We start from the raw sequence: 121,896 nt of genomic DNA on the forward strand, positions 1-121,896 counted from the left end.
CACAATTGGTCATTTTCTCTTTCTTTTCTTTGTATACCAAAGAAATAATTTCCCATTTCCTCTCTCTTATCATCTCCTCTAATTTTCTTTGAAGCTCAAAAAAGACCTTGGAGTTTATATGTACAATACATTATTATAAACTATATATAAATTATAATATATTATTGACTTGGTGGTTGGATGAATGAGTTAAGGATAAGTGTAATAAAGATGTTGATAGTTCGAATTTCACTCATAGCATAACACGAACGATTACTAACAATATTAACATCGACAGTTTTTAAAAAATTGAGATTAATATTACATAATTTTTTTTTGTTATAGGAGAGAAAATTATACATAATAATAATAATATAACATATGCAACTACCAATAAATATCTATTTTATAGCTAATCAATAACTAAATTTAGTTGGTAGAGATTAAAATGAATTAATAAAAGTGATATAGTATATATGCATGTAATAAAAACACTCCAATTACTACAATTAAGCTTAATATGAAAGACTAAATTGACCTTTTATTGAAGAGCTGCAAGAAGTTGATGGTAAGAGAGAGTTGATTTGAACAAGATGGTGTCTTTGCTCCCATGTTGTTTCAATAGCAAAACTCTTCTCCAAAATGCAAAAGAAAAAGAGAGAAAATAATGAGAGAAAATGAGATATTTGGAAAGCCATGCTAAGAGAAGAAGGCTTATGCACACACTAGTTTGTCGAGTGTTTGGCCTTTATAGATCAAAATTATGGATGTAGGTCCAATAAATGATCAATTTCACACGTCACCCATTATATAACTAACCAAACTATTTCATTGAACTTATTCATAGTCATCTTTCAACACTACTACTATTTCATAACAAATTGGAGACACATTTTTGACTAAGTTGACTTGTAAAAAAAATAGCCTAGTTTCTTTTTTATCATTTCTAGATGCAGGCCGTGACATGGTGCAATAATATGGTGGAATTAATTTAATGTTAATCGTACAAAATATCTCCATAAAGTACTCTTTCCATTCTAAAATAAATAATTCAAAATAAAATAAAAATGTGTTTTTAAATATTTAACCTACTCAACTTTCAAGGTAATATTTTACAATCATACTCTCTAAATATTACTACTTTTAAGTAAATCCTCAATATTTTTTAAGGATAATTAAGTAAAAGTTAAATTTTTAACTATTCTTTTTAAAAGTATTCTCATAATTGATTATATATGTTCAACCTTTCGGTTATATCTTCACTTGTCGCTTGGCTCATATTTTTGTTTACGACAATTGATGTGAGATCTATCATATCATATATGTGAAAAGAATAGATTTAGATGGATATATAGTGAACTAGTATAAATATCTCTTGTGTTTTTCTTTCCGTTAATCTCTTAAAAAAATTAATGTATTTTTCGCAAGGTATATTAAGAATGTTTTTAGAACTAGTTTTGCAAAAAAAATTAAACAACAATATGTCCAAACCTAGATATATAATGTCATCCAAATGCTCTTAAAATAGAGCATATTGTCTTAAAAATAGTAATATGCACACAATGGAACTTTTTTTTTTTTTTAGTCACACACAATGGAACTTATGGAAGTACGGAAAATATAATTAATCTCTAGTGTGATTATGGGCCTTTTAAATACATGTTAACAATTGGTTTTAAATCTAGAATCGTAGTTGTCCTACGAAGAATCCACTGTCTGCAATAGAAGTGCTGCACTAGTGAGTCTTCTGATAGCTAGAATGGAGTATTGTTCGCACAACAATATCTTACTAAATTGTTAGGTCTTCGACTTTTTATTTTAAAATTTATTATCATATAGAAAAATAGATAGAAAGCATGGGAGTTAGTTAATCCTCAACTTTCCACTTACCCACTTCAAATAAATAACCAACTAAAAATCTTTCCTAAATTATTTCTACAAATTATTGTGTTAATCGTCTAAAACTTTTACGTGACACACTCTTCTGAATTGTTTACGTATATAACTTTGTTAGTCACGTGGATAACTTAAACATAAATTTAACTAAAATAACTAACTTATTGTAACATAAGAGATCTATTGTTAAATAGTGATTAGTCTCCAATAAAAGATTTGTTAAGCAAAAAAAGTTGATTATCTCATCCAAATCAAAATTTCTCTATATGCAAAATTCAACCTCATATTTAAGCGGGACAAATCTTTTATCATCTGTGGATGAATATATATTGTTGGTAATCTTTCCTAATCTTTATATCACGAGGTATTTAATTTTGGGGAAGATTTTATTGATAAGCATTTGGAGATAAGTTTGCTCTCTCTTTTTTTTCTTTTGTCTAGTGGCTAGAAATTCCACCTTAAACATGAATAAGTGAAGTGTCGGAATTCGAACCCTGACTCCAGCATAATATATGAGATATTCTTACGAACTGAACTAAACTCACGGAAACAATTTACTCACTATTCAATATCTTTCATCGGCTATACATTTTGGTATAAATAAAATCATTCATATCAACGTATTTAAATAAATATTCTGACTTTTTTTTTTATATTCTGACATATATTTAAATAGACTAACGAACTAAATTATCAATGATATTAAGTTTTATTTTGATTTTTTTTTTTTGGTACAAATTTTATTTTGATATCTAACATGTCATTTTATTATAAAGGAATTCATGTACTTAATTAGCATAGCTAGCTGCTTGTCATTTAAGTATGTTCAGTTGAGACTTGACGATCGCAGGTTCTATTCTAGTTCTAGTTTAATTTAATTAGCACTTAATTGTTTCCATTCTTCCTATTTATTACCTTTCTTATTGAGGGTAACAGCCGTCAAAAAAGCATCATATTAAAAGGCCTCTTCTTAAGCCAAGCCCAAAATATTAGGTCCTTATAATTTTTTTAGTAAATTTATTTCTAAGCCAAGCCCCATATTATGTAGGGTTAAATATGTCTTTATTTCCTATATTTTGACAGATTTTTAAAAATAGTTTCTACATTTTTATTATATTTTTAGTCCTCATGTTTTTACCGTTTCCAACATTGATTTCTATTGTGAAATTTTTTATTATATTTTTAGTCCCTACATTTTTTCCGTTTTCAACATATTTTGAGAAAAAATCAAATACTTTTTCCCAAAAAATAATTGGGACTTTTTCTGAAAAAAGTTCAGAAATTTGTTTCCCGAAAAACTTCCGTACATACTTGAGGCTTATAAAAAAGGGTGGTCCATTTATATTTATCATATTTTGATGCCCTTCATATTAGGGTTGAACCCAAATGTGCTTGGTCCCCTAATTGGAAAACTCCAGAGATACCAAGCTCAATACCCACTGGGGGCTTAATGAGGGTAGCAATGTTTATTTTCAAAAAAATGCTTTTTAATTTCCTTACCAAAAAAACTTTTCAATTTTTTATTTTTTTTGTAAAATACAATTTTTATACTATTATTTCTTAAGAAAATTATTCAAAAAATGTTACATATCACATTTCTTTTACTATGACTCATTTTAATATTTGCTTTAGATTTCACATTCTATTGGACCGGCCCTGAATATCATATTTCAATTTAGTTTATAATAATATATTGAAATATATGACATTTTTTTACAGGAAAATGTTATTTTATATATATATTACTACCTCCGTTTCAAATTACTTGACGTTTTAGAAAATTTATTTTTTTTCAAATTACTTGTCATTTTGATAATTTAAGGTTATATTTTGTCTATTACCCTCTGTTGTGAATTCTTTAATATCACACCAATAATCTTGATGTGTGGAGCAAATCGAATAAGCAATCAAAATGTGGAAATAACAATAATAATCACGAACAAAAGATAAGCGATAAAACTGTAAAGAACACGAAGCAAATGTTTACCCAGTTCAGTCAAAACCGACCTACTCTGGGGGAGAGAGCCACTCTCCGTTCCACTATCAATGAAAAGCTTGATTACAAAGATTCAATACATGAGTTGCAAGAATTTAGAGTTTTCCTAAATTCTACCCTTTTCCCGAATCTTTCCCCGTGACCAAGAGATTCAATCAATAAGTGTTTACAAGGTGATGAATCAATCTCCAACCCTAGAGTATGCCCAAGAGAAGTTCTCTAATAAACCCTAGTCTTTTGTTGGCTTTAGAAACCCTAAAATCACCTTAAAAAACAGAAAAAATGCAAGCAGCATCATTATATAATCGCGCCCGCGCCCAGCTCAGGGGGGGTCTGCGCCCAGCTCAGATGGCAGTGAGCAAGGCTTCATTTTTTCTTCTTCTGTTGAGCCCAGCTCAGGCTTGCTGCGCCCAGCTCCAACACCAGATGCAAAACTCTGTTTTTTTCTGCTTAATTTGAAGGCATAATCCAACACCCTCCTTCTTATTTTAAAAAAAAAAAAAAAAAAAATTCGTACATAACATATTAAATTTATTGGAAAGAGAAAGTGTGTGAAAAAAAAATATTGGTGAATTAAAATAAGGGTATAATAGAAAAATAAGGTGTAAAAATACACTTTCTTAATTTCTTGTTTTATTTTCTAAAACGTCGAGTAGTTCGAAACGGATGGAGTATATGATATGCATAGACACAAATATGGATCCTAATAATGATGAAGGGTAAAAAAAATATTAGGCAAGTTTGTGGAATATAATGAACATGTTTACGATCCACTTTAAGGTGGAGTTAGATTTCTTGAATTGACAAAATTTTCTCTTAACAACCAACCTTACAAGGAATGTGTTGAAAAAAAAAATTATAGAATAGAGTCGAGGATTGTTTTGAGTTCTTTTCATAATGTTTTCTTTTGTACCAACATGAGGGTTAAAATTCTATAGTAACTCATATTTATATGGAAGGTGATATATGTGCACATTTTAGTAAACTTAGACTTTTCTTTGAATGATTATATTTGGTGAAAGGTGATGCCTTCTCAGCTTCACAGTGCTTATAGTGGTAGCAAATTAATTAGGATTTCCGAATTGTAGATTCTCTTAGCTTGTGAAGGTTTTAGTTCTTGTCTCCCTTACTTCTATAATTTTTCTTTATTTATATATTTGAGTGCTATACAGTTATACGTTAAAAACAATTATGAACATTGTGATCATTTATAGATTATATATTAATGAAAAATTAGCAATATCTTTTTTACATGTATTGTGTCATTAATTATGTGTTTGGAGAGATGGAGGAGGGGAATAGATCCTCTCCCGGTAGAAGTGTTGTCCAGTAAAATCTGGACCATTAAACAATTTTTGTCTGCAAGCAGACAAGTTTTAAAAAAGGAATGGAGGATTTTTTTTATAAGCAAAAAATGAATTATAAGAAGTATAAGGGTACTCAAACCCTTACAATTCAATATAAGTAACCATTAACAATATTGTAAACAATCTAAGGGATTACTACACCAATTGGAATAAAAGAAAGATTACAACCGGCTCTCCTTATAAACCAAAGCCAAGATATAAACTTAATTTGCTCTACTAAAGTTGACACATTTGCAATATCGCCTCTGAATAAAATGTTGTTCCTAAGACGCCAAATGCCCCAAGTAGTTGCCAACCAAATTAAGTTCCTAACTCTCATGCCTTTCTTTGGTTTTATCAAAGTCCCAAAGTGCAAACAATGACTCGATAACATGCTGTAAGAAGTAAAGCCAAGTCCCAACCATTTATAGATACAATGTCACACCTGTTGTACAAAGCTGCAACTAAGAAAAACATGAGTAGCATCCTCAACACATCTGAAGCAAAAAACACAACAAAGATCATGAGGATTTGTTATAATCCGCCTGCGTTGAAGTGCTACGCGTGTTGGTAATTTATCGAGCAATAATCTCCACCCAAAAATAGACACCTTTGATGGTAAATCATTCTTCCACAATTTCTTTAATGCTGCTACAATATTCGTACAACTGTCTTCCACCGCAGTTCCTTGTTGCAAGAGCTGATAAGTGGATTTAACCGAAAACCAACATGACGCTTCCGGAATCCATCTCCGATTATCACTTCTATCAAAAGGAAGATAACCAATCAACATAGATATCAAAACAGCCGCGTCATGCTCATCGGTACCTGTCAAAAAACCTTCCTGAAACAGAATCCAAGACCACCCCTCTGCCTCCCACTGCCCCTTGTCGGCGACTACCACGTTTTTATCTAGCTCCAGTTCAAACAAATTCGGAAACAACTCTTTAAGAGAATCATTACCAATCCAATTTTCCTTCCAAAAGCCTATCAACTTTCCATCTCCCGGAATACTACTGACATTTGAAGAGAACCATAGATCTCCCTCCAAACCTCCTACTTTAAGAAGATCCCGCCACCACAAAGAGTCTGTTCTTTTTGCGCTAACTTCGGCGCAACTCATGAAAATATTCGAAAAAGACCCATATCTATATCTTAGCAACTCCGCCCATAAAGCATCTGGTTGAGATAAACATCTCCACTTCCACTTACTCAACAACGCTAAATTGAAAAGTTCTAGGTTCTTAACCCCTAACCCACCTCTGTCTTTAGGCAAGCATATTGTGTCTCATTTAACCCAACATATTTTTTTACCTTCCAATCCACCACCCCATAAAAAATTTCACTGAATACTAATCATATCTTTTAAAACCGAGGTTGGGACCTTAAAAAAAGAAAAGTAGTACAAAGGCAAACTAGACAGAACAGAGTTAATAAGAGTGACTCTACCACCAATAGATAAGTGGCGTCCACTCCATCCTGATAATCTTTTCCTCATGGTTTCAATAATAGGTCTCCATGTATTTCGTCTCGAGGGTTAGCTCATATTGGCAAACCCAAGAAGCGAAACGGGAAATGGTCAATGCTACAAGAAAGGAAGGCCGAAGCTGCCTCGAGATACATGTCCTCCAAGTGAATGTCATACAACTTACTTTTAAAAAAGTTTATCTTTAGCCCAGACACCATTTCAAAACTTCTCATGACTGTTTTGATAGTCCAAAGATTGCTTCAGTCACCTTCACAAACAATAATAGTGTCATCTGCAAACTTAAGAATATGAAAATGTAAATTATCATGAATTTTGAAACCTTTAAATTTTCCCAACTCTATAGCTTTTTGCATCAGCCCCGTTAAGCCTTCCGCGGCTATCAAAAATAAAAAAGGTGACAATGGGTCTCCTTGTCGCAGCCCTTTACCAACCTGAAAGTCTTTCGTTGGACTCCCGTTTACCAAAATCGACATTGAACTATTAAAAATGCAAGCTTTCATCCACTCAATTCACCCCTCCGCAAACCCCATCTTAATCATCATATCTTTTAAGTACTTCCAATTGACAGTATTAGCACTGGATTTCCTCCATTGTAATTTTCACGAGAGAGAATCCGCACCCAAGAGGAGGGATCAACCTTCGTAAGTAACTCGACGTCAAATTATTTTGTTTAATAACTCATTATAAATATTATATTTGGGGTTTAGGCATTGATTTAAAAATTATTATCAAATATCAACTTTACCAATTTTTATAAAATTTTATAATTATTCGATGCTTCGTTGTGATTTTACCCTGCACTCGTCTTGAATTCAAATATACAAGGATTGATCATTTGCACAAGTACACTTGTAAAGACATAACGTGAAAGTGTGAAATTCTAACACATGATTAGAGAAAAGCTTTTCTTAAAATAGATATTGATAGATTGTGAAGGTTTTGTTGGGACTTGTGGTTTTAGCTATATCCATACAAAAATGTAACTGGCCAGCAACTAGCAAAGAATGCATTCTCTTCTGACCTCTCATTCATGCGCAAGATGATTGTGGGCTGGTGGACCTCACACCCCTTCCATTCAATTCACACCTGTATTTAGCTTCTTGCTTGCTTGGTTAATTTTGTTTCTAATTAGCAAGAATCTCTCTTTTAATTTGATTTAGGGACAAATTCCCTTTGGCCTTTCAAGTATCGTACAATTTTCACCCATGCTTTTCTTTTCTATTTTCGACGTTGATCTCGAATGTTTTTCTTATCTATTAGTTGGTAGTTTCTTTGCGATTTCTCGTCAATTTTATGTTGATCTGGTATCATTTATTGATGTAGCATTAAACTATCACAGTTAACGAAAACGGATTTTTATCGTAAATAAAAGAATAAAAATGTAAAATTAATTTTGTTGCATGTGAGGTCGAATGATGATAGCAATTAGGGTTTCTGCATTCGACCTCACACGTGCATATGTTTATTTTTATTATTTCATTATAATTTGGGTAAACTAAAATGAAAGAGGACATAAATGAATAAAAAGATAACCAAAATGATTCATGAAAGAAAAACTTAAAGATATATTTGTACTTTCAATAAATTCAGATATTATAGTGATAACGATCACACAGTCAAGAACGATAATAGTTGTTTAACCTTTTAATTTTTAAGAAAAATCTCGTTGTTGGCTATAACGGTTTTGTGTTACATCAAACAATAATGTCTCATCAAGATAAATTTTGGAGGAAATTAACAGTAGACTTTATTATATAAAATTGTAGTTTGAGAAAACATAAGCCATAATGTAATGGGTCGGCCAAAGTCACTCAAAAAAGCGGAGGATCAATATTCAATATAGCGCGGTCGAAAAAGAAAATTAAGAATCAATATTTAATAAGCATATAAAAGTAAATGTGTTTGTAATTTTTTTTCACCACTGGTATCCGGTTCACTGGACCGTCTAATCTGATTCGGAGATCAGTTATATCATCAAGTGGTTACAGTTTCCTCCCAATTGCAGTTGCGAGAGATCACAAAGTGATCCTCTTTTACCAAGTTTAACGTCAATCACCACTGGATGAATATGGATAATATGTTTGCAATTTTGATGGTAAAATAATTGTTTCTTACTATATAAAATTGTGATGTGATATGGTTGGCTGTAGGACACTTGCAGTACACTTTCTTGGAGTAGTGGAGGAATGCTGGAATCTATACAAAATGACATATTAAACTAGAAACAAATAGTAGATTAATCATATTTACCTTTGTCATTTCTAAGGGGTCCATTGCCATATGTTTTCACATTAACATTGTCCAATTTCAACATCCTAGCTAGTTCCCATTCCCACGTTGTGACTTCAAATCTCAAAAAGAAAAATATGGGTATGAAAGAATATTAATGAAATGACTCCAACCAATTAATTATCAATCATTCATCTTTTCATAAAAAAGCTTTGATTAGAATTTAAACAAGATGAAAACAACAAATATTGTTGCTTAGAAGAACCGGCAAAGCATTATTTGTGTGACGTGATTATTTGCCTAATTAGGATACGACAAAATTGTGAGGATTTTTTGTTGGTTGAGTTAAAAAATAATTATTGTTCTCTACTACATGATCATTCAATGGCTTCATGTATTGAGGTTGGAAAACTAAAGGAATCGGATTTCATGACTTTGTCCAAACTATATATGTATATACACATCAAGTGCATAACAATCATATATAGTTAATGCTTACATTTTTTGGGTAAAACTAATAGGACAACGTAGACTGATTCCTAGCTCGATTTGAATAGAATCACATTCTTATTCTTAGCTTGAATTTTAACACGACACAACACAACTAATTAATATTAATTAAAGAGGACTAATACTAACTCATACAAACAATCTTGAGGTGATCATGTCGGAAAAATAAAGAAAGCAATCATAGTGCAATAGTATATCGTGGACACTTCAAATTAAAACTGTTGGGAGGCTCAGACTTAGGGAGCGAATGTTAAGTTCATGTATATGAGTAGTTAGTTTTACATCGGTGTTGGGTTAAAGTGTGATATCCAACTTAGTTGTAGAGTTGTTCTTAAGTTCAATGTAGATGATTTATCGGTTGCCCCCCTCGTCGTGACCCAACAGTGAGTCCATCCACACCACTCACACTTACTACAACAATCTCCCCCTCAAGTGTGAGTTCATCCACTCTAGGATATGATCCCCATCAAGCGGAAGCTTTCTTCATCCTACACTTGTACTGTCGTTAGCCACACTGTTCAACGGGACCCACCGCCTGACCACCTTTGTCAGGAAGACTTTCGATACAAGGAGTCAGTTCAACCCTTTGTCGAACCATCGGCTCTGATACCACTGTTGGGTTACGACGAGGGGCAGCCGGGGGATCATCCATATTGGGCTTAAGAACAACTCTACAAGTGAGTTGAACATCACACTTTAACCCAAAACCTTAAGGTGTTAGGTTTATGGATCCTCTCACTTATAAAGTGTTCAACCTCCATTTTTCTAAGCAATGTGGGACTTAACCACTCACACTTGCCACAACAACATCGACTATGAAGAGTAGTCACACAAGTGAATTGAACACCAAACTCAAAACTTTAAGATATTGGGTATCTGGACCTTCTTGTTTTTGATATATGGGTTTTTTCACTTATATAGTGTTCATCAACATCAAATTTTTCATCCAATATGGGAATCTTAATCACATTTAATATACCATTTACTCTCAAAGGTGAGTTCTTCCATGGATATACTCCCCCTCAAGTAGAAGTTTTCATCCACATATATACATTTGCATTGTCGTTGTCACTTGTGCCAATGGGACATGGCACATGACGATCATTGTCAGAAAGACTTGTCACATTTAGACCAAAAACAATCATACAAGTGAATTGAACACCACATTTTAATCTAAAATTTTAACACATTGGATATATGAATCCTCTCAATTATATAATATTCAATATCACTTTTTTATTCAATGTGAGACATTAATCACATTTGATACGGAGCTAAGAAAAATGAAGAGGGTGAGAATGTGGTTGTTAAATGGTACTACTCTCAGGATGTCTATCATTGCTGCTTGTAATATGATTTCCTTGTTTTTCCAAATGGTTTAGTCCATTTTTTTTTAGTGAAATATTAAATACCCCCAAAATTTCAAAATTCATCAAATACTTCCTGGAATTTGGAAATAGGCAAATATTCCCTGAAATCGTAAAACGTCAATCAAATTGTCTTCTGCTCTACTTACTCCGTCTATTTTGATGACATCGTGGCGGTTAACTACATATGCGGCACCTGCCAACGCCATGCCACGTCACATGGATAATTGATTAGGATACAATTCACATGGGGTAATTGACTAAAATTTACAAAACCAGGGGGCTAATTGCTCTAATTTCAGTCAATTGGCCCCCTGATTTTGCAAATTTTAGACAATTATCCTTCCGTGACGTGTATCCTAATCAATTACCCCTCTCATGTGATGTGGCACGTCTACGGTTAACAACCACATCATCAAAATAGACGGAGTAAATGGAACAGGAGACAATTTGATTGATGTTTTACAATTTCATGGGGTATTTGCCTATTTCCAAATTTCATGGAGATATTCGATGAATTTTGAAATTTCGGGAAGATATTTGGCATTTCACTCTCTTTTCTTTTTTTTTGACATAACAAATGGTTTAGTCCATATTTATTATTTATATTGTATTTTTTATAAAAAAAAAAAATTTAAAAAGAGAAATTATTATTATTAGTTAAAATGGCAATAACGATCATTTTATAATTATCTCATATTGGATTATTTTCAAATGAGTGAATTACATATGTTTCTATTGTTTGAACGTATTATATGCCAGTGTTTTGAATTTATGTGTAATTAAACTTGTGAAAGTGTCATTTATATATATATGGATAAATTACTTGGTTTTTTAATTTGTTTAATGGATGGATGTTATTGGATTTTTCAAATAACTTTTTGTTAATTGTAAATGTATTAATAGATTCTTTTTTTTTTTTTTGATAAGCAAATTTGTATTATAAGGGAGTACAAGGGGTACTCAAGCCCTTACAAACAAAGATTAGGTACTTTGAATACAAGATATAGGATCCAAACACCAACTAGAAAAAGGACAACAAGCATTTCGGCCATATCTACCGTTAAACCATATCCAAGAAAATAGTTTAATAGAGTCCAAAAGCGCCGCAGAGTCAGGAATGTCGCCCTTGAAAATTACCTTATTACGCATCTTCCATAAATTCCATGTAGTTGCCAACCATACCAAATAACGAACACGACCGTTGTCTTTCACTTTAAAAGATTCGCCAAATAACAAAAAGTGATCAATACCTTCAACATCCAATGGTGGTGATAATCCTAACCATTTAAACACATTACACCAAACCACTTTGCTAAAATAACAGGAAAAGAAAAGATGTGCACCATCCTCCCTATGTCGAAAACAAAACACACAAGATAACTCAAACGGATTAGACAATATCCCTCGACGGTGTAGAGCCATTCTTGTAGGCAATCTATTGAGTAAAAGTCGCCAACCAAACACATTGATCTTTGAAGGTACATCAGATTTCCAAAGCCTAGATAACACATCAGCCTCGGTATTTTCCACCATCGTAACCTGTCTGGATGATATTAAAAAGGAATAACAAGATTTAACAGAAAACAAACCATTACTATCAGGTAACCACCACCAACGATCAGGATCAGAAACCGAGCAAAAACCAGCAAGAATTCCTTGTAGATCAGAAATCTGCTGCTGCTCGCTAAAATCCAGTAGCCCATGCCACCTCCATTCGAAAACTGTTGCTGCTCCCTCCCTTCTTAAGCGCTCACTAACCAAGGCAAATTTATTGACCTCCTTAGCATACAAATCAGGATACAAAGCACTAAAAGGTTGTGAGCCAAACCATTTAAAATTCCAGAATTCGATATTGTCACCATTACCGACACGACAACTTATATTGGAAGAAAACCAACAATCACTAGATTCACATCCCCTTATTATGATATCTCTCCACCAAAGTGACGAAACGGCACGGCCCTCCACTACACGAGAAGTCAACACTGAAGATGATAATCTCCCGTAACGAAAACGGAGCAAATCAACCCAAATCGCGTCATTATGATTCAGAAATCTCCACTTCCATTTACTCAACAAAGCCAAATTAAATAGTTCTAAATTCTTTACCCCTAAACCTCCTTTCTCCTTCGGTAAACAAACCTGTTCCCATTTAATCCAACACAATTTTCTCTCCTCTAGGCCGCCTCCCCAAAAGAAATTCCGCTGAATACGTTCTAAGGAATTTAAAACACCTCGTGGAGCCTTATAAAAGGAAAAAAAATAGAGAGGAATGCTTGCCAACACTGAATTAATGAGAGATAATCGACCGCCAAAAGAAAGATGTCGACTATTCCATGAATTTAGGCGTTTAGTCAAAGCCTCTACCACTGGTTTCCAAGTTTCTTTCCTCCGCGGGTTAGCTCCTACGGGTAAACCCAGAAACTTAAAAGGAATAGTAGCCGAGTTACAAGACAAAAAAGCAGCCCCTGCCTCAAGAAGCCTAGAATCAACATTAACACCATAAAGTTTGCTCTTCAAAAAATTGATCTTTAAACCGGACACCAATTCAAAGCCTCGGAGTAAAGATTTGATGGTCCATAAATTGTCCCAGCAACCTTCTCCCATAATAATGGTGTCATCCGCAAACTGAAGCAAGTGGAAGTGAAGATTCTCATTGACTTTGAAACCTTTGAATTTGCCTATGGATACTGCTTTATTCATCATACCTGCTAGCCCTTCAGCCACGATTAAAAATAAAAAAGGGGAAAGAGGGTCCCCCTGTCGCAGACCTCGACCCACTTTAAAATCATCGGTCGGACTCCCGTTAACCAAAATAGACATAGAGCTCTCAAAGATGCAAGCTCTCATCCATGACATCCACACGGTAGAGAAGCCCATTAAGGTCATCATGCGGTCCAAAAAACTCCAACTGACAGTGTCATAGGCACGTTCAAAGTCAACTTTGAAAAACATACAATTATCCTTTCTTCTTTTGGCTAGATCAATTACTTCATTAAGCACAACAACTCCATCAAAAATCTGACGATGAGGGAGGAATGCCGATTGACAGTTAGATATCAATGACCCTAAAACTCTTTTGAGCCTGTTTGCCAATATTTTTGATAAGATTTTGTACAAACTCCCAATTAAACAAATAGGTCGATAGTCAAAAAGATCCTGAGGATGATCTTTTTTGGGAATGAGGGTCAAAAAGGAGGCAGTCACGGCCTTAGGTAATCTAGCACTCGCATGAAATTCTTCTAAAAAATTCATCACATCGACTTTCACAATCGGCCAGCAAGCTTTGAAAAAATTCAGATTAAAACCATCCGGACCCGGACTCTTATTACCATCGCAGCTCCAAATAGTATCTCTAACCTCAGATTCATCGAAAGGAGCTAAAAGTAAATCATTGTCTTCAGCAGATAAAGAGTTAAAATTGATACCTTGCAAAAAAGGTCTAGAACTCCACTCCTCCGATAAATGCTTAGCAAAGTGATCTTTCGTTACCTTTTTTATAGCATCCACCCCTTCTAACCAGTCTGCTTCTTTCTTAAGTTTAACAATCTGATTACGGCGTCGGCGGCCCTTAATGCTAGAATGAAAAAAACGAGTATTAGCATCACCTTCTTGAATCCATTTTGTGCGCGACTTTTGGATGAGCAAACTTTCTTTAGAACGAATTTGCTCCCAAAACTTTGAAACCAATTCCTTCGAGTTTAAGGTATGCGGATCAATATCACCTTTTGCAATCAACTCCTCCACCTCATTCAGCTCCTTAACCGTTTTATCAATGCTAAGGTCCTTGAAACCGAAGACTTCTTTGTTCCATGTTTTCAAGGCCTCTTTCAAAAGTTTCAGCTTTTCTTTGAGAATAAAAGCTTGATTTCCATTAACCATCGATGAAGTCCAAGTCTGTTTCACGAAGTCAAAGAAACCTGGGTGATCAATCCAACAATTATTGAATTTAAATGGTTTCGGTCCCCAATTACGGTTGGAACATTCAAGCCAAATTGGACAATGATCCGAGATATCACGATCACCAACCCATTGATTAGTAATCCCTCCCTTTTGAATAAATCCATCGGATAAAAGAAATCGATCCAATCGACTCATTGCTGAACAATCAGATTTGCACCAAGTGAATTGCTTACCTAACATAGGAATATCCACCACTTCCATTGCCTCCATGAAAGAACAAAAATCTGTCCTCTCCGTCGTGCTCCCTGCATAACCACTACCTATTCGTTCACCCCTCTTTGCAATAGCGTTGAAATCACCCCCTAAACACCATTCACCAGAGACATTATTTGCTTTGTAATCAAGCAGAGCTTTCCATAGATTCCTTTTCCCTGATAAGGAGCAAGGAGAGTAAACGTTGACTAAATATAATAGGCCTTTCTTCCATTCCACACACACGCCCAAAAATCCATCACCTGTAAAACTATTTCTGAAGGAAAACAAGTTTTTATTCCAAATGGTCAACAAACCACCAGATAAACCTACGGATTCTTTTGCTAACCAGTTAACCTCTTTATGACCCCAAAGACTCTGAATCATTCCATCATTAAACGAAATTCTCTTTGTTTCCTGTAAAAAACACATATCGAACGCACCTTTTTTTATTAAAGCACTCAGACGACGACGTTTTGCCGCATCGCCCCACCCCCTCAAATTAAGAGACATAATCTTCATGGGATACATTGAAGATTTTGCTCCCTCAGCTTCCTTACAGCTTCGTCTCCTTGTTCATTTTGGTGGATACGGTTAACATAACAGACTTCATCCTCAAACCCAGCTACTCCCAATTCTACTGCTCCCCGCCATATTTTCTCTGCTTTATTTTGTTCATAATTCTCTGTGAATCTTCGATTACAGTTTTGAATATCAGAAGAATTAATGTCGCTGCAGCACAATATAGTTCCGGCTGAAGATAAAGAATTTGATGGATTAGAAGGTTTCCGATAGCGGTGGAGAGGATTTCGCGTTACTCCTCCATTGTCTGAAGCTCTGTCGATCGATGAAGATCCTTCACACCTCTGTTTACGGCGCGGCTGAGAAGAAGAAATTGCAGGAGATGGGATCCGCAAGTTGAGATTCTGAGCAATTTTGTGTTGTTTCCTAATTTTAGAAGGGGTTGGATGAATACGTTTTGCTGTTCTACCTTCAACACCTAGATCAGATTGAGCCTTCTGAATTGGGCTAAGATTGTTTAATCTGAGATACACATTTCTTGGCCCATCGCTATAAACACCACATAGCCTTTGTTTAGCACCCCCTGCTGTAGGTGAAATAGAAAGAGAAGGTTGAGACCCACCTTCTGATTGGGTCAGATTTCTATTTACACCCTCTGTGAGTAAGAGAGTTGTATGAAGGGATTTTTGAGGCCCAACTAAACCCCCCTCCTGGCCCAGAGAAAAGCCATTCTCCACCAAAATCGTGTCATTAAAGTTCCTATCCCCCTCCAATAAGTTTGAATTTACCACCCCATTCTCCATACCATTAATGCTACCCAAAATTGAAACGGACTCATCATTGTGATCATGATTAGGCTTGATGAATGGAGTTATGGCTAGTAAATTCTCCTCCCCTTCCTCCGTTTCTCTCTCCGCAATTATCTCCTCCCTCCACCACCCCTGATCCTCCTCCTCCTCATCCTCCTCCTCCTTTTCCGATTCAATAATCGAGTCTCTTCCGTCAGGACCTTGATTATGTGGCAACAAGATACGCATAGGACCGTAGGAATCTTCTAAGACACGAAGATGGAAAACATCTCCATTCACTATGACGTCAAAAAATTCATCAATAACTTGTTGACACGAGGTTCGGATCATTAAACGTGCCACATCCATAGTAATTTTCTTTCGAGTGCCATCATCTTCATTAATAAAATGTCCCCAAGGTTTCACTAGTTGAGCAAAGAATGAATCATTCCACGCATGAATCGGGATTCCATAGACTCTCAACCAAATGGTTCGTTCAACATCTATGTCTTTAGGATGCCAAGGCCTAATTTCTTTGAACCATTGATTTAACCATTCTTTTGCATCATCCAAAAGAGCTTGAACTTCTCCTTCCTCTTGACCTTCCAAGAGAGTTAAATTGGCTCCAAGAGGAGTAACCTTAACACCAAAGTAACCCTGTCTATGGAATGCATTCTGAATATTATAGGACATACCTGGTTCAGATACAACTCCTACAAAAGTCTTTTGAAATTTTTCCAGATCAGTTTTAGACACCTCATAGGATAGATGAATACGATGAGTACCATCTCTATTAGAGTTCTTGTTGTCTGACGATACCACATTGGCATAGGAACCGACCGGACCTTTGTTGAGTTTCGACTGATGTCCTACATCGTTAACACCTAAAGATGATCTGTTGTCAAACTTATTGCTCTGGTTATACCCATTCATCCGCTTTCTCCTATCCTCCTTCCAGCCATAGTTGTTGCCTGTTCTCCTTTCGCCCTCAGCACGATGGAATCGTGATAAATTAACAGAGATCTTGTTCCGTCCGATGATGATATTGTCCAATTCAGTTTCGAAACGACGAATATCCTGCACTCTAAAAAATCTTGCGAAACCAAACCTTCTGCCTCCAGCATCACGTTTGGCTGGAATAACTACCTCCTTAACCTCCCCGTAGTATTGGAAAGCCTTCAACATTGCATATGCTCCGAAGCTATCTGGAAAATCTGTGAAGAAAAATGTCGAAATGTCGTCTGAATAAGCCTTGTGACCTGAATTTGAAGTGGCGATATCCAATTTCTTATGATGTCCCGCTGAGTTTCTCCTTTTCTGAGTTTGCCATTGGTTTTCACCCTCGTCCCCCATTGATGAGTGACAAGTGATTTTGCCTATGCGTATGGAAGAGTTATTTCAATCTTTGTGACGTGCTAAAATAATCAAAGATTATTTGACATCAGCGCGATTGAATCCTCCACACTTTTACAAGCAAAACCGTGATGATCAATCCAATTGCAATAGAAAGCTATCGATGGAAACCCTAGCAGAGCATTTTTTTTTTGTGTTTTTTGTAGTAGAATATGTTAATCATTTGTTCTTCGATTATGATTTTTTTGATTGAGTTTGGTATGGTGTGATTCGTCGGTTGAATTTTTTTTGCCTAAGAATGTATTTTCTCATGCTATTCAATTTTGTGGCTTTCTCGTTTGTAAAAGATGTTAGAATTGTTTTTATTAATAGATTCTTTTGATCCTTTTATTAACAATTCAATTCATTTATTTTGCTACCCTACAAAATTGTCCTATTCCTCTTGCACTATTCTCTCTAAATATTTGCTCTTTCTAATACCATTCATTTCAATATTTCCAAAAAATAGCTTAATCCATATTGTTATTTCTGAACATTAATTGCACTTAATTACTTACAATTTGTGGCATCTAGTTTACTGTTATTTTTAAATGAGTGAATGACATGTTTCTACTATTTGAGTGCTTTATAATTATTTTACTATTTTATTAATATTGCAACTTTACATATATGTAAGATTTTTTGTTGAGAGGAACTATATACGCAAGATGGTAACCATTAGTTGCTGATAATGTTTTCCAAAAGCTTTGCTTGCTCTTGCAATCATTTGAGAGCTTCACTTCACTAACTGCTTCTATGCATGTATCACTTCCAACCAATTTGATTTTTTGCCCTTCTTGATTCCACTTACTTTGCCCATCAGTACAGTCACCCAATTCAAGTTCATATATAGTTATTGTTCACTTTCACACTTTGTCCACTTAATGGATGGTATATTTATGTAGGACTTGCTTGAATTTAGAACTTGGTTCTGAAAAGTATAATAAAATTAACAAACATTCATCACCATCAATTATTTAAAATAACACACTGAATTCATGTTATTGTGCTTGTTTTTTTTTTATGAGATATGTTATTGTGCTTGTAACCGTTCATACTTATGACTTCAACATTAATAAGTGTGGTCTATTTGATTTTTCATTTATTGTTTGGTCAAGTAGCTAGAAATTACAGCTTTGAGAATTAGTGAAGTGTTCAGAGTTCAAACTTCAACCCCTACATATATAATGTGATTTTCCTATTAACTACTTTCAGTTCCAGAGGACTCTCTATTTGATTTTGACTAGTTTTAAACAGAAAAAAGAATTTATATTGTACCTCAAAATCAATTGTTCGTACACTTATGTTTTATTTGGTTCTATAGTAAATATATATTCTTAGTGGTTTGGACGGGGCCAAAGCTATGTTTGTTGTTCTGCTCAGCCCAAAATCTGAGAGATCTAACTGGTCCACTTTAAGAGTCTGCAATTTTACTGGATTCCACTATTTGTGATGTCTATTCAGTCCATCAAAATTTTAATGGTCTTAATTCCGCCTCTTTTCATTGACGAGGATAAAAAAAACTCTACTTCTCATCAATGATTGAGGCTCCCTGGTGGACCTATAAATACTCTTTTCAAAGAAGGGTTCAGTCATGTGATCCTACAGCCTTGTACTTCTCACTTCGTGTATCTTACTGACTTGAATGTCGGAATGCTTGCTTATATATCTTCACCAACAACGTACAACTTCAACATTGACGTAATGCTCTATGTTGGCCACCACTTTTTGACCGGAGAGATCACTCAATATACGCATTTTAAAATGACACATAAAAATCAAAGGATGTTGTATTTAACATAGACAATTTGTGCCAAAAAATTATTACTCGAATTTCTATAAATAATTGTGATTTATTTAAAGAATTGGCATTGTGTCTTGTATTTTATTTCTATGCACAATCAAATATTTAAATAAATTGTCTATCTAATAATGCAACTGGTGTGTGTCACAAGTCATGTTTATCGGCTAGAACTTGTTTCTTTAATTATTTTTAAAATTCGGTATCTAATTTAAGGAACGCCTAAGACCGACTAATATGATGAGTACAATTCAGTCATCCACTTGCGAAGAGGTATTTAAAGCATTGTATAAACTAGCCAACTAAAATTAGCATTAGAACAAATCGAATCTAAGACCTTGTGAGAAATGCACTCCAAGATCTCAAGTCAACATTATTGTTTCTCTTTAATTCAAGCGTGAATATGGCTCACTTATACTAATTAAACCTAGCAAGTATCTATGTGAACATAGTTTAATTAGTATACTATAGACATTGTACATAATATATAAGAATTGAAGTTCAAACTCTAGTACATCCACTATTTCGCCTTAAAACGTTAAAATTCTAAATACTAAACTAATTAAATAAAATCATAATGTTCCATAAATCTTAGCTAAATTGTAACAATGTTATTAGATCATATATTTTCATCTAAATTAAACTCTTTTTTTGGTTACAATCTAAATTAAACTCTAAACCTGTGGATGTATGTGAATTTTAATAATATTTCTCACTTAAAAAAAAAAACGTAAAATCATAACTAATTATAAGTTCCCAACCTCTCATTTAAATTAAGATTCCTCGTAGGTCCATTCATATTGAGATTCTTTATTAACGTCGGACATACAGTAAGCTGTCCAGTTCAATCATGTCTTTGAAATTGGTTGTTCATAGGTCATTTCAAGGTTGCGTGTCTTGCAGGATCTGGTATGCTTCTGTTTTGTCTGGTTTCCACCATCGCCGGTTATGGACAGTTAAAAAATGTACATGGATCTCATCATCTCATCTCGTCGTTTTGATTTAAAAAAGAAATATTGCACTCAAGAAGTCCATGAGTTCTCCCTGAGACAAATCATTTCAGAAAATTTAATTTCAATTTTTCATGTGAATAAGTTTTTGTCAGATTTTACATACTATTTTGTTGTCGAACTTTAGATTACCGGGTTACCTTCCCCTGAAAAAAAAATAAAAGTTCAATACAAGTGGCTAGGATTGAGAAAAAACATAAAAGCTTTGTTTAGTAAAATTGGATTTTGAGCTTATAGCTTATAAGCTCATTTGATAAAAAAAGATTTTGGTAAACATTTTTTAAAAAGTGTTTATTGTTTATTTTACTAGCTTATAGATTATTTTTTAAACATTATTTTAAGTAGTTTATGAGCTTTAGCTTATAGCTTATCATTTCTGTCTTACAATTTTACCCGCTATCTTACTTGAAAAAAAAATTAATTAAACATATATTTTTTATGCCGCTTCATACTTATAAGCTAATTCAACCGTTAATTTTATCAAACACTACAAATTCAATGCGTTAGCTTGTGAGTTATAAGTTAGTTTATCAGTTATCCGCTATTTTTTATCAACCAGAGCCAAAGTGACTATTTTAAGTAGCTAAAATGTTTTTTTTAATAAATTGTGATGTATCAATCAACTAAGTTAAACTCACAAGAACAAAAGTATTTTGTTGTTAAACTCCTTGTACCGCCGTAAGCCACACTGCTCCACGGAACTCGCCGCCCGACCACCTTTGTCAGGAAGACTTTCGATACAAGGAGTCAGTTCAACCCTTCGTTAAACCATCGGCTCTGATACCACTGTTGGATCTGGATCATCCACATTGGGCTCAAGAACAACTTCACAAGTGAGTTGGACACCACACTTTAACCACTCACACTTACCACAACAGTACGTATTACTTTTCTGCATTATATTTTAGTTTTTGTGGCCGGTAATGAAGTCATATTGGTATATGATTTATTTAGTTCAAGAGTCTAAATTTATAGGAAGAAGAACCAGCCACTAAAACTAAAATATTTGGAGTATTATATATAAAAGGTGTACAAGAGGCCTTGTGACCCGAAGAATGAGGAAAATGAATAACTCAACTGAATCGGAACTAATAATTCCAGAACTATAATATTATAATTCACTTCACCAGAACTACTCAACTAATGAAACACAATCATATGTATAGGATGAATACTATTACTTGCTCAAACTTAGTTCTTTCGAATTAATGGAGGCTTGCCTTGAATGAGTTTAATACTTTAAGTTTCCTTGTGTTTCCTGGCAAGATAAAATAGGCTAAAATAGCTACTTTAAGTTCACACTAGGTTATATGCTGTTTTATAAATTAGGCTTGCCTTGAAAATTGTTTATAATCGTCAAAAGGATGTCCCTCAGCCTATTTGTTCTATCTTTTTGGCACTACTAACAAATGTTGCACCTTTATCAAACCCCTCCAACAAAATAATCCGCACGGCTTCTAATCCACGTTGTAAGGTAAAATCCAGCTGAAAATTATAATTATTAACATTAACATGTATGACTTCCATGTGCCTAAATCCAGTTTGTCAATTCATACTTCAAAATGAAAGAAAAGATACTTCTTCCCTTTTCTGTTTAGTGAAAGATCGAAGAACAAATGTCGCAGGATCCATTTTCTCAGGAGGTCGTCCAATGCCTAACAAAATCAACAATAAAATGACTATCAATTTCTATATCTATGTCTGCATACATGCGTGCGAGCATGAGTATGGTTTAAATTGTTGGTTTGCAAACTTAATGAAGACAAAGGTAGGAGTCTAGGAGATGGAGAAACAGTGAGGTTTTGGGAAGACAAATGGTTAGGAAATTTAAAGTTTTGTAGTGAGTTTGAGGATTTATACAAGCTAGCAACAGACTATAAACATTTCAGTAGTAGAGAAATTACGGCATAGATACTCAAGGCATCGTTGGAACTGGCAGTGGATGAGGGAATTGAATGAATCTGAGAATAACAGAAAATCTGCTACGGAGGAGCTTTTAGCAGATGTAATTCTGCAGGAAGGAACGACAGACAAAGTGTGTTGGGAGATTGAGGGAGGCAACATTTTGTGTGGGTGGTTGTTACAGGTTCTTGCGTAGTATGCAGGTCCGTGTGGAGTTTGATGCCGATTTCCTGTTAGCAGTGCAACAACTTTGGAACACTCCGGTTCCGCCTGAAAATTATAGTATTTGGTTGGAGACCAACAAAACTATAATAGACTATATCCAATTATTTGGTTGGCTCTAACCCTTGTGTAAGTTAGAGCGAGTATTAAAAAGTGAGTGTTCATAGCACTCCTCAACTTCGTAATATCAGTGTAAGTGACATTAGGATGCAGGATGTGAGTTTATAACTTAACACACAACCAAACAAGTGCAAAGTTAATTTCATCCAAAATCACATTTGGCAAACAATCGCCCAAACATACAGTAACTCATGCAAATGAACAGTACAATACTGACCACTCAGGTGAATGGAAAAAATAGACGTCTTCCACTTATAGTAGATAGAACAGCGACAGTGCATGTACAAGACAATCTTACTAGTATCTTAGTAGAGTTACTTACACCTGTGAAATTTCTTCCCTATTTCTTCTTTTCAAAGTATCAGCATAAGGATAAATAGAACTGAGTCCTAAGTGCTAACTAAAACTTAAGCCATCTCTTTTCTTTCTCTTTGCTAACAACATCATCTGAGGCAGAAGCGTGAACTGCTTCAGCCTCAGCCAAAGCCTTGCGGGTTTGGACTAATTTTTTCATAGCAGCGTCGTAAACAGGTTTTTCTCTCTTGTTTGCTTCCGCCATTTGTTCAAACTTTAGAACCTGAATTTTCAGATCCTTCACATCATTCTCATAAGCAACCAACACCTTCCTATCCACCTTTTTAACTTCTGCTGAACCTTTACTTTGCTGCTTCTTCATTGATCCTTCATTGGAAGCTTCACCGTGCATTGCTAGTTGAGTGTTTATTAGTGAGAAGACATCTGGTGGCGATTCTTCTTCTTCTTTTGCGGCACGAATTGCTTCAGCAAATTTCTTCTCGCGTTTTCTCCGACCACCTCGGGTACGTTTCTTTCTTTTCGTCTGGGTGTTCTCTTTCACTTTATGAGACTTAAGCGCATGATCTAAGGACTGTCCTGGTGGTAGGACCTTCACCGGTATGGGATTAAGCATGCCCTGTCCAGTTAAACCTAAACCCGTTCCTTCTTGGTAACCCATATTAGCCATCATTTTGGAAGCCATTCCTCTGGTATGGTTCTCCCACGTCGCAAATATTGCAGTTTCGGTTTGAACACCTTTCTGTAAGTTGGTACTATCCATAAATCCTAAACCCTGTGGTTCCTCTTCCTCTGAGCCGCTGTAATCGGATTGTTCTAAGCTGGAATCACTATCTATGTCACTCACATCTGCATACTCAGATAATACCATATCTTGTGCACCAAGCTTCACAGAACTTCCATCGTCTCGGAAAACAACTTGTCCAACTCCAGCTTTTTCGTCCCATGACTCAAGCTCAGCTTCTCTCCAAATCCCTGGATTTGCATTTGAGACTGCCCATATGCTTGACCCTGCAAGGGATGGTTTCCAGATTGTTGGGACATATTCCTTAAGGGAGGATAGTGGAACATCAATTCCTGTAAGCATAGATAGTACAAAAGCTGTTACATACTTAACAAATTATATGATAATATGTCCATCAAAAAAAAATTATATGATAATATGAACACAACTGTTCAGAAAATAATGAACAGGCAGATGCTAAGCCTATAAGTATAACTGTAGCTATGCAAATATCTAATATCTTGATATTAATGCTGTTTTTAATTAAGATTAAGATAAATACATCAATAATTCAATATTTCTTAGTTACTATCATGATATTTTTACCCTGTTTGAGTAGAATTAGGAGTTCAATTCTATTATAAAACTATAATAAAAATTCCATGTATTTTTTTGTCCCCCTCTTTATCTGAATCCTATAACTTCAACGACTGTAAAACAGCAACACACATTTGAAAATAGACTTATGGTATACAAAGATCACCTTCTGAACAACCAAACCATGATTAAATATTCAAATTAGAGGGGATGGGAGAGGGGTTAATTCTGGACCAAAAAATAAATAAGCGGATTCCAATAGCATCTAACCCTTCATATTCACAACCACAGAAAAATAAATTGCATTAAACAGTATTAACTATTAAGTATGTCATTTGTTTATTTTTCTTTCTTAGCCTAGTTCCCCAATGCTCTTATGTGTCTTGGAGCATGCAGAAACTTAGGTAAATAGAAGTAACTGAATGAGTAAAGAAGTGAAGCATTTCACCCCCAATGCCACAAATATTGAGTTGAGAAACGATTGTCATTTTAAAACTAAATGCCAAACATATAGCCTGCAATGAACCAGAATGAAATTTAGACAACTATATACTACCTTCAAATCTAGGTGAAAAAGTACACAAGCCACCTACATGTTTTAAGATGTTAAACAAAATTTATATCTCATGGAAAAACATCATTTAAAAAAATGTTTTCCCTAGTGATGATAAAAAAAAAAATTGAAAACTATAATTGAAAAAAAAAAAAAAACTATGTATAACTTCGACGACAGAAGTATATTCGCATGCACTAGCTCCCGAATCTGAACAAAAACTTCTCTTTTGAAGGGAAAAAAAAGGGTCTATATGCTCATTGAATATGTGCACTTAAAAGTGCAAATATCACTATGTTTAGTGAAAGACTGAAAGAGTATTGTAACGATGTCTGTGTGATTACACCTCTAATCTATTCGATTTTGTTAAATTTTCTCAATATCATCAGCTTACCATGGGATAGGCGACAGTTACTACCAAATCGACATCGCTGTTGTAAAAAGAACTTGCAAATCTGCACTTTGGTGTTCTAGTGTTAGTAAATGGCATGAAAAGCAATTGATTTCATCAAATAATTTGGAACCAAAGTTTTAAGGCATAAAAATGATAAGACAGACATCTTTCGAAGAAGTAGCAATTCCATTATACTCTTCGAAGAAGAAAAAAAAAATCCAGTATACTTCACACACATGCAATCCACATATTGTTAAATCGGAATTATTTTTCTTGTTTTTTATCCTAGTATAAGGTAATTAATGGCAGATCAGGTTACTATGAAATCCTTGAGAACAATTAAGACTGAAATTATATGAGGAAGGAATAAGATACAATATACACTAAGAATGACAAAGACAAAAGCAATATACCAGGAAAAAAGCTTTTTAATGTCCAGACTCCAGATTTTACTAGCTAACATTAGCTCATTGATGAGGTGATTCAAACCTCTAAGAAACAAACAAAAATATTTAACTTCATTTAATATAAAAAAATTGAGATTTGTCTGGGATTTTACTAATTTAATTACTGATATTGTTGGATGCTATATGTAAAGTGTAGTACTATTTAGTGATATGTAAAATGAATCATTTTTCATATAAACGATTTCTTGTTATATTATATCTTATACAACAGTTTTCCACACACTAGAAAAAAGTAGCAAATAAGTTGGTAAAAAACAAATTTGAAGTATGATGAGAAGAACCTGAACTGTTGAAACATCAAATACAGAATAAATGTCCGCATAGCTGCACAATTGTAGCATATTTTAACATAAATCCTCTAAATATATTCACTTTTTCTATTATAGAAATTGTATTAGAATGAGAAAATAGTAAGGAAAAAAAGAAGGATAAGGAACCCTCGTACGAAATATAAAAAGAAAGAAATACACAGAAATGTAGGTTTTACAAGTTTGTTTTTTGAATGGCAAAGGTTTTACAAGTATGGCATTGGAATAATGAAATGCAGAAAATCTTGCCTATTGTCTACAGGATATTGGTCATTTTTTAAGGTTGGCTTTATTAAAAGTCTAACTTAACATCAAAATCCTTTCAAACCCTATTTTGCAATAAGACCTTTAAATAAGCTAATCACTAAATGAGCATGTAGGTTCAAGTCTTTTATGTAGGCCAACAATATAAAAACTTTAAGCGAGTAATAAAAAATCTAATATAATAATAATAATAATAAAATTATTATCTTATCATTTACATTTACCTGAATAGTTTGCCTAGTAGGCCTAAGATTTTTAAAATGGCCTAAAACCTAAAATATTAAGCTTAATAAATAGGATTTAGGATTTTGAGAAAACCTTTGGGAAGATTTTATTTAATAAATAAGCAGATTACAGAACCTGGCCTGACTCATATTTGGACTATGCCATAGGCTCTATGATGCAGCCTGCCTATTTTCATCACTAATTGTCTTACTTTTCAGTATGATAGAAACTAGAAAAATGAATTCTGCAACAGTTTATTATTGAATAGAAAAGTGATGAGCAGGAGCTCTACAATGGTTGATACTTAGTCCAGAGCAAGCTCCTAATCCATATGTAAATACCTCCTAACTGACTCTGACCAATTTCAAGAACGAATTCTCTTATCCCCTTCTCTCCCTCTTATATCGGAGTCTGTAACAGAAATCCCCTGAAACTCAGGGAGCATCCTAACCGACTCTGTGTTCCCTGCTCTTCACCATTCTAGAAGATGTAAGTGTGTGAGCTGGACCCAATGATTGGGTCATCAAACTTATTGATCCGTGGTGTCCTATATCACATTGTCTTAGTTTCAGTGTCATAATTCCGAAGCTCCCATATTGGAAGATATGAACTGTATTTTGGGAGTTCGGACTGCCAATTGTCATGAACCAACTACTCCAAATGCTTTATTATGTTGCGACCTGTAGATTATTTTATATGATATCTTAAAATACACCCACTCACACAAGAACCCTTTGGACTTCAGGCATGGATAACACATAAGACTACCTATATTGTGCTTAAATTCATGTAAGAATAATTTGAACTGCAAGGATCAAACTCTAGACCACTTGGACACATACCATGAAAGCTGAAATTGCGAGGGGAAAATACATGAACGTGTTTTTATATTGTCCCACAAGGACATAAAAATAAACTATGACAACATATAGCTAATCATTTTCCATTTTAGGGGTGGAGTAAAAGGTGAAGAGTAATGAGGGTATTGGAGACAGCACATATGAACTAATCATTTGCCTTTTTAATTTTCAAGGTCCTTTCTTTTTGTTATTTGTTACAGATTAAGGTATAGGAATTCGAGGGGATAAAAACTATATTAGTCAAAAATATAAAATAGAATACTGCAATATACATTTTGTCACCAAAATAGAAGAAAAAAGAGATACACTTGACCAAAATAAATTTACTTACCATCATATTCTCAGATGTAGGAGTTAGAAATGAAATTGTTGCCACTGAATTATCCGATTGCAGCACTTTACCATTGTACCAACGCCCATCTTTGTAACGGAATCTACATATAGATCCAACAGAATAGCATTTTTCCTGTAGCGGCTCTGGTTCAACATCTGCAGGATCAATTGGCTCCACTTTCTCTTCTTGTTCAGCAAAAATATTAGTACTAGGCAGCAATGTGTCTGCTTCAGATAATAATCTTGAACGCTTTAGGTGAAGAAGTCCTTCCTCTGCATCCTTAATAGCCTGAACAAGCTCCTCATGAACCTGTGATATCAAACAATTCAGCCCACTAGTATTATCGAATGAATTTGTGATCGAATTATCGAATAGGCTTTCAGTTCCATTAAACAACACAGCAATTAACCTTAAACATGCATATAGGCATATAGCCATATAACAACCAACAACTCAAATGGATTTTCCAAAGCATGTCAATTTAGAATACAAAAGTAACAATAATAATAAAACACACCAATTTCAAGTGAAAAATTGAAGCTTTAAATTGAATTGAGGATCCATTCCATTCAAATATTGAAATTGAACATATAGGGTTGCATTGCATTTCCAGAAATCACAAATTGATTACATACCTCTCGGAGTTCGGAATTGGTTGGATCAATGAGAAGAGCATGATCGATTGCAGAAAGAGAGTCTTTTTGTTCATTCAATTGAAGTTCGAGTTGATTCTCAAGAACCCTCTCTTCTTCGCTACCCATTATCGCCACACGATGCAATCAAACTACCATACACTTCCTTCACTTTATTAAATTAATAATTAATTAATTAATTAATGCATATTTTAGCTTTTTTTTAAGAATTTAATTTATATGCACCGTAAAATTATTTTACACATGCATCCAATAATATATTAACACATTATGTATGATATTTAAAAATACATGATGTGTTATGTTCGTTAAATGATGTGTTAAGATATCATTAAATACGTGTGTAAAGAATCCTTACACTAACGGTGTCAATCAATTAAACTCTTTTTTTAAAGATTATAGGCACAAAAGAATAGGGCTATATCAATGCATAAATAAAAGACATCGTGAAATGTAATGATAGTAAAAAATGAAATGAAAAATTAGTCTTTTAGTTTTTATTTTTTTTTTAGGAAGTTTCTCCACCTTCTAAGTAGAGTAAATTAATGAATAATTAAAGGATAAAACTTACATGCATTTTCATACATACATTTTTTACTTTTCCTCTTACAAAGAGGTAGTTTTTTTTATTAAAAAATAATTTTCTTTTATTTTTTCAAAATGAAAAAACACAAATAACCACCTCTTTGTGAGTGAAAAAATAAGAAATGCATGTATGAAAATGCATGTCCATAATTAAAAGGATTGATCATTACAAAATGAGAGATGATAAATAGGTCACCTATATTGAATTGACGTCCATTGGAATCAAAATAATTTTTATATAAAACTAAAAGTTGTTTACATAAGTTATTATTGTATAAAACATCTCTCAAATAGTTTTATAAGTCACGATGCCAATAGATAAATTTAACTCTTAAATATGTTTTTTGTCTCTATAATTTTACAGAATTTTTGTTTTAATCCCTGAAGTTTGTTTTCACACTTTTTAGTTCCTGAAGTTTCTTCACTCAAAGTTTTTAGTTCCTACTTTTTATTCAACTCGTGCATATCATTCGAAATTTTAATTTTTTTTGCTGTCATGTTTAGTACATTATATGAATCTTTGTTACAAAAGTTTTATTTTTTTAACAAGAGCTGAATTAAATATGAATTTTTTAGTTTTTTGCACGTAAATAATTCATCTTATAAAAAAATCTAAATTTTTATCGGAAATGTTCTTATAATATTATAAACATAAATATTAAAGATTATTTAAAAATGTGAAAGTATACGATAGTTTGATTAAACTAACCATGAACGCCACTATTATTATATTGACGATCTAATCCTAAGACAAATCAAACTAACCTAAATAGCATGAACATTGGAAAATGTAGTGCCAAACTCTCACATCATCGTCATTTTCAACGGAAATTTTGTTTAATTGAACACATCCGTCTAGATCGGTCGATGGACGGACAATACCTATTAAGAACCAAACCAACCTTCTAGTATCATCAAATTTGATAAAATCATTTAGTTGACTCTTCAAATTAGGGTGTTATAGTATCATTTGATCATAAAGAAATTTGGTTTGTCACTAATACAGTAAATTACAGGGTTAAACCAGTTTCAATGCATCGTAGTCATACAAATTATCGGTGCATTCTATATTACACATAAATACTTATTATGTTTTACACATCCAAAATGACCAATTTGGACCATTTTTCGAATTGTGCGTTGTCCTTGCGCACGAATTATGTTGATCTTTTTTTGTATTGGGAGTTTAGTTTCACTCTCTTGCCTGCAATTTTTTTAAAACTCATCTTTTTTTTTTCCTCTCTCTGTCTCTCTCTAGTGCAAGCTTAATAGGCCACTTCTTATGGTCCAAACACTTAGCCACCCTTAAAAAAGCAGTGTTTCATTTTTTGAGCAACAATCTTCAAAACACTTTGATAATACAAGTTTCTGAGTCCAATTATATTGTCTCACATAATAAATGCAAATGGAACCCATGACATGATGAATAAACATATTTACACTCTTGTGACCACAATCTCCCTCCCCATCAACTCCTTCCCTTCACATTTAACTCACATCTCAGTCACTTGTCCTTATCCTTCCTTCCTTCCCCAATGTGACAGAAATTCGCTGAACCAACAAAGTGGTCCTATACATACTAACACTTCTTTTAATTGCTTTTAAAAAAACACTTTTAATTATTGAATGTTACCATCCCTAATCAAAATACTAAGTCTTGCATTTCAAATTTTATATCTCACCTATCCCAACCTAATATTAGAAATCTAAGCATAAATTATTAACCTAAGATTTCTATGTAATATTCCATTTTTATTCTACTTAGTTCAGATAATAGGAACATTATAATATGCAATCAATAATAAATTGGTTTAAGTGGTAATGATCTTGGTCCCTTTAAACATATGGAGAAAACTCGGTAGAAAGGGAATAATCCACCTTGTGTGCCCCACGTGTATTAATCATAACGACGGTGGAAACTTCGTATCAATGTCATGATAACCCTAAAAAAAATATTACAATATGCAAAAATTAAAGTTTTAATTCAAAAAATTTCAGTCATTCACTTTAAGCGGTGAAATTTTGATCACTAAATTACATGAAAAAAAATATTCTATATTTTTACATCCAATAAACAAAACAAAATATTTCACTTGGAAAATTGAAATATCAAGTTTTAATGTGTAAGATAAATAAACTTTTTAAACTTGTAATTATTCACATGCCATTTTGTTTGCATGCTAAAGTGGATTTTGAGCAACTATTTTTTATTTTACAAAATATTATTAGTGGCCATACAATCATAGAGCATATTAATCGGAGGCATATAATGGGGTATCATACTGCTGCCTCTTATCCTTTTATTTTTGAATCAGAGCAGGGAAATAAAAAAATTATTTTCCTTTTATAAATTAAAATTCAGATTAGGAGAGCTACAACAGCTCAGCGTGCAAGAAAATCACCAACTTCAATAAGTATTTTTTGGATGGAATGGATGGAATTTATAAGTAATCTATTAATAGAAAATAAAAAAAAAATTAAGTTAAATCCAAATTGTAGGTAGTGCAAATAGAAGATCCAATCAGATATCGAACACTTTGTTGACATGGATGAAATTTCATGGACAAACGTGAATTTGTTTGGATGCAAACATTAATTTGTGTGTTTGGTTGATATATTGAATATACAATTTAATTAAGCGTTTACAGAGCACTTATCATAGAAATAGTTAGGTATAAGAAAATTTTATAAATAAGATATTTTCATATGCTTGGAGAACTTGTAATAAAGTAATTTTACAAACAGTTTTACAAGTGTAAGGTCAATAACAAAACTCAAATAAGTTAATCCAAATTGTCTCATTGTTTAGACAATACACATCATCATTTTTATGAGAGGAATTTAGATTAGGAAGAAACACCCTGATGTAGGGTATTAGGTTTAGTTGGTGATTAGTGTTGCCTTAAAAATTTCGATTGAGATGTGAGATCTCTTTTATAGTCTTAGAGTATTGACTAAATGTGTTCCTGAAAACTCTTATGGACTGCCCACAAATAATATCAGAGTATATGGTTTGGCTTGATGAAGGAACATGAGTGAAATTCTGGTGTTTGAATCAAGTAGAGGACGTGGGACTCATACTTAACGAAAAAATTATTAGATTTATATATGAGTAGCTACTTTCACATCAATTATGGATAAACCAAATATTAAATTATAAGGTAATATATTCAATACCTAAATTTCGGATTGAGATGTAACATCTCTAATCCTCTAATCTCTCTTATGATCGTGAAATATTAACTTGTTATTTCCGACACTTGCTCGGATAACTCTCCAACACAAGCAAAACCATTAACCTTATTAAAGATCTTCAATAAAATTTTCGTACAACCTATCTATCCATTCCGAAATTTCAACCTTAGATTTTAAGTCACGGTTAGTGTGAACCACAATAGATCACACATGATCATTATCCAACCACAACTTATTGATAACTATTAACAATATACACATCTTAATGATGCAACCACAAAAAAATACACATCTTAATGGAGATATATAAATGTTGCGTACAAGTAGTGGACTTCTACAGCAAGACAAGATAAGAAAATCGTTTAGTTGGTTCAGTGGTGATTGGCGCTGAACTTGGTAGGGAGGACCGCGGTTCAATCCCCCGCAACTGCGATCGGAAGGGGGCTGGAACACTTGATGCCAGAATTGACCCCTGAATCAGATTCAACTTGTGGTGAAAAACCAAAAAAAAAAAAAAAAAAGTTGCACCAAGAGGTCATACCAAGCAATAGGCAAATTTGGATCTGCCGTCGTAAAAGCAGCACACAATACAACAGTTTTAAAATCATAGTCTTAGATTTTAAATTGGACGATCAGGTTAGATATTAACAAAATTAACTATAATCAATCTCAATTATTGATTTTAGGTAAGATCGAATAATTACATGATGCAGTTACAGCGTCAAATCCAAGTCCGCAGTGGACAAGGCAAATCAAATGGTTATTGAAACCTACCTTGAAAGTTCCATTTCATGTGGTTATGGAAACAAACAAGAAAATAAAAATTGGTATACTATAGAATTCTAAATTACTAAAATGGTAAATAGTGTTTTTGCATGTTGCAGGCCTCAAAAGCATCAATTCAAACGACCATTTTGTTGACTTTTCAGGAATCTCTCATTTTTTTTGGTTGTATATGACCATCCCTTTGTATTTGTATTCCCTATGTAATGAAGGTGCTGTGTGTAGGGTCAGTACCACACACATCTACTTGCCTTTCTTTGTTTGAATAAATAAAGGGTTAAATAAAATAAAGGATTCAACCCCTCTTAAAAGAAGGAAATGTGTTTTCTGCCTCCTTCTAAATCTTTGATAATTTCAATATTTTATTTCTTTTGACTAGTAGTATACATTTACATGTAAATAAAGATAATTTTTATAGTAAAAAAATTCATCTTGTGTTTTGAAAAATATAATTTTTATGCCATATTTTTGTATCACTATATATTTTTAAGAGTCATGCTAACTAGTGCCCTCGGGACACTAGTTAAGGATACAAAAAAAAGCAATTTTTGCATTGAAAATGACACTTTTTATACTTTATAAACATTGACTACACAAATTTTAATGTAATTTTACTATAATTAGTATCCTTAACTAGTGCCCCGGGGACACTAGTTAGCATTTCCCTATTTTTAAATAATTTTTTAATCTATTTCAAAAATCTTGTACTACTAAAAAGTTAAATAGAGAATATAAGTACTAGTAGTATGCATGTTAAGAAACAAGTCCATTACTAACATGAAATTATAACAAAAAATAAAATAAAAAGAGATGCATTCCAATATTTTTTTTTGGAATATTTATTAGGTAGGAAAATTAGCTTCAAGAACCTGCTACTTTCATGATGTCTCTGAATAAAGTAGAGCTATTTACTAGGTAGGAAAATTATATTCAACCTAAAATTAGTACTTTCTTTGTCAAATTCTCTTTATAGTGATTGAATTTTTGTCTAATTTTTTTTTTTTACAATGATTTTGAAATCGAACTTAGAACCTATAACATATTAACCCACTCATCACTAGCCAAATATAGTGGCTAGGAATCAAACTATAATGATTGAATTTTTGTCTAATTTTTTTTAAGGGAAATACTAAATAGTGTTCTATGGTAATGATTCAAAAAATAAAAATAGTAATATAATTAAAAATAATATATTCAATATTTTATTTAATAAAACAAACTTAATGTATTTTATTAAGTTACTAAATGTTCAATACATAAATAAAAAAAATCTCAAATTTATAAAAATCAGTTCAACAATTAGCCACACTATCAAGGATAGGAGCAACCAAATTTGTTTCTCTTGTAACAAATTTAACCTCAAAATTTTGAAAAGACAAGGTAAGAATAACATTATCATAAATACTTTGAAATTTCAAAAAAAAAAAGGCACATTTCAACCTAATCCTTTTTTAAAATTCTATTTAAAGAGAAAGATATAGAGAATTATTAAAAAAAAAAAGTATCAATTATATACATAGTACATCACTTATTTCTCTCCATATAAAATGATCCACCTCTCTTTCTACATATTCATGTAATTAATCCAAACTAAAATATGCAACAACATTAAAACTACCACCTAATTGAACCTCAGAAGGTATGAATAATTCATTTCTACATTTTCATGTATTCAATTTACACCCAAAAATTCATTCCTACTTCAAAGACAAAAAAAAAAAAAAGTAATCTAAGGTGAAATTACAAAGTAGTCCATTACATGAAGAACCAAAAGATTGATTCCTTTCTTATACTCCTTCCAATCTCATAAAACAACAATTCACTTTTTTCAAGCTTATTAAATCAATAATACATTTAATTTATATTATAAATTAGATACATTATAGATCAAATATATTAATCGATAAATAGAATAAGGTAGAGTTTGAATTTACAAAGTGATACAAGTTAGTATTATTAGTGATGAAAAAGTAAAATGAATCATCTCTTCTATCAAATCATTCACTCCCCAACATCTAAATTACCCACCATGCCTGCCAAACATCTTGAGTGCTATAGAAGGCAACATCATTGTTCTTTTTTCTATTCCGTTGCACACAAAATAAGAAAAAGAAAGAATAAATTATCACCACCTACATCTACATCCCTTACCTAACAAAGTTTCTCCCCAACCTATCTTCTAAGAAGAATAGCAAATGAGTTTGATAAAATCACCGCGAAAGGAATCAATCAAAATCATAAAAACTATAGTGTAATTTTTACAAAATTAAAGAGGTTCGCCATAATTTTGACAACAAAACTACCATAATACCACACACTTAACGTTTGATATGAAGGAAAGTGGGAAAGAAGGAAAACACATAAACCTAAGAATGAATTTGGATTAAAATTTAGTTTAAGTTCATTGATCGATTTCCGTATTTTCTTTCCTTCCCACTTTTCTTTCCTTCCGACCGAGTGTAAAACAATAAAATCTAGGAGGAAAACACTACTCCCTCCGTCCCAAAAAGAATGACCCATTTTGAATATATGCACTATTCATATATATTGTTTTGACCATATTTTTCTACTAATAAATAAAAATAAATATTAACATATAAGATGTTGTTAGATTCGTCTCGATGAGTATTTTCAAAATATCAATTTTTTATAATTTTTACTATTATACAATTAAAGATATTAGTCGCCAAAGTTATGCATTGGCATGCGTGTTTCGGTCAACTGAGTCATTCTTTTTGGGACGGAGGGAGTATGTAATGTACCCCCAAAAAGCCTATGTTTCAATTCCTAATTCAATCATCCAACCTATATTTGTACCAAAAAAACTATTACCTATATTATTTCTGACCTAACAATCAAACTATGAGCTTCTCTATCCTTCAAAAATGACATCAACTATCTATTACTAGATCTTAGAAAAATTCAACTATGTTATCAAACATAAAAAGGATCAATTATATTAGTATGAAGGAAAAATGAACATAGGCAAAAATGGTTATTAGATTAAAAATATAAAACTTATAAACTAATCATATACAAGTGATTTGTGACATGGAAGTGGGTGATGCAAAGATGATGCAATCCAAAATCAGATGAATCTCAATCCATAATCATATTTTAAGATCTAATAGTAGATCATATCATAACAATTTCTAGTTTTTTTTCTTCTCATAATCCTTAAAAATTTGAGAACAAAAAACATAGAAAATAAAATTATGATGGATAATAATATAGCCTTTTTTTCATACATCAAAGCAGAAGAGAAGACAAACTCTCACAGAAATTAAGATTATATTACCATAATCTCATAACCGATCATCAATCATAAATTTCATCTTCATTTTCATTTTTTCCGCATAATAAAAAAAAGGGGAAAAAAAGAAACCAAAAAAATTAAAGAAAAAAAATTCATAATTTCTTCAACGAACCAATACATCAATTATCTCAATTTCATCAGAGGCAGAGAAGGGTGCAGTGCAGATCTTCACCACCATAATTTGCCACGTCAGCATCATCCAACGGCGGCGCGTTCAGATCAAACGGCAGTGGTTGGCGTTTAAATGAAAGCATCGTCGATGAAGCCACGTTATCGCCGTCACCGTCGTCAACAACCGACGACGATGAATCACAGTCACTACGGCAATCCTCTGGTGCAACCGGCGGTGTACGTGGGTACCTTCTTCCGGCGACGATCGACGGCGGTGCCGGTAATCCGATCGGACGTGGACCGCTGAAGGATTCAACGGTGCTACTCATCCCACTTGATGTAGGTCTCCGATGATCCTGAAACCCATCGCCGGCGACAACTCCGGCACCGGCGTAGAAACGTTGATCGGAAAACGGGTCTCCGGCATCCATATTATGGTAAAAAGGCTGTGCAAGAGGAAAATTTGTCTTGGCTTTTGGTCCCCGGAGATTTCTAGCGGCGGTGTCGTAGGCACGCGCCGCCTCTTCAGCCGTGTCAAATGTTCCGAGCCAAACTCTTGCTTTTTTCAAAGGATCTCTGATCTCGGCGGCGAACCGTCCCCACGGTCTTTTTCTCACGCCTCTGTATCTTGGCTCTTTGAAAAAACCCGGTTCAGCCGCTGCTGCCGCCGCCGCCGCTGCGGCGGCTGTGCCACCTCCACGACCCATCTTCAAAGGTTCAATCTTTTTCAAATTCTAAGACGACCCAGAAAATCAAATCGGAGAGAAAACGTTCAAAAATTGATGAATCAAAGGAAAAACCTTTGAATTTTTTTTATTTTTTTTTACAAAAGACTCATTTTTTTTTGTTTGTTTCAACAAGGTTTGATGTATGAAACAGAGAGAGGGAGAGAGAGAGATGATGGGTTTTGAATATATTGGATTAAAGAGATGGAGGAGATGAAGAGATTGAGGAGGAGAATGATGAGAGGAAGAGAGGGAGAAGAAGAGAGAGAAAAAGATGAATGGGTGGTGGGAGAGAGAAAGAGAGATTGTGGTTGAAGGAAAGAACCATAACAAAAGTTAACAACAATAACACCTTCTATTGATCTTGTTCATCTATCTATCTATACAAATACAAAAAATATATATTTATAATTAATTAAGAAGATTGAAAATGGACCTCAAAAGAGTGTTGTTTTCTTTCTTACCTTTCCCTGTGGGTTTCTCTGGCTGTGGCTGTAATGGCCTATCATTCTTTCTTTTCTTTTATTTTTTTTTTCCTTTAATTTCAATTTTACCTTTTTTTTAAGTTTTTTTAATCATTACCATACCTTATTCTTTTCTTTCTAGATTTCTCTTCCTCTTTTTATCTTTATTTTCTTTTTTTACATTTTATTTTCTCATATATTCACCGACATAGCGTGATATAAATGGTAGATACTTTATATCTTTTAATTATTTGGTTTGAAATTTGATCTATCTTTGGTAGGTTAAAAAATGATTTATTATAAGATATCAACCTCTTAAGTATTACTAAAAGAATATAAATTATCTCATGTGAGAGAAAATTTTCTATTTGGTTTCAAAATAAAAAGTTATATTAGAAATACTTCGTGATTCAAACTTTAGTTCATTATATTATGACATATTATTCTTTTTCACTTTCATTATTTTTGTCTAATAATTAGATTCACACATTTTAAGTGTAATGAAGTGAAGTGAAAAATCTCTTCAAACTCAATATATTTCTTATCAACATTCTTGCATCATCAACTACCAACTAAGATGTAAATTTTTTTGTTGTCTAAGTAGTCTAATAGCTAAACTTCACCTATTTAGATGAATAAGGGGAAGATTTTTGGTTTGAACTTCGACTCTACATATAAAATATAATATCTCTACCAGTTTTTTTTTTTTTTTGACAAAATATCTCTACCAGTTAAAATGTACTTAAATGGTATTTTTTTCCACTTTAATAAGCGGTTAATCATAATTTGTTTTGATAATCCAAGTCTATCATCTTTCTACAATAGAAATTGTTGACCATTACGTCCTCACAACTAAGATGATGATACGATTAATATTGATCGACAAAAACAAAAGAATATGAACATACATGCTTCAATCTTAATCAAATTTTAACTTTGTATTTTTCGAATCGACATTAATCAAGTTATTGTCTCAATCATAAGAAGAATCTTAAGCTTTAAAATTTATATTTGATTATATGATGACAAAAATTAATGTTAAATGAATTTATTTTATAAAACTAATTTTAGTTAAAAGCGAGTTGAATGTGAAATAATATATGTTTGTTTTTTATTAATAAAAAATATATAATAATTAGATATGAATAAAAGACAAATAGATAATAAATTGCACCACTAATCTTAAGTAATTTATTTTTAACAATAAATTATTAATAAAAATACAAATTTAAAATTGAGTTGAATGTAAATGAAATATTCTCCGGACACAATTTCATAAATTGATTTTCAAGTTTCGTGAGATTAAAATCAATAGAAACTCTTTTAAGACTTTGTTTTTGAGTTGGTATACAAAAAAGAGGAGATAATTTATTTTTATTTTTAAATTAAGATCACTATAAAAATATATTTTTTTACCAGTAATATTTGGTCCACTAAATTGTTTAATTTAGTTTGAAAGTCAGTTCTGACATGAAATCAAGTTGTTACGGTCTTCTTCCAACTGTAGTTACGGAGAATTGAATCGTAATCCTCGCTATAAAGTTTAATGTCAACCATCACTGAACTAACTAACGATTAGATGATCGGATAACCTATGTATTTTAGAGTGCAAGTTAAATTAGCTAGCTAGTTTAGTCCACGGTACAGCTTGCCTTTATTTTATGGTTATATGGGACACCTATTATTATTAATTTAGGGTGATGGAATTTAGGTGGTGACTGGAAATGACTAGAAGGCCCTTATGGCTTATGGTTTGTACGCGTAAATGAGGTTGGAAGGTGAAATGTGAAATGCCAAAATGGGTTGGTTTGGTGACTCAATGTCTCAATGTGTATGGTCTCTTTCATGATATTGCATCTGTTCCTAAATTTTATTTATTTTATTTATTTTCCTCGATTTTCTTCTCTTTATGTTCAGCGTTACAGACGGTAAAAGTGATAATGCACGTGGATTCTTTAATTAGATTTTCTTGCGTAAAATGTGAAGCAAATAGATTTTTTTGATTTTGGAGAGGTTTCTACGCCAGATTTTCATTATACCTAATAAATATTTTTACTATTTGACCAAATAATTTACTTTTCTTTTTTGCATTCAAGATAATTTATTTTTCTTTATTCATTTTATATCATTTTGGTAGCTAGAGAATCACATTGAGTGCCATTCAAAGCCACAGTAATAAATCGTTTTATTTGCAAATAAAATCAGTTTTTTTTATGGAAGATAAATCTTTAAAATAATTCGTCAAAAATAATAATTAAAATAATTAAATAACATTATTATGCTATATTTTTAATATAAGATAATAAATGTTAATACGTGATCTTAAATATAGATGATAAAACTCGATATTTAAATATTCATTTTAAAGGTAAAAATATTGTAAAAATTATACTTTTAGGTTTTTTTTTTTATCTTGTATTAGTAGTATATTTTTTTTTTGAATCGTGTATTAGTAGTATTCTTAAAGGACATATTGGCAAATCTCATATAATATGAATATATACGCAAAAAAAATATATAAATAAGGTGTCGGATAGCGTGGGAAAATCTCATTGAGTTGGATCATCATAGTGACTTAAAATAAAATCATAACTTGGAAAGTCTCATTACATTTTAGAATACGCTGTTCATAACCTTCAAGACACATAGATTTCCCTAGCTGACTGGCATGTAGGCATTTTTGTAACGGCCTTATAAGCATAAAATGTCACGTCTCTCAATAAATAGTCACATGAACATTTTTGAAATGTTAAGATAAAGATCTAGAACTTTCATTAAGGACTATCAATCAAATTATCATTAAAAGTGTCAAAGTGAACTATAAGCTAGCTTATCTGACTTCTCAAAAAGAGTTCAAAGTCCTTCATAAGCTAGCTTATAACCTAGATCTTCATGAAAGTTCTAGATCTTCATCTTAACATATCAAAGCCACGAAAAATAATGTAATTAAACCCTTATAACCTAGGGGGTGGCAAATTGGGCTGACATGCTCCGTTTAGGTCCGTCCCGTTTAAACCCCATAAAAAACATGGAGCAGTAGGCCAACTTAGGTGTCTGAGCTCAAAACTCAAGCTCGCCCTATTTGTTGGTGGGTTAGTGGGTATGGATGACAATGGGTAGGGTACTATAGTACTCATCCTCATGCCCGCAGTTTGAAAAAATATCCGTACTTATCCTCATATCCGCGTGGGTAACAACCTTTGTACTCGTCCTCATACCCTATGGGTACCTGAGTACCCGTTACCCACATTTTTACTAAAAATAAATCGATCAATTATAAAATATCATATCATTTTAATATAATTAAATTTTTTAATTTTTTTAATGTTGACTCATGAAAATTATGAACAAAAAATTTACTAACTGTTAAAGTTCATTTCTTTGTTGACATATTAACATTGTGTTTGTATTATGTTATAAATAAACATTTTTATTAAAAATGTGTATTAGTTTAATAGTGTTATATTTTTTAAAATTAATATACATATGTAATTATATAATAATATATATAAAATAAATAAATATATATTATACTGGTATGGGGCGGGATGTGTACTAAGGTACCCGTACCCGCACTCATACCCGTTCATTTTTGCGGGTAATTACCCATACTCATACCCGTACCCAAAATGCGGGTTTTTACCCTACCCATTATGGGTATTTTTGTGGGTGCCCACTGGGTATGGGTCAAATTGTCATCCCTATTAGTGGGATGACCCACTAAACACTTTTTTTTTACAGTTTTTTTTTTTACTAAAAAACACCAATATTCATTCATTCATTCAAATTCATAGAGCATACATCAATCGAAATCATTACAAATTCAATTTTGCTAAAAATTAATAAGAATGAATATGAAACAGGCTCGCAACATCCGAGTTAATAGCATAAAATGACTTAATGTCTAAGACAAAGCTTACAATTGATATGACAAACTTCAAATGTCCGAAATAATCATGTATCCGGATCTGCAACGTTGATGATGCTTATAAGTCATTGAATCACCACTGATTGAGATCGAAATAAATCTGCAAATTTGAACAAAAACAAATACCGTACCAAGACGAGACAAAAATCGTACCAAGACGGGAAATCAATACACATACTCTGCACTAACATGAAATTAAAACAACACCAGATGAATAAAATCACACCCAAAAAAAAACTCGAATAAAACCTAAAAAGTATGTGATATCACTTATTTAAATAAATAATAAAAAAAAAACAATCAGGGGTGATTCCGGAACAAAATTAATCATAAACCACCCCTCTCTAATTGAAAGAGAGACTGAGAAAGAATAATTAGGGTAAAGATATTTTTACAGTTTGATTTACTACATAATTTACAAAATTATTAATCATTACGTACCAAATAAGTCGACTAAAGATATTTTTTAACAACGCATAATAGAACGTCAACCAGTTTTAATGTCAATGTCATATTCTTCAACAACATAAACAAAACAACTTAACTATAATACCAAAAACTGAAAACAAACATACATTAAAATACCAAAATAATCCACTTGGTTAAAAAACAAAGAAAACCTAATTTTACAAATATATGAAATGCTGCTTAAAAAAAAAGTATATGAAATGCATGTATATAAGAAAGAGGGAAATATCGATTTTTTACCAATAAAGAGAAGAAAAAAAATAGTGGATTGAGCTCCTCGATACAGTATTTTCATTTTAAGTAAAAAAAAAAGTATAAGGGCAAAATCATCCCGCCCCGCCAATGTCTGTCTTTTAAGTGGGTAAGGCATGCAGGACGGGCCAACGAGTCAACCCGATGAGCCTGGCTCGTTTTGCCACTCCTATTATATTCCATATTTTAACTCCATCCATTTTCCGGTGAAAATGAAATTTTTGCAACAATGTTTTGTGTGTTCTAATATTTTTGTAGGGAATAGTTTAATCATCTAAACTTTTATCGTAGACCATGTTTTATAAAAAATAGCATATAGTTGATAAGTTAATTTATAGCGGATTGTTAGAATCAGAGATACACAAAAATAGGAAAATAGAAAGACGGCTAGGGTTTCATAGAATACCAATAGCTTAACATTACAAAAGTGTTACTAGAGAATATATATATAAAACCTAATGGACTCTAAACTAACAGACCCAATAACATAACCTATTATTTTATTATCTAACACCTACTCTCAAACTCATTATGCATCAACAAGAAGCATTATGAGTTTGTCAAACAAAATACGAAAATAAAATAAACTACCAAATAAAATAAACTTCTAACATCACCCCTCAAGCTAAAGCTTACTAAGCTTTAAGCTTGTTACAAATTAGCCCTGGCAATAAATCAACCCAATTAAGATCATGATCAATTAAGAGCAGCCATTCGCAGTCAATACAGAAACCATCAAAGAAGGGAGAAATAAATCAAATTAATCCAACATCCAATCTAGTCCGGTCCAAAGTCAACCAATCCAAATCGTACCAAATCCAACAAAACCGGACCAAACAGAAGAATCAGCCAATAGAGAGAGATGCAATCAAACAGTGCAATCAAAAGAAGTGCAATAGGGAGAAGTGCAATGCAATCAGAAGAGAAGTGCAATAGGGGGAGAAGTGCAATACAATCAGAAGAAGTGCAATAAGGAGAAGTGCAATGCAATCAGAAGAGAAGTGCAATAGGGGGGGAAGTGCAATACAATCAAAAGAAGTGCAATAGGGAGAAGTGCAATACAACCAGAAGAAGTGCAATAGGGGAGAAGTGCAATAGGGAGAAGTGCAATGCAATCAGAAGAGAAGTGCAATAGGGGGAGAAGTGCAATACAATCAGAAGAAGTGCAATAGGGGAGGAGTGCAATAGGGAGAAGTGCAATGCAATCAGAAGTGCAATAGGGGGAGAAGTGCAATGCAATCAGAAGAGAAGTGCAATTAATTAATCATAAGATATCAACAATTGTTACTATAATCCAGTAACCAAGAGCCTTCCAAATTCCCACTGAAATCCTTCCAAATTCCAATGCCATAATACCAACAATTTTCCAAACAAACTAATTTCTTGAAGAGAATTGAGAAGGCTACCAACGCAGATGCAAGAAGTATAGTTAAACACAAGACCCAATTATTATTAGTATTTTATCGCTGACCAACAATATGCCAATCTGATAAAACAATATACCCCTTCACAAATTGAATAAAAGTCGATCACCAAGAAAAGCAACAATATACCACTTACAAATTCCATGCAAAAATAAGCTCCACCGAACCAAATCAATCAATACAAATACATTCCCAAACTTTTGGGAATCTCGCTAGCGGAATAACAACATACAACTAAGGAGGATTGAAACAAGCTCTCGATACCATGTTAGAATCAGAGATACACAAAAATAGGAAAATAGAAAGACGGCTAGGGTTTCATAGAATACCAATAACTTAACATTACAAAAAGGTTATTAGAGAATATATAATAAAACCTAATGGACTCTAAACTAACGGGCCCAATAATATAACCTATTATTTTATTATCTAACACGGATATTTTATAAGTTAACTTTTAGCTTATAGCGAATAAACTAGCTGATTAAATTTGTACTGTTTGGTAAAATTATCGGTTGAACTAGCGTATATAAGTATGAAATGACATAAAAAAGATGTTTAATTAATATTTATTTTTTTCAAGTAAGATGATAAGGATAAAATTGGAATAAAAAATGATAAGTTATAATATATAAGCTCATAAGCTACTTGGAATAACGTTAGAAAAATATACTATAAGCTAGTAAAATAAGTTATAAGCTCTTTTTTAAAACTGTTACCAAATAGAACTTTTAACTTATAAGTTACTCTGTATAAGCTATAAGTTATCCTATTTATCTTTTCAAACAAAACCTAAATCTGCAAAGAGAATTAAACTTATATGTTTTCTCTCAACTTAATTTTACAGGAATCTTCATTGATTTCAATGGATTGATTTTGGTCTAGATACATGTTTTACTCGATAAGTACCTCTATCTAAAATCTAAACCTTAAATTGTGCCATGATAATTGGTGAATCCTAGAACCCAACTCACTAAAAAATTTCTTTTATAAAACTAATAATAATATATAGTTATGGCATTGAATCTCCATTTAGGTAAACACACTGGTAGAGGATCATTTATATCTTGTAGCGATGGTTTGTTTTCTGTAGCTCCCATTGAGACAAAAAAAACATGGTGAAAGAGATATTGAGAGAGAGAGGTGCAATAAACGAAAATGTAACCCAACAGAGACCCCTCACATGAAAAAGAAAGTAAAATATTGAAGTGCAATATATTTAGAAAAGTGATTCTTATTATTTTAGAAATGGATTTCAATTAAAACTGTGAGATATACATATATTTAATTTAATAAAAACGTGAATGTTAAAATAAGTGTATGGTTAAACCGACTATTATCTTGACCAAAAAAAAAAGTGACTATTATCATCACACTCATATAAATAAGAGACTCAGGGTCAGTCTTGAGTTCAACTCTAGGTGAATCTGGGTGAGCTATGTAGTTAGGCCTCCATTTTTTTGACTTCAAAAAGAAAATTATATTCTCTAGAAAAAATAAAGAGTTTAATTTTAAAAAATAAAAATAGTGTAATGTGTAACTTGTGTTCTATTATGTTATAAAAAAATTTAATGACTTAATATTTATAGCAATCGACAATGATCATCTCGTGAAAAATATATAATATGAAGGTTAACCGATAAATTTGCTTCAAAAATTGTTAGAATGAAGACTTTTTAAGTAGTTAGAAGGTATTTTGTTGTTATTGATTAGAAAAATAATATATTTTTTTATACAAGAATAAGAATGTTTTATTGGTTACAAATGATAACTATTTTTTTTATATTATTTATAATTTAAATGAGAACTATAATTTATAATTTTTTTATGTTATTTGATTAAAAATTTCATTTCGAACTTTCAAGAGAGACCTTCAAATAATCGAGATCGGCCGTGCATTGAATCTAAAAAGCAATTCTTTTTTTAATATTAAGTACTAGAGTAAATATATAGATATATAAAACTTGGTAGGGAGGACCACAGTTCGATCCCCGTAACTGTAATCAGGTGAGGCTGAAACTAATTGATGCAAAAATTGACCCCAAACCAGATCAAACTGGTTGTGAAAGTAAAAAAAATAAAATAGAGGTACACTTGCTTGGGAAAAGGTTTATACGCACAGTTTCTTACGAGTGTGCCTAACAAATATTATTTAAGTTTTGCCACAGAAAAATTACTCAAATATATATACTAGGATTATTCTTATACTTATCAAATATAATCTTGGTCACACTCACAAAATATTAATTTTTCATTTTATTCTTTTAATCATTTCATATATATATATATATATATATATAAAATCAAAATATTAATTCTATAATTTAATTATATGTGAGTGTATATAAAATTGATGCTTGTGATCACGTACCATAGAAGAGTTGCTCTATATACCAACCCTTTTAAATTTTGAGATGATTTTTTTATTTTTATTTTTTATATTTATAGAATTTTGAGATTTGAGATGATTATTGTATCTTGTACAGCTTTGCATGACAGCTTCGGTTTTCCTTTCAATTTGTTTGTTGGTTAGTGGTTACCGCCATTGGGCGGGAAATTGATTCCCGCGAGTTTTGTTTTGTGACTCTACATTTAATGCAAATTTTGCAACCTTCTTTTCTTTATGTTTGTTTATGAAAGAGCAACTTTCCCTCTTACGGTTTTACTATTCCCATCCACATACATGCCGTCGTCGCTTTCTACGTATTAGAAATTAATGAATTCAAAAATATACTAATTATTAGATCAGAAAAAAAAAACTATAAGTTTTGTTATTTTATATTTTAAGAAATATAATAATAACTAGAACTAGAAGTATTTGGAGGAAATGGATTTCATGTAGTCAAATAATGACTGCATGTAAATCTCGACCACCCATTTTTTTTATGTTTTTTTATTTTTATTTTGTGAGTTTTGAATTTGGACCATTAAAATAGAGTGATTGCATGACTGCACAGTCAATTTGAATGCACCCAATCCATTTGGTGTTTGTAATAACATCGTATGGAAACAAAAAATTAGGACAGAAAACAAAATCACCGAGAGGTAATTGTTAGATATTAGTTTGGACCGTATATCATTAGGCCTTTATATTTTTAGTCTAATAATAATTTTAGGTTTATTATATATTCTCTATGTAACCCTTATTTTCTCAAGTATCCTAATTGTCTCCCTTATTATTCTCTTAGTTTGTATCTCTGATTTATCAGTAATAACATGTGACTACTAATATTGTTTTTAGGATATATATTATTAACAATTTTAGGATATATATTTTAAAAATCCAAACAAAATCTGATTTTAGTTTCTAACTTTTTAGGATGAAACTGATTATGGTATTTTTTGACAAGTTAAAAGATCAACTAACTATAGCTATATCGTTACAATTTCATTGAGTAAAATTTAGAGGCTATTAAGCCACTAGGTTTGGTCTAGTAGTGAGGGATTTAGATAGTATGCATGAGGTCTTTGGTTTGATTTTCATTGTCAACATTATAAACTAAAATAAAAAATAAAAATTTAGAGGCTATTTTAAACCCACTTTGGATTAGAATTTGTTTATTTATTCTCCCAATTGAATTAGTTGAAAGAATTTGATCCTAAACCACTAATTTTAGGCTATCTATATGCACCCTTAAGACCTTTCTTTTGACCATAAATATTATTATTATTCGGCCGGCACATGTGTGACCCTACTACCTACCGCCAGACAGAGTCGTAAAATTCCAAACACGCAATCACCCAAAATTTGGCTTCACACTCTAAACTTTGTTTTCCCAATCAAACTAAATTCATCAAATCAACATAGGAGTATTCATTTCTACTTTTTGCGTGAACGTGTTTTTTCCTTTTCTTATCGTTCAATTCAATGTTTTGAGAAACTCGCGTACCTCATCGAGTATCATGCATTCATGCAGTATACATACTACGTATACTTGATTTTTCTTACTTCGAGTATCATGCGTAGTATATTTGATTTTTCTTATTTAAGTAGTCTAATAAGTGTTCAAGGATGTAGTCTCCGCGGGGCACGGGATAAAATCTCATCCCTCATCCTCAAACTTCCTTCGGGGGGGGGGGGGGGGGGGAGGGGATATTTCCTCCATCCCTATCTCCGTAGGGAAAAATTCCTTATCTTCGGATCTCAAACCCACAAAAATTTATATTTACAGATCAAATTGACATCCCTAACCATACGGTTTTCGTCGGACCGGTCCAAATTTTAAAACACTATTAATAAATGAAGAATTTGAGTTCAAACTTGAGTCTCTATATATTATCAGGACTAAAACAAAATAAAAATAAAAATAAAAAACAAAACATTATATATTTGTAAAGACTAAATTAGTTTTAATATCAAAAGTTTGAATATCTACAATGTCCAGTATGAATGTATGAGTAAAGGTGATAAACCATATTTTATTGGATAAAGAAATGATTCTATTTAGGCACCAAAGCATCATCATTGTGAATAAAGAAAACAATTTCAAACGATTATATGTTTATGCAGAAAATAATTTTTGTGATATTTTATAAGTTCACAAATCTCACGTTAGAAAGGGACCTAAACTTTGATCTACAAACAATTCAGAAACACATTCATTTACTTGAAATTTTTGTGTGATGCAAATAATACACAAATTGGGAAAAATATTGTAATACCTACTATTGAAGAAGAAGTTAGCTATAGTCTATATCTATCAAAGACTCAGAAGAAAACATTAAAGATTCAACAAGCCAAATAAATTAATAGCGATTACAACACTCATTTTAAGTGTATTTCTAAATTTTATTCTATTTAATTGTTTTCCTTTTTTTACATCGAATTTTGGTCTATGTCCCAATAATCTTGTTTTATTTTTTGGTTTTATTTTAATACATATAATGCCACTGAATTATATTACTTCACCAAACTCTTAATTTATCTTTTTTTTTTCTTTTTATTTTGTTGAGATTTTCTCTTGTCTATCATGAAAGGTTAAAATGAAATAAAAAATAATAAAATTTTAATAAAAAATAATGAACTTTGACGGTCAGAAAAATCTATATACAAAAATTGGTTTAATTGACCGATTCGGTAAGCTTAAGAATTAAATATGACACATTGATGTACCTTAGAAATATTTAACTAATTTATTTATTTCTAATAATTTTGTTCTTGCAACTCGAAAATACTATTTAATTGTAGTTAACAAACCATATAATTTTTACTTATAAAGTGATCAAAGAATTTTCAATTTTTTTAATTGAATAGGAGAAAAATATATGGCTCGAAATCTCAAGTTTGTTTATGCTTTGATCATTCTTCTTTCTTTATTTCTTGTTGTAACCAATAGCAGCAGTAAGTCATATCTTCACACCATTTTTCAATTTTCTTTTACAGACAGTCTAGTACGTACCATATTGCTAACAATCCTTTATTCTTATTTGCCATTACAGGATTTAGACGTTGCAAAAATGATGCTGATTGTATAGGATATATTTGTTTACGTGGTTTAAAAGCAAAGTGCATTTCTTTCTATTGTATGTGCGTGTAAGAGTAACAAGTTATATATGAACATGAATTCAATGTATAAAAAACCAATAATTTGTTGAAATTATAAAATAGAAAAATAAAAGAGATTTAAATATCAAATAAGAAAAACAATTATGTTATTTCGAATCTCCTCTCTACCAAACTGTTAGAAGTTCCACATTGGCTAGAGATATGGCAAAGATAGTCTTTATAAGTGTAGTGCAAACCTCAACTCTCAAACTAGCTTTTGTGGTTGAGTATAGGCCTCTAAAATTCTAATATGGTATCAGAGTCTATCCTAGATCCATTTGTTGTTTGTTGTGGAGACCTCTCATATTTGGGCCACCCGTTGTTGTTGATCCCACGTTCCAGCTTGTTCAGTTCTGGACATGAGGGGGTGTGTTAGAAGTCTCACATTGGCTAGAGATATGGCAAAGATAGCCTTTATAAGTGTAGTGCAAACCTCAAACGAGCTAAGCTAGCTTTTGTGGTTGAATATAGGCCTCTAAAATTCTAATACAAACGAGCTAACCAAACAACTTTTCGATTAGCTTTAGCTGTCTCTTCAATCTTCAAATAAAAATAAGCTATTGTGCAACTCTACTTTGCATTAACAACAAAAATATCTCGCAAGCATTGCACAAAATAGCTAATAACAACAACAAGAATAATAATAATAATTCCTTAAAAATAAATAAAATAAATAATAATAATAACTAGAGGGTAGACAAGCGCGTTCCGTGCCTGACTGTGTCTAACTTACGTAAAACAAAAAATATGATTTTTGTTGCTACTAAAAAAAATCAAGGGTATTGTTGGTATTATGAAAAGTCAACACCAAAACTTTTGTATCAATTTTTTTTTGTCAAACTTTTGTATCAACTTTATATATAGGTATCTATATCTATTCTATACTTCTATTGCCCTTTACTTTAATTGCTATTTACTTTTGTATCCATTTTTTTTGTCAAACTTTTGTATCATCTTTATATGAATAATGCTAGCAACACACTCTTTAACAAACACACTCCAACACACTCTCTTTTATTGGTTGAAATTCACATGGGTCCCATAAAAAAATGTGGACCCATATAACTTTTATGGGACCCATATAAATTTTAACCAATAAAAGAGAGTGTGTTTGTTATTGGAGTGTGTTGCTAGCACTCCTCTCTTTATATATAGGTATTTATATCTATTCTATACTTCTATTGCCCTTTACTTTAATTGCTATTTACTTTTATTTGTCAAAACATTTTCAAACCAACAAAGCGAAAGCAAAACTATCCTAATTTCTAAACGAAACTAGTCGCCTTGGCACAATCCCTGTGCAGACGATAACTTACTACTTTATTACTCGGTAGCAATTCTGTATACTTGCAGAGCCACCATCAGTGTGAACTTTTCATAATAACAACAACACTCTTGATTTTTTTTAGTAGCAACAAAAATCTTTTATTAACAAACTGACCTGACCATAACATAAGGCACTGTTTTTTTAGCAACAAAAATCTTTTATTAATAAACTCACCATAATATAACACATTTTTTTTGACATAAGTTAGACACAGGCAGGCGCGAAACACGCGTGCCTGACCCGCTAGTATATATATAAGAGCTTCATATTTTTAAAAATATTATGTAATGGGATATCGATTCGAAAATATTATGCAAATTATGTAAAAAAAAAAACCTTATGTTATGATGAGTTCGAACAACTAAGTTATGAAACTCAAGTGATTAATGAGCATCACCGAAATATGAATAAAATCCAAGTAAGGTTAAAAACAAAAATAAAAATAGAGTTAGAACCGAACACTCCACCTTGGTTCAATAGAGGGGGAGGGGAGTGGAGGGATTTTTATAGAGGGGGAGGGAGGGACGGGGAGGGGAGGAGAAATTTTTAATTACATATGTGTTTGGTTCAAAAGAGGGAAGGGGAGGGGATGAGAGAAATTTTAATTATAGATATGTTTGGTTCACGAGGGGAGGGAGGTATTTTAAACCTAATTTACCTTTTCGTCCTTATAAACATAGAAGAGACTCCTGATTTTATAACATTCGGTGCAAATCGAACTATATATTCATAATAATTTCTTTAACTTTATGATCATCTAACAAAAAAAAATATAAAATTTTAAATTATCTATAAATACATGAAAATAATTTATTGATGATTATTAACATAAATTGCAACTGTACAAATTTTTTTTTACAATAATTTATTGATGATTATTAACATAAATTACTGATAAAGTATAACAATTAACAATAATATATAATGTTTCAGAAAAGTAATAATATATCATTAAAAAGAATGTAATAATAAAGGAGTATAATGTTTATAAAAAAAAAAGAAGTTAAACAAGCAAAACGTTGCAAACGTGATGCAACGTAATAAAACAAAATAAATGAAAATAGAAATAAAAAAATAAACAAAAAATTGTTGATGCCACGCAAAAGGAAAAAAATTATTCTGAAGAAATAAAATAAGTAGCATGATGAATAATAAAGAGAGATAATTAATCTTTAAATTTTTAATAAGGATAGTTTTGGATTTCAATACAAAATTAGGGATAATTTTGTCAATGTAATTAAATTTATAATAACCTATCTCACCTTCTCTCCCCTCCAAATCCCCCCAAAAAGTTGCCATATGAGGAATTTTGCTCCCCTCCTCCCCCCTCCCCTCCCCTCCAAAAAAATGAACCAAACACATAAAATCTAAAATATTCCCCCACATCACCTCCCCTCCCGTCCAAAACCCCCGAACCAAACAGACCCTAATCGCTAATGCTATGTTTGGATTGATGGTACATAACGGAATGGAGCGGAATGGAATAAGATGGAATGGAGCGGAGCGGGATGGAATGAAGCATAAAATGTATTCCATTGTTTGGACATTTTGTATTCCATCCCATACACCCCAAAATTGGAGGGGAAGAAAAATAAGAGAAAATGATGGAATGGGATGGAATCCATACCATCACATACCACTCCATTCCATTCATTTTTAAAGAATCCAAACAATGGAACTTCACTTCATACCACCACATACCACTCCATTCCATCTCATACCATCAATCCAAACAAAGCCTAAAAGTAGAAAAAAAAACCTAACGGCGAAAATCCCTTAAAACTGAGCGAAATTCAAAAGCAAGTAAACAGCTTTTGTTGGATGAATCCATCGAAGAAGAATTTGAAAATGCAGTCGACGAGCGTTGGTAGCAAGGAGGAAGGCATGAAAGTGACTGAAGAGGACACACACATCAAACTCACATTGAAGATGGGTCATGTAATTATGTTTATTTTGAGTTTTGATTCATGGGGTTGCTTAAAAATTAAACTTTGATTGTATCTTACTTAATGTTCAATTTGTTGTTAATTGCTGTAGTTTGGGAGTCCATTTGTCTACACAATGAAAAGAAGCTGTCAATTCAAAAAGCTCATGATTGATTACAGTGATAGGTACTCTAGAGATTTTAATTCAGTGTTATTTTCAGCTGGCCGAGGTTGCATCGAAGAAGAGAAGACTCCAAATGAGGTTTGTACTGTTTCTAGACTATGGTATGTTTGTTCTGCTAAAAAATAGAGTATTGGACTGGACAACTATTGGCATATCCTGTTTGATTAAGTATCTGGTTATGGGACCGGACAAAATAGGTAGCAAGGGACAGGGTAAAAACAAGAATTTTTGTCCCGAACCATATGACAACTTTTTGTCCACAATACAAATATAAAAATACGAAAATATCCATTTTATATTCGAATATAAAAAATGTTATTGCCCTATCTCTCTATGATACAGTTTTGTCCTGTCTTGTACTATTTTGTTCTGTCATGTGTGGTACTTGCTGTTTTGCGAATCAAACGCACCCTATGAAGCATAGAGACCTGTCACACTCATAATTTAAAAAACATTGGTAATCAAATTTAATGTCTTTAAACCCCTCATTGATCCCTTTCAAAAACCCCATCATTGATCAACATTGTTTCGACATATCTTTGATGTGTTTGAGATGTGTCCAATGAGTGTCTAAGGCGTGTTGAAGCAAAGAAAAACTAAATTGTTTTGGAACACTTGTTTGAGTTGTTGTCCGACACGTGTCGTATGGGTGTTCTACATGTGTTGGACGCCGATCAAGGAGTGTCGAAACAAAGGAAAATACAATTTTTTTAGGACACATGTTTGAGTCTTTTGAAATGAGTCATACTGGTGTCATACAAGTGTCGGACACTGAAGCGTGTTGGACACTGTGAAACGCCTAATCCTAGAGGTGTTCTTGCTTCATAATTACTAGATATGCTATTATGATACTTGTTTACGTTCTTAGTTTATGACTTGAAAATATATTTTGCTGCAGCTGCACTTGAAGGACGGGGACATAATATATACAAATTTCCGATCTGGCAACATCATGCTCAAGATCAAAGGCCAGGTTCAATCTTTCTTTCAGTTTCTAGGGCTTTGGTCTAATGTTGGTTCTTGTTGTTGTTTATTTAACTCTAGTTCAATTTCTTTTTGTGTTGCTATATTTTTATTATCAGATGTTTGGATACCATGTGTTGCTATATTTTTATTATCAAATGTTTGGATGCTATGGATACTAGCGTATAATTACTACTAGTAGTATTGGTTGGATTTGCCTTATTTCAATGATCATTCTATATCGTATAATCTTATTAGCTTTTGTGTTACTGTCATAAATCTTAACTTTGGAAAGCTAGACTTTGCATTAGAGGTATATGCTAATTTTTGGATTTTGGCTTTTGTAGGATGGGTATGAAGCTTCGTTCGAAATGCGTTTTAATTCTCGATTGGAAAAGCTTATGGATTTTTATTGTCGTAAATATTGTTTGGAGGTTACTGAAGTTGCTTTTCTTTTCAATGGGCGTTTCCTCCGAGCAGATCAGACACCTTCCAAGGTTTGTGGTTGGTGACGTCTATTCATTGTTTCATGTTGAGTTTAAACCAAGCTCCAGCTTGATAGGTTGTGTTCTATCTTCCAGCAATACTTGAAAATCATCTTAAACTTCAATGATAATTGACATTGGAGATCGGACCCCGAATGTAGAAGTTCATGGTCATCCTTGTGGTAACATATGAGATAGTGACTTAGCCGGTGTCAGTTTGGCGAAAACAGGAGAAAACAAATGGCGTTCCTTCACATTCAACTCATTTGTTTTTTCCTTGTCTTTTCTAACAAATATGGATCAGGTCAGCATCTCAATCATAAGAACAAAGAGGATAATGAACTTCTACTTTTAGAGGGCGGCGTCAGTTGTCGTTGGTGTCCAAGACCCTCTTAGAGTCACCAAACGTTCTGTGATTCATTGTTCTGTGATTTTGGTTCCCAACAGACCAGTAACTAACAACATATTACTGTTAGTAATTGTTTTTATTTATGGCTTGAAACATTTTTTTTTTGTTGCTGCATGTGTCAGGGAGATGAGATATATGTCGTTCTCTATGATCAGATTGATCTCATCGAACTAAAGCAAAAATCTCAGGTTAGTCATTACTTTCATTATGTTTGTACTTTGAATGCTTGATTATTAAATTGAGTGATGAAAAACTGGATGGATTCTAGAAGTCGGAGTCACTTCCGTTACACGAAACAAATAACATTCTTCACATGCATTTGGGTTGTTGATGCTATTTTTTTGTGTGCTAGAAAACTTTTTTTCTTCTCATCTTTACTCAAATTCATCATTGTATGTTTTGATTTATAATCTTCTTTTATTTATGGCTACCCATTTATTCCCTTTGTTGAAATTTTCGTTTTCGTCTAGTTCTATGAATGGCTAAAATGGTTTTTTATGATTTATATATACATTGTAGCAATAGTAACAAATTTCATGTCAAAAAAACCAAAGTCTAATTGTTCATGCTTATTTTTATGATAGATGGCAACTAATGTTGATAATAGTGATTCAAAGCTTTGGCCTGACTTAGAAACTAAAGCTTTCATAAACATTATGGTTCGTAAAGCTACATGTGGAAATATGTCAAATGACGACGAGTGGGACTTTATGACTTCTGAGTTGAATTCGATAACAAATCGGACCTATAAAAAGGAACAACTAAAAGAGAAAATGCATAGGCTACAAGCCATGTATCATGAATTTAATTCACTCTTGCAAAACCCTGAGTTTAAGTGGAATGCTGAAACTAACACTTTTAGTGCAAGTGCTGAGGTCTGGCAAAATTATCTTCAGGTATGTATGGCTTAATTTTTGTAGGATTTTTGTCAGTTGGATTTCCATTAATTTTATTTTTCAATATTAACATGTTAATTAATGTATTGATGATATGCATATATTATTTTAGGCACATGATAAAACTGCTCAATTTCAAAAGAAAGGGTGTGACTACTATTATAAATGGTTGGAAATCATATTCAACAAAGATAATGCATATGGAGGATTTCGTCATTCAGACGATGATATACAAGAAGTCGAGTACGCCACACAGAATGGAAAGAGAAAAATTCAAGTAAAAGATCGTAAATATAGGAAAGGGTCGACATCATGTCAGAAGGGAGACAGACATCTAACTTCGACCAAACCATCTACGGCAAGAGCTAAGAGTAATAACGGTAAGAGTTTGGAGGCTACTTCTCCGCATGTAACATTAGATTGTTCTATTACTAAGTGTGTAGCTGCTCTTGAAAAGATAGAAGATATTTCAGATGACATCTATGTAAAAGCCTTGGACAAATTTCACGATCCTAATTGGAGAGAAATGTTTATTGCCATGTCTAATGATAGGAGACGTGGATGGCTATTTAGACTTTAAAATTTTACTTGCATATGTGCTGTTAATGATGAGACATATTCTCTTTAAGGTTAAGTTTTTTTTTTTCTACTTTGCTGGTGAACTATTGTCTGTGTTTATATTATATGACATGTTATAATCATAGTAGATTTTGATAGTAGTGATGATTACCATTGTCATATATACAGAGTGTAATGAGAGGAATTTGGTTTTTGTGTTAAGGAGGAATAAGAGAGGGAAGGATTATGTGTGGAAAGTGTATATCATGATTGTGAGAATGTGATAAATTCAAAGGCCAAAACACATGGTTCATAAAAAATTGCTCTTTATGTCCCTAGTAGCTCGATACAATTGTTGGCCTGTTGCTGGTTATGCACTTTTTTAAGATGCGGAACCTGGGAGCTTTCCTCTTCAAAATAGGGGTAAATTTTGTTCCAGCCCACCCCCCCACCCCCCCAAAACCTCAAAAATACCCCTAATTTTGGATCCAGTTTAATTTGGACCGTGCAATATGAAATTTCTTTGTATTTCGAAAGATGATGTTTTCTCTTCCCACCCCCCGTGAATCTTTTATCCCCCTTAAATTTCCAATTTTGCCCTTAAAAAAACTTCGGTTCGTAGAAACCGAAGTTTTTTTTTGCCTTGAAAACAAATTTCGGTTTCTAAAAACCGAAATTTACTCTGAATTTGCACTAGAAAAAATTCGGTTTCTGCGAACTGAATTTTTCTGTAAGGACAAAATTGGAATATTGGGGGTATAAAAGATTCATGGGAGGGGGGAAGAGAAAACATCTCGAAAGATAGGATCTGAAGTGACCTTATATACAAAAAAATGCAGTTCAGCTACGTTTTGCAAAGACTTAATCAAAAGAAAATGATTTTTTTTTTCATTCGAACTTCATTCATCAACTTCAATAATTCTTTCTCTATCCAACTTCGGCACAAGTGTTTTTATGTTGATTGCTTTAAGTTGAATTTCCAAAACATACCACTATAATTTCATGGTGCATTTTTCTAATTTTTTGTTATGATCACAAGTAACATGATTTTGGAAGATAGGATCTAAAATTGCAGGTAGTTTTGGAAAATAGGATCCGAAACAAATCAATAAGAGCATTTTGGAAGATATGTTCCGAAATAAAAAAAGAATAAAAAGAAAAAAAGAATTTCACTTGAGCCGTTTCAGCAGGTACAATCCCATCAGGTTCGATTTCGGAAAGTATCTTTCAACAACAATTCGATACCAAACAATTAAAGTATTTCTAATAATAATCATAAATCAAATCATATTACATTATTACTTAAGAGAATATGAAAATTCATCGTCACAGAAAAATCACCATTTCTATCGATATCCATTTTGGTTATAAACCTTTAAAAAAGAGATATATTAAAATGTCTAATGACATGTCTACAAAATTCAAATTAACTTATAAAAACACATACAATTGGTCTCGATCGTAGTTGCGGGAGATCGAACCACCATACCAAGTTCAACGTCAATTCCAACTAACAATTGCTTTTATTTATATTTTAAAAACAAAAATAGTAGCCGGTATATAATTATCGGGCCTAAGCCCAAAAGGCAACAATTGAGCCCATAAAAAAGAGAGAATCTGAACCGTCGATTTGTCGTTCCTATAATAAGATATATCTATCTTGTTGACAGCAATTGTCGGCGGTGACAGAGAGAATCTGAAGATGTCGTCAGGTGTGGCAAACAACGAGGAAGACAAGAAGCCAACTGAACAAGGCGGCGCTCACATCAACCTCAAAGTTAAGGGTCAGGTCAGTTCATTCATTTCTTCCTTCTTTTTCTATTCCTTTCTAGTGTTTATGATTTTTCAGAATTCTATGTTTTATGATTCATGTGTTTGGATAAGAATTTAACTTTGATTGTATTGATTTTAAATAGTTGAAGATTTTCATTAATTCTTTCCATATTTTCATTTTCTTTTATTGAACTTTGTTCTTCTTATTTTAGTATTAGTATATTAGTATGTTAATTCATGATTATGTTTAATACTACTTTTCAGCTGGAATTTAATTTTGTTTTTTGACCTTTTGTGCATGTTCATAATCTATATATTGGGTTTTAATCATAAACCTCATATGATTATATTTTTTTAAATATAATAATAAATCGTGTGAAAATTGAAAAAAAAGAAGGATCACACTAGTGCTCCTTTTTATGAAATATGCTTAATTAAACCAGACCTTTTTATAGTGTTTTTTTTTTTTTTTTTTTAGTTTTATTATTGAATTTGTTTTGAATTTTTGTGTTGAAAAAAGAAGAATCACACCAAGGCTTATTATATAGGAATTTTTGTTTTTGTATTTGTTGGATTGCTGTAGGAACTTGTTGTTTTGAAAACGATGTATTGATTTTGGTAAAGAAGCTTTGAGTTGCTATCAATCTCAGTATTAAACTTTACAGGCCATGTATTAGTATTCACCATTCATGTTTATATATCACTCTGAGTTCGACTTATCTCCCGTATTGTTATTATCTTGTTATTTGTTGGTTTCTTTTTGTTGTGATAGCCGATATGTAAGATCTTATTATTTACATCTTTTCAGAAAGGAAAAAAAAATGATGTTTTATTAGAGAGAAGGGATAGTGTGTATCGGTGTTGTGCTATCATCAATGCATTCTTCCGAAAGTGTTCTTTGCGATATCAATTTGAGAGAATGGGCAGTTGCACTTCATCTATTATGGTTGAAAACCACAACAATCATTTTCTCTACATCTTTTTTTTTCTTCTTTCTTTTTAAACAAGTATATAGGAATTAGGATTTATTTTTATGTTTGAATGTTTCGTTGTTTGGTGCATCTGTTCGTGTATGCGATCTGAATTTAGGTTTAATGGAAGATGAGGTTTTGTTTGTTTACTAATGCTTACAAAGAGGAGGGGAATATGTTTAGCGTAATTTTCTATAATCTATGATTTTTGGAGACATTGATGAAATTAACATCGAAGTTATGTATGCTAATTTCTTTTATTTATTTATTTATTTTGTTTTTAATGTTCTAGGATGGGAATGAAGTGTTCTTCAGGATCAAGAGAAGCACTCAACTGAAAAAGCTTATGAACGCTTACTGTGATCGACAATCCGTGGACTTCAATGCCATTGCTTTTCTCTTTGATGGGCGTCGTCTCCGTGCAGAGCAGACTCCAGACGAGGTTCGTGTGCAAGACACCTCTTGGTTGCTTTACTGTCTTTACTAATTACATTCAAATGAGTCTAACATGCTTGTTTTATGATTTGAAAATATATCTTGTTGCAGTTGGAAATGGAAGATGGGGATGAAATCGACGCCATGCTTCATCAGACAGGAGGTTCTGTTGTCTGAATGAAGTGACGATGTTTCTGCCATATTATGAATAGAATTAGTTTGACTTAGAGCTAGGCTAATGCATATTATGCATCAGCTATTATCGATTATCGACTAGCATATGATATACAGCTGTTACAGCTGGAGGACTTTGTAAGGGCGATGCTTCCTTTGTTAATATGATCATGAGTGGATTATAATATTTCTACATGTGAAAGCTTATACTCATTTATCTTGAGCTTGTTAAATAAATCCACATGTTTGTTGATATATCTCAACTATGACGCATTTATCGGATATTCAGCTAATTCCCTCTTGGTTTAAAGGGATTAAACATGACAAAATAATATGATACTTTGTTAATATGAAACAGCTGTATGTGAATTGGTCTGGTTTTTAACTTTGATGGTTCAAAAAGTTAAGAGTTTGTAACAAACTTTTGCACCGTTATAGCTATGAGATCAACGACTTTAAAAGACAGATGTTGGGAGATCGATGACTTAAAATACAAATGCGGATAGAAGAGAGATCGACGATGAAAGATTTTCTGACACAGTGCATGCACTGGATGGAATAGACAAAAAAAAATGTAACAACCCACCGGAAGGGCATACCTTAGGAGCACCAATCTCCCCCGACAGACATAGAGATACACAAACGGGGAGTACGCAACTGAACAACCTCCCGTGCTTGTTTTTGGGCAAATCAGGCTTAGCATATTACTCACTTGGGAATTCTGTTTGATGATACTTCCACTGTTCCACATATTTAGTTTGGTTATGGAATATCATTTCCCACAATCTCCAAGAGGTCATTGTTCATGTCTTATCTTTATGTTATGGCATTTGGCATGCTAGGAATAAATTATGCTTTGAAGCTAAATTCATTCATCTTGCTGAGATTGTTTGGAAAGCTTGTACTATCATTGAGTAGCACAAAATAATGATCTTGGTCTCCTCTTTCTAGTATATATGTATTACAAGCTCAATGTTGATGTTGCTGGGTTGGTGAATAGTTTGTGTGACATTTGAACTATTACTAAATACTCTAATGGTTTTGTTTTTTGTTGCTCCATGGAGAGTAATCAATGTTTTGCATTTGAACTATTACTAAATACTCTCTTGTTGATGCTTCATGATATCTCTACAAGCTTGCGTCATTTTGGACTCGCTACGAACAAATAACACCCATTTTGTTTATCTAGAGTTTTTCTAATAAGGTTTTTAACGACACAACTATTCTTCCATGTTGCTCTTTTTTCCTTATTGCCAAGTCCATCCAATCTCCTTCCACACGGGACTCCCAGACCCAGATCACTATGACCGACTTTCGTCTCAATTCGATAAATCGGTTTCACAGTCAGGCCTATACCATTACGCTCACGAGCTTATTTTTCTTTCTATCTTAATTTATTCATTAGGATGTTGAAAATGATAGGTAATAGAGTTAGAACGCAAATATAATTGGCATGTTGTCTCTATCATACGATGCTTTTACACTCTAATTTTATTTGCTTTAAGAAGGAAACCCTTTTGTTAAGAGAAGAAGAAAAAGAGAACAAGACCAAAAATGCCAATACGTGGTACTGCTGCAATTAAATTTTCTCCAATAAATTATGCCAACAAATTGCACTAAATATGTGGTCCATCTGAACACAACATGATAATTGGTTCGATAAGAACAAGATAAATAAGAGGCTGTCACAAATTCACAATTACTACTAATTACGTGCTTTTTGAAATAATTAAAATACCTCCTCATTATTTAGACAATAGGAATTCAGTTCACATCTTTACTCAATCCCAACGCTCTATGATTGTGAATTGAAACACATTTTCTAGGATGCGAATTCAGTTTTTACATTAACTAATGAACCTTATAAAATTTGGCCATCGTCCAATACCATATTTTGTTTGGTCATTCGAGCAGTTGTGACAGTATTGACCAATCACATGCATACACAGAATTCATTGATTTTTAAATTGAAAACCAACAACCAAACCGAACGAGTAGACCTATAGCCAGGGATTCAAAGGGGGGCAGGTAGTGGCCAATGCCCCCCTCCCCCCTCCCCCCTCCCCCATCCCCCTGATATATGTATATAATAATATATATTATCAAGTCTCAACTCAACTATCTATTTACAACACTTTAATTTAGTATTATACATATATAAAATAAAATTATAATATGATAAAAATACACGCATAAAAAAATAGTATATATATGGGGAGAACAAACAGTGATTTCTTCTTTAAATATATGAGATGTTGTCAATACAGTATATTGAAATAATAAAAATACTTTCAAATCTGTCTATTATTAATAATGTTTTGGACAAATTGACTAATACAAAGCATATTTGAGGACCAAACTAACAAACAAAAGATAAATTTGAGGGTTTGAGAATCAAAATAACTAAAAAAAAGATATGTTTAAGAGTCAAGATAATTGTTCTTATTTTCGACCCCCCGTATAATAAGTTTCTGAATCCGTCCTGCCTATAGCAACTGAAAATGGAAGCTCTACAAAGTTTTTTTTTTTTTCTTCCTATAAGTGTATGATCACATGTATAAAATAATAAAGTGTGAGTACCATGATTTGTATAGAAAAATAAAGTGGGAATAACATGATTTGTTGTTTTTATCAAATAATAAGTTGTTTGGCCCACTCAAATACTTTTCATAGTATTGAATATGTCATGTGGACCTTGTTGCTTTCTTTTGAATCAATTTCAAAGTGGATGATAACTTCCAAACCACAAAGGAATTGGATAAGAATTAACCTAGCATCAATGGAGGGACCATGATGAGCCACTTCTAGTTCTTTACTTTCACATTTAAAGACATATTTCTGATCTAACTAGCTACCTTAAGAAATTCTAACTAGAGGAAAATAGAAATTGCTTCAAGTCTTCAATGACTACAAGTTCAAATAGAAATTATCTCTTATTTTTGAAAAAAGACATTTTTTTACTATTGTTAGAACATTATTCGAAAAATTAAATTGGACAACAACGGACAAGACCTCCAAATTATAATTCAATTATTATCTCCGTTTAATTTTAAATGACCTATTTAACAATTTCGCACAATTTAAAACAAGTGTCATAATTAACGAGGGAAAAAATGCGATTTTTAATTGTCCTTACAAAATATTGATGACTTACTTGAGAGTAATGAAAATAGTAATAATGAGAGAGTATATATTGTAAAATATTGCATTGAAAGTTGAATAGATAAAATATTTTGGAACAAATTTTTATTTTATTTGAGTTATTTATTTTGAAATGGAGGGAGTACTTTCCAATTTTGATTCCCGATTCTACTCAATACTTCAACTAATCAAATTGTCTGATATAGTTCGATTTTTAAAACACTAGATTAGAATATACAAAAGAAGTGCATTTTTTTGGTTATATAAAAGATAAGAAAGGAAAACTACTAGAAACTGCAATTGACGGCAGAAAGGAGCATATTTCAACATTGTTGACATTACAAAATTATGGCAAGAGAAAATTGAAAATATATCCGACACTATATAAAAATATATCATTTATCATTTATAACTTGTGATATATCTAAAAAATACAGTATATTGTACAAAAAAAAATACTGTATTGGACATCTAACGAAGTGTACACATGAAATATTCGTTTATTTTTAAAGTTCTTGATACAACAAAAAAATATACCAAATTATCCTATTTTCTTAAAAAAGTTATGTAGTATCTTTGATGTGTGACAGAGGGCAGATGGCGCCCTTGGAAAGGCAGCCATTAAAGAACCGATGGGCGATGGCGCCCTTGGCAAGGCAGCCATTGGCCTGTTTTTTATGTTTTATTTAATTGAAATCGGCAACATATTTTAAGTGTTGGCTTAAGCCTTAAAAATGTTCTCTTAAGAAGTGTACACATGAAAGAATCGAGTTTTTTTTAAGTCCCTGTTGCAACAAAAGAAAAAACCAAATAATCCTATTTTTTTTAGTGTCTCTAATGTTTGGCAGAAGGAAGATTGCACCCTTAAGAAGGCATGCCCATTAAGGCTTAAGCAGTTAAAATATGTTGCCGATTTCAATTAAATAAAATAAAATGGCTTGCTTTTTATTTTATTTTATTATGTATTTATCTTTTATTTAATTGAAATCGGCGACAGATTTTAAATGTTGGCTTAAACCTTAAAAAATGTTCTCTTAGATATGTTTCAAAATTTGATTTAATTTTTTTTAAAATTTTATTTTCAATACCATCAATTATGTCTTAAAAATTAGGAGTATTTAAATTCAAACGAACCAAATGAAAGCCACAAATCAATCCAAATTAAAACCATAAATCGATCTAAAAATTATTAAAAACTGCAAAAAATCGAATAGTTTTAGATGTCATTTTCGAATTTTAACATGGAAAGGAGGATAAAAAAAATACAAAAATGACAAAGCTAAATGCATTAAATGCAAAGCGCAATTTCCGTTGATGTATTTGGTTGCCTTACATAGACATGAATGTCCTACAAGTGATAGTAGGACACACATAACCAACAAAACTAATAATATACAAAAACAAATTTACAATCCATCAACCAGATAGAATAATGCATTGGGACCCTTAAATATGAGGCTATGTTTCAATTCTTAATTCATGTGTACAAAACAATTGTACAAAACCAATCATTTTTCTAAATGAATCCTTGTAAAACTAGTATTTGCTTCATAAAGTAATTGGACATGTCCGGTAAGTAGAGTTATGTTGTTGCAAAAAGACGCTGATATACATTAACCTAAGTTCGAACCCTAAATTTCATACTTTTCTACATTTAAAATGCGAGTTTAATTAAGACATTTGACTCAAGTAGTTAATAAATTAACTCAGAAACAAATCGTTTGGAAGAACTCGAGTTCGATTCCTGATGGAAACAATTATTGGTCAGATTTTACTTACCTTACGGTCGAACTCTGGATTACACTCCAGACTTTGGATTACACTCAAAGAAACGACCTCCTCCAAGAATGTCATTTTGTTTTTTCAAAATTAATAACAAATGCAATAAAAATTGAATTAATAAAAGCCTAATGATTCATGTAGTCTCCATCAATATTAAACAAAATGGAGAATAAGTACAACCATACAAACCAAGAATTTTAGATTATTTTTCAAATAGGTAACATTAAACTCATAAATTCATAATACTTGCAAAGAAATTCACGTTTTTTTTTAGTCTCATTCTCTTGCAAAAACACTAACAATTGCACAAACATTTTGTAAAAACATAAGACATAAGAAATTCCTTATTCTAGCTGAAAATTAAAATCAACAATCTCATAATTGAAGTTAGCATAGCAAGTTCCTAATGATCCTTGTACCTATTCTTAACATCTTCAAACTTTGAGTTACTCTTAGTAGCTTCTTCAGCAGCATCAAGTGTTTTATCACTAGTTTGACTTTTCACCTTTGGTGTTTCATTTGCTTTTTCTTCTGCTACTCTCAGAAATTCATCAGCTGTTGATGATGCCCTCTCTTTTACCAAATGGCTCTTTTTTTCCTTCACTTCTTGCCCATAATTCTATCATTCATGTTCATAGTTCATTCAATAATAAATAAATTTTAGCACAAAAAAAAAATATTTAGCATAATTCATGCTTACTATAAATCATATGACTAAAAATCAATCAAACTTCTTTCTATCACTTTTTTAACAAACCCATTTAAAGTAAAGATTACAATTTTGAATCCAACAAAAAAAAAATCTTCACTTTCTTGGTGGGTTTTGATTTTTGAATCTTTGGATCCACTTTTCAACTTTTGATTTCCACATACAAAAAGGATCATGCAAAATAGTTCTTCATAACTACATGCAATTAATTTCTTCCTCAACCATCTAACATATCTAACACTTCAATCTTTGGTGAGTTTGCAATTAAGGGTACAATCTGAAATTCAAAGTTCAAAAATTTGATCTCTCCAAATAAATTCTCAACTAGGATCATTCTTACTTGTAAAAAAAATTTAAAAAAAATTAAGCAATTTTATATAGTTTTTGCTATACCAATTATCTAAACAAAAATTATAAAATAAAATGACAAAATCAAGAGAGTGAATTAATTTAATGATACCTTGATGGAGTTGTAGAAAAATGGTCTAGAGGGTTTGAGCAAAGAAGATCTTGAAGATGAGTGAAGAAGTTGAGTGATGAATTGTTTACTACAAGCCATAGTGTGCTAGCTGCTTAATTATTCAATCTCTCTCTCTCTCTCTCTCTCTCTCTCTCTCTATGAAGAGGATTTTGTGAGAGAGTAATAATATGTTGGAGTTGGGAGATTGGAGACGTGTCTCTAAGATGAAGCTAATGATGTGCACGTGGTGTTGTTGAAGTGGAACACATCATGCAACCTAAAGGGACAACTTTTGCACACTCAGCACCTATATCTCTTAGTGTTAGTATGCGCAGATACGCACGCGCGCACATATGCACGCGCGCACATATATATCGATTAAGATGAACACGGATTTATTACAAGTCTCGTGTTCATGATTCAATGTATTGATGACAGTTAAATCGAGATTGAAAAGTATAACTTTTAAATGAGATTTGACTTTTTCAATAATTAAATTTTTAACTTTAAAATAGTTCAATTTCGATCTAACGGTCACCGATGTAAAGAATACAACACAACAGTTTTTAAGGTAGGAAATCTCAATCCGGCTAAGATACAAAGAAAAGAAATAGATATATCCAAATGAGGGTTTTTTTTTGGTACAACAAATATGAGGGATTCTTATTTGCATCTATCCAATCATAAATACCAAATAGAGCCTTTATGATTTTTATTTTTATTTTTCTAGAAATAGAAAATATCTAATGCATAATTATCCATTAAAATTCTGACTACGGTTGAACTGAAATTATTTAACTTACTTCATTGGGCGCGCGCAGTTCACACCGTATGTTTGATGAATTAATCTTAATGCCTATTTTCAACAATAGTTGTAATCTTAATGTTTATTTTCAACGATAGTTGAAATATATGAAGCACATATATATTTTGAATTAGACATGTGTTAGTGTAACACTGTATATGTTGGAAAAACCGACATAGAGAAAATAAAAGAACGCAATTAACAACATAAGAATATAACGTGGAAACTCCAAATTGGAGAAAAAATCACGATCGTTGTCAAAACCGACAACCAAAGAATAAACACTATGTAAAAATTGTTACAACACATATACTACCATCAATCTTCCATTGGCCCCCAATACACTCATACTCTCCAAAGCAGATACCTAACTACGTCTCTCAATCCTCTAATACAAGAGTACAAGAGAAAATAAAATAAAATCAGATATAAGCTTAAAGTGCTACTTACTGGTGCAATTATAAACAAAAAACTTAGGTCCATTATATAGTCTTGACCATTCTAAGCGATGTGAGACTTACATTGCAATCAACCCCAACACGATATTCGATACCAGCATATATAATTACATTGAATAATTATGTTATTTTTTTTAAAAAAATTATTATTAATATTAACATATTAGTATTGGTATTATATTTAGTATCTGCGTTTGTGCTTCATACTATAATAGTAATTATAGACCATAGTCACAATTAATAGCATGCACCAAACTTTATATAAAGCCAATATGCTTAATTGTTTGGAATGATAAATAAGTGTGATTTTAATCCATCATGAAATTCTTTTGTAAAAAAAAAAACCATCATGAAATTCTAATTATAATAGCTACATGATGTGGTAGTTCAGTTGGCTTAACATAGTCTCTTAAGTACAATATCATCAAATGTTCAATCTCTTATTATGCGTGTTTACACAAAAATATATGATAAAATAGACTAATTTTTACCATGAAAGAAATCATAGATCAACTAAAAAACACTGTTCCAATTAAAGAATATCTAGAGCAACCAAAAACTCGTGCATTGCTATTTAGTAAGAAAAATTTACAATCATCTCTTTGATTAACAAAGATTTGACCTTTCTTCTAATGTGTTGAAGTTGTGTAAGAATTTTTGTATCATTGTCACCCTTCTTTATAACTTCAAATCTAGCTTTAGAATCTCAACCAGTAAATCCCCTATTTGTATATTCATCATAGTTTCATCCTATGCTTTATTTAGGACTGAGATTCATTGCTGTAAGAAAACAACACAGTTTTCACGTAGTAGTTAAAATGAGTCGTTAATCATAGATCAGACGGTCAAAATTATATATGATCAAATCAATTAAAAACCATCCTGCCCATCTATTCCAGATCGGATGGTCCAGGTGAGTAACTGCGTCACATCCATTTCCCTTTATTCATGGGCTAGTTCACTCAGTGAATTTTCATGGATGATTTCTTTTTTACTCGAAAAACTTCAAAAAACGTTTTTTAAATTATTTTTTTAGTGTAAATCCAACTAAAATTTACACTTGAAAAAAACTTGGGTAAATGTTTTCGGAAGTATTCTGAGTGAGAAAAGAAATTGCTGACAAATTGCTTTATTGTGTAAAATTATGTGAAATGAATTATTGTACTACTTTATTTCTAGTGACAAAGCTTAATTAAGATCAATTTTAATCAAAAGTGGGTTTAATGTAAAGTGATTTATTTGGAATTATTCCATAAAAGTGAGTTAAACAATAAAATTGGATGTAAAAGTCACGGTTTGGTGTGGAGTCAAAAGCACAAATCACAGCTTCATGTTAGAATCAAGTTTGAAAGGCAAAATCGATTCTAGTGAAAGACATCCAAACGCGCAAACTCAATTCTACGCCTCTTGAACCAACATTGGTATCTTCAAGTTATTTTCTCAATACCTAAAATGAATTTTTACTCTAAAATTATAGGCCCGGAGACAGAAAAAGTTATAATGTATATTACAATTTACATCAAGGTGATGCAGGAAAATCACAACCGTATATTGCTCCAAACTGTTTTTTCAGAATTTTTCTGAAACCAGAAGTTTCTAGTAGTGTTAAATACAAAATATATACCTGCAGAACCATAAGAAACAAAAATTAAACAACTGGTTTAAACAGGCTTTTCATGCAAAATATTATAAGAGAACCTACTTGCTCAAAGTTACCTGTACAAGCAAACACAAGACCAAGTTTGATGATAGAACCAAAAGTTCAAAATTAATTAATCACTTCAAAATTCAAGTCACTTCCAGAAACAAGAATATTGCAGATATTGCTGTAGGGACAGTGGATGGAGAAATCCTCTATTAAAAATATGTAAACCTTTGCAAATTTGTTGTCATAAAGAACATCATGAGTGCAATACCTACAATGTTAGAAATAAAGTTGAGTTATAACAAAGATTAACAAAGTTAAATTCCAAGTTATGAACAGTATAACACAATGAATATTAAAATTGAAATCACTATCTATAATAAACTAAAAATGGTCTAAACCACAATTTAACAAAGAATTTAAGTATTTGCAATTTATAATCATGTTGAATGCGATCAAATTTCAATTGTAGTCAAGAAATACATTTGGTCTAAACCTATTACACTTCAAATGTTAAATGAGAAATAACCGATATTAATAGTAAGTGCTACTATACCTGCAATCATACTGGGAGAGAAATAGAAACTTTGCATATTAAACGACCCCCTCTCTGCTTATCATCTAATAAGCTGGGAGAAGTGCCTTGATTCAAATCACCAAGAGCTTCATGTATTGAATCAAATTTTAGAAATGATATTCTTGTCATACTCCGAGTGCAATTGTTTTACTCATTTTCCTCCGATTATACAGGTGAAACACCAGTAGGGCACTTCATCTTAATACCTGATTCATGCTCTGCTGCAAAAGCTAAAGTCGACAAGAGTGCCCTTTGGCCTAAGTTTGATGCTTGTTTATGATATCCAGATAGTACACCATCTGAAGACTGCTGTGAAGCAAACGGACGAGCAAGAAGCGTAGCTGAGGTCACAGTTGAAGTCTGAGAATTATCGGATGCTTTTTTTCCTTCTAGAACTGATTTACAATGGCCGTGATCCCTCACAGAATCATCGGTTGAATCTTTCCTTAGAAACTTTGATTTCATTCGGTCTGCCATGGATTGATTTTTGTCTAAAATGTCATGTGAGAATAGCGCAGTTTGTGGTAAACTTTCTGCAGTTCTGTCACTGGCTTTTCCATAATATTCCTTATTCAGAGATGAAATTGAATGTTCAGACAAACCAAAATTGACTGACTGAGGCAACTTCAATATATTTCCTTCTGTAGGTGATCTGCTTTATAAAATCCTTTCATGGTTAATGTATACAAAAGCATCAAATATTTATATGGGCAAAATTTGATATGACACATATATGACGGCAAAATGAATAAAAGTTGCTTCTGGATCTGAAGCATAATTATAGTCCTTGTTAATGAACATGGCTATAAAAATGAAAGTAGATTTTGCGTGGTACGTACACACCTTTGTAGCAACTGTGTGGTAGAGTTTGGTTTTATGATATTAGATTAATCTTTATGTAATCATTTAGAAATATATATAGAATAGTAAAAGATACGCCTATAATAGAATCCACACAATGTCATAATAAAACATTTAAAATTATATTTGGAAACATTGATAGTTATATTTGGAAACAGTATTAAATATGAAGATTTGTCTTAATTTAGAATTTTTAACGGAAAAATCAATACGGCCATATAGACCTTTGTTTTCAAGGTTATATTAATGCAGGCCGTAAAAACAAACGGTGCGATTCATGCTAAATGCTTTCTGTGAAATTTACTTAGCAATTGAATTTTACAATTTTATCCATTGAGTTCTTCAGGAACTATATAATAAATCACTATCAATTTACAATCCTTCAAGGATGTAGGAATATTGAATTCATCTAGAATTCATTGAAGAGAAAAAGAAGTTGTTTTATTAGTTCTTCAGGAACTATATATAACACATAAAAGTATTTTGATGTGCAATCCATTAGGGATGCATGGTGATAGTTCTTCAGGAACAAATTTTTTTTAAGTTCTTCGGGAACTAAGATTATGAATTCTTCGGGAATTCATGTATTAAATATCTAAGTTCTTCAGGAACTGAGAATAGGTTCTTTAGGAACCAAGATTATGAATTTTTCGGGAATTCATGTATTAACTGTCTAGGTTCTTCAGGAACCAAGATTATGAATTCTTAAACATGTTTATGTTCTTTTGGATGATCGAAGTGTCGATGTTTCACCATACAGGTGTCGGTCACGAAGCATAATGATGCTTCACCAGACTATTGTCGGTCACGAAACTCAAACAATATCAAACATCCAAGATACATATTATAAATAAATAAATAAATAAATAATTGATCAACATTTTATGTAATATTAATGATCAAAGTGTTATGCTTCACCATACAAATGTCGGATATCACGAAGCGTAAACAACATTGAATCAATTAAATACATAAAGGAATGATCTTATTTATTTATTTAATTTTAATTATTATTATTTGATCTTTTATAAGTATACAAGGTTCAAACGATTCATAATCATATAATAATCAAAAATAAAAACTACTTGTGATTTCATAAAAATAGAATAAGAATTGCATACCTCAGTTGGTAAGTTCGTGCTGATAACCTGTTATAAACTAATGTAAATATGAGCAATAGTATAGATGGAGAAGAGAGAAAGAATAGTGTATGTTATTCATCACTAGGATTAGGGTTACAATATAGTGATACATAGTATCTATATATAGGTAAACATAATGGGCCAATTACATGGGCCAGGACATCCACTAATAATATTCATAACAAAATTAATATTAAAATATCTTCCCTCCCCTCTGAACCAAACACATATGTATTAAAATCTATCCCCTCTTCGTTCTCTCGTTTGAACCAAACATATATATAATTAAAAATCTCTCCTCCCCTCTCTTCCCCTCTATTAAAATTCTTCATCTCCCCTCCTTCTCTGATGAACCAAAACCAAACAGACCCTTAAAAAAAAAAAATTTCTTTGTATTTCTAAAAATAAGTAAGTTTTATGACAATTTAATTAAAAACAGTAAAATGTAATGGCTAAAATGTGTGGTCCATCATGTTAAATTTGATCAATTTTCATTTTGAATTTCAAAATTGAAATAAAATTAGTATTTTCTTTTAAATCTAATGGCTAAAATGTGTGTTCCATCATTGGCCCATTTCCTTTGGATCCATGTTAGATGAACCCCCCTTTGATTATAAAAATACTTTTGGATCCATGTTAGTTTCTTTGGCTTAAATGTACTTTTGGTCCCCCTATTTTCAAAAAAATGAAGTTTTGGTCCCCCTATTTTAAAAACCAACTTTTTAGTCCCCCTATTTTCAAATTTTTTTGAGTTTTGATCCCCATCCCATTTTGGGATTAATTTTGTTGATGTGGCCTTGTAACTAATGAAGTGGCAACATTCATGTGAACAAATTTAATATCCATGTCATTATTATATATTTTTAAATTCAATAAAACTTTATTTATAAAATTTATAAAATATTTTAATTATTAGAATTATATATTCAACTGAAATAATAATTTTTAAATCTTATAAAATATGAAATTTGAAACCCTAATTATCAAACCTTCAACTACTAGAATTTTATTCACCGTCAGAGAGAATCATTCCTTATGGATTTCATCAATCCTATGGTTTCCTTCAAACTCAACAATTTCTGGATTTTTAAAAACGAAAAGAAATTAGAGATAATTTTGTGTTTCAATAAAAATTACTCATACTCTTTTTAAAAAATACTATAATTTTAGTAATTAAAATATTTTATAAAATAAGTTTTATTGAATTAAAAATAAATAATGGCATGGATATTAAATTTATCCACGTGGACGCTGATATGCATTAGTGACATTGTCACATCAATAAAATTAGCCTTAAAATGGGATGGGGGATCAAAACTCAAAAAAAATTAAAATTGGGGGACTAAAAAGTTGGTTTTAAAAATAGGGGGATCAAAACTTCATTTTTTTGAAAACAGGGGGATCAAAAGTGCATTTAAGCCAAATAATAAATAAAAGATGTTTCTCTTCCGATCCGCCGTGATTTTTTTATATCCCCCAATATTTCAATTTTGCCCTTGCAGAAAAATTCGGTTCGCATAAATCAAATTTTTTGCTAGTGCAAATTCAGTGTAAATTTCGGTTTCTAGAAACCGAAATTGTTTTTCAATGCAAAAAAAATCGATTTCTAGAAACCAAAATTTTTTTGCAATGGCAAAATTGGAAATTCAAGGGATATAAAACAAACACGGGGTCGGAAGAGAAAACATCTAAATAAAATGAACCCCTTTGCCTAAAAAATAAAATGTTAGATGAACCCCCAGAGTGTGTTAGATGAACCCCTAGAGTGTGTTTGGAATATTGATTATACGCACAATCTATCACATCTACACTACTACCTTTCCGACTCCGTTTCCATCTACCTCAATAATAAGTTTCTTTCTGGCTCAACAAATTCATTCATTTTTATTACTCCCTCCTAAAAAATCACTTTTTAGATTCATTCAAAAAATAATGTATCTAGTCAATAATATAAACCACATACATTAATTAAGTAGTTTTTTGCTTATACAATCGTCAGTAGTTTAATGCTTTCAAGAACTAATTAATGGGCTGAAATCATTCACGTTTAACAAAATGAATATAATTCATTTAGTTTCTGCCATAAAATAAAATAAAAAACCATTTAATTTCCATCGAACAATAGGAAGATCTGAAAATAGAGGGAAACTTGTACAAAAGAACTTGAAACCATTGGAGCATCAGATGTTGATGTTAACACCTTCAACTTTGCCCTTCAATTCTCACAAGAAATGGTGATTGGAAAATCATCGGTGGTGGTGTGACGGTGGCGGATCTCCAACGAAGGTGCCAAAAATACAAGAATGTCAATAGAGAGAGCTCGCGAGGAGGAACACAAATCCTTTTTTTTTTTCTTGAGTAAGTTCAAGGTGGCTGGAGTGACAAGGTCCGATGGGTGGGTGTTGAGTTTGGTGGTAGTGGTGGGGACAAGAAGGAAGATGGGTGGTTAGATCACGTGTTGATAGACTATGATAGAAATGTATTCTTTAGCTGATCTAATGGTCAAAAATCAACTTGACCATGGTGGAGAAATTTAGTACTTGACCATGCTAAATGTCACCGTGATAATATATTAGTCATCCTTGGTTTTGGAAGTGTTGCATGAATAAAAAATTATGCAGGAAAACTCCTATTGATTAACATAAGTGGATAATGAGCTATCAATAAAAAACTTTGTATATAAGGAAAAAAGAAAGACAAAACTCTTTTGTATGATTCACCTGATTGACACAAAATCCATACTTAATCCATCAAAATGTGACTACATTCAATTATTCTTGTTTACTACGAGCAGCCCTTGCACGATGTCTTAGTTCAGCTCTTTTCCACTTAACAATCAAGTAACACAGAGAAAAGAGTGTATTGATCTGCAGAAAGTGACAAGTTACTTCAAGTCAATTAAATATGAAAAGATGACCATTACTAAGATGGTTGTGTCATAAGAGAAAATACTAACCAGGATTATCATAGCCAATGCAAGAAGAGGTCCAGACCAAAGAACCGACATAAATACTCCACTTGGATCAAAATAGTTTTGACTAGAGAAGTTTTTCCAATTTCCCCCCAAAAAACTATTCAGTCTCTCAGCAAGATATACACCAGCCACTGCATCAAAACAATTTCCAAGACAAGTTACATTAATTATTCAATAATAAACTTGTTCAAAAAATTATTCAATAATAAAGATTAAAGAACTTCACAAATATAAAATAGACTGCAGGATTAAGAGATGTGAACAATAAAAACATGTGCATGGAAAATGATCAGGCATATCAGTCTGATACATGTTTTAGACTTGAGATGCAAGAATTCACCATGGAAATACATATATCTTCTATACACCCTAGATATTAAAATTTCCACTCCAAAATCCAAAACCTTCTATTCTCCCCTATTATTTATATGCTAGAGATGTAACCATGATACGGAGGTGCAAGAAGGAATTGGGCCAGATATAGCTTTAACCCAGGACAAGCCCAAAGAGCAATTGGGCCACAGGTGAGGAGACCTCCCAAATGGTTGGATGATTATGAGATGTCAAAGTGGCATTTACACTTGGTAGCTGAATTCTGATTTGTTCTATTAGCTTCTAAGTTCTGTTGCAATAATTTGTTAATCATTTCCAATGATTATTTCCTTTCTTTTGTCCTAGGTTTGCGGATCTTTTGCCTAGAGGCAACTGACGTAACAAACTCATGGCTATATAGCCAAGTTTGATCGTAAGGAAAAGTATCAATGAATTAAATCAATCTCTTCTCTCTGAAAATTCTTCTACTCCCTGGAGTGTTGCTAAGCTCTAAGTAGCTATCCTTCTCTACACTACCAGACATATCAGTTTAGTTTAGACTTGAGATACATGAATGCACAATGGATATGTTATATCTTCTCTACACCCGGACCCTAGGTATTCAACTTTCCACTCCAAAATCCAAAACCCTATATGCTTCCCTATTATTTATATATCCTATCATATGTCCTCTAACTAGCTATCTAACTAGCTGATTATTTTGTATCTCCATTGCATGATCAGTGGCAAAGATCATATCATGAAAATTCTCATTCTAAAAGGCTATTTCTAATGTGCACAAGCTATCTATTTTGTCTTCACCCATTTCTGTAGAACCAACAAACAACTCTCTGCCACCGTGATTCAGCCAATACATTGCAACCAAATACCCTTTTCTGTTGATCTTGTTACCTGATCTGCCACACACCAAGAGAGGTAAAGCTATGAAGGGTGAAAGAAAGATAGAGTTTCATGAAAAATGAAAATAATAATGCAATCTGCCATATGTGGCGACAGTGGACGGTGGCAAGGCAGCCGCTATGACTGCCATGGCCGTGGCAGAGCATTGGCAGCGGAGCACTCTGACATTTCCTCGGCAGATTTTGTACAATTATTTCAATTATTTTTTTTAATTTTGCTTATATTCTTGTTTTGTTTTTGGTTTGATAATGTTTTAATTTATGGGGTTAATGATGATACTCACATTGAGATGGAAGATATCATATATTAGATTTATGTAGACACAACACAACAGATATTGGATTTGTGAAGTTGCGACGAAGAAGAGGAATAAGGTGTAAGAGGAGAGGGGAAGTCATTAAGTCCCAAAAGAGGTGGATGAAGAGTAAAACCAGTGTGATGAGTCTATGATAAATTTAGTGAAACCTTACTATCAAATGGTTGAGAAAGGTTGTGTACCGTGCAAGATATGCATGGTCACATTAGAATTAGCCCTAAAAGAAGTACTGGTATACATAAATTGGAGAATTTCGCAAACTAAATGCTTCACTCTGCAAAAAGATGTAGTTTGTTTCAACGAGTTAGCATGACCAGATATCCACTCTTTTACTATAATTTTGGGTATGTTTCAAAAAAGCTGAATTTGTTGGCATAAAGCTGGAAACCAGACAGATTAGAGTACATAATTTATTTTTTTCAATTTCACATCATTGCCATTCAGCATTTCACCCACAACAGAAAATCAAAGGCAAGGTTGTAAGTTTATTATCATAGGGGAAGGTAACCACTTGAAACAAGAGTGAAGTGAGATACATCAAAAGTAATAGAGAGGTTTAATTAAGCCTTTATAGTTTATTAAAAAAAATCCATAAAATAAAGAGAGATGCTACATACACGTCAAAAGGAACAAGAACATCTGAAAGTTGGTATTCCTCCTAGAGATGATAGTTACAAGCAGCAATACAACATGGAATGTTAACAATCCCAGTAGCCAGGGTTCCTGAAACAAAACAAAAAAATCAAGGCAATATTAGTAGGTCTGCAGTGTTCAAATAACCGGACAAAATGGTAAAGATTGAATAATAATATAATAATTCAAAACACCAAAAGTAAAATGATCCATAAAACCATATTATCTATGCATAGTGATATCCATATAAATATGAAAGCAAACATAAACTCTCTTCCGTTGATCAATTTCCATTGAATTGACAAAAAAAAATGTAAATCACATTTTGATGACTTTAGATAGTGTGGTGGAATAGGTTTTTTCCATAGCAACAGTATAAGGTTAAAATCCATAAGACAATTCATCATTCCAATGGCAAGAAAGTCGTAGTGATGACATCCAATTGGAAACCAAATAATAATGCATCCAATTACCTTTTGTTTAGAATAATTGAAAAATCCCATGATATCATCTACAGACTACATATGCTCACTCCACAAGTCAAATTATGTTACCGCATCATAAAACTTTTTCCTCCTATCTTCAGTATATCAGAAAACAGTATCCAAGAAAATGGTATCATATTGAATTTTAAATAGGGGATGGAAAGACCTCTTCTTCAAATCGTGAATCGTAAGATACATTGCTAATAAAAATGTCAATTGTAACTAAAAAAGCAAGTGATATAACAAAATTATAACTTGATATATCATATAGGAACCTCAAAATATTTAAAGATTCAAGTCATATCAAATGACAGAATAAAAGTGGTTGACTGCACTAAGTTTCGGCAGTTATTTATTAGAAGGAATCGGGATTCAAGATAAGATTCATCTCCAAAAAGTAAAAACCGGGGATTCATATCAATTGAGTTCAATTTAGTATCGAATCAAGATAGAACTTGTTGCATTTAACCAATGAAGGGTAGTATTACAAACAGTCCAAAAAAGCAAAAAACATCACAGCAGTTTCTTCACTTAATTTCTCACACACCAAAATAAATCAATAATTGAAAACACCACATTCAATTCAATACAGTAGTAATTAATGAAGCAATAAAAAAATAGTAAAAAACAAAATTGCAAAATTGGAGAGATAGCAGTACCTTCCAATCAATGGCATGAAAAAAACCCAAAAAGTTATCGTAAGCAGGACGAAGGTTAGAACTAAGTTCAGAAGAAATTTTCTGAACAAGATCTGACATAAGATCAAAATGTTCTTCCATAACAGATTTCAGCTCCTCGATCGACACTGCCATACAAAAAATGCAAGAGAATAAAGAACATGCAACAACGAAGAATCAAGCACAAAATAATAAATTGAAGAAAACATAATATAAAATTGGAGAGTAGTTGTTTGTTCCAAGAACTCACTGGCGGCGAGGAGGGTGGCGATCTGCAAATTTTACCGGAAAACGACTGATTAGTTTAGCTCAGGCTGTTTGCATTCTCCGGTGAAGTCGAGGACGATAACCACCGCCGGAGTGCTTGATTTGAGTTAAGATTCGAGAATGTTTAAGATTCTTCTATACTATGTTTAGTTCTAATGGGTAAATTGGGAATTAGAACATAATGTCAGGTGCGGGTAGCAAGTAAAAGCTTCTTTAAGAGTGTGTTTGGATGAGGAATTCTAGAAATTCAAGGGATTTAAAATAACAGACAATTTGCATATTTTCAACGGAAGTCCTTCATATATTTCCCTAGCAAACTCCATTGCACCACAATTTGCATACATGTTAATGAGAGCACTCTGTAAATGCGAGTCAATAGCAAAACCATTATCCTTCACAAACTCATGAATTGTTCTGCCATAACTTAAATTCCCAGTATGACCACAAACATAAAGCACAGTACAAAGACACTATTGCATAACAAGATGAATTTAGAACAAAAACCCTTCATTCTCACTATTTTAGAACAAAAACACTATTGCAGAACCAACCAAAACTACTTATTTATATAACCAAAACAACTTATTTATATAATCACTTAACAATCAAAACAGCTTAATAAATTTAAAATTCAAAACAACACCAAATCATCAAACAAAGATTCTAGATTGAGAAGGTTAGGTTGTTAAAAATTAATTGCAGTATGTTAGTTTGCTTACGGCGAGGTGAGGGAGAGAGATTGAGAGCAGTGAGAGAGGGATTGAGAGCGGCGGCCGGCGGTGAGAGAGGAACTGAGAGCAGCGATTTTGAGAGAGGGATCGAGAAAGAGAAAGCAAGTACTACTCTTCCTTTTTCTGTTTTTGTTTTCATTTAAAAAAAAAAAATAAAGAAAAAGGGCAAGCGTGAAATTTACAACCAAAAAGTGATTCAGATGAGCAAGCGTGATTCTACTTGAAGCTACCTTTCCAAGCTTCTGCGTTTGACAGAATCAATTCTACACAAAATCAACTTGATTTATCCCTTTAAACATCATGGCCATTTGGCTGTTTGCAATTCTTCACTCCCCTGTTTGTTTCCGTGTTTGTTCTCACGGTTGCAGGATTATCACTAGGTTAGAGGTGGAACAATTAGGCTTTAAAAACAACCCGGCCTGTTAACTTAGTCACAAACTGTTATTTTTTATTTCTTATTTTGAGTTCTAGTATTTGATTGACAAATGTTTTAATTCAATTAGTCAAAAAAATGTTTTAATGCAATACCCATTTTAAGATATGAGTATTTTAGGGGCATTTTAGGTTTTTTGATGTGGTGTCAATTTTTTAGATATGGGTATTTTAGGTTTTTTTATGGCACATTGGTTTCTTATAGATACATGAGCCAGGACATGATACCTATATCTCTTAGTGTTCGTATGCGCACATACACACGCGCGCACATATATATCGATTAAGATGAACACGGATTTATTACAAGTCTCGTGTTCATGATTCAATGTATTGATGACCGTTAAATCGAGATTGAAAAGTATAACTTTTGAATGAGATTTGACTTTTTCGATAATTAAATTTTTAACTTTAAAATAGTTCAATTTCGATCTAACGGTCACCGACGTAATGAATACAACACAACAGTTTTTAAGGCAGGAAATCTCAACCCGGCTAAGATACAAAGAAAAGAAAGAGATATATCCAAATGAGGGTTTTTTTTTTTGTACAACAAATATGAGGGATTCTTATTTGCATCTATCCAATCATAAATACTAAATAAATAGAGCCTTTTTGATTTTTATTTTTATTTTTCTAGAAATGGAAAATATCTAATGCATAATTATCCATTAAAATTCTGACTACGGTTGAACTGAAATTATCTAACTTACTTCATTGGGCGCGCGCAGTTCACACTGTATGTTTGATAAATTAATCTTAATGCTTATTTTCAACAATAGTTGTAATCTTAATGTTTATTATATTTTGAATTAGACATGTTTTAGTGTTGAACACTCTATATGTTGGAAAAACCGAGATAGATAAAATAAAAGAACGCAATCAACAACACAAGAATATAACGTGGAAACTCCAAATCGGAGAAAAAATCACGATCGTTGTCAAAACCGACAACCAAAGAATAAACACTATGTGAAAATTGTTACAACACATATACTACCATCAATCTTCCATTGGCCCCCAGTACACTAACACTCTCCAAAACAGATACCTAACTACATCTCTCAATCCTCTAATACAAGAGTACAAGAGAAAAAAAAAAAGAATCAGATATAAGCTTAAAGTACTACTTACTGGTGCAATTATAAACAAAGAACTTAGGTCCATTATATAGCCTTGATTCCCTCGTTGTTTCACCATTCTAAGCGATGTGGGACTTCTTCAATATAATTTCTTTGACCTTTTTTATTCTTCTTCATTTGCAATGTGAGACTTACATTGTAATCAACCCCAACACGATATTCGATACCAACATATATAATTACATTGAATAATTATGTTATTTTTTAAAAAATTATTATTAATATTAACATATTAGTATTCGTATTATATTTAGTATCTGCGTTTGTGCTTCATACTATAATTGTAATTATAATTGTAATTATAGACCATAGTCAGTAGTAGTCACAATTAATAGCATGCACCAAACTTTATATAAAGCCAATATGCTTAATTGTTTGGAATGATAAATAAGTGTGATTTTAATCCATCATGAAATTCTTTTGTAAAAAAAAAAAAAAACCATCATGAAATTCTAATTATAATAGCTACATGATGTGGTAGTTCAGTTGGCTTAACATAGTCTCTTAAGTACATTATCATCAAATGTTCAATCTTTTATTATGCGTGTTTACACAAAAATATATGATAAAATAGACTAATTTTTACCATGAAAGAAATCATAGATCAACTAAAAAACACTGTTCCAATTAAAGAATATCTAGAGCAACCAAAAACTCGTGCATTGCTATTTAGTAAGAAAAATTTACAATCATCTATTTGATTAACAAAGATTTGACCTTTCTTCTAATGTGTTGAAGTTGTGTAAGAATTTTTGTATCATTGTCACCCTTCTTTATAACTTCAAATCTAGCTTTAGAATCTCAACCAGTAAATCCCCTATTTGTATATTCATCATAGTTTCATCCTATGCTTTATTTAAGACTGAGATTCATTGCCGTAAGAAAACAACACAGTTTTCACGTAGTAGTTAATTTGAGCCGTTAATCATAGATCAGACGGTCAAAATTATATATGATCAAATCAATTAAAAATCATCCTGCCCATCTATTCCAGATCGGATGGTCCAGGTGAGTAACTGCGTCACATCCATTTCCCTTTATTCATGGGCTAGTTCACTCGGTGAATTTTCATGGATGATTTCTTTTTTACTCGAAAAACTTCAGGAAACATTTTTTAAATTATTTTTTTAGTGTAAATCCAACTAAAATTTACACTTGAAAAAAACTTGGGTAAATGTTTTTGGAAGTATTCTGAGTGAGAAAAGAAATTTAGGAGGGGAGAAGAGAAATTTCATTTCCAAGACTATGATGTCAATTGATGACAAATTGCTTTATTGTGTAAAATTATGTGAAATGCATTATTGTACTACTTTATTTCTTTTATTTATTCCTTTCTAGTGGGAAGGTTGAGGCTGACAAAGAGGCAGTGAAGGGAATTAGATTTCTTGAGTTAAAAAATTATAAATCGGCTCCATTATGCATCTTATGCTGCCTGATTTTGATTGTGTTGGATTCTCTAGTGACAAAGCTTAATTAAGATCAATTTTAATCAAAAGTGGGTTTAATGTAAAGTGATTTATTTGGAATTATTCCATAAAAGTGAGTTAAACAATAAAATTGGATGTAAAAGTCACGGTTTGGTGTGGAGTCAAAAGCACAAATCACAGCTTCATGTTAGAATCAACTTTGAAAGGCAAAATCGATTCTAGTGAAAGACATCCAAACGCGCAAACTCAATTCTTCGCCTCTTGAACCAACATTGGTATCTTCAAGTTATTTTCTCAATACCTAAAATGAATTTTTACTCTAAAATTATAGGCCCGGAGACAGAAAAAGTTGTAATGTATATTACAATTTACATCAAGGTGATGCAGGAAAATCACACCCGTATATTGCTCCAAACTGTTTTTTCAGAATTTTTCTGAAACCAGAAGTTTCTAGTAGTGTTAAATACAAAATATATACCTGCATATCCATAAGAAACAAAAATTAAACAACTGGTTTAAACAGGCTTTTCATGCAAAATCTTATAAGAGAACCTACTTGCTCAAAGTTACCTGTACAAGCAAACACAAGACCAAGTTTGATGATAGAACCAAAAGTTCAAAATTAATTAATCACTTCAAAATTCAAGTCACTTCCAGAAACAAGAATATTGCAGATATTGCTGTAGGGACAGTGGATGGAGAAATCCTCTATTAAAAATATGTAAACCTTTGCAAATTTGTTGTCATAAAGAACATCATGAGTGCAATACCTACAATGTTAGAAATAAAGTTGAGTTATAACAAAGATTAACAAAGTTAAATTCCAAGTTATGAACAGTATAACACAATGAATATTAAAATTGAAATCACTATCTATAATAAACTAAAAATGGTCTAAACCACAATTTAACAAAGAATTTAAGTATTTGCAATTTATAATCATGTTGAATGCGATCAAATTTCAATTGTAGTCAAGAAATACATTTGGTCTAAACCTATTACACTTCAAATGTTAAATGAGAAATAACCGATATTAATAGTAAGTGCTACTATACCTGCAATCATACTGGGAGAGAAATAGAAACTTTGCAAATTAAACGACCCCCTCTCTGCTTATCATCTAATAAGCTGGGAGAAGTGCCTTGATTCAAATCACCAAGAGCTTCATGTATTGAATCAAATTTTAGAAATGATATTCTTGTCATACTCCGAGTGCAATTGTTTTACTCATTTTCCTCCGATTATACAGGTGAAACACCAGTAGGGCACTTCATCTTAATACCTGATTCATGCTCTGCTGCAAAAGCTAAAGTCGACAAGAGTGCCCTTTGGCCTAAGTTTGATGCTTGTTTATGATATCCAGATAGTACACCATCTGAAGACTGCTGTGAAGCAAACGGACGAGCAAGAAGCGTAGCTGAGGTCACAGTTGAAGTCTGAGAATTATCGGATGCTTTTTTTCCTTCTAGAACTGATTTACAATGGCCGTGATCCCTCACAGAATCATCGGTTGAATCTTTCCTTAGAAACTTTGATTTCATTCGGTCTGCCATGGATTGATTTTTGTCTAAAATGTCATGTGAGAATAGCGCAGTTTGTGGTAAACTTTCTGCAGTTCTGTCACTGGCTTTTCCATAATCATCCTTATTCAGAGATGAAATTGAATGTTCAGACAAACCAAAATTGACTGACTGAGGCAACTTCAATATCTTTCCTTCTGTAGTGGATTGAATAGAACTTTTAAAACTGCAAACAGAACTTTTGCCGAAAGAAAGAAAGTTAATTCCCTTAGGTGTGGCAGCTGGAAATTTCTTAGGAACTTCCACAGTATTTTGACCTTTATCTGCACACGTCCCAGTGCTGCCAACACTTCCCTTGTTTGGTGTTACCGTGTCTTGTTTTGGCGTACTAGGTGATATGTTGGCAACATTTATGAATCTAATTCCTTTGGGTACTGAGGTTGGCTTTGTCTGCGAAGTGTCTGTCACCTTATGTTCTACATTGGTGTGAGAATAAATTCCCTTAGAATTGGTGAAGTGGTTTCGCTGGACAGAACTATTGCCATGATTATTAAGTGGCGTACTGAAATTTGTATTTCCCAACGAAAGAGGAGACTTCAACTCTGGTTTGCAAGCATTTGTAGGCGTAGGCATATCTTGGTTGGTTGGCACCTAAATCAGAAAAAGTTCATTTTAGTCCAAATAAGAATAATTATACAACACAAGTCTATTATTTACAGTATTGTCAAAAGTGGATCGCAGAAAATAGCAGTTTGTTCAAATCCCCACTATGCTACATGGCTTTAGCTGCTATATGACAACAATTTTTATACAAATAGCGTATTGTGGAACAAAATCTATTTTGTTCAAAATTTACTACACTATAGTACTATAGAGTTAGTATAGCCGCTATTTGACAAAACTGATTATTTATTATGTTCGTCCGCTATTTGACAAAATTGATTATTTATTATGTTTGTTGACACGAAGTCATTTACACCAAGTTAAGTCGAATTGGATGTCGTACCTTGTGTGAAAACATACAAGCATTGCCTCTACTACAAGAGCCTTTAGACACAAAATTGGAACAAGGATACTTGGAGAGCTGATGATCATATGGGCAATCATCTCCTTTCATACAAGAGTGGCGAGCAAAGTGAAAACATGGCTGCAATTTCAAAATCAATACAAGGCTCTGTAAATTTCTCTGGTTTTTTTACAACTTAATGAAAATAATATTTAAATATGTGTTTGGGCCCTGCAAATATATTACATTTCGGTTTTAGTCCCTGTAATGTTTTTTTTTATCCTTACAAATATACAGCATTTTACTTTTGGTCCTTGATGTTCTGTTTTACTCTTTAAAATTTGTTCATGTTGGAATTAGTCTGTGTAATATGTAGAGTATTTTATTTAAGGCCCTCTAATATAGACTACATAAGGACTAAAATGAATATTGCACGCATATTGCAAGGACTAATCCCAACATAGACATATTTTACTGGGATTAAAACAAAAACCAAGGACCAAAAGTAAAAAGTGGTGTATTTGCAAGGATGAAAAACAAAAATTTACATGGACTAAAACCAAAAGGTGGCATATTTGCAAGGACTATAAACATATTTAAACCTGAAAAGAATAATAGGAATAAAATTTTAAAAAGACCAATACCTTGGACTTTGTTGAAGGAACAGTATCATGTGAGAAATTGCATTTGTCACCCTGTCAAATTTGTTTTGGTTAAAGCAAGAGAAAAGTAAGAATTATTTGATAATTTTCAATACATAGAGTATATATTTTATATAGAAAACAAGCACACGCAAACAGATATTGCAGGAATTGAAAATATATATTACTTTTACAAAAATGATTTTGATGAGCTACCTTTCACATAACCACAATACAATATACTTATTTCCAGGGATCAGATAAATTCAAATGTCAAATTATATAACAGAAAATGAAGAACGTTTACAAGATTTTGAATTCAAGTTATGAACATGACAAACAATATCAACATGAGTTTCACTATGTTGTCATTTCAAGACATGGCTCATTGAGTCCAAATATAAATGAATTTCATGCAGGTTCTATGTTAGAATTAACAAATATATCAATTACCCCAATTATCTTCATAAATACTCCCTCTGTCCCAAAATATAAGGGAAAATTGGTCAAAGAAAGTTGATGTATTTGGTTAAGAATTTGGACTAAATACATCAACTTTGTTTTTGACCAATTTTCCCTTATATTTTGGGACGGAAATAGTTAAACGAAGCATCAACACTTGAATAACAAATTCTTGTATGCATCGCGTAATGGTACAATGAAAATTAATAAAAGAAATTTAAAACAAGAATAAAGGTGACATGATATAAAGTGTAGAGTAAGTCATGGTTTAATATAATTGAGTTTATACCAACCTCGTTGCACCTTCCTTGCATATAATGGCGACAAAATGTAACAATTTTTTGTTTTTGTACTGGAATGAACTTCAACTTTTTAACACCTAGTTCTCTGTTCTTTTTTGCTCTGTTATTTCGATACTTCTCCTGCATAATAAATTTTATCAAATAAAGAAATTATCAGTCATACTAAAATATAGACTTCAAAGGATGCGAAATTAATTGGCTTCAAAATCCATATGCAAGTTAGGAGCAATAGTACAGCATAAAGTAAGATATATTAACAAACAAAAAAACAGAACAATACCTTCTTTCTAGTTTTCTTCTCCTGAGAACCAGGACCACGTTTACGTCCACTGGCATCAACCATCTGCTGCAAATGATCAATAATTGACCAAAGAAAAATCAGCATCACTTACCTTAAAAATATTAAATTTTTGGTTTGCATTATGAAACTCTACATAGAAAGCCAAAAAAATTGGTTGACCATAAAACAATTCATCACATGATTTTGATCTTAAGTTAATTTTACCCAACAATTGAAATAGAGCAAATAAATTGGCAAAATAAAAGGAAAAGGATAACCATAGGAAGATATGCATACAAAATAAATTTTATCAAATGAAGTACACATTCACTTGTGGGAAACATAGAGATTAATGGATTATTATTCTTAACAAATAACAGATAATTAACTTGGATATTGCCTCAAAGAAGGTTGAGTTCAGTAGCATGAAAATCCATATCTTACGCCAGGAACAAACACAACATCTACAATGAAAATTAACAAAAATATCAGAAGAGTACCTTATTTTCATCTTCCTTTATTCCATCTTCCTTCTCAGAATCAGGAACATGTTTTCGTTTTCTACTGGCATCGAGCACTTCCTGTCAATGATCAATAATTAACCAAAGTAATATCAGCATCACTAGTCTTACAATTATTAAATCGTTCAAACAAATGATGGAACATAGGATGCATAAGGATGTGAAGTGTGAACCATATAATCATCTGTAAACTGATTTTAACATAATACTGAACATGAATTAAATTTTCAGATAAACTCAAATAAGGGAAAAAAATTGGAAAAATAAACGTGGACCGAAAACTATGTAAAGATTAAAGACTTATCTACAGAATAAAGTTTATCAATAAAGAACGAGTGACATGTTGCAATCATATAGATTTTTTGATTATTCTTCAGAGTACTAGGAACATACACTTTCCAATACATTGACTTATTGTTGAAATTCAAATGAGTCTCTATTTTATCAATGGATTCAACTAAGTCGTGTGGGTCTCACATAAATATAATAAACCTATATGAATGTCAACAAATAGAAGACAGTGTGTTTGAAGATTTAGAGTGTTTTTCTAACATTTCTCTTCACAAATAGCAAGTAATGAATTAACTGATGTTGGAATGACTTCATAGGAGGACGAATTGACAAGCTTCAAAATCCATATCACAAATTTAGAACAATACAACATCAAGAAAGAAAATTAACAAGCCAATAATATCAAAAGAACACCTTTTTGTTTTTCTTCTTCTTAGGGCCAGGACTACTTTGTTCCTTTCTGCTGGCATCAGCCATCTGCTGCAGATGAACAATAATTATTTAAAGAAAAGTAAACATCACAAGTTTTAAAATCATTGAATGGATGTCTATATTAAGGAACTCTACATAGGGTGCCGAAGGATATAGTTGATGATAAACTAACTCTTGACATTATTCCGACCTTAAATAATTTTTTCCAAACAAACTCAAACAGGGCAAAATATATTAAAATTAACAAAAGAAGGATCATCATGGAATATCTTCCATTCATCATTGATAGCAGACAGGACTCAGGTTAAAGCCATACCTGTGCTGCTGCAGACGAGTTCTTGTGATATTTGATAGCAGTTTCTTCCATGAATCCTTTGTGCAAGACTTGATTTTGGGTTAAATTTGTTGGTATGGCATTGATAGTCCTAGGTTGCACTTGTCCATTGCTATTGGAATCTTGAATTGCATTTACCGTTAAAAGATTAGATGGAAAACCTTGAAAGGAGAGACCCATATTTAAAGGAGGTATCGTGTTTCCAAATGAATTCCCGGCTTTCTGAATTTCATCCACTTTCATCTGTTCTGAAACAATATCATCCGCAGAAGACACATCAAAAGTGTTTTCATCCATTGCAAAATATCCAGAAATTTCTCCCTCTTCTAGATCTCCTTCAATCAGAATATCAGAAGAATTTGTTGTATTTCTGACACAAATTAACTTATCTGATTTCTCTTCATTTTCTGTTTCGAATTTATCTTTCATAATTGATGAATCTAGTAATCCACCATCTTCTGCCATATTCAATGCTTCAATATTTGTATCAAGATCTAAAGAACTATGAGTTTCTTCAACAACCTTATGACCATCCTGTTCTTCCTTCTCAAATTCATCCTCTTGTATAGTAGGAAGTGAGACCGCTACAGGAGAAGCCGGATTCACCAATTCTGTTTCCTTCTGTTGACTATCATTCTCTATTCTTGATGTACTAATTACGGAATTGGAAGTGTGTTCCTTTGTTGACTCTAACACATGAAATCCTTCGGAGGCAAGTTCATTATGCTCCCCTTGTACTTGTGTCAACACCTCACTTACACTTTCAGACGTGTTTGTTCCAGACTGCAGAAATTCAACATGTTCTTCTACTTGGTAATCCATCAAATCAACTTCACTACCACTATTTTGTTTCTCACAGTTCAAGGGGATTAAACAGTTATCACAAACAGGATCTTCAATCCCTTTCATAACCAGCTCCAACTCGTCCATTAATTTCTGCTCGCATTGAAAATCATTTGTTTGTGTAGATGGTTCCTCACTTCCCATCAGAAATTGTATATCATCTAGGACCATAGCGGTGGCACTCAAATCCTTGTCCTTGTCTCCAACACTTCCAATGGTATCCTCCAAGGGTACTGGACCCTTGGGATCCTTAACATCAGAACCAACTTTCAACTCAGAGCACTCAGGCTCCTTTTCTTGCCCCATTCCAACATTGCCATTATTATCTAAAACAGGAACAAAAATTATCGAATTTTTGAACAAAAAAGTGTAGCAGCGAAATTGAAACTATCATCAAATTGATCCATAAGTAATTACAACCTAAAACAGCAGAATATAAGAAAATCTAATAGTTGAAATAATGAAAAATAAAAAGTGAAGGAACGTACCAGGAAGATTGAGGGGTTGAGTGGGAACGGTGGAAGGAGAAAGATGAGTGAGAATACAAACAAGAGTGTTGTAAGTTTGACTACGGAAGTGAGATGGACGATAAGGAGGGAAAGCCATTGGAAATTCAGAGCTAATTTTTGAATTACCCGATTGATTCATCTTCCTCTTCCTCCATTGTAGTCAATTTGTGAAGAAACTATCATTGTTAGGGTTTTGCCGTAAACCTCTTCCCCTAATACTCCGCAGACCCTTCTCTTGTTCGTTCTTTGCTTAATCAATGTGTTTGGCGGCGTTCAAAGACACCAATAGTACACTCAAATGACGAATTTCAGCGGAGCTGTGATTGGCGGCGAAAGCCAACAAATCAAAGATACACACCAAATTTAATCATATATAAAAAAAAATTTAATTAAAATACTCTCACAGAGTAAAAGAGCCATGGTATTTTCACTAAATTTCTGATTTTTTAGTTAGGGGGCATTTTAGGTTTTTTGATGTGGTGTCAATTTTTTAGATATGGGTATTTTAGGTTTTTTCAGGGCACATTGGCGTCTTATAGATATATAGATTGGTTTATTATTATAGATATGGATTTGTTATAGTTACAACGATGTACCAAAAAATAAGAAAGATTAGATAGAAGGAATGAGCAATAGCATGTGTTGTTCGAATGAATTTAAATGAAAACTGAAGTCCTTCATATATTTCCCTAGCAAACTCCATTGCACCACAATTTGCATACATGTTAATGAGAGCACTCTGTAAATGCGAGTCAATAGCAAAACCATTATCCTTCACAAACTCATGAATTGTTCTGCCATAACTTAAATTCCCAGTATGACCACAAACATAAAGCACAGTACAAAGACACTATTGCATAACAAGATGAATTTAGAACAAAAACCCTTCATTCTCACTATTTTAGAACAAAAACACTATTGCAGAACCAACCAAAACTACTTATTTATATAACCAAAACTATTTATATAATCACTTAACAATCAAAACAGCTTAATAAATTTAAAATTCAAAACAACACCAAATCATCAAACAAAGATTCTAGATTGAGAAGGTTAGGTTGTTAAAAATTAATTGCAGTATGTTAGTTTGCTTACCTCAAACGAGACGAAGAGAAAGAGTGAGTGCGGTGCGGCGCGGTGAGCTGAGCAGTGGTGCGGCTGCGGCGGAAGATTGAACGGCGTTACGGCGAGGTGAGGGAGAGAGATTGAGAGCAGTGAGAGAGGGATTGAGAGCGGCGGCCGGCGGTGAGAGAGGAACTGAGAGCAGCGATTTTGAGAGAGGGATCGAGAAAGAGAAAGCAAGTACTACTCTTCCTTTTTCTGTTTTTGTTTTCATTTAAAAAAAAAAATAAAAAAAAATAAAAAAAAGAAAAAGGGCAGCCCAGGCACGTGCCAGGCATGCCCGGCGGTATACTCGCCACTGACAACGATGTACCAAAAAATAAGACAGATTAGATAGAAGGAATGAGCAATAGCATGTGTTGTTCGAATGAATTTAAATGAAAACTGAAATGATATAGGGGCAATAATAGAATTGGAATTTCACATAGAAATTGATTGAATGAATTACAGAGATAGAATTTGAGAATAGGATTGTCTGACCTGCGATGAGATGATTCGTTTGTTTGAGATGATGGAATCTCAGTTACGCAGAAGAAGAAGAGTGGAAGGAAGAAGCAAAACAATGAACTATACAGCAGCGGCTACCTGTGAAATTTACAACCAAAAAGTGATTCAGATGAGCAAGCGTGATTCTACTTGAAGCTACCTTTCCAAGCTTCTGCGTTTGACAGAATCAATTCTACACAAAATCAACTTGATTTATCCCTTTAAACATCATGGCCATTTGGCTGTTTGCAATTCTTCACTCCCCTGTTTGTTTCAGTGTTTGTTCTCACGGTTGCAGGATTATCACTAGGTTAGAGGTGGAACAATTGGGCTTTAAAAACAACCCGGCCTGTTAACTTAGTCACAAACTATTATTTTTTATTTCTTATTTTGAGTTCTAGTATTTGATTGACAAATGTTTTAATTCAATTAGTCAAAAAAATGTTTTAATGCAATACCCATTTTAAGATATGGGTATTTTAGGGGCATTTTAGGTTTTTTGATGTGGTGTCAATTTTTTAGATATGGGTATTTTAGGTTTTTTTTATGGCACATTGGTTTCTTATAGATACATGAGCCAGGACATGATATCTATATATAGGTAAACATAATGACACAATTACATGAGCCAGAACATCTACTAATAATATTCATAACACTCCCCCTTGAATTTGTCGTTGATGAAATATTGTCGTTGTAGAATCACAAACCTCAAAAAGACCAAATTATGAACTTCCTTGATGTAGTGCTAAACTTCCACATAATTGGATGATATTGTTATATCTTAATGATACAAATTATATACTTGACTTTGTTACAATATCTTCGACACAACAATATGACGGCACATGCATAAGACTTAAAACCCTAATCTCATCCAAAATTATCTCCTAAACTCAAAACACGCCAAACCATTTACAATCTCTATTGACGAATTATCCTTAACATCCCTTATTCTTTATTTTCAAAATGTTGGATAGTCACTTAACCCTTCTAAAAACCCTAATTGTGCCCAAAATATCCCCGAAATGCAAAATGCGGCAATCCATTTACAAACTATATTGACGACTTGTGATAAATGGCCATTGATATTATCGAAATATTTTCGAAATTGATGATCCATTTGATCCCACAATGCAATGGCTCATTGGCTTGAAGCCTTCAACCCATACTTATGACATTAAATACTTGAACACCATTTGTCAAAGCTTAATCATGAAATTGTAAAGCCATTTTTTAAGAACTTAATCATGAAATGTGTTTGCCATTTTTTAAGATTTTTTATCTAATTAGTTTAAACTCTTTATATATTTATATTTTTTTTCTGTAAAAAAATATAAAATTTTTAAGTTTTTTTTTTAGGTTTATATTTTTTTAAGTACTACTACTATAAAGTAAAACTTTTTTTTTTGACAATAACTATAAAGTAAAACTTACAGCCTCAATTTTTGATACAAGAGCCTCAATAAAAAAACTCCAATTGGATAATAGAAAATCACCAAATTATATATTAAAAAAAGTAAAAGATAAAAAAAAAAACCAAAACATTTATTAGAAATTAGCGTTCCGCACGTGTCTGTGTCTATTATGCAAACTTATGTCAAAAAAAAATGTCTCATGTTATAAAAACACATCTTATGTTATGGTGAGATTGTTAATAAAAGATTTTTGTTACTAATTACTAAAAAAAAGTCAAAGTTAGTGTTGGTATTATGAAAAGTCCACACCAAAATTTTTTGTATCCTCTTTATATATTGGTATAGATAAACTCATATTTTTTAGCGTAAATATATATCTTTTGCGCGAGTAGAGATCCTCTCCATTTCTCAAAAGAAATGGAAATGTCCATTATTATAGTTTTGGAGTAAACTAATGACATAATTGCACTTCTTTTTAGAATTGTTGATATTATTTGAATATTTATACACCAAAACTTTAGTAATTGCATTCTCCATTTTTTAAACAAAAGATTCAAATCAGGTAATCCTATTGGCCATGAACGTGACCTATATGAGACTCATCCTTGAGCTAAACTCGTGCGTAATGTGTGCAATTGTGATTGTTGTCGTGTGTACGTGGCGCCCCCGATTTTGTCTTAGTCCCCTATTACGCGGCGTTTTCTGGTCGAATCCAAGAAGTTTTCTCTATCTCATAGTGCCGTTGTGGCAAGTGTGAGGTGAGTTAAAGTCATGCATTGCTTAGTTGTATTGTTCTGAGCCTAATGTAGATGATTCTCGGCTGTCCCCTCGTGACCCAACAAGTGCTTAGATTCTAACTATGTTTGTTATCGTGAGCTATAAATCAGCAAAACGAGTCTTTGAGGCCGAATTTGCTGTTCCACACGACTTTGATCAGCTTTTAACATTTCTAGACTCTAATGAAACTCTTTGGAATTGAGAAAGATGCTACTAATTCATCTTTAGCTACCAATGAATTATTGACATTGGACTCAATTTCATTCAAGATATAATCAAAGATGAGATGTTCTAATTCTAGAACCAAAGCATAGTTCAAATGAATAGTAAAGACAACAATGAATCAATGTGAGGTCCTTCTAATACAAAAGAATGACAATTTTTTTTCCCTTTCATCTACCCAACAAGACATGAAAAAAATCATAAACTACGCATTCCAAACATGGTTTTAAATTGCAGTTGTGATAACAATTCTGATGCGAACCTTTTTATTGCGGTAAAATACTGATAAATGCAACCACAATGCGATGCCGTTGCAGAGACCTCAAAAACCGTTATTAGCAGCCACATTTGCGATTACAGACTGCAATTTAAAACCATGTCCGATATTGCAATTTGCAATTGAAGTCGAATAGTTAAGCATTGTTGCTTTATTGGTCTCCACTTGTACCATTTGCAGTACCATTATTATTTGAATTTGAATTTCCAATGATGGAAGTTATGGCAGCAACAAGAGCAGTTGTGAATTTCGGATCAGAAGTCATAGCAGCAGTTGCAGCACTAACTGTATCAGCAAATGAAGCATTTTCCATTCCAGAAACATTTAATGATGACATAAACTTCTGAGCCAAAATTGGTTGAATGAGATTAAATTGACTTTGTTGTGACGAATTTTTAGTAGCTTCTTCAGTGAGATCTAATGTAATAGTTGGAAATGGTGCTGAAGCTGAAAGTGTTGCCATGTTATGTGAACCAGGGATTGATGCACTTTCTAAGATTGTTGGATTTATTAAACCATCTGCACTTGTTAATGGTCCTGAAAGAAGAAGTGATGCTGCTGCTGATGTTGTTGATGCCATTGCTTTTGCTGTTGGTGGTAGAGCATGGTTATGTTGTCCTTCATATGTTTGTACTAATATAGTTTTATCTTCAGCACACCTTTGTACCTATATATAAAGAAACAAACATTCCATGTAACATTTATATTAGAACCAAATAAAATTAGTTGAAGTAAATTAATTTTAGATTGATCCATTTCAAAAAAAATTTCCCACCAGGAATCGAATCGGGTTCTCAGAACAATTCGTCTTAGAGGGAGGTCATTAACCACTTGAGTTGAGTCTAATGTCTTGGTTGATTCATTTCTACTCAGGTTTATGAAACTAGTATATCTTGATTAATTTTGCATAAATGCTTTTACATCACAATCGTTGTTACAAACCAATGAAACAAGCCACCTGGTGGTACGTTAGGAAGACTTTCAATACAAAGATTTGTAGACAGAATCGTTCATATTTCCCATTAAGCTTTGATACTTCTTGTTGGAGAGTTTGAAGGAGCAATGTGAGTAACAACGGACTAAAGACTAGGACGATCAAAAGACTTTGAAACTATATCTCTATAAAAAATCTTAAGGCATCGGGTATATATATGTCACCTCTTTTATAGATCTTTCATTTAACTCATTTCTAATCAATGTCGGACTAATAAGTCATTTTAATTCCAAGACACAAAAATAAGGGTTAAAGTTAAACTTCTATTAATTTTTTTTTTTTGGAATTATTGAACTAGGTTATGTGCATATTTTAGCTAAATTAATCTTAACATAGAAGAAAGTACATAAAATTTCATATAAGGTAGAGAGATTGTATATACTTGTTTCCGAACTGGACAAGCAGTCCCCATTGTGCAACGATAATAAGCCCTTGGACATGGATTTCCCTTTGCCATCTTCTGTCCATATTTTCTCCATTGACATCCATCTGAAATCTGTGATACATCAATTGATAAAAAAGAAAATTAGTCCAACAGTAATTAAAATTCATGGCACAATATTGTTGTTGCTCTTCAATAGATTTGCCATTGTAGACCGATATCCGAAAATTGTCCAAACAACTTAAACGGCGACACGATTGGTTTGACAAATATAAGAGAAAATAAACGTGTTGAGTTTTGAGACGTGCAAATATTTTTCTGTTTTTGTCAAACTAATACTGAACATGTCACAATCTCAGATGTTATAATAAGGAGGACGATTTTGGTGAACTTCTACTTTCAAAACGACTTTTTTTACTTTCAAGTAGTCTAGTTAGTAGCTATAAATTCCACCTTTTAAAAGTAATAAGTGGAGCGTCTAGGTATAAACCTCTGTCCTTGTATATAAAATGTGATGTCCCTACCTACTGAACTACGTTCATATATAGGGACTTCAGAGAACGACTTTAGTCATATTTTTTTGGACAATTTTTAAGTATATAATAATCTATTTTGAAGACATAAATTAAAAAACAATTTATTAATTTAACACTAACCATAGTAGCTTCTGATCTTGCTCTAACTGATACACGAGCTTTTTTAATCATTGATTCTGTTCCTTGATCATCAACACCCTTGAAAGAATTCAACCTTGAAACATTGTTTGAGAGCCACCCTGGAAATCCTTTCATAGCTTGTGGAATCTCATTATCATCCTTCTCCATCTTCTCTTGTATAACTCCATTGTTGCAAATCTTTTGAGTCTTTTTATCACACTCCATCAACTCAACCATGTTTTTCCTTTTCTTATCTTCAGTTGCTTCATCATTAATCTATACAAAACTAAATCCATATATTAGTCAATAAACTAGCAAGCTAACATCAGGGGCGTCTCCGAGTTTTAGGAGACTCTGTACCAAATATAAAAGTGGCCCCTTAATAAAAATAAAAAAATTATCGATTTAAATTGCATATAATATAAAAAAACATTCTTGTAAACATATAAATTATCAATATTAAATCTTGCATTAAATTAAATGGAACAAGAAATATACAAAATAATTAACTTTGTATATAACATAAAAAATGAACATCATAATTTAAGATTAAATTTTATGCAAAAATTAAAATGGACTAGAACTATATTTACGAGTATAGATAACTAATATATTGATACTCATATGATATTTATGAACATTAACAATATATAACTATTATTTTAGGGCCTAAAAATTAATCTATTAATATACATATGATATTTTATAGGTATAAATAATATATAAGTAATATTATAGGATTTCAAAATTTTGAATTGAGGCCCTATGCCGTCGCACACCTCGCACATGCCTCCAAGCCGCCTCTGGCTAACATATAATGATGCTATAATAATTTCTTGATTTTAAATATAACCGGTCCTTGTAAATATACATTGTTTTTACTTTTATACTCTGTAATTTTTTTTTTGAATTAAATCTGTATATAGAATAGTTGATTTTAAAAAAAGAATAGAACTACCTCTTGTTTATACTGTTTTTGCTTCAACTGCAGAACATGCTCTTCTAGGGTATTGCAATCAATTCTCAGCTTATCAACCAGCTCTTTCAAACGTTGATTTTCAACATTCATTTGGTGCAATTCAGCTACCAAAGCAGCACACTGTATAACATGCACAAGAAAAAATATAGTCTTAATACAAGGGAAATAAAAAAAGGACGCCTTATTTTTAAAGGAAAAAGATTATATTAAAACAAATGAAGTACAAGGGTCACTTGACCTTAATACTTCCTTCGTTCCTTAATATAAGTCTCATTTAAATTTTTCACGCATATTAAGAAAAGTTTGTAATGTACTCTCTCCGTCCCGTAATATAAGCAAAAAAAACCTCTTTTTGATGTCCCAAAATATAAGCAAAAAACAACTTTTTTAATACTAAAGTTACAAAATTACCCTTCGTCATAATTCACTATTGTTTAGTTTCCCAATAAACTTTTGGGTAGTTAGCTTCTTTCAATATGACTTTTTAGCTTTCATCATTCAAAAAGCTAATTTTTTCCATTAACAAGAAGTAATTATAACAAGGGTAATACGGGAAACTCAATTGTTTGTTTTAATAAAATTTAGAGTTTCTTAATAAGTGTGAAAACTTTTTTTTTGCTTATATTCCGGGACGGAGGGAGTAATAAATGACTATTTTTTGGGTATTACAACTTAAATTGTTCTTTGTAAAGAGATATATTTATAGTTGACTTTTCGTATTCCAATGAACAGTAAGATTATGTTTGAAAAAATAATAATAAATGTGTCTAAGGAATAGAAAAGAAACGTATATTTAAGGACAAATTTTATCTTTAAAAGGGTGCTTATAATTAGGGATGAAGGAAGTACAAGAGGGTATATACAATGGTTTTATAAGTCTGCATTTGGAATTGCAGCTGCAGTATTACTAATGCGGTAGTTACCACAACGTATAACAATTATGGTGCGATTTTTAATCATGTGTATGGTCGAATTATAACCGCATATATATATCAGACAATTTCGATCATATTCTTTTAAATTTTCTCACCAAAAATTAATATTTATGAACCTAAATTCAAATATATGTTGGATGCAATGAATAATCTTACTCTTAATATAGTTTCTCAAGTGTGTAATTCAAACATCCTTCAATATATGTCGGATCGATGCAATGAATAATCTTACTCTTAATAGTTTAGTATGTAAATAGTGTAGTGATATAGTGGTGTCATTACATATTAGCAATGAATAATCTCACCGCCGTTTAATGGTGAGTAACCTCTGTGGAGAACTTGTTCAACACACAAAATGGGTTCTCCCTCCCTGAGTTTTTTTCTTATGTGAGAGTTAGGGATGAACCTCTATCCACTTACTTAATGTTAGGCCATGAGGTGGAGCCCTACTGGGTTGAATTAATATATAGGACTAGAGTACTATTTGGAGACTTTGACACTATATCTTTACTCAAAATTTTAAGGTATCAAGTTTATGGATCTTTTCAGTTGCACGATACATTCTTGTATAGTGTGATTGTGTTTTATATATTTCAATATGTCTCTTGTTGCGATCCATTTCAACCCTTATATAATAGAGTGATGAATGTCCTACACCTATATCATTGTTGTAGTCATTTAACAAACCAATATACTATGAGATTTTAAGCTTAATGCGAAACAAGAGTGAGACATGATGGATTATAGAAAGATATATAAAGCTTTAAAGTTGTTACAATTATGAAAATAATCATTCTAACATGTATATATATAATTTCATAAAACCAAAACTATACATACATAAATGCAAACCAAGAAAAACATACCTCATTTTTGTTCCTAATTGTTGCTTCGGAATATTCTCCATCATCCATTGTTGATTTGTTGCAAAGAGAAATCTTTGTGAGAAGATCCAAAGTACTAGTACTAGTCTAAAAAAAAACAAAACAAAACAAGAAGCCAAATAAGGTTTAATTTTATAGTAAAAAATATTGAAATGCAAAATGAAAAAATGAAAGGAAATTAATCAAATAATTATGAGTAATTAATTTCTTGTTATACATCTACGTGATGATGCTCCATCCTTTGGTCATGATGAACTGGACTCATTTTCTTCTGAGCAAAGAAATCAACTTCATCCATGATTAGTCTTTTTCCATTAAATGACATGACTTGAGAAGAAGAATGTGGAACTTCAACATTATTAGCAATATCTTCTTCTTCCATAATTGTGAGATGATATAAAAATAATATTATATAATTATATATATAATTATTATGGAGAAAGGTGTTTGAGGGACAAAGAAAGTGGTTAGATGAGTATCAAAGGAGAGTCATCTAACTCTAACTTCATTTTTCATTCTCACAAATTTGTTTTAAAGAAAATGTGTGTGTGGAGATAATAAGAGAGAGGGTTTGAAGTCAAGAGTTTGTGAGATGCAATGGACTCGGCAACAAAAATGGTTAAGTTGGACTAAGACCAAATATTAGTTGTGTGAGGAGAAGAAAGTACTTGTGATTATGAATAATGAATAATAATAAAGATTAGTGAAAATGAGGTAAGATGATGCGTAATATTGTCCACATGGCAATTTTTCATAGGGTTTCTTGGTAAACAAAGGAGAAAATTGTTGGAGGGAGGACATGTGTTTGAGACATGATTTAATAATATGTAGTCAACAACAACTTTATATATATTAGTTAATTAGTTAATTTATTTGTCATCCATTGTCTTACCATAATAATCAATCCATTCGACTATTTCAAACGTATTAAGAAATTAAGAAATATAAATAAATAAATAAATTTCACGGTTTTTCTTTATAGAAATTAGTCACCTTAGGAATTTCATACCAATAAATATAGGAAGAAAAAAAACAAGAATCATACTTTTACTATATATGTATACTTTACCTCTTATCAAATATTTGTATTCCTTCAAACAAAAAAGTATTTGTATATAACATAAAATACACACACACACATATATATATATATATATATATATATATATATATATATATATATATATATATATATATATTATACAATGTAAATGGAAGATATTACATTATGCATGTAATATTAGATTATACAATTGAAAAACTCCAATTAATATCACATTGAAAATTGAAAGTGACACAAATCTATAAGTCAACTATTGCAGGAAGGAAAATGTGTGTTTTTTGTATGATTGATTTATATGCAAATAATAAGCTCTCTTTGATTAAAAACAATAAGTACCAGATATAATTAATATATAAATAAGGGCAAGTTTTTAATAATTTAAATTCATAAGAAAGCTCTCACAAGGACTTCTAAATAAGAAGCAAGAAAAACTTTGGAGTATGGTAAACAATTGGTCATGTATGCAAATATGGAAGATAAACCTATTCAAAATCTAACTAAACTTCGAAGAAATTCGAGAAAAAGATCTACTCCAAGGCAATTTAAATGATTTGTCCCTTTTATCTAAGTGTGTAGGTCGCTTTTTGTTCTCTTTGCGGAATAGGTGACTTTTCTTAGTAAGTGTTTTATGGATTTAAACTTTTTTGAGTCCATGAGTATTTTTTAAAATTCCACAAATTCAATAAAATTTTATGAAATCTTTTAAAATCTTAATCCATTACATCCCCTTTATTTTTTTTAAACATCGAGTCGAAGACTTGACCATGTTGAACCTCTTAAATTCACCACTCCTAAACTTTATTTTATAAAAAACTTCGAGAAAGAGAGAGACATCAATCTGACTTTAGAATATCAAAAATATCAACGAAATATTAAAATACAAAACTTCACCAGCATGCTTTATTTTGTTTTTTTTTTCCTGAACTTTCTTCCAAAGAATCTTTTTTTGACTGGAATTTAATTATACTAGTATTTTTTAGTGGCCTCATTTTATTGACTTACCTAGTCGACAGACCCTCTCTCCTTAATATAGCTGGTTGAAGAGCAATTCTTGCGCTGTGTCTCTTGACACAGTACAAATTTAATTGAAATATATTAAATATTGGTAAAAAAAAACATATTAGTTTTTATTAAATATGATGATTAATAAAGCTTATAATTTTTTGTCGCCTTGAGCTTAACTCAGTTAGTAGGGACATCATATTTTATACTCAGAGTCAGAGTTCGAATTTCAGAGATTCCACTTATTTACCTTTAAGGTAAAATTTCTATCTATTAGACTACTAGACAATTTTTTTTTACTTATAGTTATAATTTACTACAAGTACTTTTTGCAAGGTCTAAAAAATAGAGGTGTAATCAGTTCAGTTTGGACCGATTCTCATTTTACTTTTGTCCCATAAGCCTTGCACTTGCACTTTATGGAGCTGTTTTTAAATTCTGATGAGCTGATAGTGATCGCTTTTGATTCGAGATCAGAAGTTGGTGTTTAGCATCTTTTTGAGCTAAGTTGGTGCAGAGACGGAACTAGGTACTGATGAAAAGGGGCGGTCACCACCCTTTATATATACTACTACCTACTACACCATCCTTATGCACCCATATATATCGCCACCCTGCCATTAATTTTTTTTTATATAGTTTGCCACCCTTCTCATTGTCCACTCATTCTTTTATAGAGGTTATAAAATAATACTACTATATTTATTAATTATTTTAATTTAACCCCTAACCAGTAAAGAAATAATCAGCTTGTTCACCGAGTATATTCCTAAATAGTTTAGTTTCTTTTAGAAAAACAGAGTATATTATCCGGCCACTGAACCGTCTAATGTAGTTCGGAGGTTTATTTCAATGCTAATGCATTAATTAGAGAGAAATATTTATCATGCTAGTCAAGGGTTAGTTTTGAAATAAAACATAAAATTTGAGAAACATAAAATTTTGTTTTTTTTGGTACATGGATATATGTTTTTTATTTGTCATTAAACTAAGATGTATGCAATTATAAAATAATAGATGTTAGTTATGGTTGATGTTATTTATTAAGTGTTATATTTTCGTCACCCTCAATGATTTTTTCCGGTTCCGTCCCTAGGTTGGTCTTTTCTCTGGTGGCCTGAAAGCCGAGGGGTGACTTTCTAATTATGGGATTATGAGGTGGAGCTCGATTAAGTGATTTTTTTTTTTTTGATTTAATTTTGGAATCACACAAACTTAATAATATACAAACCCAAACCCTTTGAATAACAAACATTATTATTAACCATCAATCAAAGCACAAGAAGAGCTAAGAGAGGGAAAGAAAAATACAAACAAAAGAAGTGGCCATAAAGCTCTAACCTGAGACAAAGCACCACCCCTCCAAAACAAAGAGAAAAAACGTCAGGCCTAAGAACAAAAACAGCACAAAAAAAAAAAACAAGGTGAAAAACACTATCGACTATTCATACAAATACCGGGCTCCCTAATACATTAATAAAATAGGCAAGGTGAAATTTTCAACCTCTCCAAACTCCATTTCCACGACAAAACCTTTATCTCATCAATAATGTCTAAAGGCATCACCTCCATATTATTAAAAACCTTGTTATTCCTAGCTTTCCAAATAGCCCAAATAACCGAATGCCACACCAATCGAAACCCTTTTCGAGATTTCTTAGTCAAAGTCACTTCTCCAAAGTACTAAAAAAGAATTAGAAAATTTGAAGGAATGACAAGCACCACCCCTAATCACTTAAAAATCACATACCAAACCACATGAGCCACTTTACAATGGAGGAATAAATGACTAGAAGATTCCAGAGCAACCTCACACTAAACACAACAACCTTCCGAAATATCATTAATAATTCCTCTCAAAAGAAAATTTTCCTTTGTCAGGATATGATCGTGAAGAAGTTGCAATGAAAAAACAATCACCTTGGACGGAGCCGAACTAGTCCAAATACTAGTAAAAATCTTTGACTCCCACGGGCTAAGCAAAGGTCCCGGGACAATCTCCTTAAGAAGCACGTCAAAAGCGGGTTTCACCGAAAAACATCCCTCCAGAATAACATTCCATCACCATTTATCTTCCTCATGAGAAATGGTCAAATTATCAATGGAAGCCAACAATTGAGCCACACTCTCCACCTCCCATGGTCATAGTATACATTGTCCTTTTGATTTAAGAATGATTCTAGTGTCATATTCATATTAGAATGGTTTGATACCATATTAATGTTTTTAGAATCATCTTATAGCGGTCTTAGTATGATTTAGATTCTCTTCAAGTTTTCTCTCAAGTTGGTCATGTAGTAATTTTAGCATGACTAACTTTTATTCTCTGTTTTTAAGGTTTTTTTTTTTTTTTTTTTAATTTTGCTATTTGTGATTTTTCAACCATTAGTTAAATTAGAAAAAGAAGAGATTGATAACCTGAGAGAAAAAAATTAGAGAGATCCAAATCTGACCTTAGTATCATATTTAAAGGTATATTTGAATAATGGAGTAATAAACTAAATACACGCTTGGCAATGAAATTGAAAACAACCGCGTTTGGCATTAGATTATATAAATAGGGTTAATCAGTAGAATGGTCCCTTAAAAATATTTTTGGTTTTACATTGGTCCCTTAAAGGAAAAAAGGACCGAATAGGTCCCTTAAAAAAAAAGGTCTGAATAGGTCCTTTAGAGACATATCCGTTAATCAGTTTGGTCCCTTAAAGACATCTCCGTTAATCAGTTTGGTCCTTTCCGAGACCAAATTGATTAACGGAGATGTCTTTAAGAACCTATACGGACCTTTTTTTTCTTTAAGGGATCTATTCAAACTTTTTTTTTCTTTAAGGGACCAATGTGAAACCAAAAATATCTTTAAGGAATAATTTTACTAATTAAGCCATATAAATATCTCATATAATAGAATTCACAAATATTCTTAAATGGTCACGTGACAAAATAAATTGTATTTGGTCACACTCATAAAAACTATTATATCATTTAATAATTTGAAAAATAAATGTTATTTAATTATTTCTTAAATACTTATTTTACGATTTGTGTATGTAACAAAATGTAAGGTCTGTTTGTTTCAGCTTTAAAAAAATAGATTTTTTTGAAAAAAATCTAGAAATTTTTTGTAAAGAAAATCTAAAGCTATTTGTTATTTGTTTACAATCATAAAATCTATTTTTTTTATAAGATGGTGAGGGATGATGAGTGATTAAAAAATGAATTTTGATAAAAGCTATTGAAAATAGATTCTCATTTTGATAAAAAAAATAATTTTTTTTACTAAAATGATTGAAACAAACACAAGTAAGATAAAAAAATAGATTTTCTTATAAAAAAAATATATTTTTTTTCTGAAAAATCTGAATGTTCGTAATTTATTTGATTACGTGTCTTTTCAAAAAATTATTTGAAGAATATCGCTAGAATTGTATGTGCCAGTGAATCAGGACTATCGTGTCCGCGTATTAATGGATAGGTTTATTTACATTTTACGTTTGTTTTTTGGTTTATACGTATAAAATAAAGAAAAAAAATACGTTTTATTTTAAAACGCAAAACCGCTGCAAGCGAAAACACCCAAAAAGATCCCTGGTACTAGTAAAAAAAAAAAGTATATAATTAATACTCCCTCCGGTCCTTTTTATAAGGAACAATTAGGGCAAAAAATTTGGTCCTTTTTATAAGAAACTTTGACCAATTTTCAAATGTTTTAAATGTTCAATTATGCCCTTATTTATTATGAGAGAGAATTTAAAAATAAGTAAGTTAAAGAGTAATTAAATAAAGGTATACATGGAATAAATTTAAATTTATAAGAGTATTAAATGAAAATAACTATATTAAATGTGCTTCATTGGTCTGTGTGATTTTTTCAAAGTGTTCCTTTTAAAAAGAACAGGAGGGAGTAAATTAAAATGGGACCAATATTCAAGGTCAACCTTTTTTTTATGGTTCATAAGGTCAACCTATTAACGACCTATTATATTCATTTGGAGCTGATATTAAGTTGCCTAATCTTTTTTTAATTCCACATTTTGTGTGTGGTTTACAAATCAACTTTTAGTAATCTAGCTTAATTTCTTAAAGCTTAATTAACTTGCCTAAGATATATGCATATAACTTAATTTGCGAACTAAAAAAAATGGTCAATATAATCCCTCTAGAGTTAGGAACAACACCTAATTTGAATTAACTTTGTTAACTTATCTAATTTTCAAGTTAAACACGAAGCGTATGGAAGCTGTGTTTAATTATGGGTTCAGTTTGTTCAATATGTTTGTTAACATTTATGGCAAAGCACTTTACTTATTTTAGCAGTTAGCTAAATATTTTGTTCAATGAAGTATTATTTTTTTAGAAAAACAAAATAATATTATTAAATGAAAATATTAGGGAGTCCTCCAACCCTTATAACATAGTCAAGTTCAAACTTACATCATAGCGGAAAACAACTATTCACCTTTTAAAAGGGTAATTGTGGAGGTTTTGCCAAATTATATATGTGCTCAAAAGTTTTTTTTTTTTCAACAAGCCAAAATGTGCTCAAAAGTTGAACATGAATCAGTACAAAAGCATCCCTACAAATTCATCATTATTGGACGGTTATGCTAAAAAGTCTTAAATACCCTTTGAGTAAAACACACTAGCAATTTCTTTAACATTACAAATTCATTATTATTGCCCGGTTATGCTAAAAAGTCTTAAATACCCTTTGAGTAAAACACTAGGAATTTCTCTAACATTCAATCTTTATTTGAGTGAAGTTCACATGAATTTTATAATTTTACATATTTTTACAATGAGAAGGACCCGAATTGAAATTAAAAAGTGGGTATTAAAGAGAGTATTAAAGCCGACAATATCATGATCCACATGCTTCATATGATGAAGTCATGGGAACAAAGGATATTATGGACAATATACATAGGCATTAATTTATTTTAATATAACTTGTAAAAAATTATTTTAATATAACAAAAACATTAAAATTTTAAATAAGAGATATTGGAGGTGCTTGAAATTATTATATATATATACATAATTAAGTAGCTTAAGCTTTTTAAGTTTTAAGGTCAAATAATAGAAAACTCTAATTGATTCCACTATACTCTTTTTCCTCATGCATGTACCATGCAAACAAGCACCTCTAGGGTCAACTTCTCCCCCAACACACATTATAAACCCCTATATATATCTCCCCCTTCATTTCATACCAACAAAAACTAAGTTAATCACAAAAAATAATAACACATTATTTTTCATTCTCTTCCTTCTTAATTATTCTAAGTGCTACTTTCTCTTTCAATTGGCAAAGGCATGGGGTTCCTAAAAGCAATAATCATCATAGCAATAACCATAGGGTTGTCTATCACAATCACAATGAAAACAATTACGCACGAATCGAAACCGGCATCGATTCACCTCGATTCTCTTTCACAAGAGCAACCACAACTAATCCTCCATGAGAAAAACAAGTTTCTTCCTTCAAAGAGGGTAAGTCGTCTCCTAGCTCAAAACCTTAATGCACCTATTCATTGTCACAAAGACGACGAGATTTGCTATCTTTACGGTGCCAAGAATGCTACATGTTGCAACAATAAGTGCATGGATTTGGGATATGATAAGCATAATTGTGGTGCATGCAAGAAACATTGCAAATATACTCAAACATGTTGTAGAGGTGAATGTGTTGATACAAACTATGATAAGAGGCATTGTGGAGAGTGCAATAATCGTTGTGAAATTGGTCAATATTGTGTCTATGGAATGTGCGATGGTTACGCATAAGATATTATTTATTGAGAATCCAATATATAGATATACGGTCTTATATTTTTAATTTTTGACAATTGATCTATGATCATATTACTATACAAGGTATATGTATGAGTTTATTAAGTATTTATTTATACAATAAAAGAAAACAACATATTTTGGTGGTATTTTCAAATAATTTTGGTTATTTTAAGGATTTTGGAAGGATCAATAAGTGTGTTATATGTGACCTAGAAAAGGAGTTGGCGTGTCAACTTTTTATAACATGTGCATTTTCACTTCAAGTTTGGTATAAGGTTTTCCATTGGTTCAATTGAGAGCTGGCTATGCTGCCCGACTTGTTTCATTTTTGTTTCAATCTTTTGTTTATACGGAATTATCTCTCAACTTAATCATTGTTTGACGCTAATTTGGCATGTAATTACTCGGACCCCTTTTTCACGTATTTAGTAGGCGATCCCGACACTTACCTCACCATCTTCTCTACTCCCCTCTCTAGTAGAGTTTTTTTAATTTCTTCCGTGGGAATCGAACCTCGTACTCAAGAGTTCCATTACATGTTAAATTCATTTCTACTACCAATCGAGCTACAATTCCATTGGAGTGGGATGATCATGTTAGAGAGCCCATGGGATTGAAACGAACAGGTTGTCAAGCTATGATTCGATATGGAGTTAAAAAGAGTAAGGACGCTTATTTAGTGAATTAGTCCGGTCACAAACCATGAGTTAACTCCATCCACACATGTTCACATGATACGTACCCAAATATAGTTCATTGAATGAAGCCGATAGAATGTTTGTATATGGATTGCATTTATACGGGGTTAGAACTTGTCGTACACAAAGCAAAAAATGACCACCTTTTTTATTCTAAGTTTACAGTCGATAACAAAGGGCATCTAAATAATTTATTTTGGTGAGAAGGAGCTAGTCACATTAACTACGATCGTTAGGTCGGTTCACAAACATATCAGAATTGCGAATAACATATCAACCCAACTAAAAAGTTGTTTAAGTCATATAGTCAATAAAATGACTTGCAGTAAAAAGTTTCATTCGAATTATATATATATATTTTTATGTTATATTATAACGAGCACAAAGTGTACTCAACTCTTACGATTCAAGAAATTCGGTTATATGTTTTGAGGCATACTAATGGGTCATTAAACCAATAAAAGAACACAAAAGATGAATCAAAGTTGTTAAAATGAATCCAATCTTCCTCAAAGGGCATAAACTCCACATTCAACCATTTTAAAATTTTCTTCCACATTTGTGTAGAGAAAGTCAAAAGTCACAACAACATTCACGCAAATTATTAATTAGAGGAAGGGACTGTAGTAACACAGAGTTCGGCCGCAAGGTTAATAAGTCTAGGCAAATAATTATTCCACCTAGAAATCGAACTCGGGTTCTCCGAACAATATCTACCTTTGTAATTGTATATATAGGGGTGTTCGCTGGTGTTGCTTGGTTCGATTTTAATAGAGTAGTCAACACTTAGTCAATAGATTGCCAAGATGGCAACATGTGTGCCACGTTGGCCAATCAGTTAGTGCCAAGCTGACAGGCTAGTTAGAAGAGTCTATAAGTTGTTATGCTAAGCTGGCTTATAAGATAGAGTTTGTTAGAGCATACACATCGGTGTTATATGACCGTGTTTTCACAACTTTCAATAACCACTGTGTCAGAGTTTATAGATATTTCACTTGTGCAAAGCGTTCTCAAACTTAATGTCGTGTGTCTGCAAAGGAACGGTTGTAATGTGCCACGTTGGATAAAAAGCTAGTTGTTGTGGTATTTTGTGAGTTAAAGTGGGACCCATTTTAGAGTTTGTAATGAATTGTATGGATATTTAAAAAATGTAGTTGGGTTGTTTATATAATTGAAAAGTGTAAAATAATACATAGGACCCATTTAAAGAATGCAAGTGAGTTTGATGGATAATGATGCTCTTAGAAGGTTTACCTCAATAACATCACATCACATGTATATACACCTTTCTCTAACTTGCCAGCTTGGCATTAACAGATGGATTGGCCAGCATGTTGGCCAATCTGTTGACTAAGTGTTGACTATTCTATTATATTTTAAGTATAAAAGTCATCCTAACCGCGTAATAAAAATGTATGTAGTTCGTTTTGGTTCAGTTGGTTTTTAAAAAGTCATTCAATTCCAACTCAACCCATGCGGCTTGGATGGTTCGGTTGGTGCGGTTTACAATATAACATTTCAGTACCAAACAATTTTAAACATGCAAAAAAAGAACTTGAAGTTCCAAAATTTACAATTTTAAATATCTAAAAGAAGAACTTGAAGTTCCAAAAGAACACCACAATACGATAAAAGTTTGTTTATCTAAAATAACATGAGCAATTCTTAGATGGACACAAACCCAAATAAAATATATTTGAGCGCACATGCAAAGATGAGAAAAAAATAAAAATAAAATAATTTTATTCAATGTTATATTGGGTGCGGTTTTTCAATGTTGCCTAAAAAACTGTTGCCTAAACTCCAAAATGTTGTAGCGAAAGTGGTCATATCAATCACTATTAATTATTATTTTTTATCTTTTAATTTTTTGAAACCATGTGTGTGTCTATAAAAAATATATATGTAGTTGTGCCTATATTATAACTATTTTCCAAATAACATTAATTATAACACCAAAATAACATTATAGTACAAAAAAAATTCGAAGTTCCAAAGTAATATTACATCATTATTGGTGGCAGGATATATGGAGGTTAGGTGGAGACGAGAAAGGTAACTGATTCGGGAGAAATATCAGTACTATTCTCGGTGATGGAAATGATATACGGTTTTGGAAAGAAAAATGGATAGGTACGACACCTTTGCGCGATTTATTTCCATCCCTTTACATCAAATCTGCACAGCCCGATGGTCTTATTTCAACCATGAGTCAGTCGGATTGTGTCAGTTGGACGTGGAAGCTTGAGTGGACAGTACCGTTAAATGCAACCGATTCAGAATCTGAAAAGGAATTAATGTTGATATTGGATCAGGTTCAACCAAGAAGGGATGCTAGCGATAGGTGACGATGGAAACCACATTCTGCTGGTTTTTTTACGGTCAAGACAATATACATTATTTTGCAGAACAGGTCTGGCGGTAACGTTTTGGAGACAAACACGACGAAGGCGATGAAATTTCTATGGAAGAATAACTTACCGTCGAAAGTTAGTATTTTTGGATGGCGATTGTTGCTTGAAAAATTACCAACTAGGAAGGCTTTATGGTAAAAGTATCATTAGTAACAATCATGATAGATGTTGTGTGTTGTGCTTCAAAGATGTAGAAGACACAAAGCATATTTTTTTTTCAAGTGTCCTGTTATATTGCAGGTTTGGAGCAAGGTTTTAAATTGCGGTTGCGATCGCGGATGCGGTTGCGGTTGCAGTTGTTGCGAATGCGGTCATTGCGGTTACTGCACGCGCAATGCGGTTGTTGCGGCGTGAAATCATTTTGAAATTTCACAAGCTATATAAAATCAAACTACTATGTAACTACACTATTTATCCACCATTGCATAGTCTTAGTTTATTCTATAAACAATAACTTGAATGTATTTAAAAATACACGGTTGAGAGATTGTTAAAAGTAAGATTTTTCATTAATTTGACACAAATTAGGATTTGAAGTTCATAAATTTTACTTTTTGGTGAGAAAATTTGAAGGAACGTCGCCGAAAACAACTGATGCGACTTCCGATGCGGTTGTGATGCGGTTACGATGCGGCCGTACACGTGAATTAAGATCACACCGCAATTGCGGTGCGATGCGGTTGCGGTGGCTACCGCATCAGCAATACTGCGGCCGCAATTGCGGATGCGGACCGCAATTTAAAACCTTGGTTTGGAGTATTATTTTCAAGTGGATGGGGAAAACGTGCCTACCCTTTCTTGATGTTGCTAATCATTTCATTCTGTTTGGAGAATTAGTAACAGGTGACATTAGCAATCGGTTTCGTTACATTATTTGGTTGGCAACGATTTGAAGTATTTGGCGTATCCGTAACAATATTCTTATTTGGTTGGCATCGATTTGGAGTGTTTGGCAACGATTTTTATATTGGATCATTAATTGGTTCGATTTATAGTTTTGCTTTTGAATTGGTTCGAATACGATCACTAATTGTAAATAGTAGTGCCCTAAATTTTATTGGAAATTTTTTTAGTGACAATAAACTAATAAAACGCGTTTGCCATAATTAAAGCGCAAAAACCTAAAACATCCCTTGTGATACTCAAAAACAACCTATAAACAACCTACTATATGGAGTTGATATTAATTAATTAAGTTGCATCTTCTTTTTTTTAATCGCAAATTTTGTGTACGGTTTACACAGTCCACGTGTAGTAATCTAGCTTAACTATCTTCAAAGTTAGTTAACTTACATTACATATATATGTGCATGACTTAATTTGCCAACAACTAATAGTCCCCATAGAGCTTAATTAGAAACCAAACATATAATTTGTATATATGATAAAAAAAATTATCTAAAAGCTGGAGTATAAGTTTTTGCTTTGTTCAATGTTGTTAACATTTATGGCAAATGCCCTTTACTTATTCTACCAGTTAGCTAAATTTCTAAGGCCGCCCAATGCAATTTCAACAATATTGGCTGGTAATGGGCAAAAAGTCTTAAATACCCTTTGACTTCTATTGATACGCGAGGGAATTGGAATCCTTGCAAGAATAAACTTTTGCTTGGACAAACACTACAAAGAAAATAGTAGGAAAAAAACTAAATAATATATAGGTCATGCTAAAAAATACTATAAAAAAAAATGCTTGAGACTTTGAGACTAATACCTAGCTCAATTTGTTGTCATAGAGAATGACCCCTCAGAGATTTAGTGATCGAATTTTATCAGTCACCATAAAAATCGGTTTAGCGCCCAAATTTCAATACTAAGGGTATCTTTTCAATATCCGCGTGCATCATATAATTTAGCGACTGATCGAGTTTCAAAATTACTCGCTAAATTGCATATCTCTAATTCATCCGTTAAAAGAATTAGCAGAAAATTAACGACGTATTTAAAATATTGCTAAATTACAGTTATAAAGATAAGCAACTATTAAATAAAATTTTAAAACATATTAAAGTTTAAAATGAGTTATAATGTGTGTGAGTGATGCAAACTTATATGAATATAAATTAAGTAGCTTAAGCTTTTTAACTTTATTTAGGTCAAATAATTAAAAACACTAGCATTATTTCAACTATACTCTTCCTCATATGCATTGTACCATGCAACATGCAAGCTTCTCTCACCTTTTACCACTTTTGCGGCATCAATTTCTCCCTCAACACACCTTATTATAAACCCCTATATCATCCCATTCATTTTCTACCAACAAATCAAAAACACAAAAAACTAACACATTTTTCTTATTCTTCTGAATCTTCCTCTAAGTTTTCAACTTTGTCTTTCACCTGGCAAAGCCATGGGGTTCCTAAAGGCAATAATCATCATAGCAATAACCATGGCTTTGTCTATCACAATCACAATGAATACCATCACACAAAACGAACCGGAAACTGCATCGATTCATCACGACGATTCTCGAGCACACGAGCAAGAACTAATTCACCATGAGAAAAACAAGTTTCTTCCTTCAAAGAGGGTAAGTCGTCTCCTAGCTCAAAACCCTAATGCACCTATTCATTGTCACAAAGACGACGAGATTTGTGATCTTTACGGTGCCAAGAATGCTACATGTTGCAACAACAAGTGCATGGATTTGGGATATGATAAGCATAATTGTGGTGCATGCAAGAAACATTGCAAATATACTCAAACATGTTGTAGAGGACAGTGTGTTGATACATATTATGATAAGAGGCATTGTGGAGAGTGCAATAATCGTTGTGAAATTGGTGAGTATTGTGTCTATGGAATGTGCAGTGGTTACGCATAAGATATTATTTATTGAGAATCCAATATAGGGTTTTATATTATTATTATTATTATACGAGGTTTGTGATTTTATTAAAAATATTGAATAAAAGAAACCACATTTGTGGTGGTATTCTCTCAAATAAATTATTGATATATTATATAAATTGTTGCTGCCTAAATTTGCAGTCTTCAAGTGTTTATCTTAAAGTTATATTCCTAACTACAAAGAAAATAAAGTGAATTTAATTTCTATATTTATATTTGTTATTGGTCACACAATATTAGATGCTTTATAGTTATGTCTCTTATTTTCTGCTGAGCCATTGGAGTTTGTTGGGGTGTGGAGCTGAGTCTCAGTAGTCTGGGTTGGTTGGAGGTCCTTTGTTGTCTGTCTTGTCTCAGTGGTTGGTCATTTCTTCTTTCCGAGGGGATTCATGTCTTCTCGTGGTTGAAGTGGTGGTGTATTCTTTGTTTTTAGGAGTTGGTGTGCCTATTTGTTTTTCTTTCAAGTGTATTTTTGATGTTCTTGTGTAATTTCAACTTATTCATATATTCAATTGTGTAATCGAAACATAAAAGATCATAATTTTGTAAAGTAATAATATATATATTTTGATAGTTAAATTAATGGTCATAATTTATGACTTAATTGGTGTACATAACCCTGATTGAAAAGTTCAACGATGAGATCGATTTTGAGCCAACGAGGAAATATGAAGTATCAACGTTAACCCTATTGCAGTAATCCGTTGTATTTAAAATCTTTGACATCTTAGGAGATTAATTTTCACATAAAAGTTTAGATTGCAGCTTAAGAGTCTTCACGCCTCTCATAAAATGTGTTCTATAATCTATATAGATTCCACAGCCAATATTCTTAGTTACCTCAAGCTTTCCTAATTTTAATTTGTTTAAAAGTTCCAAAAACCTCTTAAAATGAGGTTGCAAAAAATATCCATTAGGAGTATATCAATCAAAACAAAAAAACTTTTATTAGAGGTTGTTAGGTGTTGGTAGAGTGTACTTCTGATATCTCTTTGTAATCTGAACTTTATCCGAACACAAGTTGTACCCGAAAATAAAACAATGCACTAGCAGGTAAAAGTGCCATAGCCAAGTAGACCTTCAGTTAGAGAAAATGTAATTCATATAAAATTAAGTGTGTATTTTAAAAAAATGCCTTTCATAAATTTAAAAGTAGTTAAATTTATTTATGTTTATGAATGAATGTATGACACTATCAAACAAAGGTGCATCCTATGCGCCAGGTGAATTTTGAGGTTACGCCAAAGTCTTCAAATTCTACAGGGAAATATGGTAAAAATTCTACAACTACAATTCAAAGAAAGTCAATTTTCAATGTAGATTGAAGTATAAACAATTAAAGTGCCATATATGGATCTGAAGTCGGTTATATTAAAATTGAGATTTTGACCAGCTATAAGGGTACCTTTAATTCACGGCTACTTAATCTATTTCTAGAAAATGAATCCATGTTATATAGATTGAAAATAAATTAAAGTGCTTAGTGGTTTTCCTCTAAATACGCTTAAAATCACATGTATGTGGCATTTCACAAGCATTATTTCTTGGTCTTGGAGGATGTACCATATCACTTGATATATACATTCAGCAACAAAACAAAATTATCACTTAATATCTGGAGTAATTGTTTGGCAAACAAATGCTGACTACAAATATCAAGAATTTTGTAGTCCAAAACTATAGATAATGAGCAATACAACTAGTTAAGATCATAATAAGATATCCTTTCTCATGTCCTTTTTTATAAGAAACGGTCAATTTTTTAGGTTGATTAAAAAACTAAACTATTGACACAGTTATTGCATCAAACCAAGTCCTTAATTACATCATCCGTGTCAATACATGAACACTATATTTTTTCCCTTCGTTTATAAATACAATCGTAACATAAATTTTGAAGAGAAAAATAGGCACTCCCTTCACTAATGCAAGATATATAACACCAAATTCTGAATGATCTATACGATAATGATCGAAGCTCAAATATTAAGAAATATTTTAATTTAAAGTAATATATAGAACAACATAAGTTTTATATTAGATCAATTATACTAATAAGACTGATCAAAGACTAGTATTGTGATGAAGAACCTCTTTGATTAACTTATGAAAATTATTGTAAGACGATCCTCCCAAATCAGTAGCATCTATAGCTTTCTTCTTCAACTCCAAACACTCTTGTCTCATTTCTTTTCCTTTTTCTCCTTCCATCATTTCCATCACAAGTTTTGTTATCTCATCCCTTTTCACATCATGGTTAATTTCCATCCCTATTTTCCAAGTATTACATAAATACCTACAATTTGTTTGTTGCTCAGAAAAGAAAGGCCAACAAATAGTCGGCACACCCGAAGAAATTGCTTCAATTGTAGAATTCCAACCACAATGAGTTAGAAATCCCCCAACTGATGGATGAGCAAGCACTTGCTCTTGAGAGCATCAACTAGTTATATATCCTCTATCCTTTACCTCATCTAAAAAGTCTTGTGGTAAATGTAAAGTTTCTTCCCCAATTACAACATCTGGTCTTATAATCCATAAAAATTGTAACTTGCTATTTGCTATTCCCCAAGCAAATTCTTTCAAATGATAATCTGTCATAACAGTAATACTTCCATAATTAATATATAAGACTGAGCCAGGTTTCCATTTATTTAACCATTTTATACATTCTGGATCACTTTTCCATAAGCTTGAACCACTTACGTTGAAACCATTTTCTATCTTAGGAAAATGCCTACCAATCATGTGAAGTGGTCCAATGCTATATATGTTTGGGTTTTTAGCTCTAAGGGCATCAAGGGCTTCATCTTCCAATGCTTCAAATGTGTTAATGATGACTGCTGATGATTTTATACAGTTTTGTGCCTCTGATCCCAAGAAATCAAACATAATATCATTTAGATCAGTGACTCTCATGAAACTTGGAAGGTCTTTTAGTCTGATATCTCTTAATCCAGAGATCCATTCTAAACTTGTATCTAATGTTCCATCGACAATAAAATTTTCATCTAAAAAATTGAAGAAAGTAAGATACTATAAGTTTCACAATATAGACAAAAAATTATGCTTATACAGTATAAACTCTTTAAATTAATACTCGGTAAATTAATAAATTCTCTAAAATAATAAATTTGTCCGGTCCCGACTTGGGCCAATGTAAAAAATTGAAAAACTCGATAAAATAATAAAATAATAATTTTTCGGAAGATCTCTTTATAATTTTCGGTCCCAATAAAATCATAAATTAATAATTCATAGAAACTGAAAAAAAAAATATATTACATTCTATTGAAATATGATTCAATAGTTGTCTGTTTTTCTTTAAAGTTCAAGTCTATTTGGAGCTCATTTCTAACTTTTCTTATTGCATCCAAAAGTCATTATTATTGATTTCCAATGCATATGAACACGATAGTTACTAATTTACGTTGAGTCCCAAAGTTCGCTGCAACGTAATTCTAAGAGGCATAGACTAATTTGCCTTTTTGTTTGGTATGTACAATATAATTACTTAAAAACTATTTAAACTAATAATTATTAATTTATCGATAAATTAATAACTTTCTAAATTAATAAATTTCTCCGGTCCTGACATTATTAATTTAAAGAGTTTCTACTGTAGTCCAATTTTTTTTTTTTTTTGACAATAAAAGTGGTCCAAATTATTAACAAGACAAAATTGTGCTTGTTTTTAATATTTGACCAACTCTAAGCAGAATACATGATTAATAACAGTATAATATTAGGAGCTATTCTCATAATATTAGTCTTAAAAAAACACGCTGTTTAAAACAAGTTTTAATGTCGTCCATTAAATTTAGATCATATGGCTTAGATTAAAAACTGTATTTTTCTAATCAAATTGATCTAGACCGTAAAAATTAAATCAGGCGGTTTAGAACAAAAATAATGTGTTACTGTGTGCAAATCCAATCTGGTCTTGAGACTATGTAATAAAACATTAACATTATTTTCTATACATTAATGAAATCACATATCATAGTGCCACATATATAGAGTTGTACTAAAAAATAGTTACATCATAGTGCCACTTATTTTTTTTTTTTTTGATAAGCAAAATAATTTTATTAAAAAGAGTACAAGGAGTACTCTAATCCATATACAAAAGTGTGATCCGTACCCAGCATCATAGCAAGAGACACTTCCCACCTTCTATGAAGGGTTGAAGAGTTCCGCCAAAATCATGTGCTCGAAAGTCGGACAAAAAGAAAACAATATTACAAAACCAGCCAAATTACAAATAAAATGATAAAAACAATGCATTATTTTGACAGTGCAAGGACCTGCTACCAAAACTAATGCATCCAGACTAGCATAAGCTCCCACTTCCAAGTCAAGCAAGTGACAACAAAACTCCCTTCCAAAGCTAGTTCACGATGAAAAAACCACTAGAGCAAATAAACAAGACTGCAGCACAACACTCTGTTGGATAAATATGACATAGAATTATTTTATTAATATAAATCAAAGAAATATTGATACAAATATATATAATACATAATAAAATAAAAATATAGAACAAGAAGAACTTATCGCATTATTGACTGAGGCGTGCAATGCACTGGGCTTAAGAGTATTTCGCCACCACAGGTAAGTTACCCGGTGCAGTTGGTCTCATAGCTAATACCCTCCAGGATACAACAGTCACTTCTTGCTAGCACTGCACATGAATTAGCAAGGTCTCATAGAACTACTTTTTGGATGCTCGTGGGAACTTAGTATTATTATATATTTTACTAGTGTCACTTCATTTCCTCTCTTCTTACTCTCTCTCGTTCACCCTTATATATATATATATACTGATCAGTCTTCCTTGTATATGCAATATATCATTGCTTAATCTTTCTCCCAAGGCAAAACCATAATTAAAATATTTATTAAGATTGATTGAGTATTACTGCCACAATAAAAAAGAAACTGCTAATTGACTAAGCAAATAATAACGTTCATCACCAATCAATATAATAATAACAATAATAATAATAATAATAATAATAATAAAATAACTTTAAAATAAATTAATAAAAAATCCAACAATCCCCCACAATTTATTTTAAAGTTTTAGTTTTTAAGATGTTCCCAAGAGCGTGAAAAATCAACGCATAAGCACTAGTGTCTTTTGGACTATGAACTAGCACATAGAGCAAATGAAATTTGATCCACTAGAATGTCGGTGAGATTATAACCTCTATGAACCTCATTCCGTATGTGAAACAGTGACTTCATCACTCACATTGATCTTTCGTCCAAAGTTGTTCAACGCGGTGTGGTGCATTTTGGCCTTGCACCTATTCCTGGATTTCATGAGTGTCTCTAGAAAGTCTGCCCAAGCTTTCATAGAAGCGGCCTCACCTCAACACTCATATAGGTGAATCTATCAAGTGTACACCACAGTCAAGCACACCACTCATTCATGAGCTATAGATTCATTAAGAGAAAAACTCAACCTCCATCGCTGTAGTATACACTATCCTACACCATAGGGATGAACTCAAATAAAAATTGGATAGTGCTCCTCAAATTGACAAGTGACTTGTTCTTACCCATATGAACATAGCCTTGCGAATTTTCACAATCTATGTTGGGTTACCATCACTCTCAATTTTTGTATTGGACATAAATCCATCCCCCTCGATGTATATATCATCCACTAGTTTCTTGCTCTGTGGGATTATCACAGGATCCTTTATATATATCACTCACAACGCGTTGTTTCACAAAATCACAATACATTGACTAAGACGTCTCTTAATCAATATTTTATCATTTATTTTCAAATGCACATCTATGATTTATTATCATAGGCTTACTTAGATAAATTCTAAGTAACAACATCTCCACTATGAGAGAAATTAAATCTATATTTAGATTTATTGGTATAGGTCTACTTGAAAATTTCCAAGTGACAACACCCCCACATTTTGTAGAATTAATTCTCCAAACAAATTATTTATCCAAGTCTACTCGAAATAATTTCAAGCGACAAACCCCCACATTGGAGAAATTAATCCACTTAAATATTTATATTCTTATCAAAAGTTTTATTATTAATCATCATTGTATTATTCTAATACAATGGATACTCCACAATATATATATATATATTTCATAATATCTCTCAAATATTAAAATCTTGGGCTCAAATATGTCCAATGGTTTCTCAATACATAATAGATGCAAGTGTCCATTCTCGAGAAACTCGATGTTTCCAAATTCCAATATTATTCTTCTCCAGTGGCAACTAAAACTTACTGCATCACTTAAATTATCATTAGTGCACACAATAGATATTAGGCAAAAAATAATCTTTCATGATAAATAAAATTTTAACACACATTAACTTTAATTCTCAAATATAAATATGCCCCCATATCAAAATATATTTCACACAAATTCAAGTGAACATCAATTTAATTTCTACTCAATAAAATTTCAACCTTAAATCTATTATCAATTTTGCACAATTAAATCAATAAAACTATTGAGGGCAAATAATATTGAAATACACAAACAAGCACAATAAAAACTCAGACACGAGCGTAAAGAATTACACAAACTTTTATTTATATTTTTCCATCAATTTATATTGATCCAAACATTACACTTTATTACAAATAAAATACATGCATCCATATACTTCTCAATTTACTAACAATAGAGAACACAATTAAGTAATATTTCACATTAAACTAAAATTTTCCAAATAGATATATTTTCACACATAAATTATTATATTAAACATGTCATGATAAAATTCTTATTATGAGTTGTATAACCCACACACTTTCACACAGATTAAACAAGTGCACATACATATATCATCTTGAATTCACAAATGCCAATTTCAAAATATAAAATACTAGAAACTCTAAATATGTTAACATGATAATAAACTCAATATAAACCCCCCCCTTATTTTGACAGTTGCATATTGATAAAAAATAATAATAACGTGTCATATTGAAAACAAATGACACACAAATTCGGCATAAAAAAAAAATTACTTCAAGTCAATACACAATTTTATAAGCACCGAACAAAGCAAAACGAGTAACAGCTTGAAATTCATAAAATTACTATATCACTAAGCATATTCAAAACAAGTTCACAATTTGAACATATCATTTCCACAAAAAATTAAGTACTCATATCCACCGATTCATAGCATATGTACAAATAAGGCACTCAAACATATGGACATGGTTTGTAACTAACACAAATAAATCATCCTTAAATAAAGAGAATTAAATAAGGTAGAATAGATAGAACCTGGATAAAATATATATATGAAGATACAACTTTCAGAAACTTATTCACCATTTTCCCGTAGCATCAGGTTAACCAAACTCCAGATATATTGCCCACAATTTCAATTTTAACTAGTGATAAAAATCAACGCAACATGACACTGATGGGGATGACTATTCTCAAAACCTTTTAAGCACCATGTAGACAAGCATATACTGGAACTCCTAATTCCCACAATATTCTTATTACAGGTATCTATCAAGACCAAAATTTATTATTGTATCACCAATCGAATATAAAGGCAAAACAGAACATAATAAAATTTCTCCACTACTGATTGCGCCAATCATTTTTCATTAGCAGCCCTATAAACAAATCTCAAAATAAAATTAGTAACATACTTTATAATAATAATAGTAATAATAATTCTATGCCAATTAAAAAATAAATACTCTTAAGATTGTTGGATAAATATGACATAGAATTATTTTATTAATATAAATCAAAGAAATATTGATACAAATATATATAATACATAATAAAATAAAAATATAGAACAAGAAGAACTTATCGCATTATTGACTGAGGCGTGCAATGCACTGGGCTTAAGAGTATTTCGCCACCACAGGTAAGTTACCCGGTGCAGTTGGTCTCATAGCTAATACCCTCCAGGATACAACAGTCACTTCTTGCTAGCACTGCACATGAATTAGCAAGGTCTCATAGAACTACTTTTTGGATGCTCGTGGGAACTTAGTATTATTATATATTTTACTAGTGTCACTTCATTTCCTCTCTTCTTACTCTCTCTCGTTCACCCTTATATATATATATATACTGATCAGTCTTCCTTGTATATGCAATATATCATTGCTTAATCTTTCTCCCAAGGCAAAACCATAATTAAAATATTTATTAAGATTGATTGAGTATTACTGCCACAATAAAAAAGAAACTGCTAATTGACTAAGCAAATAATAACGTTCATCACCAATCAATATAATAATAACAATAATAATAATAATAATAATAATAATAAAATAACTTTAAAATAAATTAATAAAAAATCCAACACACTCTACATCATTTAGTTTGATCATCACAGAAACATAGTCACATTATGCACACCAGTAACTTAATCATCCCATCTTCCAATCCTCAAAAAAATTTGGAAGTAATCCTCATATACTTTGAAGGCAGTAAAGAGGATTAGCACACCAGTTATAATATAGATGATCGGCTCTACGGCCTGCTCTACCACTAAACCAAAGCCACGAGATGAATTTAATGGAATCAACCAACGCAGAACAGTTCGCCGTCTCTCCTCTGAACAAGATATTATTCCTCATGCGCCAAATACACCAAGTTGTGGCTAACCAAATCAAGTGCCTAACTTTCATTCCCTTCTTCACTTTAACTAAGGATCCAAACCTCAAAAAATGTATCCAGCCCCCTTCTTGATGATTGTAATCAAAACCCAACCACAAAAAAATTTGCCTCCATACTTCATAGATTTTATGACAGCTAAAAAAAACATGGTTGCAGTCTTCCACTACTTGAAAACAGAAAACGCAAGATAAATCATGAGAATTGGTTAAAATACCTTTAGATGCTAGGGCTGCACGGGTAGGAAGTTTCTCAAGAAGCAAGCGCCAACCAAAGACTCCTACTTTTGACGGAACATCATTCTTCCATAATTTGCGCAAAGCATAGGTTAAATCTGATGCTAAATGGATCGGAGCCAACCGGGAGTGCAAGAAAATATAGGCAGATTTGACACTAAAAATACCTGAACCAGTCAATGTCCAACGCCATCTATCTTCCCTATCCAAATACAAATTCAGACCAAACAAAAGTTGTTCAAGAGCAGCCACTTATTTAATTAGATGCATATATAAAATAATTTTAGTTTTTAATGTATATAAATTAAATCCTTTGCTTTATGAAAACTCTTGGAAAATGGATGTTGGGACCTAACTCAATTCTACAAAATCGGCTTATAAAGCGAAGATTCATGCCTCACTTATAAGGAGGTTTTGATACCATATTAGAAATTGGGAGTTGGACCTAATTCAATCTTACAAAATTAGCTTTTAAGATGAAGATTGTCTCTTATATATAAACACTTGTCCAGACCAACTCACATCACATCTGATGGGAGATGTATAAACAAGAACATTTTTCAATTTTTTTAAAAGAAATTATGTTCATTTAGGGTTCATTCAAATTGCTATTAAGGAGATGGATCTTAATATAAACCACATAAGGAGAGGCCAATGACAGTATTTTTTTTGAGATAAGAACTTATCTTAATAATACCTTTGAATGGAAGAATGCCTCTTTTGACAAGTTCATCATATTGCAAATGTCCCACAAAGCCACAAGCTGAAGCAGTCCAAAATTGTAACTCCTTAATACCCAAATCCTTAGCAACTCTTCCAGCAAAGCCACAAGCACCATCAGCAATTATGCAAGTAACTGGTAATAAACTACTATTAAGCTTATTCACAACCTCTTTAAAAGGACCATAACAATTTTTTCTAGTTGAGTCACATAACAATGGAACATCTTGTGTTGCATCCTTATCACATGGTGGCAAACCATCAGGTATAGTCTCAAATTGAAAATCTGGAAGACCCTTTACAAATTCTTCTCCAAGTGATTTTATGAAACGTTTGTGGTTGAATTCAGTGTTGATAAAGGTTATATGGAAACCGTTGCAATGGAAAAGTTTGGCTAGTTGCATGAAAGGGTTGATATGACCTTGTGCTGGAAATGGTACAAATATAGCATGTGGCTTTTGTTGGTTATGATCCATTTTAGTTACTATATGTTTGTGAATTGATGATTGTGGATTTAGTTTTTCATTCTTGTGTTTATATATATTAAAAAAAAAAAGTAATGATAAGGATCATGTTAATCATTTTGAATTTGTTTTTAAATGTGTTGATGTGACAGAAAATGAAATGTGGTGTTCGGTGTTATATTTTAGATAGATAGGATATGACAATAATTGAAATGTGGTGTTGATTCAAAGTCAGATTTTTTTTGTCTCACTTGGGTCAAGAGGATTGAATTTAACAATAATTATATAAATGAGTTGCACACCACACTTTTCCCAAAATATTAAGGTGTTAGGTTTATGAGTCTCTCAATTATAAAGTGTTCAACCTTCATATTTCTAAGTAACGTGAGACTTAACTCACCTCACACTAGCTACTACAATTTCTCTCTTAAGTGTGAGTCATCCAATTCATTATTATTCTCAAGTGGAAGCTTTTTCGTCGATATATACTTGTAATTGTACCGTTGTTGTT

At 32.1% G+C, this 121,896-nt stretch overlaps 11 protein-coding genes, 1 non-coding gene and 1 pseudogene across 21 annotated transcripts in view; 6 read left to right on the top strand and 7 right to left on the bottom strand.

Annotated features, from left to right (window-relative positions):
* LOC123918968 (aspartyl protease family protein At5g10770-like) overlaps positions 1-943 on the bottom strand; it is a 6,169-nt gene extending 5,226 nt beyond the window's left edge. Inside the window, exon 1 of the mRNA XM_045971171.1 lies at positions 518-943. Within this exon, the coding sequence (XP_045827127.1) occupies positions 518-677 (160 nt within the window). The 5' untranslated portion in view covers positions 678-943. The remainder of the gene's footprint in view (positions 1-517) is intronic.
* A 21,913-nt stretch (positions 944-22,856) lies between these two features.
* Positions 22,857-28,580, bottom strand: LOC123918969 (zinc finger CCCH domain-containing protein 18-like). Its single transcript, XM_045971172.1, has 4 exons — positions 28,401-28,580; positions 27,763-28,074; positions 25,308-25,368; positions 22,857-24,116 (listed from the first exon to the last, which is right to left on the bottom strand). Exons 1-4 carry the CDS (start codon positions 28,524-28,526, stop codon positions 23,128-23,130), a joined length of 1,488 nt encoding a protein of 495 aa, XP_045827128.1. The 5' UTR covers positions 28,527-28,580; the 3' UTR covers positions 22,857-23,127.
* Positions 28,581-36,253: 7,673 nt separating this feature from the next.
* LOC123918970 (ethylene-responsive transcription factor 3-like) lies at positions 36,254-37,622 on the bottom strand. Its single transcript, XM_045971173.1, has one exon. It carries the CDS (start codon positions 37,113-37,115, stop codon positions 36,435-36,437), a length of 681 nt encoding a protein of 226 aa, XP_045827129.1. The 5' UTR covers positions 37,116-37,622; the 3' UTR covers positions 36,254-36,434.
* Positions 37,623-51,975: 14,353 nt separating this feature from the next.
* On the top strand, positions 51,976-54,602 carry LOC123918972. Its single transcript, XM_045971175.1, has 5 exons — positions 51,976-52,479; positions 52,579-52,728; positions 53,549-53,623; positions 53,961-54,110; positions 54,195-54,602. The coding sequence occupies exons 1-5, from the start codon at positions 52,363-52,365 to the stop codon at positions 54,231-54,233; spliced, it is 531 nt and encodes a 176-aa protein (XP_045827131.1). The 5' UTR covers positions 51,976-52,362; the 3' UTR covers positions 54,234-54,602.
* Positions 54,603-54,620: 18 nt separating this feature from the next.
* Positions 54,621-56,131, top strand: LOC123918971. The gene is made up of 3 exons (XM_045971174.1): positions 54,621-54,695; positions 55,177-55,403; positions 55,516-56,131. The coding sequence occupies exons 2-3, from the start codon at positions 55,191-55,193 to the stop codon at positions 55,981-55,983; spliced, it is 681 nt and encodes a 226-aa protein (XP_045827130.1). The 5' UTR covers positions 54,621-54,695; positions 55,177-55,190; the 3' UTR covers positions 55,984-56,131.
* Positions 56,132-57,594: 1,463 nt separating this feature from the next.
* On the top strand, positions 57,595-59,569 carry LOC123918973 (small ubiquitin-related modifier 1-like). Its single transcript, XM_045971177.1, has 3 exons — positions 57,595-57,750; positions 58,998-59,147; positions 59,252-59,569. The coding sequence occupies exons 1-3, from the start codon at positions 57,664-57,666 to the stop codon at positions 59,315-59,317; spliced, it is 303 nt and encodes a 100-aa protein (XP_045827133.1). The 5' UTR covers positions 57,595-57,663; the 3' UTR covers positions 59,318-59,569.
* LOC123919253 lies at positions 58,571-58,714 on the top strand. The gene has a single exon (XR_006813162.1). It is a non-coding gene; the product is annotated as a small nucleolar RNA snoR135 (small nucleolar RNA).
* Positions 59,570-64,366: 4,797 nt separating the features above from the next.
* LOC123918974 lies at positions 64,367-65,621 on the bottom strand. The gene is made up of 2 exons (XM_045971178.1): positions 65,407-65,621; positions 64,367-64,856 (listed from the first exon to the last, which is right to left on the bottom strand). The coding sequence occupies exons 1-2, from the start codon at positions 65,503-65,505 to the stop codon at positions 64,641-64,643; spliced, it is 315 nt and encodes a 104-aa protein (XP_045827134.1). The 5' UTR covers positions 65,506-65,621; the 3' UTR covers positions 64,367-64,640.
* Positions 65,622-68,194: 2,573 nt separating this feature from the next.
* On the bottom strand, positions 68,195-90,169 carry LOC123918975 (transmembrane protein 18-like). Of its 10 annotated transcripts, none has more exons than XM_045971179.1 (13): positions 89,448-89,758; positions 88,332-88,669; positions 86,983-88,169; positions 86,649-86,714; positions 85,923-86,003; positions 85,423-85,488; positions 85,134-85,262; positions 84,382-84,432; positions 83,738-83,878; positions 82,890-83,382; positions 68,871-69,493; positions 68,386-68,585; positions 68,195-68,293 (listed from the first exon to the last, which is right to left on the bottom strand). In XM_045971179.1, the coding sequence occupies exons 2-11, from the start codon at positions 88,489-88,491 to the stop codon at positions 69,057-69,059; spliced, it is 2,811 nt and encodes a 936-aa protein (XP_045827135.1). In that variant the 5' UTR covers positions 88,492-88,669; positions 89,448-89,758; the 3' UTR covers positions 68,195-68,293; positions 68,386-68,585; positions 68,871-69,056. The 10 variants fall into 10 exon arrangements, with proteins under 10 accessions (XP_045827135.1, XP_045827143.1, XP_045827144.1 ...); XM_045971180.1 differs by lacking the exons at positions 68,195-68,293; positions 68,386-68,585; positions 68,871-69,493 and adding exons at positions 81,368-81,689; positions 81,782-81,981; positions 89,955-90,169 and having other exon boundaries at positions 82,267-83,382; positions 89,448-89,672; XM_045971183.1 differs by lacking the exons at positions 68,195-68,293; positions 68,386-68,585; positions 68,871-69,493 and adding exons at positions 81,368-81,689; positions 81,782-81,981 and having other exon boundaries at positions 82,267-83,382; positions 86,649-86,711; positions 89,448-89,772.
* Positions 90,170-92,414: 2,245 nt separating this feature from the next.
* LOC123918977 (probable WRKY transcription factor 31) lies at positions 92,415-98,119 on the bottom strand. Its single transcript, XM_045971189.1, has 6 exons — positions 97,702-98,119; positions 97,467-97,571; positions 95,645-95,785; positions 94,687-94,962; positions 94,031-94,144; positions 92,415-93,321 (listed from the first exon to the last, which is right to left on the bottom strand). The coding sequence occupies exons 1-6, from the start codon at positions 97,864-97,866 to the stop codon at positions 92,806-92,808; spliced, it is 1,317 nt and encodes a 438-aa protein (XP_045827145.1). The 5' UTR covers positions 97,867-98,119; the 3' UTR covers positions 92,415-92,805.
* Positions 98,120-104,788: 6,669 nt separating this feature from the next.
* Positions 104,789-105,351, top strand: LOC123918303 (stigma-specific STIG1-like protein 3). Its single transcript, XM_045970310.1, has one exon. It carries the CDS (start codon positions 104,863-104,865, stop codon positions 105,331-105,333), a length of 471 nt encoding a protein of 156 aa, XP_045826266.1. The 5' UTR covers positions 104,789-104,862; the 3' UTR covers positions 105,334-105,351.
* Positions 105,352-110,723: 5,372 nt separating this feature from the next.
* Positions 110,724-111,807, top strand: LOC123916826 (stigma-specific STIG1-like protein 3). The gene has a single exon (XM_045968387.1). The coding sequence runs from the start codon at positions 110,808-110,810 to the stop codon at positions 111,279-111,281; it is 474 nt and encodes a 157-aa protein (XP_045824343.1). The 5' UTR covers positions 110,724-110,807; the 3' UTR covers positions 111,282-111,807.
* A 1,469-nt stretch (positions 111,808-113,276) lies between these two features.
* LOC123918304 lies at positions 113,277-121,458 on the bottom strand (annotated as a pseudogene).
* Between the last annotated feature and the right edge of the window lie 438 nt (positions 121,459-121,896).

This window comes from Trifolium pratense, linkage group LG3, assembly GCF_020283565.1.
Source record: "Trifolium pratense cultivar HEN17-A07 linkage group LG3, ARS_RC_1.1, whole genome shotgun sequence".
NCBI lineage: Eukaryota > Viridiplantae > Streptophyta > Magnoliopsida > Fabales > Fabaceae > Trifolium > Trifolium pratense.

What these genes read in the sequence shown, in the direction of transcription:
- LOC123918975 (XM_045971179.1), bottom strand. Translation starts at nt 88,491, where the DNA reads ATGAATCAATCGGGTAATTCAAAAATTAGCTCTGAATTTCCAATGGCT. An exon ending in AGAAGAAAACTAGAAAGAAG is followed by an intron (nt 85,263 to 85,422) that starts GTATTGTTCTGT and finishes TTTATTATGCAG; the next exon opens with GAGAAGTATCGAAATAACAG. An exon ending in TTCCTTCAACAAAGTCCAAG is followed by an intron (nt 83,879 to 84,381) that starts GTATTGGTCTTT and finishes TTGAAATTGCAG; the next exon opens with CCATGTTTTCACTTTGCTCG.
- LOC123918977 (XM_045971189.1), bottom strand. Translation starts at nt 97,866, where the DNA reads ATGGAAGAAGAAGATATTGCTAATAATGTTGAAGTTCCACATTCTTCT. An exon ending in AAAAACAGTATAAACAAGAG is followed by an intron (nt 94,963 to 95,644) that starts GTAGTTCTATTC and finishes AGTTTTGTATAG; the next exon opens with ATTAATGATGAAGCAACTGA. An exon ending in CAAGATCAGAAGCTACTATG is followed by an intron (nt 94,145 to 94,686) that starts GTTAGTGTTAAA and finishes GATGTATCACAG; the next exon opens with ATTTCAGATGGATGTCAATG.
- LOC123918970 (XM_045971173.1), bottom strand. Translation starts at nt 37,115, where the DNA reads ATGGGTCGTGGAGGTGGCACAGCCGCCGCAGCGGCGGCGGCGGCAGCA.
- LOC123918972 (XM_045971175.1), top strand. Translation starts at nt 52,363, where the DNA reads ATGAATCCATCGAAGAAGAATTTGAAAATGCAGTCGACGAGCGTTGGT. An exon ending in TGCTCAAGATCAAAGGCCAG is followed by an intron (nt 53,624 to 53,960) that starts GTTCAATCTTTC and finishes TGGCTTTTGTAG; the next exon opens with GATGGGTATGAAGCTTCGTT. An exon ending in CAGATCAGACACCTTCCAAG is followed by an intron (nt 54,111 to 54,194) that starts GTTTGTGGTTGG and finishes TCTATCTTCCAG; the next exon opens with CAATACTTGAAAATCATCTT.
- LOC123918974 (XM_045971178.1), bottom strand. Translation starts at nt 65,505, where the DNA reads ATGGCTTGTAGTAAACAATTCATCACTCAACTTCTTCACTCATCTTCA. An exon ending in TTTTCTACAACTCCATCAAG is followed by an intron (nt 64,857 to 65,406) that starts GTATCATTAAAT and finishes CATGAATGATAG; the next exon opens with AATTATGGGCAAGAAGTGAA.
- LOC123916826 (XM_045968387.1), top strand. Translation starts at nt 110,808, where the DNA reads ATGGGGTTCCTAAAGGCAATAATCATCATAGCAATAACCATGGCTTTG.
- LOC123918303 (XM_045970310.1), top strand. Translation starts at nt 104,863, where the DNA reads ATGGGGTTCCTAAAAGCAATAATCATCATAGCAATAACCATAGGGTTG.
- LOC123918973 (XM_045971177.1), top strand. Translation starts at nt 57,664, where the DNA reads ATGTCGTCAGGTGTGGCAAACAACGAGGAAGACAAGAAGCCAACTGAA. An exon ending in ACCTCAAAGTTAAGGGTCAG is followed by an intron (nt 57,751 to 58,997) that starts GTCAGTTCATTC and finishes TTAATGTTCTAG; the next exon opens with GATGGGAATGAAGTGTTCTT. An exon ending in CAGAGCAGACTCCAGACGAG is followed by an intron (nt 59,148 to 59,251) that starts GTTCGTGTGCAA and finishes ATCTTGTTGCAG; the next exon opens with TTGGAAATGGAAGATGGGGA.
- LOC123918971 (XM_045971174.1), top strand. Translation starts at nt 55,191, where the DNA reads ATGTCAAATGACGACGAGTGGGACTTTATGACTTCTGAGTTGAATTCG. An exon ending in TCTGGCAAAATTATCTTCAG is followed by an intron (nt 55,404 to 55,515) that starts GTATGTATGGCT and finishes ATATTATTTTAG; the next exon opens with GCACATGATAAAACTGCTCA.
- LOC123918969 (XM_045971172.1), bottom strand. Translation starts at nt 28,526, where the DNA reads ATGGGTAGCGAAGAAGAGAGGGTTCTTGAGAATCAACTCGAACTTCAA. An exon ending in CCAATTCCGAACTCCGAGAG is followed by an intron (nt 28,075 to 28,400) that starts GTATGTAATCAA and finishes TTGATATCACAG; the next exon opens with GTTCATGAGGAGCTTGTTCA. An exon ending in CTACATCTGAGAATATGATG is followed by an intron (nt 25,369 to 27,762) that starts GTAAGTAAATTT and finishes ACCAAAGTGCAG; the next exon opens with ATTTGCAAGTTCTTTTTACA.